This window comes from Anabrus simplex, chromosome 1, assembly GCF_040414725.1.
Source record: "Anabrus simplex isolate iqAnaSimp1 chromosome 1, ASM4041472v1, whole genome shotgun sequence".
NCBI classification, from domain to species: Eukaryota; Metazoa; Arthropoda; class Insecta; order Orthoptera; family Tettigoniidae; genus Anabrus; species Anabrus simplex.
Genome location: NC_090265.1, coordinates 1,656,336,153 through 1,656,480,331, shown reverse-complemented (window position 1 = coordinate 1,656,480,331; position 144,179 = coordinate 1,656,336,153). Strand labels below are relative to the sequence as shown.

The 144,179-nt window shown below is 42.2% G+C and overlaps 1 protein-coding gene and 1 non-coding gene across 2 annotated transcripts; one reads left to right on the top strand and one right to left on the bottom strand.

Moving 5' to 3' along the window:
• Window positions 1–50,806: 50,806 nt before the first annotated feature.
• Window positions 50,807–50,878, bottom strand: TRNAD-GUC (transfer RNA aspartic acid (anticodon GUC)). The gene has a single exon. It is a non-coding gene; the product is annotated as a tRNA-Asp (tRNA).
• Window positions 50,879–62,237: 11,359 nt separating this feature from the next.
• Window positions 62,238–139,987, top strand: LOC137502383 (uncharacterized). The gene is made up of 3 exons (XM_068229438.1): window positions 62,238–63,013; window positions 99,171–99,321; window positions 139,839–139,987. Exon 1 carries the CDS (start codon window positions 62,251–62,253, stop codon window positions 63,010–63,012), a length of 762 nt encoding a protein of 253 aa, XP_068085539.1. The 5' UTR covers window positions 62,238–62,250; the 3' UTR covers window position 63,013; window positions 99,171–99,321; window positions 139,839–139,987.
• The last annotated feature ends 4,192 nt before the right edge of the window (window positions 139,988–144,179 follow it).

Sequence of the window (144,179 nt, the reverse complement as noted above, 5' to 3'; positions counted from 1 at the left end):
GTATATCGTAAAGTTGAGCTAGTTGCTCAAGAATTGTGTTTTCAGGGCTAGAAGCCCAAATTCTTTAATCCCTGTAATTGTACATTTCAAGTTGTATTTCGGCTACTAAGTACCTGTTCTATTTGTTGTTACCTAATTTTGAAAAGAAAATATAACCTTGTTAAAATTTTAAATTTAATTTCTCTTTAGTAGTTTGAGACCTATTCACCACCCAGCACCTTCTTTCATGCTTAACTACCACAAAAACACGGTAACAATTATTATTATTATTATTATTATTATTGTTGTCATTTTACACTAATTTTTTGCCTATTGCCATGGCCTATGGGATCACCAATAACGGTTGATCAGGGGTCATATGCCAATATATGGGGAGAAAGAATACCGTTTATTCAGTGTTGTTCATTTCAGTGTAATTTTTTCTGGCTTTTAGGTTGTACATGTTATTTTTCTCCCTTAACAGATCAATTGGGTAATTTACTGTAGATCTGGAGAAACATAATAAAGAATAAAGAATAAAAGATTACTCCTTGAAAAAAAAAAAAGAATATAAGTCTCTATGCTAGTAAATATAAATGCTGTACAGTTCTGTTTAAAACTGTAAATCTGGCGCCCAAACATTACATAGAGAAATGGGAAACCATGGAGTGATAATTGATTCTATTTGCATGGCAATTTGCGGACAAGCCACATATAGTTTATATTAATGTGTCCCCAGCAATTAACTTTCGTCTTCTCTAGTGTGAAGCTTAGGAGAGCGAACAGTTACAATACATTTATCTCAAGAACTGAAGGTGTTACAGACGTACAGGCATGAAAACTGGTACTGGAATATCCTTTAAAGATAATAAAACACGTATACTTCTTTCTTTTGCTTTCAGAAATTCCAATTGAGGGACTGGAAGGAATTGGAAAAGCGGGTGAATTTTTAAAATGAGTACCGGTATATCTATATTATGTGTCGTCCGGCTCCATGGCTAAATGGTTAGCGTGCTGGCCTTTGGTCACAGGGGTCCCGGGTTCAATTCCCGGCAGGGTCGGGAATTGTTACCATCATTATTCAATTTCCCTGGCACGGGGGCTGGGTGTATGGGTTGTATTCATCATCATTTCATCCTCATCACGACGCGCAGTTCGCCTACGGGCGTCAAATCAAAAGACCTGCACCTAGCGAGCCGAACCCGTCCTGGGATCTCCCGGTACTAAAAGCCATACGCCATTTCATTTTACATTATGTGTCAAAATCTTAACATGCTAGAGACAAGAAACTTGGTATTTGGAAAGTCCTTTAAAAATACAGGAACCTGTACCTTTTTGTTTTCGGAGAGGGCACTTAACACGGGGTGAAAAGAAGTGAAAAATAGTTGAATTATTTTTATGAGGATATTCATATCTTAAAAGCTGAAAATGTTACAGACGTGAAAATTGATATTTGGAATCTTCCTTAAAAATAAGGAAACATGTATTTTTTTTCGGAAAATACACTTAGATGGGGGTAGGTGAAGAACTGATCAAGGGGTTGAATTCTCTTTATGGGGATATTTATGTATATCTCAAAAACTGAATATGTTACAGATGTGGGAATAGGTATTTGGAATCTGCTTTAAAAATATAGAAACATGTATTTATTTTTTGACTTGAGAGAATACTGTTTCTCGCATGAACAGTTCTACGTTGCATGGTTGTCTTAGCCCCAAAACGTAATAACACAAACAGGGTTTACAAAGAATTTCTGGGGTAAATGAACTCAATTTTTGGGCGAGTTTTTATACTTTAGGAAATTTCAGATAATGTCTTAGTACAATGCTGAGGAACTATTACTCTGATCAAATAACGAAATCCACGCGAGCGAAGCCGCGGGTAATTGCTAGTTAAACATATTTATGAAATAAAAATATGTTCTAAGTCATGAAAGAAATACTTTCCAGTATGAAAGCGTAAAAGAAACGATAATATTTAATATTACTTTGCATTCAGCATTTAATGCAAGAGAATGTTACAGACCGCAGGTGTGTTCTTCCCGTTGACGTTACAAGCCGCTGACCAATGGTAGCACACATGTCCGGAATGGCCTACCTATTGAGTGTTCAAAGTTCTCTGGGTGACACTGTCTCTCAGGCCGGGAGATTATAGTGGTGAACGAGATGAGTGGTGAAGGTGTGGTGGTTGGCGGCCGTGACCTATCTCAGGAACTGTTCCGCCATTCGCCTTAGTACAGGAGAGTGGAAAACCACGGATAACCATTCTCAGGACAGCCGACGGTGGGAACGAGCACCTCTCCGTCTCCCGAATGCAGAGGTGTAGAGACCCCGTAGAGCCGTGACACCCATCCTCTGCTCGGTTTTTTTTGTTTTTCTTTGAGAGCGGACGGCTACTTCCAGTTCGAGACCTACTCTGCATCCGCCTACATGACCCTCGCGCACATAATATCCAAAATGGAGGGTAAAAGGAGTCAGTCGTATGTTATAACTTCTCAAGCACGCCTTATACGTCACGAGGTTTAATTTTGTTTGTTTGTTGAGAGCGAGTACATGCAAGTCCCAGGACGAAAACTATGCCCCTGTACTCATCTGTTTCTGCGGCATGCCGATGAGTCGGAAAAACTCCATCATGTGCACTGGCGGGGAAAAGCGATCGATCTGTCTTGTAGAAGAATATTTTCTTCACGTCAGGAAGGAAACCCCCTCTTCGCTACTCTATTAAAACTCTAATAATCAGATCGGAATAAATTTTGAAAGAAGAAGAATTAGAGAAGGCGGAAAGCTTTAACAAACGGGCCATTTCAGGGGGGATTAATTTAGAATTTTTAGAATTTAGATAGTTATATCAAATTAGGCCGAAAAGTGGGGAGGTGACCGGTTAAAACAGGTGGCAAGTTAGCCAAGCGCCGCGATGTTTGAAACGTGTATTCGGCTCCTTGGTCCTTACAACCTGTTTTAAGAGTAGGATGCCCGGGTCGGTAGAATGATTTAGGAGGACATTCTAGACTTGGCCATCGTGACTATTTTATTTATCTGAGATCTAATAAGCGGAATACGAAGTTCAGTTCGTATCTTTCTATTAGATCTCAGAATAGGTGCTTTTAATATTCGACGGAGGGTTTTGTTTTGGAAACGTTGAAGTTTTAACATGTGGGTTTTTCGGAATATAGCACCAGGCCCCACAGCCGTACAGCAGGATGGGCCTGACACATGCTAAATATAGACTTCTCTTTATGCTATTAGAACCCCCCAACCCCATGCCACTACAGCCCTTGAAGGGCCTTGGCCTACCAAGCGACCGCTGCTCAGCCCGAAGGCCTGCAGATTACGAGGTGTCGTGTGGTCAGCACGACGAATATTCTTGGCTTTCTAGACATGGGTCGCTATATCACCGTCAGATAGCTCCTTAATTCTAATCACGTAGGCTGAGTGGACTTCGAGCCAGCCCTCAATTCCAGGTAAAAATTCCTGACCTGGCCGGGAATCGCACCCGGGACCTCCGGATAAGTGGAAGGCATGCTACCCCTACACCACAGGACCGGCCTTATGTTGTTGCTAATTTTGCTAATTGCTTTACGTCGCACTGACACAGATAGGTCTTATGGCGACGATGGAACAGGGAAGGGCTAGGAGTGGGAAGGAAGCGGTCGTGGTCTTAATTGAGGTACAGCCCCAGCATTTGGTTGGTGTGAAAATGAGAAACCACGGAAAACCATTTTCAGGGCCTTATGTTGTTAGAGATACACATATCGACGGCTTACTTCTAAAACCTCGTATGTCCCGATGCTCTTCCTATGCATTATTTCCCTTAAGGCTGGCCACACCTCCCGGCCACATATAAATATGCAGTCCATCAGAACAATTTTCATTGTGTTCAATTTCCTTGCCGTACCGTATAGTAGGAATGTTGTTTGCATCACGTATGCACGCACTCCTAGAGTATAATGTATTTAAGGTTCAATTTCCTTTACACAGTAGCATAGGAAAATGAACACAACGAAAATAGTTCTGATGGGCTGCATATCAATATGTGGCTGGAAGGCGTGACCAAGTCTGAAGGAAAATAATGGGTAGAAAGAGCATTGCGAGATACGAGGTTTTAGAAGTAAGCCGTCGATATATAACAGAGGTCTGAAAGCTGCCATCCGTGCCGCGGCTCGCTGTAAACCTGTTCTATATTCTGTTTCCAAATTGACCACTACCGGTCTAGTTCGTGCTTCGGTGCTCTCTTTCTACTCCGCTCAATCAGCGCCGGTACTGACCTATCAATATGTAGCCTGCTCTTAGTAACAGGAGCTTATGAAAGCGAGGAACACGTGTGGTTCTTTCGGTCGTGTAGACGCAACACATCGACCTGCTGACATAATAGGAAATCAAAGTAATTGGAGAGGTTATAAATGTAAGGGTATTTCACGCCTCTTCAATTACCGATGGTCCTTGAAACGTCAGCGTATCGACATGTTCTGAATGGTGTTCTTTATTCATTGAACACGAGCCTGTCCTATTTAAGGACTCATGAATGCCAGCCACTATTTCAAGATTTGAAAGCGCAACCTTAAGCACAAAAGGCATCTGCGAGATTCGTATAGTCAGTTTTGAATACAGCGGATTAGATCGCAGTTGTGGTCGATAACATAGTAAAGTGTTTAATCCTATGTCTCTAGCTCCCAACACCTTTCCAAACTCCTGTAGACCCCTGTGCCTCTTAAACTGCATAGCAGTCCGCAGACTTTAAATAATAATAATAATAATAATAATAATAATAATAATAATAATAATAATAATAATAATAATAATAATAATAATAATAACTGGAAGAGGTAGTATATTTCAAGTATTTAGGGTATTATAGTGAATGAGGTGCAGCAAAGCCAATGCGGCGAACTTGCTGTTGCTATCAACAGTATTCTGTAAGAAAGAAGTCAGCTCACGGACGAAATTACCTTTACACCGGTCTGTCTTCAGACCAACTTCGATCTACGAGACTGAGTGAACTCGGAATATCTTATTCATAAGTTAGAAATAACAGGCATGAATGTTGCGAGAATGATCGCTGGTACAAACTGGTGGGAACAATGACAGGACGGTACTCGGGATGAGGTGATAAAAGCTAAGTTAGGAATGAAATGAAATAAAATGTCGATTCTATTGATAATAATAATAATAATTTCGTGTGGCTATTTCTAGCCGGGTGCAGCCCTTGTAAGGCGGACCCTCCGATGAGGGTGGGCGGCATCTGCCATTTGTAGGTAACTGCGTGTTATTGTGATGGAGGATAGTGTTATGTGTGGTGTGTGAGTTGCAGGGATGTTGGGGACAGCACAAACACCCAGCCCCCGCGCCATTGGAATTAACCAATGAAGGTTAAAATCCCCAACCAGGCCGGAAATGAACCCGGGACCCTCTGAACAGAAGGCCAGTACGCTGACCTTTCAGCCAACGAGTCGGACGATTCTATTGATGAAGTTGTACGAATAAACCGGCTTCGGAGGTGAGGTTGTATGAGGCGAGTGGAATCGGATAGGTTAAACTTACCTAGGGAAATAGTGGACTCGGTCATGGATAGTAAGAGAAGTAGAGGGACACAAAGACGACGTTTAGACTCAACGAGGTCACATTACTAGTTACAAACAGATGATTGTGGAAGTGTTTACTAAATTATCAGCGGGTTGCGGATTGCACGCTTTAAATGTACTACGTGTTCCAGTCAGTAATAATAATAATAATTATTATTATAATAATAATAATAATAATAATAATATAAATAAAATTAATCATAATGCTAAAAGGCATAACAGTCTCTAATGAACATGTATTATTATTGAAGAAGGAAACGATGTCACGGTAAAAGTAGTTAAGCAGAAACAAAAACAGATGCGAATGGATCGAATCATGGCTAAGTCAATGCATTCCACATTGTTCCGTGAACAACAGGAGAAATTTGTTGACGTAGAACAGTCATCGTTATGGCTAATGAGGGGGAATATATCTCCACAGGAAGAAGGAATGTTCTGTAAGATACAAGACAGAAACATCTTCTTTAGTCATGGGAGTATATTCCAGAGGTGCCCACACTGCAACCAGGGCAATAAGACACTAGATCACCTGGCAACACAATGTGGACGAATGCTTAATTTGGACTACATGAAACGCCACAATGATGTTGTCAGATGCTTGCATTTCATGTTCACCAAAAAGTATGGGCTCAATCATTCTAAGAAAATAAAGAACTATAAAGTTGAAAATGTCATATCCAATCAGCGAATTAGAATAAAGTCAGACGTCATCATACAGACTGAGCTTCGCATTGAACACAATAAACCGGATCTGATGATACATGACCTTGTAAAGAATGAAATCCTATTAATTGAAGTTGGAATCACAAACAAAAATATCCTAAAACAGACTGAAACCACTAAAGGAAGAAAGTACGAGATGCTAGCCAACGAACTCTCACTTATGTACAATGGGGCCAAGGTGACGATGGTCCCTGTGGTAATGACATGGGACGGGCTAGTTACCAACTTGTTCAAGAAGCACATGGACAAATTAGAAGTGAGCAAACAGCTACAGGCCTATCTACAGACCATTGTACTAAAAAGAACATGTGAGAGTGTGCTAATCGACTTCAGACGAGGCAACTTGGATAACGAGTTGTGGACGGAGGACTTGCAAACAATGATGGACCAGATGGAGGCGGTCCTGGTACCGTAAATGGTGTGCAAGAAGTGTGTATACAAATGCGTAGAATCATTGGATGTAACATGGACTTAAAAACTAATTGAATAAATTTATTATTATTATTATTATTATTATTATTATTATTATTATTAGTAGTAGTAGTAGTAGTAGTAGTAGTATTAGTTGGAGAATAAGCCCATTCAAGACTAAGCAAAGTACTTAGAGGCGTTTGTTTACCTTCCTTTGCGAACATATTTTATTCTTTGGTTGTGGGTTTTTCCTTTCTTTGGACTTATCTTCTTGGTCAACTAGCCATTTGTGAACTTTGGATCCAAAGATCTCCTTGTTTCTTAAATCTTCTTATATGATTCTTGCCAGTTAAATGTACTTATTGATCCACGTTAATAGGCTTCGATTCAGAGAACCCCGGCTTCATTCCCGATCGGATGGACTATTTTAATCTCATCTGGTTACTTTCGCGAGCTCGGGGAGGCTGGGTGTTTATGTTCGTCTTAACACACATCTTCATTTAAACAGAACACACCGCGCTACAAACCATCACAGAAACGTGTGATAGAGAATTCGTCGCTCCACAAAGGGTTGGCGTCGGGAAAGGTATCAGACCGTAAAACTGGGCTTAATCAACACATAGCGCCTACCCCATGCAGTTGGAAAAAAGCTAGGGGAAATAATAATAATAATAATAATAATAATAATAATAATAATAATAATAATAATAATAATAATAATAATAATAATAATAATAATATTCAACCGATAATTCCACCTTCTGATAATATTGTTGGTAAACCCTTTAGTTCCCATGTTCTATGCGCCGTACCACGTTTTAATCTTTTACGGTAGGGAGTTTCACACTAACAAAGGACCCTACCCAATCGAACCCCCACCCCCACCCCCACCCGATCACCATTGCATCCCCACCCCACCCCAGACGTTGAGATGAGAGTTGGTGGACAAGAAGGACACTAAATTACGAAGTTGTATCCAAATTCTCAGCCGGTAATGTCGAGTAGTTTTAGAGAGGAGATGGGAAGAATGTCTTAACTTGGAAGAGTCAAATATCGTCCCTTAAGAATTAATACCGCGTATCTGACAATGCTCTTCCTATCCATTATGTTCCTTAGGACTGGCCACGCCTCCCAGTCACATACGGAAATGCAGTCCATCAGAACAATTCATGGTAAGTTCATTTTCCTATACTCCCGTGTAAAGGAAAATGAACTTTATCGTACCGAACCGTACCGTATGTTTGCATGACGTATATGCGCACTCCTACAGTATAACGTATTCAAGGCTCAGTTTCCTTTATATTGAAGTATAGAACACAACTTAAATTGCTCTGATAGTCTGCATATCCACAAGGGGCTGGGAGGCGTGACCATTCCTAAGGAACATAATGGATAGGAAGAGCATTGTCAGATATGCTGTATTAATTCATAAGGGATGATATGTGAATACGTAACATAATCACGTTATCTACGGAGAGTTTGTATAAAAACAATAATAAATTCCTAAGATAATAAGTTAATCACTTTGCGAAAAAATTGTAGCAAGAAAAGAATTGTCCATAATACGTGTAGACTATACATTTAGGATCAGAATTACATTTTGTTATGAATACAGCACGAAAGTACTCTGCAAGATGGAATTTCTTTCATGCAACGCCGATTAATGGCGCGCATTGTGTTCAGCGATGAATCACGCTTCGGCACTATCCCGGATGGCCATCGTCTGCTAGTATGGCGGCGACCTGGGGAGAGGTCCCATTCTTCCAATGTTTTGGAGAGGCACAGTGGTGTGACTCTTGGCTTCATGGAGTGGGGAGCCATAGCGCATGATTTCAGGCCACAGCTGGTAATGATTGAGGGAACTCTGACATCGCAACGGTACGCCACGAACATCCTTCTTCCTCATGTGTTACCTCTCATGCAACAGTATCGTGGTGCCATTTTTCAACAGAACAATTCTCGTCCATACACAACACTTGTCTCTATGAACTATCTGCGTGATGTTGAGGTACTCCTGTGGCCAGCAAGATCCCTAGATCTCTCCCGGATAGAACAAGTGTGGGAGCAGCACGGACGTCAACTCCGTCCCACTGCCAGTATCTAGGATATCAAGGACCAGTTACAACAGTTGTGGGACAGCTTGCCTCAGGAGAGGATACAACGGCTTTATGACACCCTTTCCAACCGAATCACTGCATGCATACGGGCCAGAGGGGGTACATGGTCATAATGATAAGTTGGATCGTACTGCCAAGTTCTTTCTAAATTTGACTGAATTTTGTCATAATGAAATAACATCATATACCTCTCAATACGTGAAGTTCCATTTCGTTCCCTCTTCCCCTTATGGGTGCATACACTTTCTTGTCAGGCAGTGTAGAAAAAGGATAGTGACCGACAATAAGGACTTTTTAACATTGTTTTCTACCCATTCAGTTATCTGCGTTCTCTATGTATAAATTTAGTTGCTGTTGGCCTGTTGCCTGTTGTCGACATTCCTCCTTTGTGGCTAGATCCGAATTATTCATCGCATAAATGTTTTTTGCGTTAGTGTTTTCTCTTGGAAGTTGCTTTCAGTGGAGTGTATTAAGAACTTCTTCTGCCGATTCGGTGTCACGAGAGAACTGCATAACTACCAAAGCAGAAACTTTGAATCGAGGTTCTTCAGCACTTAGGAGTGGAGTGCGGAAGACCCATACGACGCCTCTCAACCCTCAGTCATATGACATGGTGGAGCGTTTTGTGAAAACCGTCGAGGAGCACTTCAGGTAGGTGGTTTCGGTGCACATGAGGAACTGGTACAAAAGGTCCCATTCTTCCTGAGGACCTACCGAGCGTCCGCCCACGAGATGACGGGCATGACACCTCCAACATGGTCTTGGGAAAGGATCTCTGCCTGTCATGCGATCTAATGTTCGGGTCGGCACTCGACCAGCAGCAGCCAGCGACGGATTATGTGTGGGAATTGGTAGATCGACTCAACGACATCTACGATTATGCCCGACATCATCTGAGGATAGTGAGCGACCGGATGAAAGCCCGATACGACATGCTGGCAAACTCCGCGGGTTTCCAGGAAGGTGACCGAGTGTGACTGTAGCGTCCGGTGCGGACAAAAGGGAAGTCACAATGGGAAGGCCCATATACAATTGTCACCAGGATCAACAACGTCGTCTACCGGATCCACCACTTAGGGAAGATGGTGGTTGTTCACCTGGATCGTGTAGCAGCTCAGGACGGGCAGCCTTAAGGAGGGGGCAGTGTAGCGTCTGGCATGCCAATTTGCGATGGTCTGGTGACGTTACCGTGTCGGTCCACCCGCTCAATATTCAACCAAACCAATCGCGAACAAGAACAAGGCTTAGGTCTAGGCCGGCTCCCTCTCGTCACCGCCCGTGGTGTGGGGCATAAGACTATGGAAATTACGAGATGGTTAACCTGGAGTCTTCCACCTCGCGAGGTTCCTGAATGAATCTAGCATCCGGGCTGTTCTGGAATGACTGGCTCGGATATATGAGACAGGAGTGACTTGCTGGATTTGGAGTTGGTTCAGTTCAGTCGTGAACTCAGTAAGTGACTGCAGTGCTGTGAAGTGCGTGAACTGCCGTGACTGTCGGACTAGCGTGCTACAACGTGGACTGACGGCGAAGGAGAGACCGTGCAGCTGTGCGACGTGGGATCTTGTGTGTGGATGTAAAACTGTGTAGTCGCGCGCGAACTGTGTAGTGTGCGGCCGCTTTTGAAATACATTGTTCTTTGTCCTAGGGTTTAATTGCGTGTGACGTGTGACTTTGTGACTTAACTGTTTAGCTTGTGAGAATAATCTGTAGAGTTAGAACAAGTGAGCAACCAAGAGAGAGAGAGAGAGCGAAATGTGTAAGTGTGTGTTATGAGCGAAAGTTGTGTGCTCGGTAGTCCTGTGTAGTTTTAGTGCTTAGTTAATACATCTTAGTATAGAAGCTACCAGTCTACCGTTAATTTATCTTCCTACACCGCCAACTCGTCATATTATTATTATTATTATTATTATTATTATTATTATTATTATTATTATTATTATTTAACCTGTTTCCCTCTAGGTTTGGTTGTTTTCTCGGACTCAGCGAGGTTTCGCACCTCTACCACCTCAAGGGTAATGTCCTGGAGTGTGAGACATTTAGTCACGAATACAACTGTGAGGGATGACTAGTACCTCGCCTAGGCGGCCTCACCTGGTATGCCAAACGGAGGCCTTGTTGGGGATGGGAAGATTGGAAGCGATAGGCAAGGAAGAGGGGAGGAAGCGGCCGTGGACTTAAGTTAGGTACCATACCGTCATTTGCATTGAGAAGAATTGGGAAACCACGGAAAACCACTTCGAGGAGTGCTGAGGTAGGAATCGAATCCCCTATACCCCGCTGAACTCTCGAGGCTGAGTGGACCCCGTTGGAGTCTTCGTGCCACTTTTCAAATTTCGTGGCAGAGCCGTGAATCTAACGCGGGCCTACATTATAATGTAGGAGTTCGTAAATAATTCGTGCAAACGTACATTTCTGGAGTGCGCTACGGTAAGGTCCATTTTCCTTTTCACACTCATACAGGAAAAGGAACACAACGAAAATTGTTCTGATGGACTGCATATCCACATGAGGCTCGGAGGCGTGACCAGTCTTAAGGAAAATAATGGATACGAAGGACATTGTGAGATATGACCTTTTGCCCGAACAGCGACGAATTTTCGTTGTGTTCGTTTTCCTATGCTGACTCGTAAACGAAAATGAACCTCAAATGCATTATACTGTAGGAGTGCGTAAATATGCCATGCAGACATACATTCCTGCAGTACGGTACTGGTACCTTTCCCACCATCCCCCATAGCTCATGGGACCATGTGAACGGCAAAAATGTAACCCTCTCGGGCCATGAACACATGGGACCATGCTCCATAGAAGACGACAGTCAAGGGACCTTTTCGGCCTAGTGACAATGTCGACGCACCGGGATTCCTTATAATTAATCCACTCACGTGGGCCGACAAGTGCCCTTACGGCCAGCAAGGTCACTGCTAGTCTCCCGTTCATAAGGTCTGAACTTCGGCCATTCAGGGTCACGGAACGTCCGCGGCGTTAAATGAAATATCTTACAACTAACTTAGAGACAGAAAATGAACGAAAGAGGTTATGGATGCTAATTCTCGGCAAAATAGGCACAGATTAAATTTTCTGAATATTTAATTCACTCCCGTTGAACATATTTACAATCTACAACCTTGAACAAGTTAACTTACATCCATTGAATTTTAATACCAGCAACGGACAACAATGTCCGGGCTATCACCCAAGTAAAAATTAGATCCACATCATTATGAGAGTCTTTATGTGGTCTATTGACATTACGCTGTTGAATATCAGAACACAATACAATCACCTATTCAGATCAAGCACCTGGGTGTTCACATATAGCTTCAAACAACTCGGAGAAATTTGAGTTGCGTTTACTACAATCTTCGTTGTTAAGCTTGGTTTCGAATTTAGGGACACGATTATTTACATGTTGAGTACGGTAAACAGTATTATAATGAACCCAACTTTTTAAAGGGAAAAAAATAAGAAAACTATGACCTTACGGATATAAATATTCCCGGGATTAATTCCCAAATTACATATTTAAAACACAGCAAGTTACACTAATTTACCCTAAGATTAGAGTGGCCACCTACATCGAACATAACACGAGAAACACAATATTAAAATAATTTAAAAAGAATCATAAATTGATAGGCAAACTCCACGGAGTTACAACCTATACCAGAAATAATAAGATGCACACAATTCAAGTTACTCCAAATCACCTCATTTGAGGAGTCACTATACAGATCAGAGGGCCTGAACCCTCCACTCAAACGAACTACCAAAGGATTATTCACGAAGTCTCAATTAAACAAATCAATAAACATCACAACAACATCTTATTTACACTATTATCACACCTGGAAGAGAAAACACATATTATATCATTTCCCATACATGGTAGCTGCATCTGGTTTACCATTAGCCGTCGTTTGTGTGACTGACTCCTTTTTGTCATGTCCGAGGTACGAACGGGAGACCAACAGGTCTCTCGAGTCGGGGAACCAGAAAAATCAAGACCCTATCTATCGCTTCTATATGTGTATGAATTAAGTGTTCCTGCATTCACCCAACTTAGCCTTATTAGAATGTGGTAATCGATTAACATAAAACATTTTACTAGCAGAGCAAAAGAGGGTTCGAGGAACAACACTTCCTAGAGAAAGACGGCCATACATTTGCCTTTTAGCAGGCCTGGTTTGACACGACAAGCGAGTTCCGACCCTCCCGGGGTAGGATGCCATAAATTTCCTTGTCAACCGCCCGCACACCGGCCACATTCTCTTTAAACCCAACATTAGTGCGTTTACAAAGGCCTATTCAGTGGGCCAATTTATTCACGCGAACAAAAATAACAAATACAAACAGGTGCATAGAATTATGCTCTAACCCGCTCAGGTATTCTTCATCTGACCAATCTCTCAACTTTTGGGCCGTTACATTATTTTACTCTCTCTCTCTCTAGCTTTTATAGGAGCCCGGAGTTCCACCCTCGTGCCTCTCATAGTAAAACTACCACAATCTACGGGATAGCAAACTAGAGTTTAATAATATCACAGAATTTACTAATAACAATAGTCATAATAATCACAATAATGATAATAACAATAATAATAATAAGGACTATGTACCTGACATGAATTTATATTACCTTCATTAGATCGGCATACAATTATCCGACCAAACTGATTAATTTAAATTAAATAAAATGAACTAACAAAAGGTATTTAAGCAATCACAAAAAAACACAGATTTTCTTTAACAGGGGCCCTAGCTAGTGTTGGTGGGGTGGACATTTGTACCTCGGCGCCATGACTCTTCACACACATATGATGCAGCAACGCCTTAAGTTATCATGCATAAAATACAACTACTTTACATTAAATCGAGTACTTCATCTATCCAACTTTATCTGGTTCACAGGATATATGGCAAAGATTCTTGCGTCATCTTAACCTGACTTCTTTCATATATCTCTCCAAGAACGAAGGCTCCTTTATTACCTCAACGAAATTAATTAGCCTTCCCCCCCGTCTCCTCTGACAGTACTCATAAAACAAGGATACAACCATGCTCATGCAATAAAGACAACTAGATGGGAAATTCATACTCTATTCCTAATTTGTTTCCCTCCCGAACAACTTTAAATGATTAAAATTAAAAGAAAAATACCGACTACTCTAATCGTACTACTTTAATTATTCAATATAAAATCATCCCACGCTCTTCCTATATTCTGATATGATTTATCTACAGGGAATATGAATATCATAAAATCATAATTTTGTACTCAACAATGCTGGTCCGTTGTCCATCGTACGCCGTTCGAGCCCAGAGGAGGGCTCCCTTGAAGGTCTTAGCCCATCATGCTGAAGTGGGAGATCGCTGGTTCAGGACGTTCCATGATGCTCCTGGAATAAACCATAGCGTTGGGGTTTGAACACTGAAATGACACTGTTTACACTGTTTTCACAAAAACTTCCTCCACTCACGTTACAGGCAAATTTTCCTTTCTTTTAACCAGAATGAAAGTTATGAATGTATACGATACCCTGGTACAGGACACAGCTAGCCTATCCTAATCTGACATATGCAATTCCGAGCTCACAGTTTCATTACCGGAACAGTTTAACCTCCCGCATTACCCTAAGGTGGGCTACTTATGTTTATTCTCAACCCTGTCTTGTATGCTTTGTTCAGCGCGCTCCTCAAATTACGCTGTTCTGAAGCACGATAAACATTGATTCAATTTTGTTTATGTGATAACCACTAATTCTTCGTACTATCACTATTCACTCGCCTGCCGTTTACACAGTTTCTAACATAGATTATAATTAAGAGGCTCTCTGCCTCCACTACGGGATACTGATTGAAAAATAATGTTCCACGTTCGACAGACGGCAATTCATTGTTTCACAGTTCTCGGTGCGAATTTATGTCACTCACGTTCCTTCATGTCGCACCGCGATCAAACTATAGATGCGCACATCATGTTTACACAGTTCAGATTTTTACTGCAGATTCGCACTGAAATCCGACTTTTCACACTCCCGCTTACAGAAAATTTACCATACAAAGAGAGGGAAATCAGACCACCCTCATATGTGCAGGCAAATATAAGGGCTACCCTAGGGTGGGGGATGCTTGGGAGACATCTCCCTCCAACAAGTTTCAGTTTCCAGATCCACAAGGCATACTAATCTCAGCGATGCGGCAACTTGTGTGGCCAACTACTCCGCAATACAAGATGTGATGCGGAACTCAGGATGATCGGTGGATTTGTAGTAATTAATTCAAATAAAATCGGGGTGGAGGTAGTACTCGCTATTAGCATTTGGCGCCACTGTGAGCGTGGGTAAGCCGAGCCGGTTACGTAATCTTATGAAGATGCATTTTCGTAGGTGAGATTATTCTACCTTGATTTCCAATTTTGCCATTCATCCAATATTCCTCTTATTACTCTGACGTATGTTTTCTGGTTAGTTTAGCCTTTATTGAGCTGAAAACTCCCCTGAAATCACCCCATCGCTTTGGCATCGCTGTGCGTTGGCGTTTGTTTTCAAGATGGAGTCAGCAAAATTGTGTTCTTCTTCCCCTTGTTCCATGATACGCGCGCAGTTCGGGAGTTTTTCTGAGCCACCCACTGGGTGCTCTAGGCGCCTTTATGTCGCGAAGTGTTATACAATATGACGCTACTGCCAGCATCCACACAAAGGAAGCTACAAGCCTACTAATTTCTTAAATATATAATTCGAAATAATTATTAATTGTGCCGATACGGTCACAGTACAACAAGGGTCATTTAGTTTTACACCTTAGCATACGAAAGTGAACACAACGAATATTGTTCTGATGGACTGCATATCCATACGTGGCTGGGATGCGTGACCATTCTTAAGGAGGATAATGGACAGGAAGGACCTTGTGTGATACGAGATTTTGTCGGTGCAGCAACGACATACACGGTATCCCCTGCTTGTCTTAAGAGGCGACTAAAAGTGGGACCAAGGGGCTCTCAACTTGAGACCGTGGGTCGGCAACCACGTTTCCTCTAGCTGAGTCCGGCATTGCTTCTACTTACTTGTGCTAGGCTCCTCCCATTCAATCTTTGGTCTACGCTTGTTCTTTTCTGACTCCGACGGTATTAAGTTTGCGAGGCCTAGGAAGTCTTTAATTTTCACGCCTTTCTTGGCTCTTCCCGTTCTTTTGCAGAAACCTTCATTTCTTAGAAACCTCTGATCAGTGTTAAAAGAGGATTATTGCTAAGTTGCGCTTCGTCTTTAAATAATAATCACCATCACCTTACTTCTCTCGCTTGCCCGACCAGTTATTTACATAGACTATTTTATATTATAGAACTGCACGATAGTGGAGGTTCGTGACATTTTACTCTGGCAGGGCTGTGCCGCCATCTCTTTCCCCACCCCAATTGGTCGAGTTTTCACTGACTAGCACCACGATACTTTTAGATGAATAATAATATTAATAATAATAATAATAATCCGATGACACTGGCAGAATAGAAATCTGCTTGCACTATAACATTAATTAATTAATTACACTACAATGGCATTTATGCACACACATTAATTAACAGACTAGCAGCTAATGCAATCCCGTCTATGATGGCACTGCACTATTTCACTGATCACAATCATAGTTGATAATAACAACATTAATGAAAAGAAATAAACAGTGCTGTCCCGATTTTCTATCTCCTTGCTCAAATTACAAAGCATGACAACGTATTTAATGATTTGACCTTGACCGAGCTCGATAGCTGCAGTCGCATCCAGTATTCGGGAGATAGTGGGTTCGAGCCCCACTGTCGGCAGCCCTGAATATGGTTTTCCGTTGTTTCCCATTTTCACACCAGGCAAATGATGGGGCTGTACCTTAAAATAAGGCCACGGCCGGTTCCTTCCCACTTCTAGCCCTTCCCTGTCCCATCGTCGCCATAAGACCTAACTGTGTTAGTGCGACGTAAAGCAACTTGCAAAAAAAAAAAAAAAAAAAAAAAAAATGTCCACCCTACAAATAGTACCGTCACGGTACGGTTATATTTTGAATCTTTATTTTAGCCTCTTTATAGAACTGAATTGTTTAAATAGTCAGTATAATGGAATTCACTGTCTTGTAAAATGTTTTGGAATTAATCTCCAACAACAATTAATATAAGATGTGGGGGTAAAAGCCTACGTACATTTTAAAGTGGTTGGCAATGTTGCTGAGGGCTCTGCCGTTCAGCGCTTACACCCACCTGCACTCTTCTTACCTCTGACAAGCACATACCGTTCTTCCAGTTTGCTCCCGCACACTAGCAAAGTCTGGGGACCAACTCAGGGCTGTGCTTCCACAGTCCGAGCGCCTCACGACAAAAGAGAAAACATCGTGTTTGCTGGACACCCGCGACAGTCTGATAGCCTTTGTCATTTTCTTCAAAATAGAAAAGCAAAATGGTTACAGCCGAAATAATAAAGATAACATTGTATATAACACACCACATTAGTTCGACTTCGCTACATTTGTCCATCTCTGTGTGTAATCATTCACAGAGTGAAATAACGTTAAATATTTTTCAAAAGGCGGCGCTCAAAATTCCTTCGTGCTCGAACTGCCACTGCTACACGATACTGGATTTGTCCGTTTGTTATGCGAAACAAGGAACGACCACGCCCCGTGCGTCACGAGGTCTGATTGATCACTCACTACCAGTCTTGTTCGTGCTTCAGTGCTTTATTTTCCCCCCTCCACCGCTCAAACATCAGCTCCAGCACTGACCTATCGATATATGGCCTGCTCGTGGTAACAGGAAGTAATGACACAGAGGAATGTATACGGTTCTTTCGGCCGTGTAGACGCAATACACCGACCTTATAACACACCGGGAAATCAAAGCAACTGGAGAGGTTACTACAGATTTGAAGGTATTTCACGCCCCTTCAATTAATACCGATGGTCTTAAGAAACTTTGGTGTATCGGCATGTTCTGAAAGGTTTCCTTTATTCATTGACATGAGTCTGTCGTATTTAATGACTCTTGAATACCAACCACTATTCCAAGATTTGATTGCACAACCTTAAGCACAAGAGGCAATGATTACATTATTAGTCGATCTGTAAGAATCGTTTAGACTGTTTTGAACACAGTGCGTTCGATGGCGGTTGAGGTCGATGACATTCCACAGCGTTTAAATTCTGTGTCGCTGGCTTCCGACACGTTTAAAAACTTCTGTAGACCCTAGTGCCTCGTAAATTGAATAATATTTAAAAGAACTTTGATGATGATCATGATTATTATTATTATTATTATTATTATTATTATTATTATTATTATTATTATTATTATTATTATTTGTGAATAAGCCCATTTATTTTTATTTGCTTTTGTTAACAAGGAAGTCATAATTTTTAAAGTGTCGATTCATTTATAAAACTTTCAAGCTTTTTTCTCTGTCGAAACACTAATTGTAACACATACAGCATTAGCTCAAGATCAATCACCGTTTAACGAAAAGTGTCATTCTTTGTTTATGAGCTTGTTATTGACATATATATGTCTTAGAACTGAGGGCCATCCGAAAATTGTGTCATATAATAAAATGTGTGATGGGAGTGTAACTTAGCAACCGTTCAGGTTGTGATGAAAAGTATGAATAGATGGTCAGACAGTGTTACCTAGCAACCGTGTATGGCTGGCGGTAATCTGAAATTAACAACCATTGATGGATGGCCATGACCGAGAGAGATACAGGGTTGCCAATTTAGCCACTATATGCCTATGCAGAGGCTGCCTGGCCGAGGCGGTAAAGGCGTGCTCGGTTCGCCCGGAAGGACGTGGGTTCGAATCCCCGTCAGGAAGTCGTAAAATTTCAGAAACGAGATTTCCACTTCTGGAGGTGCATATGGCCCTGAGGTTCACTCAGCCTACACCAACAATGAGTACCAGGTTAATTCCTGGGGGCAAAGGCGGCCGGGCGTAGAGCTAACCACTCTACCCCATCATGTGCCGCGGTTAACAATGGTGGAAGCCTTTACCTTCCACTCCTCCAAGGGTCTTCATGGCCTGTACGGAGGTGACTTTGTCTTTGTCTTTTTATATGCCTATGCTCCGCACGGCTTTACTTCTAAATTGACAGTTTGTAAAACACGTGAGTATCGCCTTACCTATGTTGCCAGCGCTCTACTGTTGCAAGAACAGCTGATGCACTACGACCGTGGCACAGAGCCCACGTAAAATGTAATACCGTACTGAAATGAAATGAAATGGCGTATGGCTTTCAGTGCCGGGAGTGTCCGAAGAGAAGTTTGGCTCGCCAGATGCAGGTCTTTAGATTTGACACCCGTAGGCGACTTGCGTGTCATGATGAGAATTAAATTATGATGAATACGACAAATATACTCAGTCCCCGTGCCAGCGAAATTAACCAATTATGGTTAAAATTCCCGACCCTGCCGGGAATAGAACCCTGGACCCCTGTGACCAAAGGCCAGGCTGCTAACCATTTAGCCATGGAGCTGGACAACACCGTACTTAAAAAAACGAATGAAGCACAAGTGAAAACTAATACATAAAAACTTCAAAAATGCTGTATGCACTTACAGACAACAACTGACACCAAAACGAGAATACATTGTTAAGAATTAAAGAAATAACAATTTACTCTCAGCTAATGGCTGACACTGCAAAGAGGTTTTGGCCTACAAAGGGAACACTCCACTTATCTCAGTCACATTCTTGTCACTTGTATTTTCCGAACTACACTGAGACATGGTATACACAGGTGAACTATACACCAACCAACACACGGATGTAGGCCTACATAAAACTACAGTTACAATGAACTATTAAAAAATCTATAAATCTATAGGCTAATTTACTCATTTATGCTATGCTGTACTATACTGAAGACATAAAGACTAATATAACTGTATCAAAAACAAATTACTGAAGAAACTGCGAAAGTTTGTGAACCGTACCGAATGCCATACACGCCGAGAGAGATAGCATAACCACGTAGTGAATGTACACAATACAGTTGGCAACTAGGTTTCAGATCGCGCTCAACCGATATAAATCGATATGAATGGCAGCTTGAAATTGGCTGGATGTCAGTGTTTCCGCGCAAAAACCATCAGATAGAACCAAAATCAGCCAAAAGGGCAATTTAGGAGCTATAATGTTCAGAGTAGAGATCTGGCCGTTTGGTGCAGGCGTATTAAGTTACCCACTGGTGGCATTTTAGCCACTTTTCCTACCTTGGGCCGATGACCTCGATGTTAGGCCCCTTTAAACAACAAGCATCATCATCATCATTTTCCTACCTTGGCCATTTCTAAGTAGCCATATTTACTCTGGAGGTTTATATCGCAAATTTCTGTGTAGGAGGTCTAACAGATTTTAATATTTCTATTTTTTTTTTTTTGCATTTTCTGATATAATGCTTAGCCCCTACATTAATAATAAAAGTAATTGAACATCATTATTTCATACGTAATCACCGAATATTCCGATTCGAGTTTCTTTACATGTTCATCTCCCTTGTCTGCATAGCATGGCTTGGGTTCGTTGAGAATTTAAAAAAAATACAATTTGGCATATAACACCCAGGAGAATATTAGAGAAAGTGTATAGATTTTACAAAAACATGAAAAAACTGGAAATCGGCTGCTAACAACTACGAAATCCTCCGAAAACCGTCACTGTTCATATTGCATCAATGAAGTCGTGTAGACAGTTTAAGAGCCTGTCACAGACTTAGGTTTAACATTTTAAAGGAATGTTGACAAAGATGAAAATCAGTGGTGGAATATAATATTAATAAGTTTTCGGAAGTGGGTAAATAAGGTCCTCAACGGCTAAATTCTAGATAGAATTTAATTCGTGTAAAGATGCTGCAGTAGAACATCCCTATTTAGAATTGTCTTGTTTGCTCTTTCGGCCCTAACTTTGCTTCATTTAAATACAGGTTATCACCGTTAAAAACGAAAAAAAAAAAGAAACAACAGTGTAAGATTTGGTCTAAACCGTATGAAAAAACATTGTTTTCATGTGAGGCCCGTTAGGAAATTCTGATATTTGCGTACAAAGCGGACTTGTCATCAGGAAAGTAAACAGATTCCCCAAGTGCTTCTGGATCTGGAAGGGGTGCAGTTGAGGAGGGATGAGGAGGATGTATGTTTATGTTAGGTGAGTTCAGTATAATTTGATGTTTTTCTCGTCCTCCCTCAGAGGCTATACTTACAAAATGTGTGTGTGTGTGTGTGTGTGTGTGTGTGTGTGTGTGAACCGACACTGTATTACGATTTATAGTTATAGCGACAAAGGGAAATTGGAAGGGAGAGGAAGAGGGAAGGAAGCGGCCGTGGCTTAAGATACCATCCCTGCATTTACCTGGAGAAGAAGTGGGAAACCACAGAAAACCACGGAAAACCACTTTGAGGATAGCTGAGGTGGGAATCGAACCCCCCTCTACTCAGTTGACCTCCCGAGGCTGAGTGCACCCCGTTCTAGTCCTCGTACCACTTTTCAAATTTCGTGCCAGAGCCGGAAATCGAACCCGAGCCTCCGGGAGTGGGAGTTAATCACACTAACCACTACACCATAGAGCCAAACTACTACAACTACTACTACTACTACTACTACTACTACTACTACTAATAATAATAATAATAATAATAATAATAATAATCCGTTGACAGGTATTAGCCTACTATATATACAGTGAGAAATCAGTCTAAAACCTCCCGCCTGTGATAAAAATATCATGTACCCAAATCACATTTAGTGTATACCTCTGCTTATCTCATGTTTTACTAATATAAAATCGAACATCTCCGCACTGGCGGGACCCGCTGCGAGCACCATCAGACAAAAAATGAAGTTATTGTTTTTTACTTTACCTCCCAATATCAAGGCCTTCAGGCCTTATTAAACTATACGTACAATACTATGGGTATTCATGGAAACTGACAGAGGACAAATTGTTTAAAACTGATCAAGCGAGTGCGTTGCTGTTTCTTTCACCGCCACAGATGGCGACGATAGGGGATAGGAAAGGGCAAGGAATGGGAAGGAAGCGGCCGTGTCCTTAATTAAGGTAGGCTACAGCCCCAGTATAATTAAGGTAAAACACCAGGTATTTGCCTTGCATGAAAACGGGAAACCACGGAAAACCATCTTCAGGGCTATCGACAGTTGGGCTCGAAGCCACTGTCTCCCGAATGAAAGCTCATAGCTGTGCGATCCTAACCGCAAGGCTAACTCCCTCGGTACACTGCTCTTTCGAAGGGGTATGGATATCCGGTATTGTTCCCGCAAAGATGTTATAACACACGAGCCGGCATATTCCTACTTATTGCGAAATCTATCAACTTGAATTCACTATCATTCGATTCATGTACACTACTTGCCGATAGTGAGCCCATAGGCCTCCTGTATATCTCTTCTCTCCCTATCTTGGCATTCATGTTCCCCGGATGATCTTTGCTGTTTATGTTCCCACTATTGAACAGAAAATAATCTTTAAAATTCGTTATTATCCCGACCTTTGCCCATCTTACTTCTTGCAGAACAGCTATGTTCACTCTACTGTATATTATTTCCTCGGCACGTGTCGCAGATTACCCACAACTCCGACTCTGTTGAGGCTCAGGACATTCCACGTAGCAATCCTTCAATCATTTTTCTTTTTCCATTGCCTGGGGTCTTTCCGATAAATCCGTCCAGCTTCTGTTGTTAGTGGCTTTTTTTCGGGATGAGTTGGTAGCCCTACGCCCAACCCTCAACCTGAAGGACCAGGATATCCCAATTAGTCTGGATCATCACCCTTCCACCTGTCCGGCATGGAAGGCCCTACCAGTAGCTAAGCTACCACCAGCATAGCTCTCAGAATCATTCGACCACGCAAGCCGACAAGTTAAGGATATTATTGGTGGAGGAAATTAAATACTGGATTGGTGTTAATAAAGTCACCTTTAAAATTACCGACGTTCATTGACGTGAACTGAGATTTGCACAACTCGGTGAGAGTAATTGGGTTCGTTTGTGTAACCCTGTGGAAATAATAGAAAATGAATACTATGAATGGGAAGGAATAATGGAGTAGAAAACGGAAATATCGTAATAACCAATGACAACGATGACAGCAGCAGTAGTTACAACTTTGGCAGTGGCAATGCCTATACATTTCTAAATAATTTTCTGGGATGAGTTGGTAGCCCTAAGCTGTACCTTCAACCTGGAGGAACAGGATATCCCAATTAGTCTGCATCATCACCCTTCCACCTGTCCAGCATGGAAGGCCCTACCAGTAGCGAAGCGATCACCGACATAGCTCTCAGGATCTATAACTTGTAATGTTCTTCCTATCCATTATTTTCCTTAAGACCGGTCACCCCTCCCAACCACATATTGATATGCAGTCCATTAGAACAATTTTCGTTGTGTTCATTTTCCTGTGCTAGCGTGTAAAGGAAAATGAACCTTAAATATATTATTCTGTGGGAGTGCGTAAGTACGTTGTGCAAACCTACAGTACGGTAGGGATAGGAAGTGCTTTTCAGCTATGCAGCATTGTTTCCGCAGTGAGGTTATAATACACGAGTCGGCACCTCACTCTAGTTACATGCGTCTGTTGTTACCGCACTCCAATTAACAAATGTCTCGATGCCCGCTCGCTAGCACAGAATGTGTTGACCTGGCTCTCTGGCCGTTTGTCTTTGAGTTAAGACTGCATTTTACTTAACAACGTGTGGCTATCCCTAGCCTGATACAGATAAGGCAGTCTCTTCAACGAGGGGGGGCGGAATCTGTCCTGTATGGGAACTGCGTGTTTTTGCAGTGGAGGATAGTGTTTATGTGTGGTGTGTAAGTTGCAGTATACAGTAGATGAATTGATAACCGCGGGATTGACTCGCATTAACCCTCAACTGGTATGGTGGGAGTCGGATCGCCGACTCACTCACATACCGGGTCGTCCCTTTCGCATTTTCCATACCAAGAGCATCCAGTAATCAGTAGTTGCCTTCCTCTCCAACCCCTCGACAAATGAGTGTTCACCTAAGGTCCACGATAACTTCGTGTCTGTTTGACAGAGTCCATACCACTTTCTTATCAGGTTGGTATTTTATTTTATGACTCTCTTTGTTTTGTTTTGTTTTGTTTTGGTTTTATTTTATTAGTGTACGCCCTTCCTATTGAAAATATATATTTGTAGGGAGAATGGATATTTCTAGCAAAGAGCGCGATTAGCTCAGTGATTTATCTGTTGCTTCCCACACGGAAGGCTGTAGATCGAATCCCGGTCGATCGTGGGTTGAAACGTTTATCCTAGAAATCAAAATCACGCGGCGTCAGGAAGAGCATCCGGCCTTGAATTCCCGGCCGAAACCATCTTGAGCCTGAGTGGTTCCAGGCGACCCCACAAAAAATTAGAATAATTTGAAGAAAGTTTAATATTTACGACGAGTATGACGGAGAATTTAAGAGAAAATAAAGCAATCGATGAGGCTCCAATTGTTACTTTAGATGGTGCAGGTGTTGGCATTGAGAGCGACGCATTTGATTCTGAAGACGATGTGGAGAACAGTGAACATTACACAGAAAGTGAACAGTGCAGACTAAGTGAAAAAAGTGTTCGGGCTGGCGTTGACTCGTACCAGTCTGGTGATGAAGTCCACTATATCGGTTAAGGATTAAAAGTACAAGGAAGAAATACGTCAAAATATGTTAGATTTCTTTTGCTTCTAACCAGGACAGTACATTTTTTTAAAAAAATTTCAATTCAAATACCGGTAGCAGGAAAATTCACAACACCACTTACCTAATTCTCTCATATTTACGTTCTCACATCCAAGTAACTAATAAAATATAATAATAATAATAGTCCGCCTCTGTGCTGTAGGGGTCAGTGTGATTAGCTGCCAAACCCGGAGGGCCGTAATCCATTCCCAACCCTGCCACGAATTTTGAAAAGTGGTACGAGGACTGGAACGGGGTTCACTCATCCTCGGGAAATCAACTGACCAGAGCGGGGTTCGATTCCCTCTTCAGCCAACCTCGAAATGGTTTTCCGTGGTTTCCCAGTTCTCCTCCAGGCAAATGCTGGGATAGTACCTAACTTAAGGCCACGGCCGCTTCTTTCACTCTGCCTAGTTTCTGCCTTCTAATCTTCCCATTCCCCCTCAAGGCCCCTGTTCAGCATAGCAGATGAGCCCGCTTGGGCGAGATACTGGTCCTCCTACCTATTTGTATCCCCCGACCTAAAATCTCACGCTCCAGGACACTGCTCTTGAGGCGGTAGAGGTGGGATCGTTTGATGAGTCCGAGGGAAAAACCAACCCTGGATCGTAAACGGATTAAGAAAGAAAGAAAATAAGAAAGATGAAATAATAATAATAATAATAATAATAATAATAATAATAATAATAATAATAATAATAATAATCGAATGTCAAATACGTTCGTTATGAAAGATTTATAAAGCATTTCTGAAAAGTAACAGGCCCAACATACGGATTTAAAATTTTAAACTTTTCATTGTAACAACCGATTGTTGAGCGACTGGCGACATTGTTGTGCATAGATACAGATTTTGAGGTACAATAGGGCGCATCAAAATATTCTACGAATTGGAAATATAGTTCTCATGTTAGGAGAACATAGTTCATTTGTCTAGACATATAAAGGGCGGTGCAATATTTTATGGAACTAGTGGGCGACGGCGTTTTTCAGTCTTTTCTTTTTCCCTTCTTCCCCATGAATTCTTCCACTCGTCTATGGAAATTTCGCTCTCCCTCGTAACACTGTGGGTTCACTGGATGCGCGAAACAACTTACCTAATTAGCCAGGCAGGTCAGTTAACAAAAACATTCTTATTGCCTTTGTAATTTTTTATTATTCATGACATTTGATATATTTATTCATTACATTATACAGGCAGGGTGTATGCGTGATGATGTTACGAACTTTCAGAAATGATGGAGGAGGCCAAATGGATCAATTTGAGATAAGGAACCGCAGTTCGAAACGTTCGAGTCTAAAGTTATTAATAATCCAAGTTGTTTAACGCCAGTCCGTTTTTAACAAACGCCGGGCTGTCGGAATTTCATCCCGTAGTAGTTCTTTAACGTGCCGGAACCCAACGACGTGGGTTTGTCACCTTTGAACACCCTTAAAAGCCACCGACCTCAGTCGGGTTGGAACCCCTTAACTTGGGATTAGTAGACCAACGTCGTGCCGTATCCACTACACCACCGCGGCTGGCAGCCGAAAGTTAAAGCAAAAATCGGTCGATACTTCCGACTGTACTGCACACTACATGTGCTAAGAGTAGGGGAGACAATCCAGACGAGCAGAAGAGTAGAATTTTGCTTCTTAACTTTTGACTCGATTGTTTCCGGAATATGGTTCCTTATCTCAGATCACAGATCATCACATCAAAAGTCGTTCGCCTTGGTCAACAATAACGCCAGTGAAATAATTATCTTACAAAGGTAAGAAAAACTTTCTCCCCCTTTAAAGAACGACATTAAAATGACGCGTCAAAACTGTATCCACACAAGCAGCGCTTTATAACAGGAACACATACCATGACAGAAGAAGGTTGGCTCATATGTGTCTCGTGGTGAAACGCAACACATACGCGTTACGAAATATTGGGAAAACAAAATAGTAATGGAGGTCTGTACAAGTATTACCTGACGGTAACGAAAGTGGCGACATTTCGAGGAATGTTTCATAGAGCATTAAAACTACTACCCTTATGTAGAAATAAAAGAATTCAATTCTTAAGGTAAAGGCCACAAAAAGTTGATACAATCTACATATAATAGACAAAATGCTTAGGAATATATATAAAAAACAGCAGAAAAGCAAATGCAAGAATGTAAACGCCAAGAACAATCAACGCAGTATCACAGCATACCATTCATTAGTAAAGGACCATCCCAAATAGCCAGAGCCCTCAAGAAGCAAAATATCTTCATCAGCTTCTCAATCATAAAAAAAGATGGGTCAGATTCTTTTATTCAGTCACTCAGAAACTCACTAGTTAAATTCAAACAGACTGGAATATCCTCCTCAGTTCCACGGGAGAAGAAAACGTGTCTTGAATAATATATATTACATTTTTTGGATGCAAGAAATATCAGTGTCCGCTTCTTTGGTGTAATGGTTAGTGTGATTAGCTGCCACACCCAGAGACCCGGGTTCTATTCCCGGCTCTGCCACAGAATTTGGAATGTGGTACGAAGGATGGAACGGGAACCACTCAGCCTCGGGAGGTCAACTGAGTAGATGCGAGGTGGGAGGAGATTTCGATTCCCACCTCAGCCATCCTTGAAGTGGTTTTCCGTGGTTTCCCCACTTCTCCTCCAAGCAAATGTTGGGATGGTACCTAACTTAAGGCCACGGCCGCTTCCTTCCCTCTTCCTTGTATAGGCCCTATCCCCTCCGATCTTCCCATCCCGCTGATACCGTGGTTCAAATCACGGTCGTTCCATGTGAGATTTGTGCTGGACAAAGCGGAGGTGGGACAGGTTTCTCTCCGGGTACTCCGGTTTTCCCTGTCATCTTTCATTCCAGCAACAATCTCCATTCTCATTTCACAGCATCTATCAGTCATTAATAAATCACTTTGGGAGTGGCGACCCCATCGTACTAATAGCCTATATCTGCTTCATTCATTTCATTCCTGACCCGGTCAATGATTGTAAAACAGGCTGTAGGTTTTCATTTTCATTATTATTATTATTATTATTTATTTGGACATAAATGGAGCTAGGATTTTCAGCGCTACCTGCGACATTGGGGTCAGCAGATCAGTCATGGGCGTGTGTACAGTCATTCCACAGTGGTGGGATGAAGAATGTATTTCTCACCTGATTAATGTATATAAAATGTGTGTTTATTTCGTGATATTTGTGTACCATGTAGTGATTATGTTTAGCGTCGACGATGGTTTTGTTCTATCGGTGCGGCGAATTGTGTATTCAAGTGAGGGTTCGGTTCAAACCCCGATGTTTGATCCTTGTACAGATTGTATAATATTATGTTCATTTATTCCGTTGGGAAACATTTTTTGTGCTCTAGAGTAGGCGTCACTCAGATTTGTCGCATTGAATGTAGAATTTATTTGCCCAGTAATATGGGATAGCTTCAGTGTTTATGATAAATGTTTCCGTACATGTTAAGTCATGGCATACTGCATCGCGATAGTTAGTACTCGGTCGTATCCCACGACACCAAGTTCATGAAACAATTCGCAACAAATATAGAATCGATTGTGTACCTCATTTGTATGTATTGTGACCGTACCGGCACAATTAGTATTTATTTCAAGTGATATGCTTGGTAAGGAAGCTGGCAGCAAGCTTTCTTTGTGTGGATGCTGGGGGTATCGTCAGGTTGCGCAATACGAAGCCCGCCAGAGAGGCGCCTTCACCCGCCCACTGGGTGGCTTAAGGAATCCCCGAGCTAGGCACACGTCATAGAAGAAGCAGGAGAAGAACACTATTTAGCGACTCCATATTGGAAAACATATGCCAGCGTACAGCGATGCCAAAGCAATCGGGCAAATTTTAATGCATTTTCGGCATAAATAAGGCTTAATTAACACTACTGCACCCGTTAGAGTAGTGTGCTGAATTTTGGTGGAATTATAAAGTCAGGAGTTCTGGTAGAAAATACTCTCCAAGCGAAAGGCGTTGGTAAACAACTTACATAATACCCATAGCGTACGGACGCGATGGCTGAAGCCAGATGCCTTTGGGGATTCACCACCTCCCCTCCGATGTTATTAATTAATTACGGCAGATCCGCCGAACATATTCAACTCCGCATATCATAGCGTACTTGTGCATAACTAAGTCACACAGTCTAGCGTATTGCTAATTTCGACAGGCTGGTTTATCCAGGAAAGGCCAGAATCAGAGTGGGGGAAGGACACGCTAGCCACCCCTATTCCCGGTTTGGCTATAAGTGGTTGCAGTTTCTCGAGGAGGGACTAGTCAGAAACGAGCTTCAGAAGGTGGAACTACGTGCGGTCCGCGAACAAGGTCTACCTCTTCTTTGTCTGAATAACTGACACAAATAAACGGGAGTGAAGTTTTAAAAGTGTTTTCCAGTGTGCAGTGATAGTAGGAAATGTAACTATATGACAAAGGTATTTGTGCGACATCCGATCGCGAAGTAAACTCTGAATATTTGTCAGTATGTCGTAGGTAGTGACTGCGAAAGGGTGAGTACGTCGTGGGGGAACGAACTCTAGACGGAGAACGCTCATCGCGAGGTTGATGACTATAGCAGTAAAGGGGCTCATTTTCCGAGCAGTCTAACTTTGGGATTTGGTAAACTTTGTTTCAAAAGAAAACCAGATCGTGTGAAGAAATACTATCAGTTTAAATCCATGTAACATTTAGAGCAGGATTTTCCGGAACAGATTATAACACCAAGTGAAGGGGAATGATAAGTACAGGATCTGATTTCATCGAGACAAGAAAGTAAGAAAAGGACGGTTGATATAAGTCACGGACGTAGGAGGCGATAGACTTGGGAAGGAGGAAACCATGAATTTACAGTTCGCCTGATTTAACGAAATAGACTAGCTGAGATATCCATAATAATTAGCATCACGTAACTGGCATCGGTCTAGAACGATAGAGGGGAAGTTGGATGGTGTCGAGTGATCAACAAGTGTGCAAGATTGTGTAAATATAATTGCAGTGATTTGTTTACCAGGAAGATGGATTACTCCAGCAGAGTCATCACACTCCTAGAACCAAGGACTGCACGAGCCAGCGACATGGAGTGAGCACCGATGGCAGGCCCCTGAAAACTTCGGGCGGGGGCCAGAAAACATCATAAACTGTTGAGTATTGAGCTAATTTCTTCCCATGTTAGTATTTCCCCTTGTAAATAAAGTGACTGTAAGGATAGGGTTAATGATGAGGTAATTGATAGGTTAATTACCTGGAGTGGTCGGATGACCCTTGTTTAATTTGTTTTTTTTTTGTAAATAGATATGGGAAGGAAGTGAACCAGGAAGGATGTATAGAGTTTGGGACCCCTTTTAGAAGCTGCATGTGCATGCTATATTATATATTTTGTCATGAGTGCTGAGAAAGATTTGAGGGGGGAAAAATGAATAGAAATTTGGCCAGGTTAATGCCATAATTTCATCTGCGTGACTGCATAATACGAGCAGGGATTAGTAGGTGTCAGTATCATTAACATGTGCCTATACAGAAGTTAATGTGGGATAGTGACAGCACTCAATTCATAAAAGTAGAGACAGTAGTTTGTTTCGCATGCTAGTGTATAAGTTTGGCTGTAACTGAAGACGTTCAAGAAAATACGTGCGGAGGTTCAAACCTGGCCCACCCTACACATTAGCTAGGCTAATAAAGTAGAGATTTTTCTAGTTGATTTTGATCATGTTTGATTATTATTATTATTATTATTATTATTATTATTATTATTTTCTTAATGTAACTTGATCAGTGTTTTATACCGATACATTTTAAGCAACAGATTTATGGATTATTATTATTATTATTATTTTTATTACTATTATTAATTTCTTAAAGTATTTTGATCGGTGATTTGATACCGATAGATCTTGAACAATAGGGTAGTATCTGACAGGTACACAATCTCGCCTCTAAGGGGAGAGATTAGGAGACATCGCTTTTTGGTAAAGGCTGACGAATGTACGATAAGGCTACGGGAAGAAATGTGTGGTTGAACTCCAGACTCCTGGCAAAATTAGGGAATTTTGCGATAATATGGCTGCTTAATCTGAAAAGTGTATTGTTGGATCATAAGGATAGTATGAGTTGATTTGAGCAGGTGTACCCTGCATTAGCTCAATTGTATGGGTTTATCGAGCCCGTGACCGCCGCTATTGTGCGCGCTAAATGTCCTTTCGCCCGTGTTGTGGAAGGGAGCTTTGACAAGCAGTAAGTTATTGCCCGAGGAGGCAGGTCAGATCGAGAAGCAGCTTAGAGAACTTGACTCGCCAGAGAACGTGTCTTTTAAAACGTTGCAGTTTTCTGTGAGAAGAGGGACAGAATATTGATGTAACCACCACACCCAGTCCGTGAGCCATGACCCGAAAGCAATGTAGAATATTTTTCCGACTGTCAATGACATGATTAGGTTAATTAGGGTTTTTATTTCAGTGTCCCTGATGGAGACGACCAGAGTCTCAGGTTCGAACCTCAATAGAGCACAGAAGAGACCGATAGTCCGCTCAAGTAGCGGGCGCTACGAGATGAAATACAGCCATTCATACTTCGTGTTGTTATATAATGTGTGTTCCTTTTCAGAGTGTGATCTTGTTTTATGTTATGTACTGTTCTGAGCGAGTTTAGACTTCGTGAAATTTCACTGGTAGTTGTTGGAAGTGACGGGTTCGTTGTCGAGCCTGTGTTCGTGTGATTTTCATTTCATTTGTCTTCCAATTGATGGAGACGCGCAATATTATTGTCTTTTCCATGGTTTACGTAAACATATGTTTATTTCTCCAGTATACTTTTATTTACGTATAGATAATTGGTGGCGGTAGATATAAGATAAAATGACCACTCCGGGGTAGTTGAATTAGAGTAAGTAAATGTTTAACTTCATGACATGGGATTCGGTCCCAGGGAATACTGATATTTGGAGGAAAATGGTTCGAATTGTAACTGTAAATAGGTAATCTGTGTTATATTTTGTTTGTGTAACACTGAACAGTTTTTGATATCCAACGGGAGATAGACAGACAAAACCGATGGTATGAACGTAGTATGTCAACGAGATTGGTCATCCCTCGGGGATGTATATTTTTCTGTGTATGCCAGATCAGGTATCCATCAGCTTGTTAGTTCGGATGGAAGTGTTCTTGCATTTGAAATATCCTTAGGAACTGTGGTCATCCACATAAATATTCTTATGGAATGTGGATGAAGTTTAACTGATGGATGGTAGCACGGATTTTACCGTTGTGTATATTTCAACGAGCGCCTTAGTAAATTTGGAAAACTTATTTGTGCTTATTCTTTGCCGAAAAACGAGCATCCAAAAATCCTCTTCCGTTCACTGTAGGCCTTTAAGGTAGTTTATGTTTGATAGCCTTCTATTTGCCGCGAACGTTCTTCGGCCCTGAGGAGTCCGTGTTCAGACCTCAGGAACGGGAGAGTAGCTCTGATCTAGCTGAGTCGAATGGTCGATAACTCTTCATGTGAGTGGATTAAGTATACAATCCCAATGAGGAGAAATCGGCACAGACCAAAAAGATCCCTTGACTATCGACTTCCGTGGAGCATGGTCCCATGTGTTCGTGACCCGAAAGGGTTAGTTTGTTGTCACATGGTCCCATGAGTCATGGGGGACGGTGGGAAAGGTCCCATATGGCGCCCTCCGTGTTGGCATTTTCGGCATTTTCGGCATTTGCGTGTAGGCATTTTCGGCATTTTTCGGTTGGTATTTTCGGATTTTAATGTTTTCTTTTATTGGGCGCATGGCACATATGCCTAAGTTAAAATGGATAGGAATGGCCAATTATGACAAGGAACTGATTTAGTTCACACTTGGATGCACGTAATTGGACCAGTAGTTATATCTGAATGACTAAGTAAATAATAAATGTTAATTTGAGGAATTTTTCGGTATGTCGTGGTTATTATTATTATTATTATTATTATCATGGCAATAACCATGACGGTCATTCAAAGCAATGGACGTACCCGGAAGGTAAATAAGGATTCAATCGAGTCCAGGAAACAATGAAATGATTTTAAAGAATCTGGGGAAAAATGAATATCGATACCCTTCAGGTAATCGTATTCGCGGGTATGAGTCGGAAGGTACTGTTTGATGTAGGCCTCATTGCTAGTAGTGAATGTTACTTACGTATTAAGGTAGATTTCTCGTGATTTAGCAAGGGTAACCTCAGGCCCTTGAGCTGATTATGAAATGGCAATAAATTAGGTTTCAGACGGAAAGTCTTGGGACGGTATGACCTATTGTATCGGGTGTATCTGCCTCAATGCTTGACGGATGACCTGCTTTATTGGCATATACCACCTGTGTTGGTAATTTAATGCGCGCGTCATTAATTTATTCAAAATTGATTATTGATGAAAAAGGCTATGTTTTTAAATCGTGATTTTGCGCTCGGTGAAATAGGGGTGTACAGGTTAGGCAACTTCGAGTTCGCCGTATTTGAGGCGATGTTTTGGAATTAATGTTTTGATTTTTAAAAAAAATTCGAAGTTGAACGGGGGGAACGCATTCTTGAATGAACATTGTTTTGTGTGTCTATCAACCCGAGGTCCAAGGTCCGAAGGTGAAGGGGGTCTCATTTTAATGAAAACAGTTGTATTATCATGGATATGGAAGTATTCAGGGAACTCTTACGGGAGTTGAGTGAGGACATGCAGGCAAAATTGAATCAAAATAGCGAGGACATGCAGGCAAAATTGATTCAAACGAGTGAAAGTATTCAGGATAATTTAGCGGAAAAACTGAATCGAAATAGTGAGGATATTCAGGAAAAGATGACGGAAAAACTGAGTCAGGCTATTGGAAACGTTCAGGAAAACATCAAAGAAATGATAGACCAGGTACAGACAGAGTGTAAGGTAGGAAGGGAAGAAATTAATAAGCGATTAGAGCGAATCGATGAGCGGCAGGACGAATTGGTCGAACAATTGAGAGTTGATCGGGAACGCTGCATTAAGATAACCGAACGTTTAGAAGAACGAGTAGGTAGCGTTGAGGCAGAGCAGGAGGAGATCAGTAAGACCATGGATACGGCAATTGAACGCATTGACTGTGTTGAGGCTCAAAGCACAAGTGTCGCGGAGCAGTTAGACCGACATATGAAGGCGACAGTTGAATACCAGGAAAATCAGCGTAGGGAAACTGAGGCAATAACTCGGGAAATATCCTAAACCCAGATGAAGTTGAATGACGTACGCCACAAAGCCGAAGCGTTACGACAGGAGTTTACCGACACGATCGAACTGCGTGTAGCAGAAGAAAGAGAGCTAACGTCCGTAAACATTACCGCGATCCGGGAAGAAATCGACAAGAGGGACGATAAACTTTCAGACAGGATCGAGGATTGGTCACATAGAACTCAGAAGGTCAAGCTCAAAGTAGACACCCACGACGCCATAATTCAGGAATTAAAGGAAGAGTTTGGGAAAATTAAAGTAGGGAAGAATTTTCCGGAAGTTGGGAAGGAATTTAGCCCAATGAAACCAAGTCAATTTAATCCGTTCGACACAAAGCCCGAATCCGAAAGATCAGGACTCTTCCAGACAATGAATATGAGTCAAGATCAGATAGCGGGGACATCAGGGCATAACTCAACACTCCTTCCTGTCGAACCTATCCCCATCTATAACATGGTGAAGATGGCGGACGACAAACCAAAACGTTTCAAACCTGGCGGGAATATGACGCCAAAGAAATTTTTGATTGAAATGGACGGTTACATGAGCGATAACCGGATCTCGTCTGAACGAAAGTTACGGGTTGTCGAGAAATTTTTAGAGGACCAGGCCCTTGTATGGTTCCAAGCATTTCGATACTGCTTCGACGGGTACGAAAGCTTTAAGAGGGCATTTCTAGACAAATATTGGGGGATGCAAACGCAGCAGGGTTTGCGCCTCGAACTGTACTCACGTCGGTATTCGATGACGGGACCGACGCGCTTCTGCGAGTATTTCACAGGACAGCTAGTGAAGATGAGGGAGTTGGACAACCCTCCGGCAGAAGGCGAACTATTGGCAGCGCTCACAAAACAATTTCCCGCTGACGTGCAGCGTATTTTGATAGCGGCAGATGTAAAAACAGCTGTTGAGATGGAGCAAGTGTTACGGCATCTGGACCAGACGTCAGGTGGCCAACACATGCGGACCAGGCAGACTGAAATGGTAAACATCGTGAACTGCCAAGGAAATCCCAATTCGGTCGGTCAAAAGGACCAAGGGACAAGTACGCGGGAATTGTACGCTACAAATAACCATTCAAGGGATAGTAGGTGGAATCCTCGTCCGTGGAGAGAGGATAGGCGTAGTTACGGTCGGCAATCCTATACGAGAGATAATTACCGTAAGGACCGGCGACCCTATCCGACATGGCAACCTAGAAACGATAGGAATCCGCAACCACGGGGAGATCATCGTCAGGGAGACCAGAACGACCGTAAGAAGGAATCTCAACGGTACGTTAAAGAACTGCGCGAGGCGCGAAGCAATGGAGACATATGGGAGCAGCCCATAAGGCAACTCTCCCAAACAAATGAGTGTCAAGGGGCAGAGAGCCGTGCGTTACAGCAGCATAACGCGAATCAAGGGAGATTGAACCCCTGTGCGCCAGAGTATGAGGCCACAGAGGGGAATCGCCTTTAAAAAAAAGGAGAGCCCAACTACTAAGCGGGGAGATAGCCGGATTTTCGGAAGCTATCGATCCTCAGGAGACGTCATGGACGGTCATTACAAGAGACCCTGGGTGAATGCAATCCAATGCCCTCAAGACCCCCGCTTATCCGTGGAACTCTGCATACAAACGACCAGCGATCTCCGATCCCGCAAATAAAATTTATCATAAGTTCGCGGAGCTATACATTGGGCCATATCGGATCATCGAAAATTTGGACAATAATTCCTACAAGGTCCAGAGCATGGACGGCACGACTGAGACAGTGTACAATGCCGCCAATTTGAAATTGTACCATCCTCCAGGAAGCAGCAGAATAGACGCCAATCATGTGGACGAGAACGCCGAAGAAGAGGAAGAGGATCTGGAGAGAGACGAAGATGAGGATCCAGGGGACGAAGAAGAAGATGGTGAAGAAGATCCAGCAGTCCATGTAATGACGGTGGAGGAACGAGATGATTTGAGTGACCAGAGTTGTGAGGAGTGCATAGAGCTGTACCAGAGACGCGACATTATGGCACGAGTATGTTTCTTGCTCCAGAGAGAAAATGCCCAGTTGAGGTTGGAATCACAGAAACTTAGAGCAGCTAAAGAAGATTGATCTTAGGACGGATTGAGTAGTAATTGTTCAAGAAATTCGCAACTCCGTTTCAAATTTCTTGAAACCAACGGAGGGGCAGATGTGACCGTACCGGCACAATTAGTATTTATTTCAAGTGATATGCTTGGTAAGGAAGCTGGCAGCAAGCTTTCTTTGTGTGGATGCTGGGGGTATCGTCAGGTTGCGCAATACGAAGCCCGCCAGAGAGGCGCCTTCACCCGCCCACTGGGTGGCTTAAGGAATCCCCGAGCTAGGCACACGTCATAGAAGAAGCAGGAGAAGAACACTATTTAGCGACTCCATATTGGAAAACATATGCCAGCGTACAGCGATGCCAAAGCAATCGGGCAAATTTTAATGCATTTTCGGCATAAATAAGGCTTAATTAACACTACTGCACCCGTTAGAGTAGTGTGCTGAATTTTGGTGGAATTATAAAGTCAGGAGTTCTGGTAGAAAATACTCTCCAAGCGAAAGGCGTTGGTAAACAACTTACATAATACCCATAGCGTACGGACGCGATGGCTGAAGCCAGATGCCTTTGGGGATTCACCACCTCCCCTCCGATGTTATTAATTAATTACGGCAGATCCGCCGAACATATTCAACTCCGCATATCATAGCGTACTTGTGCATAACTAAGTCACACAGTCTAGCGTATTGCTAATTTCGACAGGCTGGTTTATCCAGGAAAGGCCAGAATCAGAGTGGGGGAAGGACACGCTAGCCACCCCTATTCCCGGTTTGGCTATAAGTGGTTGCAGTTTCTCGAGGAGGGACTAGTCAGAAACGAGCTTCAGAAGGTGGAACTACGTGCGGTCCGCGAGCAAGGTCTACCTCTTCTTTGTCTGAATAACTGACACAAATAAACGGGAGTGAAGTTTTAAAAGTGTTTTCCAGTGTGCAGTGATAGTAGGAAATGTAACTATATGACAAAGGTATTTGTGCGACATCCGATCGCGAAGTAAACTCTGAATATTTGTCAGTATGTCGTAGGTAGTGACTGCGAAAGGGTGAGTACGTCGTGGGGGAACGAACTCTAGACGGAGAACGCTCATCGCGAGGTTGATGACTATAGCAGTAAAGGGGCTCATTTTCCGAGCAGTCTAACTTTGGGATTTGGTAAACTTTGTTTCAAAAGAAAACCAGATCGTGTGAAGAAATACTATCAGTTTAAATCCATGTAACATTTAGAGCAGGATTTTCCGGAACAGATTATAACACCAAGTGAAGGGGAATGATAAGTACAGGATCTGATTTCATCGAGACAAGAAAGTAAGAAAAGGACGGTTGATATAAGTCACGGACGTAGGAGGCGATAGACTTGGGAAGGAGGAAACCATGAATTTACAGTTCGCCTGATTTAACGAAATAGACTAGCTGAGATATCCATAATAATTAGCATCACGTAACTGGCATCGGTCTAGAACGATAGAGGGGAAGTTGGATGGTGTCGAGTGATCAACAAGTGTGCAAGATTGTGTAAATATAATTGCAGTGATTTGTTTACCAGGAAGATGGATTACTCCAGCAGAGTCATCACACTCCTAGAACCAAGGACTGCACGAGCCAGCGACATGGAGTGAGCACCGATGGCAGGCCCCTGAAAACTTCGGGCGGGGGCCAGAAAACATCATAAACTGTTGAGTATTGAGCTAATTTCTTCCAATGTTAGTATTTCCCCTTGTAAATAAAGTGACTGTAAGGATAGGGTTAATGATGAGGTAATTGATAGGTTAATTACCTGGAGTGGTCGGATGACCCTTGTTTAATTTTTTTTTTTTTGTAAATAGATATGGGAAGGAAGTGAACCAGGAAGGATGTATAGAGTTTGGGACCCCTTTTAGAAGCTGCATGTGCATGCTATATTATATATTTTGTCATGAGTGCTGAGAAAGATTTGAGGGGGGAAAAATGAATAGAAATTTGGCCAGGTTAATGCCATAATTTCATCTGCGTGACTGCATAATACGAGCAGGGATTAGTAGGTGTCAGTATCATTAACATGTGCCTATACAGAAGTTAATGTGGGATAGTGACAGCACTCAATTCATAAAAGTAGAGACAGTAGTTTGTTTCGCATGCTAGTGTATAAGTTTGGCTGTAACTGAAGACGTTCAAGAAAATACGTGCGGAGGTTCAAACCTGGCCCACCCTACACATTAGCTAGGCTAATAAAGTAGAGATTTTTCTAGTTGATTTTGATCATGTTTGATTATTATTATTATTATTATTATTATTATTATTATTATTATTATTATTTTCTTAATGTAACTTGATCAGTGTTTTATACCGATACATTTTAAGCAACAGATTTATGGATTATTATTATTATTATTATTTTTATTACTATTATTAATTTCTTAAAGTATTTTGATCGGTGATTTGATACCGATAGATCTTGAACAATAGGGTAGTATCTGACAGGTACACAATCTCGCCTCTAAGGGGAGAGATTAGGAGACATCGCTTTTTGGTAAAGGCTGACGAATGTACGATAAGGCTACGGGAAGAAATGTGTGGTTGAACTCCAGACTCCTGGCAAAATTAGGGAATTTTGCGATAATATGGCTGCTTAATCTGAAAAGTGTATTGTTGGATCATAAGGATAGTATGAGTTGATTTGAGCAGGTGTACCCTGCATTAGCTCAATTGTATGGGTTTATCGAGCCCGTGACCGCCGCTATTGTGCGCGCTAAATGTCCTTTCGCCCGTGTTGTGGAAGGGAGCTTTGACAAGCAGTAAGTTATTGCCCGAGGAGGCAGGTCAGATCGAGAAGCAGCTTAGAGAACTTGACTCGCCAGAGAACGTGTCTTTTAAAACGTTGCAGTTTTCTGTGAGAAGAGGGACAGAATATTGATGTAACCACCACACCCAGTCCGTGAGCCATGACCCGAAAGCAATGTAGAATATTTTTCCGACTGTCAATGACATGATTAGGTTAATTAGGGTTTTTATTTCAGTGTCCCTGATGGAGACGACCAGAGTCTCAGGTTCGAACCTCAATAGAGCACAGAAGAGACCGATAGTCCGCTCAAGTAGCGGGCGCTACGAGATGAAATACAGCCATTCATACTTCGTGTTGTTATATAATGTGTGTTCCTTTTCAGAGTGTGATCTTGTTTTATGTTATGTACTGTTCTGGGCGAGTTTAGACTTCGTGAAATTTCACTGGTAGTTGTTGGAAGTGACGGGTTCGTTGTCGAGCCTGTGTTCGTGTGATTTTCATTTCATTTGTCTTCCAATTGATGGAGACGCGCAATATTATTGTCTTTTCCATGGTTTACGTAAACATATGTTTATTTCTCCAGTATACTTTTATTTACGTATAGATAATTGGTGGCGGTAGATATAAGATAAAATGACCACTCCGGGGTAGTTGAATTAGAGTAAGTAAATGTTTAACTTCATGACATGGGATTCGGTCCCAGGGAATACTGATATTTGGAGGAAAATGGTTCGAATTGTAACTGTAAATAGGTAATCTGTGTTATATTTTGTTTGTGTAACACTGAACAGTTTTTGATATCCAACGGGAGATAGACAGACAAAACCGATGGTATGAACGTAGTATGTCAACGAGATTGGTCATCCCTCGGGGATGTATATTTTTCTGTGTATGCCAGATCAGGTATCCATCAGCTTGTTAGTTCGGATGGAAGTGTTCTTGCATTTGAAATATCCTTAGGAACTGTGGTCATCCACATAAATATTCTTATGGAATGTGGATGAAGTTTAACTGATGGATGGTAGCACGGATTTTACCGTTGTGTATATTTCAACGAGCGCCTTAGTAAATTTGGAAAACTTATTTGTGCTTATTCTTTGCCGAAAAACGAGCATCCAAAAATCCTCTTCCGTTCACTGTAGGCCTTTAAGGTAGTTTATGTTTGATAGCCTTCTATTTGCCGCGAACGTTCTTCGGCCCTGAGGAGTCCGTGTTCAGACCTCAGGAACGGGAGAGTAGCTCTGATCTAGCTGAGTCGAATGGTCGATAACTCTTCATGTGAGTGGATTAAGTATACAATCCCAATGAGGAGAAATCGGCACAGACCAAAAAGATCCCTTGACTATCGACTTCCGTGGAGCATGGTCCCATGTGTTCGTGACCCGAAAGGGTTAGTTTGTTGTCACATGGTCCCATGAGTCATGGGGGACGGTGGGAAAGGTCCCATATGGCGCCCTCCGTGTTGGCATTTTCGGCATTTTCGGCATTTGCGTGTAGGCATTTTCGGCATTTTTCGGTTGGTATTTTCGGATTTTAATGTTTTCTTTTATTGGGCGCATGGCACATATGCCTAAGTTAAAATGGATAGGAATGGCCAATTATGACAAGGAACTGATTTAGTTCACACTTGGATGCACGTAATTGGACCAGTAGTTATATCTGAATGACTAAGTAAATAATAAATGTTAATTTGAGGAATTTTTCGGTATGTCGTGGTTATTATTATTATTATTATTATTATCATGGCAATAACCATGACGGTCATTCAAAGCAATGGACGTACCCGGAAGGTAAATAAGGATTCAATCGAGTCCAGGAAACAATGAAATGATTTTCCAGAATCTGGGGAAAAATGAATATCGATACCCTTCAGGTAATCGTATTCGCGGGTATGAGTCGGAAGGTACTGTTTGATGTAGGCCTCATTGCTAGTAGTGAATGTTACTTACGTATTAAGGTAGATTTCTCGTGATTTAGCAAGGGTAACCTCAGGCCCTTGAGCTGATTATGAAATGGCAATAAATTAGGTTTCAGACGGAAAGTCTTGGGACGGTATGACCTATTGTATCGGGTGTATCTGCCTCAATGCTTGACGGATGACCTGCTTTATTGGCATATACCACCTGTGTTGGTAATTTAATGCGCGCGTCATTAATTTATTCAAAATTGATTATTGATGAAAAAGGCTATGTTTTTAAATCGTGATTTTGCGCTCGGTGAAATAGGGGTGTACAGGTTAGGCAACTTCGAGTTCGCCGTATTTGAGGCGATGTTTTGGAATTAATGTTTTGATTTTAAAAAAAAATCGAAGTTGAACGGGGGGAACGCATTCTTGAATGAACATTGTTTTGTGTGTCTATCAACCCGAGGTCCAAGGTCCGAAGGTGAAGGGGGTCTCATTTTAATGAAAACAGTTGTATTATCATGGATATGGAAGTATTCAGGGAACTCTTACGGGAGTTGAGTGAGGACATGCAGGCAAAATTGAATCAAAATAGCGAGGACATGCAGGCAAAATTGATTCAAACGAGTGAAAGTATTCAGGATAATTTAGCGGAAAAACTGAATCGAAATAGTGAGGATATTCAGGAAAAGATGACGGAAAAACTGAGTCAGGCTATTGGAAACGTTCAGGAAAACATCAAAGAAATGATAGACCAGGTACAGACAGAGTGTAAGGTAGGAAGGGAAGAAATTAATAAGCGATTAGAGCGAATCGATGAGCGGCAGGACGAATTGGTCGAACAATTGAGAGTTGATCGGGAACGCTGCATTAAGATAACCGAACGTTTAGAAGAACGAGTAGGTAGCGTTGAGGCAGAGCAGGAGGAGATCAGTAAGACCATGGATACGGCAATTGAACGCATTGACTGTGTTGAGGCTCAAAGCACAAGTGTCGCGGAGCAGTTAGACCGACATATGAAGGCGACAGTTGAATACCAGGAAAATCAGCGTAGGGAAACTGAGGCAATAACTCGGGAAATATCCCAAACCCAGATGAAGTTGAATGACGTACGCCACAAAGCCGAAGCGTTACGACAGGAGTTTACCGACACGATCGAACTGCGTGTAGCAGAAGAAAGAGAGCTAACGTCCGTAAACATTACCGCGATCCGGGAAGAAATCGACAAGAGGGACGATAAACTTTCAGACAGGATCGAGGATTGGTCACATAGAACTCAGAAGGTCAAGCTCAAAGTAGACACCCACGACGCCATAATTCAGGAATTAAAGGAAGAGTTTGGGAAAATTAAAGTAGGGAAGAATTTTCCGGAAGTTGGGAAGGAATTTAGCCCAATGAAACCAAGTCAATTTAATCCGTTCGACACAAAGCCCGAATCCGAAAGATCAGGACTCTTCCAGACAATGAATATGAGTCAAGATCAGATAGCGGGGACATCAGGGCATAACTCAACACTCCTTCCTGTCGAACCTATCCCCATCTATAACATGGTGAAGATGGCGGACGACAAACCAAAACGTTTCAAACCTGGCGGGAATATGACGCCAAAGAAATTTTTGATTGAAATGGACGGTTACATGAGCGATAACCGGATCTCGTCTGAACGAAAGTTACGGGTTGTCGAGAAATTTTTAGAGGACCAGGCCCTTGTATGGTTCCAAGCATTTCGATACTGCTTCGACGGGTACGAAAGCTTTAAGAGGGCATTTCTAGACAAATATTGGGGGATGCAAACGCAGCAGGGTTTGCGCCTCGAACTGTACTCACGTCGGTATTCGATGACGGGACCGACGCGCTTCTGCGAGTATTTCACAGGACAGCTAGTGAAGATGAGGGAGTTGGACAACCCTCCGGCAGAAGGCGAACTATTGGCAGCGCTCACAAAACAATTTCCCGCTGACGTGCAGCGTATTTTGATAGCGGCAGATGTAAAAACAGCTGTTGAGATGGAGCAAGTGTTACGGCATCTGGACCAGACGTCAGGTGGCCAACACATGCGGACCAGGCAGACTGAAATGGTAAACATCGTGAACTGCCAAGGAAATCCTAATTCGGTCGGTCAAAAGGACCAAGGGACAAGTACGCGGGAATTGTACGCTACAAATAACCATTCAAGGGATAGTAGGTGGAATCCTCGTCCGTGGAGAGAGGATAGGCGTAGTTACGGTCGGCAATCCTATACGAGAGATAATTACCGTAAGGACCGGCGACCCTATCCGACATGGCAACCTAGAAACGATAGGAATCCGCAACCACGGGGAGATCATCGTCAGGGAGACCAGAACGACCGTAAGAAGGAATCTCAACGGTACGTTAAAGAACTGCGCGAGGCGCGAAGCAATGGAGACATATGGGAGCAGCCCATAAGGCAACTCTCCCAAACAAATGAGTGTCAAGGGGCAGAGAGCCGTGCGTTACAGCAGCATAACGCGAATCAAGGGAGATTGAACCCCTGTGCGCCAGAGTATGAGGCCACAGAGGGGAATCGCCTTTAAAAAAAAGGAGAGCCCAACTACTAAGCGGGGAGATAGCCGGATTTTCGGAAGCTATCGATCCTCAGGAGACGTCATGGACGGTCATTACAAGAGACCCTGGGTGAATGCAATCCAATGCCCTCAAGACCCCCGCTTATCCGTGGAACTCTGCATACAAACGACCAGCGATCTCCGATCCCGCAAATAAAATTTATCATAAGTTCGCGGAGCTATACATTGGGCCATATCGGATCATCGAAAATTTGGACAATAATTCCTACAAGGTCCAGAGCATGGACGGCACGACTGAGACAGTGTACAATGCCGCCAATTTGAAATTGTACCATCCTCCAGGAAGCAGCAGAATAGACGCCAATCATGTGGACGAGAACGCCGAAGAAGAGGAAGAGGATCTGGAGAGAGACGAAGATGAGGATCCAGGGGACGAAGAAGAAGATGGTGAAGAAGATCCAGCAGTCCATGTAATGACGGTGGAGGAACGAGATGATTTGAGTGACCAGAGTTGTGAGGAGTGCATAGAGCTGTACCAGAGACGCGACATTATGGCACGAGTATGTTTCTTGCTCCAGAGAGAAAATGCCCAGTTGAGGTTGGAATCACAGAAACTTAGAGCAGCTAAAGAAGATTGATCTTAGGACGGATTGAGTAGTAATTGTTCAAGAAATTCGCAACTCCGTTTCAAATTTCTTGAAACCAACGGAGGGGCAGATGTGACCGTACCGGCACAATTAGTATTTATTTCAAGTGATATGCTTGGTAAGGAAGCTGGCAGCAAGCTTTCTTTGTGTGGATGCTGGGGGTATCGTCAGGTTGCGCAATACGAAGCCCGCCAGAGAGGCGCCTTCACCCGCCCACTGGGTGGCTTAAGGAATCCCCGAGCTAGGCACACGTCATAGAAGAAGCAGGAGAAGAACACTATTTAGCGACTCCATATTGGAAAACATATGCCAGCGTACAGCGATGCCAAAGCAATCGGGCAAATTTTAATGCATTTTCGGCATAAATAAGGCTTAATTAACACTACTGCACCCGTTAGAGTAGTGTGCTGAATTTTGGTGGAATTATAAAGTCAGGAGTTCTGGTAGAAAATACTCTCCAAGCGAAAGGCGTTGGTAAACAACTTACATAATACCCATAGCGTACGGTCGCGATGGCTGAAGCCAGATGCCTTTGGGGATTCACCACCTCCCCTCCGATGTTATTAATTAATTACGGCAGATCCGCCGAACATATTCAACTCCGCATATCATAGCGTACTTGTGCATAACTAAGTCACACAGTCTAGCGTATTGCTAATTTCGACAGGCTGGTTTATCCAGGAAAGGCCAGAATCAGAGTGGGGGAAGGACACGCTAGCCACCCCTATTCCCGGTTTGGCTATAAGTGGTTGCAGTTTCTCGAGGAGGGACTAGTCAGAAACGAGCTTCAGAAGGTGGAACTAGGTGCGGTCCGCGAGCAAGGTCTACCTCTTCTTTGTCTGAATAACTGACACAAATAAACGGGAGTGAAGTTTTAAAAGTGTTTTTCAGTGTGCAGTGATAGTAGGAAATGTAACTATATGACAAAGGTATTTGTGCGACATCCGATCGCGAAGTAAACTCTGAATATTTGTCAGTATGTCGTAGGTAGTGACTGCGAAAGGGTGAGTACGTCGTGGGGGAACGAACTCTAGACGGAGAACGCTCATCGCGAGGTTGATGACTATAGCAGTAAAGGGGCTCATTTTCCGAGCAGTCTAACTTTGGGATTTGGTAAACTTTGTTTCAAAAGAAAACCAGATCGTGTGAAGAAATACTATCAGTTTAAATCCATGTAACATTTAGAGCAGGATTTTCCGGAACAGATTATAACACCAAGTGAAGGGGAATGATAAGTACAGGATCTGATTTCATCGAGACAAGAAAGTAAGAAAAGGACGGTTGATATAAGTCACGGACGTAGGAGGCGATAGACTTGGGAAGGAGGAAACCATGAATTTACAGTTCGCCTGATTTAACGAAATAGACTAGCTGAGATATCCATAATAATTAGCATCACGTAACTGGCATCGGTCTAGAACGATAGAGGGGAAGTTGGATGGTGTCGAGTGATCAACAAGTGTGCAAGATTGTGTAAATATAATTGCAGTGATTTGTTTACCAGGAAGATGGATTACTCCAGCAGAGTCATCACACTCCTAGAACCAAGGACTGCACGAGCCAGCGACATGGAGTGAGCACCGATGGCAGGCCCCTGAAAACTTCGGGCGGGGGCCAGAAAACATCATAAACTGTTGAGTATTGAGCTAATTTCTTCCAATGTTAGTATTTCCCCTTGTAAATAAAGTGACTGTAAGGATAGGGTTAATGATGAGGTAATTGATAGGTTAATTACCTGGAGTGGTCGGATGACCCTTGTTTAATTTGTTTTTTTTTGTAAATAGATATGGGAAGGAAGTGAACCAGGAAGGATGTATAGAGTTTGGGACCCCTTTTAGAAGCTGCATGTGCATGCTATATTATATATTTTGTCATGAGTGCTGAGAAAGATTTGAGGGGGGAAAAATGAATAGAAATTTGGCCAGGTTAATGCCATAATTTCATCTGCGTGACTGCATAATACGAGCAGGGATTAGTAGGTGTCAGTATCATTAACATGTGCCTATACAGAAGTTAATGTGGGATAGTGACAGCACTCAATTCATAAAAGTAGAGACAGTAGTTTGTTTCGCATGCTAGTGTATAAGTTTGGCTGTAACTGAAGACGTTCAAGAAAATACGTGCGGAGGTTCAAACCTGGCCCACCCTACACATTAGCTAGGCTAATAAAGTAGAGATTTTTCTAGTTGATTTTGATCATGTTTGATTATTATTATTATTATTATTATTATTATTATTATTATTATTATTATTATTATTATTATTATTATTATTATTATTATTATTATTATTATTATTATTATTATTTTCTTAATGTAACTTGATCAGTGTTTTATACCGATACATTTTAAGCAACAGATTTATGGATTATTATTATTATTATTATTTTTATTACTATTATTAATTTCTTAAAGTATTTTGATCGGTGATTTGATACCGATAGATCTTGAACAATAGGGTAGTATCTGACAGGTACACAATCTCGCCTCTAAGGGGAGAGATTAGGAGACATCGCTTTTTGGTAAAGGCTGACGAATGTACGATAAGGCTACGGGAAGAAATGTGTGGTTGAACTCCAGACTCCTGGCAAAATTAGGGAATTTTGCGATAATATGGCTGCTTAATCTGAAAAGTGTATTGTTGGATCATAAGGATAGTATGAGTTGATTTGAGCAGGTGTACCCTGCATTAGCTCAATTGTATGGGTTTATCGAGCCCGTGACCGCCGCTATTGTGCGCGCTAAATGTCCTTTCGCCCGTGTTGTGGAAGGGAGCTTTGACAAGCAGTAAGTTATTGCCCGAGGAGGCAGGTCAGATCGAGAAGCAGCTTAGAGAACTTGACTCGCCAGAGAATGTGTCTTTTAAAACGTTGCAGTTTTCTGTGAGAAGAGGGACAGAATATTGATGTAACCACCACACCCAGTCCGTGAGCCATGACCCGAAAGCAATGTAGAATATTTTTCCGACTGTCAATGACATGATTAGGTTAATTAGGGTTTTTATTTCAGTGTCCCTGATGGAGACGACCAGAGTCTCAGGTTCGAACCTCAATAGAGCACAGAAGAGACCGATAGTCCGCTCAAGTAGCGGGCGCTACGAGATGAAATACAGCCATTCATACTTCGTGTTGTTATATAATGTGTGTTCCTTTTCAGAGTGTGATCTTGTTTTATGTTATGTACTGTTCTGGGCGAGTTTAGACTTCGTGAAATTTCACTGGTAGTTGTTGGAAGTGACGGATTCGTTGTCGAGCCTGTGTTCGTGTGATTTTCATTTCATTTGTCTTCCAATTGATGGAGACGCGCAATATTATTGTCTTTTCCATGGTTTACGTAAACATATGTTTATTTCTCCAGTAGACTTTTATTTACGTATAGATAATTGGTGGCGGTAGATATAAGATAAAATGACCACTCCGGGGTAGTTGAATTAGAGTAAGTAAATGTTTAACTTCATGACATGGGATTCGGTCCCAGGGAATACTGATATTTGGAGGAAAATGGTTCGAATTGTAACTGTAAATAGGTAATCTGTGTTATATTTTGTTTGTGTAACACTGAACAGTTTTTGATATCCAACGGGAGATAGACAGACAAAACCGATGGTATGAACGTAGTATGTCAACGAGATTGGTCATCCCTCGGGGATGTATATTTTTCTGTGTATGCCAGATCAGGTATCCATCAGCTTGTTAGTTCGGATGGAAGTGTTCTTGCATTTGAAATATCCTTAGGAACTGTGGTCATCCACATAAATATTCTTATGGAATGTGGATGAAGTTTAACTGATGGATGGTAGCACGGATTTTACCGTTGTGTATATTTCAACGAGCGCCTTAGTAAATTTGGAAAACTTATTTGTGCTTATTCTTTGCCGAAAAACGAGCATCCAAAAATCCTCTTCCGTTCACTGTAGGCCTTTAAGGTAGTTTATGTTTGATAGCCTTCTATTTGCCGCGAACGTTCTTCGGCCCTGAGGAGTCCGTGTTCAGACCTCAGGAACGGGAGAGTAGCTCTGATCTAGCTGAGTCGAATGGTCGATAACTCTTCATGTGAGTGGATTAAGTATACAATCCCAATGAGGAGAAATCGGCACAGACCAAAAAGATCCCTTGACTATCGACTTCCGTGGAGCATGGTCCCATGTGTTCGTGACCCGAAAGGGTTAGTTTGTTGTCACATGGTCCCATGAGTCATGGGGGACGGTGGGAAAGGTCCCAGTATGTTTCATTTCCACAATCATCAGGATTCAATAAACCGATTTGATTTATTTTAAACTTTAAAGGAATGTGTTCTCATTCCAGTTAGGTATGCCCCGTCTTCTCCTACCCTGTATGCCGCTAAGTTAATTTATGCGCCCATTTGATATAATCCGTTAGCGACCCTGTAGAATTTTCGCCGGAGCCCTTAGGGTAGGGGGCGGGTGCAATACAGGCCTGTACCATATAATGTTGAGCATAGTCTGTCTGCTGTTAGGCTGCTACGCCACATCGTGCTACCTATAAAATGTGAATTGGTTGATATTTAGTTAGCTTGTTAAAAGAAACTTGGTACACCCCTCGTGGGACACCACTTACGTGCTTCAAAAATTCTCCTTGAAAATCGTAAAAAAAAAAAACCGTCGATGATCCAGCATTGGGCCCAACTTACCTGCTCCCCGTAAATCAATAGCATAAGCAACTGGTCCGACGAACGACAAATAGGCACTATATTATTTTGCCAGTTTTATTAATACAAGGTAACGTCAAAAATCGAATCGATGCATTTGAGTTGTGGTGTTGGCAGAGAATTCTGTTAGGATGGAAAGAAAGAAGAAACGTGCTTCCATTATTAGAGTAGGCCTAACTGACCACGAAAAAACGCTCCGCGTGGTTACTATCAGAAGAGAAGGGCAGAATTTCGGAAGCACCATTTTGCAACGCAAAATTGAAGGCAGTAGACAACGGCGAAGAACAGCAAATAGGTGGTCAGATCAAGGGGAAAATATCACTGGTCTATGTCCCCAGATTATTTTAAAGAAGAGGTGCAGACCGCTCTGAATGGAGACGCCTCATCAAGGATGCAACACGAAAATGTTAAAAGATAGGTAGGCCACTACTAGAGATGGGCAAAAAATAACACAACAGTTATTTTGGAACTGTTCCGGTTTCGGAACTGATCTATAAATCAACAGTACGCCGGAACATCCTGCTCCGAAAGAACAGTGCTCGGTGTCGCCTGCACTCCAGCGAGAGTCTACCAACATCCTGTTCTGAAAGAACAGTGTCCAGTGTCGCATACACTCCAGCGAGATTGGTCTACCAACATCCTGTTCTGAAAGAACAGTGTCACCTGTCTCCTGCACTCCAGCGAGTTTGGCCTACCAACACCCTGTTCCGAAAGAAAGTGTCCCGTGTCGCCTACACTCCAGCGAGATTGGTCTACCAACATCCTGTTCCGAAAGAACAGTGTTCCGTGTCGCCTGTTCTCCAGCGGGATTGGTCTGCATCTTCGTCAGAGCAATATTTTCCTGCGATTTACGGCTGTTTGTGTTGTGCTATCCACTGCAATTTGTTCATTACGAGTGTTAGAAACAGACAAACCGGTATCTAAAAACATGGCAAATGTCAGGATGCCAAATATTAGTGAATTAGGCGTAAATGTTTCATATTTTCCAATACCTGCCTTCTTTTGCCAGATAAAAACCTTAGTTAATCTATAACTGTTAGGTTCTTCTCCCTGTCGAAACTAATTTATGATTAAATAAAATGTATAAAATACCTGATAAATAAAAAATTTAACAACAGAACAAACCTGAAAATTAATTTAGTTAGTGTGTTTCTTTTTTCAGATTTCATTAATACCCGATATGTTGTGATAAAACCAAGTTTTAGCGTTTTCTAGACATAAAAATTAAAGCATGTCCGCCTCTGTGGTGTAGTGGTTAGCGTAATTAGCTGCCACCCCCGGAGGCCCGGGTTGGATTCCCGGCTCGGCCACAAAATTTGAAAAGTGGTATGAGGGCTGGAACGGGGTCAACTCAGCCTCGGGAGGTCAACTGAGTAGAAGTGGGTTCGATTCCCACCACATCCATCCTCGATGTGGTTTTCCGTGGTTTCCCCACTTCTCCTCCAGGCAAATGCCGGGATGGTACCTAACTTAAGGACACGGCCGCTTCCGTCCCTCTTCCTTGTCTATCCCTTCGAATCTTCCTATCCTCCCACAAGGCCCCTGTTCAGCATAGCTGGTGAGGCCGCCTGGGTGAGGTAGTGGTCATTCCCCCCCAGTTCAATCCCACGACCAAAAGTGTCACGCTCCAGGACACTGCCGTTGAGGAGTAGAGGTGGGATCCCTCGCTGAGTCCGAGGAAAATATAACTTTCGAATTAGCATTTATGAGGTTCCTTGATATTTTAAAATTCCCCAATTCCTAAACTTTTGACTGTTATTTCATCATCATCATCTGTTTACCGTCCAGGTTCGGTTTTTCCCTCGGACTTAGCGAGGGATCCCACCTCTACCGCCTCAAGGGCAGTGTCCTGGAGCTTCAGACTCTTGATCGAGGGATACAACTGGGGAGTATGACCAGTACCTCGCCCAGGCGGCCTCACCTGCAATGCTGAACAGGGGCCTTGTGGAGAGATGGGAAGATTGGAAGGGATAGGCAAGGAAGAGGGAAGGAAGCGGCCGTGGCCTTAAGTTAGGTACCATCCCGGCATTCGCCTGGAGGAGAAGTGGGAAACCACGGAAAACCACTTCCAGGATGGCTGAGGTGGGAATCGAACCCACCTCTACTCAGTTGACCTCCCGAGGCTGAGTGGAACCCGTTCCAGCCCTCGTACCACTTTTCAAATTTCGTGGCAGCGCCGGGAATCGAACCCGGACCTCCGGGGGTGGCAGCTAATCACGCTAACCACTACACTACAGAGGCGGACGACTGTTATTTTAAAACTATTATTCGGAACAGTATTGTTTCGGTACAGGAACAACCGGAACCGTTCCAGAAAAAGAACAACTTCGCCCATCTCTAGTCACTACGCTCAGCAATGAGCAGAACGACTAAATGATTAATAACACAACAAATGTTAGTATTATGACATACAACCACTTAGTTACTGATAAATGCACCAGAACGAACTCATTATGCTCGAAATTAGGTAGTTAAAAAATCCTCCCCGGCGGGGAATCGAACCCCGGTCTCCCGCGTGACAGGCGGGGATACTGACCACTATACTACCGAGGACACGAACATGTATGTGTCTAGGGAATAATGAGGTGCAGCCATAATCGGCTATACCTGAAACTACTCGGGGGAACTCGGCATTTAGCCCGTCCCACCAAGCATTTCCGCGAGGTGGACCCAACAGTACTTATTCAATGGCCTGTAACATGAGTGTAAACCATTGCCGGTTCGATACGCACCCGATTGCAAACCCATAGCACAAAAGCAATAGTCAGCACAGCACAAATACCGTCAACTTCAAAGGGGATAAAATTTGAAACACAGCGATGATTATTTTCTACGAAGAAAGCCCCATAAGAAAACTTCTTCGTCCTTGTCAAGGCCTGCCGAGAGCGAACGAGAGATAATTGCTGCAAATTTGTTACTGCGCTAAACAAAATATGTTGTAGGCCCCAATCCAGTACAATAAACTGTTTTATAGGAGCAATCCAAAAGACTACAGCTACGGTAACAACTACTGTATGGGTGAATTGTGTACATATTTTGCAAACTGTATATATATACCTTGTGGCAAAACTGAAGTATTCCTGAAAAGATCTTAAACATGAGGAGCTAACGATGTTAAAAAGCAAGCATTGTTCAGCTGAAGGGGCCCAGAATATTTCACTATTTGATCTACTGTATTTTATGTACTTATATAATATGATTTCCTACTTAAGTTAATAACAGCGCGTTTCAAATTCCAAGTGACCCACGAGGTAGACCACGGCCATCTTGATTTATAGATTTATAGAGGCAGTCAGTCATTGCTGTGCTGCCCAAACGATACGGCAATAATATCTGTCCAGCAGGCAATGCAGCGAACCTCGCTTTGGATATTAGGAAAGCAGAACGTTTGAGAAGGCTGTAAGAATCTAATGTCGCGCAACACTTCCTGAAAGCAGCAACCTGTGAACATATTCTAAGATTAATTATTATTCCAAGTTCATAGATGAGAAGCGGTAACGAACGATTACATGACCGAATCGTATCCATCGAATTTCATGATTATTTCTGTATTAAACGGAAGATAATAATTGTCTTAGGGTAAATCAAGAGTAAAATTTGGTGACGTCTTTTAGATATAATTATTAAAACAGACATATATACTTAACTACATTACAGTGCATATTAGGCGTATCCATTGGAGTTTACTACGTCACTGTGCATTTGTATATATTTTGTGTTTTGTTTGTGAAGTCTTTCCGCAGTTGAAGTTCTTTGCTTTGCTTTCTTCTTTCTTAATCCGCTTACCATCCAGGGTTGGCTTTCCCTCGGACTCAGCGAGAGACCCCACCTCTACCGCCTCAAGGGCAGTGTCCTGGAGCGTGAGACTTTGGGTCGGGAAATACAACAGAGGAGGAAGACCAATACTGCCGAGGCGGCCTCACCTGTTTTGTTGAACAGGGGCCATGTGGGGAGAAGAGAAGATTGGAAGGGATAGTCAAGGAAGAGGAAAGGAAGCGGCCGTGGCCTTAAGTTAGGTACCATCCCAGCATTTGCCTGGAGGAGAAGTGGGAAAGCACGGAAAACCACTCCGAGGATGGCTGACGAGGGAATCGAACCCCCCTCTATTCAGATGATCTCCCGAGGCTGAGTGGACCGCGTTCCATCCCTCGTATCACTTTTCAAATTTCGTGGCAGAGCCGGCAATGGAACGTGGGGTGGCAGCTAATCACACTAACCACTACACCACAGAGGCGGACTCTTTGCTTTTCTTGATTGTCAATTAGTGAAGTTTTCCGATCCTTGCCGATCACGGAAATCCTGTGAAGAAAATTTCGCACATTGGACGACGATATACAAGAATTGATTGGACATAGAAACCTCTGGCAAAGAAACTGTACATTGGGACAATTGTGTGAACTAGTCAACTTAAGTACAGGGACAGATTACCATATATTTTTTAAACGGTTGTTACATGGACTTTTTCATTGGGGTTATGAAACGTTATAGACGAAAGTCAAGAAAACTGCTAAATATATTGGAATCTGGAAATGGCTCTAAAATGTGTTAGAGGAAATGTAAGTGATATTCTCAATAAGAAAACGTATTACGACGTTATATTAAGGCGAGTTTTTGACTTGCATACATAATACATTAATTCATGTAATTTTTGGTCCTGGAGTCACGCTATTTTGGGTGAAAATGCCTCTTTAGTAGTTTTTCGAACAATTCTAGGCACATGAATTGGCCGATGTGCTCGGGGAGCAAGTTGAAATTCATTACTCCCATGCTCCTGACAAAGGCCTACCGTTTAAGTCGTGACTAGTAACCTTCTACTTGGTTGGTGCAAGCACCAGTAATAGGATCAATGCATTTTTTGCTATTATGTACTGTTTTGTGTGTAAATGGCGAAACTCCATCCAAATTAGACAATTTTGCATAACCGCGCCAACGGTCGGTCAAAGCGGAATACTTTCGCATTCTAACCCACATATAGGGTAGAGCCTGTTAAAATAAAGTTCGCAGTGCATGTCGAATGAATCAATTAAGGGAACTGTTACTCGTTTAAGGTGTCCTCAGTTATTATAGATTTTTAAGCAGTGGGTTGTCGAAATTTTGTTGCTTCGGATTTCCTTTATGAAATGGAACTCAACGTCGTGGAATCGACGAATTTTAATAACTTGAAATCCCACCAACCTCAGCCAGGACCGAACCCGCTATTTATTTATTTATTTATTTAGCGTATGGCTTTATAGATACAACACACAATGATTTTGAAGAACAAACTATATATTTATATCCAGGACCGAACCCGCTATCTCCCGAACAGAAGTACAACGACTAACCGACTGCGTCAAAGCGCTCTGTGGCTCACATAGTTATTAGAACCTTGAGTTGAGCAATAAAGATGAACTCTTAGGAGTTCTCTTTGCTTTTTAAAATTTCGTGTGGCTGTTTCTAACCTGATGCAGCCTTTGTAAGGCAGACCCCCCGTCGAGGGTGGATGGCATCTGCCGTGTACGGAAATCTGTATGTTATTGTAATGGATTATAGTGCTATGAGTGACGTGTGGGTTGGAAGGATGTTGGGGACATTACAGATACCCATTCCCCGAGCCAGAAGAGTTAATCGTTTAAGGTTAAAATTTCCATCCCGGTCGGGAATCGAACCCGAGGTCCTATGAAATGAAGGCGACTATGATAACCATTCAGCCAAGGCGCCGAACTTCGTTCTGGTGAAAAAAATACACATTTTATCCATTATTTTATAAATTTTCATCGACTGATTTGTGTAATGTATAGCTGTTTCGGGTAAGTCAGTAGTCCAACTCACAATCCTAAGTTCCTGGGTTTGATCCCGGGTGAGATAGTAGATTTTCTTGGCACTCCATATCATTGTTGTTGGTATGATAAAGTCATCCGGTGGCTCTCTCAATGTCACCCGAAATAATTATATATTACCTCACTCATAGTTACCGTCAAGTAGAATTCTGCTTTCGTTGCCAGGTAACAGCACAATTGGAATGTCAGAACCGGTACGCAGACCATCTAGACGGCACCCCGTCAGAAGAACTTGAAACTCGGTAGCTGCGGCCATATGATTCTCAATCTTCTTCTCCTTCTGCACATTATTATTATTATTATTATTATTATTATTATTATTGAATGAAAAATGAAAACCTACAACCTGTTTTCCAGTCATTGACCGGGTCAGGGATATAATGAATGAAGCAGATATAGGCTATTAGGACGATGGGGTCGCCACTCCCAAAGTGATTTATTAATGAATGATAGATGCTATGAAATGAGAATGGAGAGTGTTGCTGGAATGAAAGATGGCAGGAAAAACCGGAGTACCCGGAGAAAAACCTGTCCCGCCTCCGCTTTGTCCAGCACAAATCTCACATGGAGTGACCGGGATTTGAACCACGGTATCCAGCGGTGAGAGGCCGACGCGCTGCCGTCTGAGCCACGGAGGCTCCTATTATTATTATTAGTAGTAGTAGTAGTAGTAGTAGTAGTAGTAGTAGTAGTAGTAGTAGTAGTAGTAGTAGTAGTAGTAGTTGTTGTTGTTGTAGTATTTCTTCTTTCTTAACCTGTTTACCCTCCAGGGTTGGAATTTCCCTCGGACTCAGCGAGGGATCCCACCTCTACCGCCTCAAGGGCAGTGACCTTGAGTGTGAGATTTTGGGTTGTGGGTAAAACACTGGGAAGGAGGACCAGTACCTCGCCCAGGTGGCCTCACGTGCTATGCTGAACAGGGGCCTTGTGGGACGATGGGAAGATTGGAAGGGATAGACAAGGAAGAGGGAACGAAGCGGTCGTGGCCAAAAGTTAGGTACATCCCGGCATTTGCATGGAGGAGAAGTAGGAAACCACGGATAACCACTTCAAGGATGGCTGAGGAGGGAAGCGAACTCCTTCCTCCCGCCACCTCCCCTTCCACTCAGTGGACCTCCCGAGGCTGGGTGGACCCCGTTCCAGCCCTCGCACTACTTTCCAAATTTCGTGGCAGAGCCATGAACCGACCCCGGGCCTGTAGGAGTGGCAGCTGATAATACTACCACAGAGGCGGACCTGCCTAGATCCGTTTCGTATTATGCAGAAAACTCCAGATAATAGGAGCGCATGACATTAAAGGAGAATGCCACATACTCTTTGTACCTGGCTTGTCGTGAAACGCAACACACGTGCTTCCTAATATATCGGGATAACAAAACACTACGACAGGTTATATATACACTGAGTCGGAGAAGAACATAACGGATTGCACCAGATGTGTCATATTTTCTTTCTTTCTTCCTTTCTTACTTACTTACTTACTTACTTACTTACTTACTTACTTTCTTTGACTTTCGTACATATTAGACATACAGCCAGCAAAATATTAAACATTGATAATAACAAAGTAACATGATATTTACATGAAAACCACCACCACCACCACCACCACCACCACCACCACCACTACCACCACCACCACCATCACCCCTCCCTGCCCCAGTATGAGATTATTATTATTGTTATTATTATTATTATTATTATTATTATTATTATTATTATTATTATTAATGTGAACGTATACTCATGTTCATAACAACCAGAACACCTTGAAGGTCTAGAGATGGTAAGTTCATATTCACAGGACATGTGCACTAGTATCTTCTGAAGACATGATTAGCATTTGAACCATGTCAGTCCTGCGGTTCAAGGTCCACATCGATATCTCGGCGCACCATCATCGACTGGTAAAATGTGCCTACGGCTCTCGTTGTCCCTGTAAACCGAAGGTAATGGATCAGTGTGACTTGAGCAGACGTGCTGGATGCCTCGCAGATGTATGCGAGAACCGTAGCCTACCGTCAAATGAGTTTGAAAGAGGGCGCATTATTGGCATGAGAGAAGGTGATACATCCCTCCGGAAAATTGCTGCTCCTGTGGGGCGAAGCTTGTCGGCAGTGCAACGGGTGTGTACACAATTGTTCACAGAAGGCCGTAGAACACGACGAGATGGGTCTGGTCGCACCACCCAGATCCCCCCCCCCCCCGAGAAAATCGACACCTCATCCGAATGACATTGCAGGACTGATCTACGTCCTCCTCGGCTCTGGCGCAACCGTGGAACATTTCGTACACTACCAGGAGTGACAGTCCGTCGCCGTTTATTACGGTCTGGGTTACCGGCGCGTCGTCCACGTCTCCGCCTACCTTTGACTAATGTGCATAGACATGCTAGACTACAATGGTGTATGGAACGACGTCACTGGGGACAGGAAAGGCAGAAAAATCCAGGTTTTACTTGTTTGAAAACGATGGCCGCATTATGGTTCGCCGCAGACAGAAGGGGAGACATCACACATTGACTGCATTCGCACAAGACATACAGCGCCAACTCAAGGCCTGATGGTATGGGGTGGTATTGGGTACAACCACAAATCACAGTTGGTGCGTGTCCAGGGCACTGTGATCATTTTGACCTACTTAAGTGACATCCTGCGCGACCCGTAGCCATGCCCTTTCTGCACGACACCCCAGACGCCATATTTTAGCAGAACAATGCGCGACCCCATGCTGCTGCACGAACACGTGCCTTGTTGTCACAGGATATCAGACTGTTGCCCTGGCCCGCCCGATTACCGGACTTGTCACCAATCGAAAATATGTGGGATATGGTGAAACGACGGTTGCGGCGCTGTGACCCAATGCCAACCACTAAAGATGTACTGTGGAACCAGGAACCCCGGGACGCCATTCGTGCCTTATACGCGTCGATGCCATCACGCATGGAACAAGCCATCAGTGCCCGGACCCATTGCCTACTAGGTAACAAGACACATGCTGATCCTAGATGACTGAAATGCTAATCGTTTCTGTAGGACATACTAATGAACATGTCCTGTGAATACGAACTTCCTATCTCTGGTCTTTCAAGGTGTTCTGTTTTTTATGAACATGAGTGTATTTACAATTTACAACATCTCTTTGTTGGACTAGGTACGATATATGACGTCAGAATGCGATCATTTCCAATTTTTGTGGTCATTTTCGGTAATTTATAACTGTTAGGTTCTTCAGTCTGCCGAAACTAATTTCGAATAGTAGATTTATAAACTATCCGAAAAAGAAAACATATGGTAACAGTATTAAAAAGGAAACAGCTTAATGAAAATAGAATGGCACGTTTCGTTCTTGAAAGAACATCGTCAGTTTCTATCAAATCAAACTAAAATATTTAGAAATGTATGAACATTACGTTTATTTCTGTTTAAATACTTAGAGAAAATTTACACGTGCCAACACTGCAAAAGCAGCCTCTTCATCCAATACAGACTTTACCTACAGCATATCACCCCCCCTGCTACGCAAAATATCAAATCAAAACACAATGTTGCCCGCTCATGCAACTGCTAGCTCTCCGGGAGTTCCCAGTCGGCGTGAGAGCATGTGACGGCCTGTCCCTCTATTGGGCTTTTTGTCTGATGCCTGCGTGGACTGTCTGGAAGGTGAAACTAGAATGTTCGTATTCCCGTCGCACTCAGAAAGTTCTAGCGTTTCAATGCCAGGGATATAAAAGCAGGCTCGTCGCGAACAGGAGTAGTGTGTTATCGGAGCACAGCCATGAGTTTCGAGAGAGTGTCGCCGTGGTAAAGTGTTGGAGTTGTACTGGTAGGGGTCGTTGTTGTTTGATTGCCAAGTGATGTGTGGGGAGCAGTCACGTGAGTCGATTGTGCGAGTTATCTGCATTGTCTTGAGTTGAGCCCAGTTCCAAGACTTGGTACCGGTATATAACAATGACGGTGCTGCGTGCCAAGTGAAGTGTGAGAGCAATAAATCAAGATTACGTGAAAGTCACCTGTCTGCGGACCTGATATGAGAACTAGAGACTTTATGAATAGCCACTAATTAGTGAAGAGCAAAAGCAAAACAAAGCAAAAAAGCAAAGTCATCTCCGTACAGGCCATGAAGGCCCTTGGAGGGGTGGAAGGTAAAGGCTTCCGCCATTCGTAACCTCGGCACGTGATGGAGTAGAGTGGTTAGCTCTACGCCCGGCCGCCTTTGCTCCCAGGAATTAACCTGGTACTCATTTTTGGTGTAGGCTGAGTGAAGCTGAGGGCCATATGCACCTCCGGAAGTGGAAATCTCATTTCTTCAATTTTACGACTTCCTGGGGGATTCGAACCCACGTCCTTCCGGGCGAACCGAGCACGCCTTTACCGCCTCGGCCAGGCAGCCCCTTAGTGAAGAGTTGTCGTTCAAGTATAATTATTGTGTGTGTGTATGATTGTGTACTGATTGGGTCATCCTAAATGAAATTAATCCACAAAGTAGTTGTTCGTTGTTCAATCAATCAATCAATCAATCAATCAATCAATCAATCAATCAATCAATCAATCAATCAATCAATCAATCAATCAATCAATCAATCAATCAATCAATCATCAGAGCCTATTTTCTCATCCACATGGAGTTAACTGACACATTAAACGAACATCATGGTTTTCCATGGTTTCCCATTTTCACACCAGGCACATACTGGGCCTGTACCTTAATGATAGCCACGGTTCGAACCCCACTGTCGGCAGCCCTGAAAATGGTTTTCCGTGGTTTCCCATTTTCACACAAGGCAAATGCTGGGGCTGTACCTTAATTAAGGCCACTGCCGCTTCCTTCCCACTCCTAACCCTTCCCTGTCCCATCGTCGCCATAAGACCTATCTGTGTCGGTGCGACGTAAAGCAACTAGCCAAAATTAAAGCCACGGCCGCTTCCTTCCCACTCCTAACCATTTCCTATCCCATCGTCGCTATAAGACCTATCTGTATCGGTGCGACGTAAAGAAACTAGAAAAAAAACGAACATCAAGGTAAGACGAGAGGGGGCTGTTCCCTCCGTGCTACTCCCGAAATCTCAAAAGTATGTCATTCTAGCTTTAAAATAGTCTATACCATTTTTTCTCAAAGTGTGGTACACGTACCCCTAGGGATACGTCTGAGACTTTTGGTTGGGTGCGCGAGCAGCCTTCAGGGGAAAAATGAAGAAGAATTGAAATATGGAAATAAATAAGAAGAAAGTTAAATGTGTATATAATTATGAAGCCACGCTTCGTTTGAAAGTTTCACCTGGACTACAAAACATCAGAAAACTGTCACGCCATACAGGCAAACCCATCCCATTCAAAGTTTGATAACTCGCGTTGTCTGAATTACGGAATTAAGATCGAAAATATTTCATCCTTACTTATTCATTTGATATTTAGGCTAAAATCTAGAGTTTTATGGAACTTTCATATTGTGACCGTTCATCACATCATCAAGAATATATTATGGCATTCTACCGCTCAAATATGCCGTTTCCGCGCTTTCATACGTTAATTAGCGCCCAAGTTAGCGCACGTCTATCCTCCCCGGGATACGAGTGGCGAGCCGTTCGTTCCATGGGTCAAGCTTCCATTATGTGTAATTGCTACACCGAGACATATTTTCGCCTCCGGGCAGAAGCGCTCTCACTCAGGCGCGACAGAGAAAGAAACACTCCAACAGTAAGCAGGTCACAGAGGTCGTGCCCAACGTTGGCAAATATCACTCTTTCGCTCCTTTTCCCGCGGAAACACCGCCGCCAGCGACTTGTCTTCAATTGTTTTCAGGAGAGAAACTTAACATAACTCGCATACTACAAGGCAGATTTTCATGACTTAAGGTTCATTAAAAGCGGCGAATTTTATAGTAAATTTTGACACCAAGAAGTCCTTTACATGATTCTAATTGGATAATCTACGCAGTTTACGGAGACCCCACAGGTGTTCACCATCTGGAGAAAGCTGTCAGGGAGACCGAAGCCACGGAACCGCCAAATTGCAAGCCCCTCCCTCACTGGGATATCAAAAAGGACGCTTTCCAGATTAAAGCAAAACGCGTGAAGCGATCAAAATGATAAGCGATCAGTGGAAACTCGGGTAAATGAGCTTTAATTTGATGCATTGATCGATCCTGGGAACTACGTGCCACCGGAGCGATTTCTGCAGGTAGGAGGAATCTTACCCTCTCTCCCGAGTCTGACACGTTTCATGATAAAAGGGGGTGCGAACTGAGGCAAGCATCTTGTTCTATTCTGCCAGTGGCATAGTGAGGTGGTACCTAATGTGAGTGACTCTTCAGAATTTTTTGCTTCAGTGCTACAAAGTGTGACCAGTCAATAATCGTTTGAATAGTGTTTATATAGCTAAAGTTCTATCAGTGATATGGTTATGTAACAGTGGAGTGAAGGTTTATTGATACTAACAGAGTGCGGTATTTAACCCTAACCATGACGGTCATATGATATGCAGAGTGCTTAAGTGTACGAATATATGAGAATATATATCAAAGGCTAGTAGGCTGTGAAATAGTATAAGTAAATTCACGAGTGTATTAATTGCCGAAGAGATAACATGGGAGATCCAGTAACCATATAATGATGAGTGATCAGGTGTAGGAGAAAGTGCGGCTCAGTGGCGACGCGTAAACTCAGGGCGATATCGGTTAAAAATCCCAGACGTAGTAGCTAATCTGTACTCCCATATAAACTAGTGCTGAATTAGGCAAGGTCAAACCACGTTCGTAAGGGTAGCTTTGGGACTTCTAATAATAGTGAAAGTGCGAACGTGATAATTAGGGCCTAAATTGCCGACAGTGGAATAGACAGCCAATAGGGAAAGCAACGGGCTACAAACATTACCGGTGCTTGGTTGGAGGACTCGAGCCTATGAGTCTCTCTGATCATAGAAATTATAATGTGTTGCCAATTATCACAATTATAATTAAGTCAGATTCCCTCATTGTGTTGTGTGCCAGTGACATCAGTCTCCGAGGAAGAAGAGGGAGCCCCGTACTTAATCAAGACGCCGTGGAACCTCAAGGACTTCCTACAGTGTACGGGGAGCCAAGACATCATGCCATCGTCCCAGCGGCAGCCGAACACAGGACTCCAGGTTGCTGATGCAGTCGTAATGGGCAACTAAACGACTAGATGTGCCTTCTTGGGTGAGCTGTGGGGTGATCCAGGCAGATGAGTATTGTGAAAATATTTGAAAGTCTATTTCCTGTAAAAATGTAAATATTAATGCATGCAGATTCTTTAGAAATGTAGGGTAGGATTTCGTTGTTCTCAAAGGGATGGTAGCAGTTATTGATAGGGCTAGTACTTAGGTTTCTTCACGGTCGACGACCGTATTTCTTTGTTTTATATGAGAATTCATCCCCCTCGTGTGTGCTTCTACAATTGTAGGGGGCTAACCTTGGTTACCCTCTTCAATTGAAGATCCTCTTCGCGGTGAGGGGGACTAGTAGCTCCTTTCTTGCGATGCCGAATGGAGCCCTATTGGGTAACCGTTCGGCATACAAGGAGGAGGAAGCTAAAGCACCGCCCAACCCTAAGGTGTAACGCGACCCGTGCCGATGGGGTGCATGGCACATGGGAGATGTGTCTTGAACGGAGCCTTCGAGATACTTGGCGCCCTCTCGAAGTAAGTAGCCTTACCCAGGTATGCGGGGCTCTGCCTGGGCGGACATATATTTCCCTAGCTACTCGTGGGACCTACATGAGTTCCGTAGCCACCCATAAACCGGAGAGCTCTTCTGGGACCTCCGAGAGAAATACCAGCACAACAACAACCGAAGGGGACTCTTCGGAGATACCCTCGGACAGTTCGACTTCAACAGTTAGAGGGCTCACTCAAGAGGTGGGCAATCTGCAGGTGAAGAAGAAGAAGAAACGGCGCTCTGGCGCTGAAAAGAGGAGATACAAGGAGGCCTTAAAGGCCCGGGAGCAGGCCAAAGAAGGCCTAACTCCTGGGGCTGAGGGGACTTCTATTACCACAACAGCGACAACAGTGGAGGGATCCAATGGGCACAAGAGGCGGGACCCTGAAAAGGGCTCTGCTTCTAGGGCACAGAGGACCCCACCCACTAAGATGCCAGCGGGGAAACGACTTCTGTCGGGGGCAACCCCAGAAGAAGATCGGCAGACCCGCAAGAGACCCACAGTGGAGTACGCCAGGATAGCTAAAGCTGGGATCAGGATGGCCATAGTACCTGTGGGATATCCTGACCAGCAGCTATCCGAGAAACAGGTGGAAGCTGTGGAAGAGGCTATCACCAATCTGATAGACGAGCTTCCGGAACAGGGGCCCATTAAGCCTCAGTTCCTGGACTGCTATCTGTCAAGGGGTGCGGCCGTCATCATAGCGGAGAACAATGAAACTGTAGCATGGCTTTCTAGCCTTGTTACAGGTATACAACCGTGGGAAGGAGCCAGGCTCACAATTGTGGGCATGGACAAACTCCTTTCCTACAAGAGAGTCATGGTCTGGATACCAGGACAACCAAAGGACAATAACGTCCTTTTGGGAAGAATGGCACGCCAGAACCATGGCTTAAATCCCGCCAGCTGGAGGGTCTACGACCGCAAGGAGGAGAAGAGAGGCGTCCGCCTTGTGGTCAGCATGGACTCCAGGGAAGTGGAGAAAGTGGTGGGGAAGAAGATCTTCTGCGGGGTGCATGTGGCTACCTTCACATTAGTGGAGGGCAAGCGTGACAAGCAGAGGACCAACCCCACCACAGATAAAACCGAGACCAGCAGGGGCGAAGAGCTGGAGCCCGGACAGGAACCGGGGCCAGCCAAGCCCCAGGATCCATCGCGGGAGACGGAGCTGCAAGTTCCGGAGATCGCATAAGGTAAAGTATTCTATGAAAGTAAAGAATGATTACTTTCATACAAGCAAATATACAACATTGTATAGCGGCCTCTAGGGTACTTAATAGAAGTATCCAGAAAGGCGGGTTTTCGGTCGCCCTGATACAAGAACCCTGGCTTAGACAGGGACATATCATGGGACTAAATTGTGCAGGTTTCACTCTATTCAGTGGAATAGCAGAGGAGAAGCCTAGAGCATGTATACTAGTTAAGGATCATAACGCTTGGGCTATACCGGGTTTCATTACTAGAGACCTAGTAGCAGTCCTAATGAGATATGAAGAGGGCGGACAGCCAAGAGACTTGGTTGTCTGTTCTGCATATTTCCCAGGAGACTCTGAATCTCCACCCCCGCCGGAGGAGTTCAAGAGACTGGTGATATACTGTAGGAAACAAGGATTAAACCTCGTAGTAGGATGTGATGCCAATGCTCATCATAGCATTTGGGGAAGTAAAAATACAAACCGAAGGGGAGAGCACCTCATAGAATTTCTATGTACAACTGATCTTGAGATCATGAATATTGGTGATACCCCTACCTTCATTAATAATAGGAGCGAGGGGATCATAGATCTTACCCTGGGTTCCATGGGAATCATGCAGGAATTTAAAGACTGGAAGGTCTCTTTGGAGCCTTCCTTGTCAGATCATAGACACATTGTGTTTTATATAGAGGGCTCCATCGAGATCCCGTCTTACAGAAACCCTAGACGAACCGATTGGATATCTTTTAGGGAGGACGTGAGGAGGGGACTGGAGGGAGGACCCTCAAATATAATTAAAAACAAAGAGGAGCTGGAGCTCAGTGTGAGTTTTCTCACACGGACACTGGTTACCTCTTATGAATTAAACTGCCCTATTGTTAAGGCAAAAAGAGTAACAGGAAGCTTCAAGTGGAATAGTTATCTTGAACACCTGAGGAGAAATACACGAAGGCTCTGGAATAAATACAGGGAACTTCAGGATCAAGAAAGCCTAGATTCTTACAAAGAATCACAAAGAAGGTACAAGTCAGAAGTCAAGAAGGCTTGTAGGAAATCTTGGAGACAATTTTGTGACTCCATTGAAAGTCAACATGAAGCGGCAAGGCTTCATAAAATTTTAACCTTGGATAGAAGGGCAGGGCTGGGCTCACTGGAGACTCCTTCTGGTGGATACACATCCACAGAGGGGGAGACCCTGAGCTTATTGCTTGATGCCCACTTTCCAGGTTCGGTTATCACGAATAGTGAGGTAGAATCGAGCGGATCCTTCAGACCCGATAAAAGTGGCTGGAGGGAAGCCGCAGAGATTGTTACCCCAAGAAGGGTTAAGTGGGCATTAGAATCCTTTTCCCCTTACAAAAGCCCAGGTGTGGATGGGATCTTCCCGGCGCTTCTTCAGGAGGCGGGGGGTCCTTATACCATACCTGGTCAAAATCTTTAGAGCCTGTCTCACTATGGGGTACGTGTACTCCTTGTGGCGTCAGGCGAAGGTGGTATTTATACCTAAACCCGGAAGGTCTTCATATACTAGACCTAAGGATTATAGACCCATTAGTCTAACGTCTTTTCTACTTAAGACCTTGGAAAGACTGGTGGATAGACATATCAGGGAGAAAGTATTAAGAGACTTTCCCCTGCATTCTCATCAGCATGCATATCAACCAGGGAAGTCGGTTGAGACGGCACTACACCAGCTGGTTTCTAGGCTGGAGAGTGCCTTGGATCAGCAACAACTTGCTATGGTTGTATTCCTAGATATAGAAGGGGACTTTAACTATACATCTTTGGGCTCCATAGAACGTAGTCTAGAGAGAAGAGGAGTGAGCAGTATGCTCATAAAATGGATTATGGCCTCACTGCAGGGCCGTCAAGTTCTGTTTACTCTCAACGCTGTAATGTTGAGAGCTAATATAGACAGGGGGTGTCCACAGGGAGGAGTATTATCACCAACATTATGGTGTCTGGTAGTGGACGAACTACTTACCAGGTTAAATGTTGGAGGAATATACGCCCAAGGCTATGCAGACGACATAAGCCTGATGGCGGTAGGAAATTTCCCCAGTACGGTTTCCGAACTCGTACAGAGCTCTCTACGTAGGTTGGAAAGATGGTGTCACGAGACAGACTTGTCAGTTAATCCCGATAAGACGGAGCTCGTGGTATTTACCAGGAGGAGGAGGCTAGACGGACTGTCAGAGCCTTTCCTATTTGGAAAAAAATTAGTTAAGACAACCTCGGTTAAGTACCTAGGGGTAATCCTTGAGGCAAGACTGAGTTGGAAGAAACATATAGATCATAAGGTGGATAAGGCTCGCAAGATTATGTGGGCCTGTCGCAGGGCCGTCGGGAAGACTTGGGGCCTAAGACCTAGGGTGGTCCAGTGGCTCTATATCTCCATTGTACGGCCCACGATCACCTATGCATCTATAGTCTGGTGGTCAGGCTCAGAGAGTAAAACTGTGAGCACCAAGTTAAACAGTGTCCAAAGACTTGCGTGTCTAGGAATAACAGGGGCACTGGATACTACACCATTATGTGCAATGGAGGCCATCCTAGGTTTTCCCCCCTTACATTTATATGTTAAGGTAATAGCGGGAATGAGTGCCTATCGCCTTTGGTCACTCGGAGGATGGTCCTTCAAAAACCCGAATAGAGGTCATGCCTCTATTCTTACAAGGCTTCACCAGACTTGCCCTATGACAATGATGATCGGGGATCTGATGAAGCCTAGCTTTAATTTGAATTATAAATTCACAGTGATGATACCCACAAGGGAGGAGTGGGCCGCGGACGCTGGGGCCCGTCTTAAGTCTGGGGGCTGTACATGGTACACAGATGGCTCGCGGACGGAGGCGGGCACAGGCGCCGGGGTCTGGGGGCCTAAGACAAGGCTCTCCCTTCCTATGGGTAAATATGCTACCGTTTTCCAGGCTGAAGTATACGCAATACTAGCCTGTGCTTTAAATATATGGAAAATGCCTGGACACAGAAGACACATCACTATATGTAGTGATAGCCAGGCAGCGTTAAAAGCACTATGTGCAGTTAAAACAACATCAAAACTGGTATGGGAATGCCAAAGGATGTTAGATCAGCTGTGTGAGCTTAGCTCAGTTACCTTATTATGGGTTCCTGGGCACACAGGAATCAGTGGAAATGAAGAAGCTGACAAACTAGCGAAACAGGGCTCAATGGGTTCCTTTACAGGACCAGAGCCCTTCCTGGGAGTGTCACTCCGAAGTGTGAGACTGGCAATATCCCAATGGATAAACCAGTCTCACCTAGATATTTGGAAGAGGTTAACCATAGCAAGACAGGCACGTGAACTTATCAAAGGGCCTAGTCAAATCTATAAAAAGGTCCTAACGAATTTGAATAGGACCAGAATGAGAATGGTAGTTGGACTGTTAACAGGCCACAATACCTTACAGAGACACCTACACATCATGAAAATCACCCAGGATCCGATGTGTAGAAGATGCGGTAAGGAGGAGGAGACCTCCGCGCATGTGTTATGTCAGTGCGAGGCTTTTGCAAGCACTAGACATCGATACCTGGGCTCACACTTCGTGAGCCTGGAGGACATCAGGAACGCCAAAATCCGGACACTGGTATCCTTTATAGGAGCACTAGGGCTGGACTAGGCAAACCCGTTCAAGGGGCACAAAGGGTCTTCATAGACCTACGTGTGGAGCTCTGCGAAAACAGGGCTCACCCATTTCTTATCTATCTATCTATGGGAATTCATGCATGATAATTTAAGACCCTAGATTTGATTTACCGTGGAGCACTATGGGAATTAAAAGGGATTCTTTAATATTCTTGAAAAATCACTCCATGTATCATCGATAAGAAATACGAGTAATGTGAGTCATCTAGAAATTTCAAGGTTTTCTGTAGTAGATGCTTCACGTAATGTGTTAGGTCATCCCCTTGTATAAATTAAGTATGGTGAAGAAGAAACCTCGATATGACAAGTCAAGTGTGATAATGTGTGAATTTATTTAGAACGTGAGTGTTAACATATTTTGTCCCGAATGATAGGGCTTTTCTTCTATAATACTCGTGTGTTGGTTATGCCGAGAAGTGGAACCGAGCTACTCTAGCTGATAAGGAATAGATCGAATGCGGTGTTGTTGATATATAAGCCTCTCCTCCACATGAATAAATGGTATGGGCGAGGTTTTTGTCCCGCGCCAATGGTATAAATTAGGCTAGATGCTAGCCGATGTGTTCAATTAATGCGTGTGGCATCCAAGGAATAATGATATTTAAAGCGAAGCGCCGAGCTGGCCAGATAACGGGACTGGCACAGTTCCCTCGTGTTGAAAGTGAAACTGCAGGGCGGGGACATTGTAACAGCTGGCCGGTGAGATTTAAAGTCCGGCCAGGCAAGGAGGGGTGTGGGAGACTATCGCCGCGGTGAGAGAAACTTAGTGTTAGAGGGCTCGTTCTCCTTCTCTCCGGCATGGATATTACATGCAACCAGTCAGAAATAAACACCGTTGGGTAGACCTACAATTCCAATAAATGAGAGAACTCCCCCATTTCTTTATGTTAATTAAAACGACTAGGAATTTCAGAGTGGAAGTCACACTTCACAATTGTCACGGGACATGAGTTCATGTCTCATCAGCACAAGAGGCAGTTATGCCGCTGCCACCAGCTATGGGCGGACGCCCCGTTCATGATTTATATTGTGAATGCCGAGTGTATTTATTGTCTTCTATTCACAGGAGTGATATGTATTTGAATACTGTGTTGTTTTTCTGTTTCGCTAAATATGATTCGTTTAGGGACCATCGTTGTACAAATGTCCAACTCGTGTATATATTTAAGTGACATCCCATTGGAACATACGATGTGTATTATTTGCTTATTTTATGAGATAGCGAGATAGGTGTTTTTCTTTCTAATGAGTGAGACGTCTTTCAGATATTTTAGACAAGCTCATATATCAAATACGTCTCACCTGGTTCATTCGACAGCTGATGTTAATTCTCGCCAATAGGACGACGACTTGCTAATTAAATATATAATTTAATAGTGTAAATAAGGCGAGTAATACAAGATACGCCATCATCCAATTGTTTCTGTGTACAACGGTACTAGTGCATAATGTGTTTTGAATATCTTCAGAGTGAATTGCAATTCTAGGGAAAGGACTAGAGAGGACAGTCACACACTCAAGAAAATTTACGGTGTCTAATTTATAGGTTTAATATGGTGGCATATCCATGTATAAATTATCTACGTGTTTTCTCAGGCATTACAATTTTTAAGAAAAAAACCATAATTCATTCTTCTCATTTCATAGGTAAATAACATTCCTCTGATTATTAAGTTTTCCCCTACTGTAAATTATTAGATTACTGCCCAGTAAGGACAGACTGCGACCCGTATGTCTCTACCGACTCAGCTAATGCCTTGTAACGCTAGTAGGCGAAAAGGGGTCTTCGGCGCCGTGCCCGGTCGAAGGCCTCATCCAAGGTGTTCCATTTTGACGTCATGTTGCGGGACTATTATGATCTATTGATGTACTGATACCACGAAAAGGTTACAATATAAACAGGGTATGATGTGTTACTTTATTTACATTGTATTCTACTTTATAACATTGCTCAGAGAGAAACAAGAAACTACCTACAGGGCGTTCGAGTTTCCTATGGGAAGTGGGTATATACTCGCAGGTTCGATTCTAATTAAGACGGATATGACTCATAAGAGAATTAATCTAATTTCAAAATGTTTGAAATAACAGCTCTTGATTTCAAAAAATAAGTTTCCTAGAAGCAAACCATAATTTCATCGACTGCAAATGTTAAAACATTCAAGCTCTTAAATTACCAGCTTTTCGCTCCAGTGCAGCAGCGGGCCCATTGAATTTCACGACTGGGGCTCATTCAATTTCACTATTGAAAAAGCGTAAAGACTTAAGAGCTTGTTGAATGTTTTAATATTTGCAGTCGATGAATTTAAATTATGGTTCTCTTCTAGGAAACTTATTTTTTTATATAGGCCAAAGGTAGGCATTTATACAAGTGGAGGCACATGCTTCCCCTAGTGCACCGTCACTGCATTGTTCTACATAGGAGTCCGGCTCCATGGCTAAATGGTTAGCGTGTTGGCCTTTGGTCACAGGAGTCCCGGGTTCGATTCCCGGCAGGGTCGGGAATTTTAACCATCATTGGTTAATTTCGCTGGCACAGGGGCTGGGTGTATGTGTCGTCATCATCATAATTTCATCCTCATCACGACGCGCAGGTCACCTACGGGTGTCAAATCAAAAGACCTGCATCTGGCGAGCCGAACATGTCCTCGGACACTCCCGGCACTAAAAGCCATACGCCATTTCATTTCTACATAGGAGGCTTGCAATGGTATCTCAACGACGTACTGGCCCCAGTCTCTTGGAAAGGTGCAGCATTCCAACTTATGAGCCTGCTGCTGCACTGGGGCGAAACGCTGGTAATTTCATAACTCTTGATTTACTATGAGTACTTATATTTATTTATTATTCATGAATCAAAATAAACAAAAACTAATAATTAATAATAAACAAATTGAATGCTCATCCTTTAAATAAATAGCTCTAGATTAGAGTGAAATTCATATTCGATCAAGGACACGTGGACGATCGCGTTTCGAAAACATTTCGAGTATTTAAAAAGTTACCCCTAAAACGTGCCGTATGACAAAGATTGAAATATACACTAAATCAATGGGATTGAAAGAATATATATGATAATTAATTGAATTAATTAATTCATTTGAATTAATTATAGAGTTCTAAACGAAATATTGGAACGTATGGATTTAAAATAAAAGAATGAATATTTGTACTTAAGATGATCGCTTTTCTTCAGATATCACAACATAATTCCTTCATAAATGATATTTGGAATACGTAACATATTTAAAATAATCGAATTTAGAATAAATTGAAGTGAAGTATTCGTAAACATCGTACTTGAGTGAAAAATAGATTTAGAATTAACCAACGATGTTAATCTTTCCAAACAAGAACAACAACAACAACAACAACAAAATTAAAAATATTCTTAATCCAAGTCACCAGCATCTGGGGATTCTACACCTAACTAGCAATTCACACTGATAATCATTTGAAATAAATAGCTGTACAATTCATAGAATACATGAGCATGCAATGATGGACCAGTTCCCACATGCACTCTTGTTCTTAAAGTCTTTAGTTCGAATCGTGATGTAAATATGCTGGAACACGATCTACACAAGTGGCAATCTACTCTAACTACTGACACAAATCTCCACGCAACATTATTCCTCAGTGAGTACTCATTATTAGACAAAATTCACTTCAAGAGGTTCAAAAACTTTAATATTTATGAAGACGCTATTAATAACTAATTTACCGAGCTTGATAGCTGCAGTCGCTTAACTGCGGCCACTATCCAGTATTCGGGAGATAGTAGGTTCGAACCCCACTGTCGGCAGCCCTGAAAATGGTTTTCTGTGGTTTCCCATTTTCACACCAGGCAAATGTTGGGGCTGTACCTTAATTAAGGCCACGGCCGCTTCCTTCCCGCTCCTAGCCCTTTCCTGTCCCATCATCGCCATAAAACCTACCTGTGTCAGTGCGACGTAAAGCAACTAGCAATAATAATAATAATAATAATAATAATAATAATAATAATAATAATAATAATAATAATAATAATAATAATAATAATTGTACCGGGCGGTACACCTCCACTCCGCTAATTTAAAATGTGCGCCTGTTGAAACTCCTCTGCTGGAGGAAGTCTGAACTTTATTGACAGTATTAATTTTCTACCGTCTCAGAAGATGTCACCACGTGGAAAATTTTGAGTTTTTGAACTGTGTCATTTTTGATGTGTTTTTGTTTCGCTTGAAGTAAGAAGTGTGAACTTTCTCTTCTAGAGGACACTACTGAAGATCTACAATAGTTCAACCTAGTGCGGAGTCAAAGAACTATTTTTTTGGAGAAAATTTAATTTCAAGAGTTTGTTCTTTGTTAAATTTCTTTCTATCATTGTTTAAGTTGGCAATATTTACCCCTTTCTTCCCCTTGTTATGAATGTATCCAATCCCGAATTTCTTCAATTAATTTCTATCCAATCAGATGTATCTTCCCCCAACTTGAATCTGTTGCGGGGTCCTATCCAATAAAGAGTTTGTGGGAGGGTGTTTTCTTTCCCCTAACGCCTAGAAACTTCCGCGAGAGTATTTAAACTGCTGATTTTTGGGTCTCTCGGCCACTTCTGTTCCATCTTTCAGTGTGTTAAGTACATAGCAGGAGGCGGGAAGCGCCTCTTTCTTCTCCAGCCGTTCAACACAAGGTAATGGCCGATTAATAACTTCTTTCTTTGCTAGCTCAGCAGTTTAACTTTCGGGGCGGGTTCTAAGCGTTCAACCATGTAACCTTTTCCTAAAATGTAACTTCCCTTTTCATCTATTCTCTTGTAAAACGACATATTGGGATAGAGAGTGCTAACCCTCTCGAGCTCCCACTCACATTGTCTTGAGGTGAACTTATTTTCTCGACCTATTTTTCGTTAATGTAAAACAAATTGTTCTTTTCTTAAGTCACCTCTTTAGCATGGGATTAGCCCTTGTATTAACGGCCTAGTGCCAAGTAGGTCTTAATCAAAGTGTATTAGGAGTGCTAGTTCGCCTCCTCTCAAATTGTTATTTTAGAGGTCATTTAATTAACCTGCTTTTCTTTTAATAGACCTCAATAGATTGGGTATTTTACCCCTGTGTTTATGTCCGTTGAGGACAACTTGAAGGTGGAGTTTGGTGTGGCCTGGGAGAGGCTTAAATTTTGAGAGCGAGTGGCTCTTTTGAAAATTCTGGGTTGTATGCTTCATGGAGGTTTTTCAGTGTAATTTGGAGCAAGGGCTCCTAGGTATGAATGGGGTTTTCTCCCCCTCTGTTAAAACTTGTGGTTGGGGTAAAACTGAGCTGATTGCCCAAGCATTGTGAAGTCAGGGCGCGAAGCCCAAATTCTGTAAATATTGTAACTAACCCCTTTTGTATTGCTACTTTGTACCTGCCATGCTTGTTATTTCTTTGTTTTCGAAAAGAAAATATAACCTTGTTAAATTTCAAATTAATTTTACATTGCACTATAATTTCGTAGCTTGAAACCCATTCACACCCGCACCTTCTTTCACCTCTACCTACCACGGAAAAGTCCGTAACAAGTGGTAGCAGAGCGTGGTTGAATGGGTCTCAATTTAGCCCCTTTTGACGGCTAAATATTGTTTGTTCCGAACTCTAACTATTTTCCCAGTTGCTGGAATTTTTTGAGTTTTTCAAAATTGGTCTGTCATCATGCCCGGCCCTCGCGATGTTCTCCTTCTTAACTATTTGCGCAAGGAGGAGTTGATCTATGAATTAACTATCAGAAATGTGCAATCTGGAGGCACGGTTGCAATAGACACTAACAAGCTTAGAGAGTCCCTTGATTTGCCCATTTCCATCCCCAATTTGGGAGAGAAAGAAATTGACGACTCTCTTTCCACGATCGCGGAGAATATTACTGGGCTAGCTTCTGTAGTTAGTTTTTTTGATGAAAATGATCCGTCTCCTAATCAAATTAAGCGTGTGCAAGGCAGGCTATATCATTTTTCGAATAGGGTTAACGATCTGTTGTCTCTAAAACTGAATGACGTTCAGAGGAAGGAAGCTAGTGCGCTCCTGGAACATATTTCCGAATTATCTAGTAAGGTCACTCAATTGTTAACTGGGGAAGTTCCTCCCAAATCTGATCACCCCACCATAGTAAATGCAGGTAGTGAGGAAGCGCCTCCCAAGGGAGAAGTTAATAGAATAACCGTCGCTGCTCAAACTATCTCTGCCCCATTGGACAACGAGTCCGAACGTCGTGCATCATTGAGTAACATCCGTTCTGAATTAACTTCATTACCATTGAAACCTTTACCTACTATGTCACCCGGGTTTAGCAGCTTGCCTCATCCATTGGCAATGTTGCTCAGAGGTATCTCTAAGTTTTCCGTTAATACCACCAGTGATGTAATTTCATTTTTAAGATTTCTAGTGGAATTTCAGGATCATGCCCTTGTTTTTTCTCTTTCTCCATGTCAAATCTTGCAAATTATCTATCCGTATGCTATTGGTATTCTCTCTGATAAAATCGTAAGAGCCATTGCCGAGCAATCATCTATTGAGGATTTCCATGCCCATTTGCTAGCTAACTTCATCCCTGCTAGGGCCAGGTCCTCCCTTATTCAGAATTACTATTATCGTGTACAGCGCTTGGATGAAAACTTGGCTGATTTCATACAGGACATTAAGTTTTATACTAGGGTGTTTGCCCTTCATTTTCCTGAAGATCAGATTGTACAGGCTATTGTAGAGGGAATTTCACCTCCCTATAGGTCATATTTGTGTTTCGCGGCGTGCCCGCAAACTTTCTCGGAACTTGAAGCATTGGCCGTCTCAGCGGAAGGAGTTAGATACGCCGATTTTTTGCGTGTCGCGAAAGAACCCCCGCCTTCCATTAGTAATACTCGGCCTCCACCTCGCCGATCAGTCACCCCCCGTAAATGTTATGCTTGCGGGTCGCCTGACCATCTGCGCAATAAGTGTCCTCTGATCAAAACTAGTAGGGCAAATAATGGAGCTGGTTCATCACAAGGCTGTTTTAAATGTGGGGCTTTCTCACATATCGCAAAGAATTGTCCCAATTCGAATAGCACCCCCTCCTGCTCAACTTCTGGTGTAACTTCCAACAACAATCAAAAGTGACTAGTGGCTGCGGCTGAGTCAACTAATTCTGCTTCCCAAGGCTCAGCCCCTGGCAAAAAGTTCGAGAATTCAGGGAACGATAAGTCTTCAAATACATCTTTTGAATGCCCCAAAGAGTGCCTTAGGATTGCTGCGGATACCCCCGCACCTGTTCCTTTTCTTAAGATTGAGTTAAATAACGAGCCTATAACAGCTCTCTTAGATTCAGGCAGTGTTTGTTCGATTATTTCGGCTGAATGGTATTCTAAATTGAAATCGGTTTGTAAACTTCCTGACTATGTCTCATCTTCTATTCAATATGTTTCGGCTAATTCATCTCCATTAGAAATTCTAGGTTCCGTACTACACCCTACCGGGCGTCGAATGGATGACCCACGCATAAGAATGCCTCCACGTAACGGGGTAAACACCCACGGATGAGATTGGATTGAAGAGCGGGTCGAATTGCTTAACGAGCTTCGGACCGCTCCCCTTCCTACTTTCTGTGCCGGCCCGGCAGCCTGAGCACTTGGGGAAGTGGTACGTTCAAAGAAAAACAAAAACAACAAATACTTAAGATGGAGTCTTATGTCTATAATATGAAAGTAGGATCTCTGGGTTCAAATGCCTATTGGATACTGCTTAACACTGCTACAAATGACAAGAATCATAAAATAGGGGTTACGAATATGAATTTATTCAAAACATGACAATTTAACGAAGTTGATACAGCTCTCTATACAATGACTCTCCACATATGGGAGGAAAAGAAAATAATAATCCCTTTAAAATGCGAATCGCCCATGGGCGTCGCCTGCATAACGGCATGATTGAGGTTTTGCGACTTGCTATCGTTCATTTGTCCTCATTAATTCATACCGTTCATGAAATTTGTACATTATTCTGTCGATCACACCGTGAGATGATCTGATGTCCCTATACACAAATATTACTAGCTGTTCTAAGCACGAACATAACCGGGGCCTACACTACATAATATCATATTAAAAGACACATTTGCATAATGCACAAACAAACACAAATACCATTTTTGCTAAACCCCGGACTACTCATCTATCACCAAGACCACACAACGTGCACATAGGTTCTGTTTGAACTCAAAAATATGTGCACATAATTACGAAACATACACAAAATATATGGATATATACAATTCATGCACACAGGAGAACCATTCCTAGAAAAGAAACAGCATGGTTATCACTGTCTCCGGCCCACAGCGCAAGCTTGGAGCAGCTCGCCCAAGGGCGCCACCATAATCCGGAGTCGAACTGGCAGACTCCCGACCGAGAGGTACTGTGGGTTTCTGTAGATCCCGAGAATAGCTACTCTCATATCGCCGGATATCGGGGGGATCCCTACTCATTTATTAAATACCTTTAAAAGAAGTTACCGTGATATTATCATTATACAAGTATTCTTAGCTAAGCCATTTAACCCAAACAAAAGAACGCGGGCAGACCCGGGCTCCAAGCCCTCACACAATGGGATACGGGACCCTTTTGTCTCGAGGGCGAGAGCTAGACATACACAAAAAAAAAGAAGGCCAGCCATTCACTTCGCACGGCCATTCAGATTCTTCTCTCCCTCAAACGTTCACCCTCTCGTCTCGGGGACACATCCTTGGCCCATTTCATTTGCTTATTTATATTATCGTGGAATTCCCATAAAATACTCTTTTTATTCACTCCCTTCTCATTATTATCACTGAGACTGGAGCACGATCACTTCTCAATCATCTCATCGTAAATTCCTATTCGGCCTTCTCACTACGTCTCATATCGCGTATCTTCTTCCCTTGGGCCTCTGGCTCTCATGGCTCCTCGTTCATACCACATAAATACACTTATATTTAAACCTTCTGACCAAAGATTAAGGGACTCCTGCCCTAGGTCTCGCCCCGGCTATAGATAACAAAAAAACACTCAAACCATTATGGCCAATTAATCAAAATCACGGGAAACTTGCATATGGTTCCACACACCTATCTAAATCACACAATATGTACCTCTCCCGGTCGGGATCTTCTTCTTTCTTGCAGTCCATGCACTGATTATATCTGTAAGCTAGGCATGCATTGTCTGACTGACCCATGAGTTTCCCTGGCATATTTGACAACCTCGTGGGACAGTGACTACCAATATTTCGACATGTTTCCCTGCTTGCCAACACCATGTTTCCAACCACCCCTACGGGAAACTCAAATATTCTCCTAACCTTGTTCCCATATTTGCTAGGACATTCTACATATTACTAAAAATATAACCCTCACGATAAGCTAATCATTAAGAAAGAAATATGAGTCGTCCGGGAATTTAGCTCCCTTGAATTTTACTTCAACATTATAAAATCAATAAAGTTTCCATATAGGACATGCATTAACTTACAACATTTTTGATATTTACAAAAGAACGCTAATCCTATCCCCGGGTTATGTCATGCTTAGAAATTAAATTTGGACATCACTCATCTGTTTGGTGGCCGTTGTGTCTCCCCCCCCACGGGAGACCCATGGTGAAGTTCTTAGTACTCCATGACCACTCGGGAGGTGGCGGGCGTGCAGTCCTTCATCCCTGGTCCATACAAGTCCGGCATCCTGGGGAACTCGTCACAGCTGAAATCTTACAGTAATCCAAGTGGGTAACACTATACACTCGTCACACGCCCTCTATTTCAGAGTTTACACCACGAATAAGACGGTCTTTCAAACAACGACGGGCGCGTTCACAGTAAGAATCGGGTAGCTCACGAGACTCGAGCCCCTGATTCAAAGTAACACTTTGGGTGATACTGAATTATGAATTTCACTGACTCATTAAACCGGCAGTTTCTCAGCCGAATTCTAATACTTGTTCGTAAAATATGCTCGCGGTTTTTACTAGTCTGACACGCAGCACAGAAACAATACCTAGGCTCGTTTGGCCTCCCGTTCACTACACAAAAGCTTTTGTACAAGGGTTTCTGACTGTAACTGGAGCACCGCGGGACGCAGTGTCCGTCTCACGACCCATGAAAGAACAACCGTCTCTGCACTGGCCTGCCCGGCCTATATTATCTTGCCCGCCGGAAGCTTGGGGGTGTAAACCTTCACGGTTCATTAAGAACCAGAGCTCCTTTCACACCAAGAATTGAAGATATTTAAATATTGCATCTTGTAGCCCTCTGTCTCCTCTTTCATTTGAGCCAGGCGTGCTGGACCTACGATCAGCAGTTTTTATGTAATTTGCTTCCCGCCTTTGATTAATTCATTAGCGTCCCTCGGGAGGCGGAGTCAATTTTGAGCGCGACTCTTGGCTTGGGTGACGCCGCTGTATCCACATGTGTTAGCGATATGTTACATCTTGACAGCTGGTGACCTCATTTCTTCCCCTGCATAAGTTATTACATATTTTTAGTCTGGGGAACGCAGAAAATTCCGCTCTATTCAATGGTGGGTCTCGCATAATTTTCCTATGTCTGGATTAAAATATCATTCCATTGTTTACGCGCCAAAGTCCGATGTTGGCACCCGTGACACGTGCATAAAAAACCGGAAGTTCCTTATGTTCGTTTGGAACTCTGGGAAGCTAGACCACACCTCGGGGCGTATCTGACTACTCCAGCATCGCGTCCCCTTCTATCTCTCTCTGCAAGTTGAGAGCGTAGTTCCGCGGGGGGTTGGCTTTTGCCCTGTCCTCCCTTTGTTCGCAGGCGTTCTTTTCGCGGGTTCCGTTCTGGCATGACGCCGCTCGATCCCCTTCGCCCATACTGCTACCAATGACGCGACCTTTAGGAGTAATTTTAATGGAGTATAAAGGCCCATATCATTCCCATGAGCTGTACAGGACACTGTACGGTTTCATTCTCCTCCTACTTCATCAAAGAAAAATCACGAACTCGGGATTTTTCTTTCCCTTTTAACTGTCTCGGAAAGTAGTCACTGGTGATGGTCGCGTAACTTGTGGACCTTCTCGGTCAACTCTGTGTTCTCCAGTTGTATCTGGTAGCATAGATTAATTAAAGCGTTCCTAAGACCGGTCCTCTCAGAACATTCTGGACAATCTTCACAGGCTGATGCCTCGGACTCGCTCCCTTCTTCCAAAACAATGTGATTCACGGCATCATCTTCTTCATCGGCTTCCATTTCTTCCATTGGATCCGGGTTGTCCTCGTCATCCTCGGCTTCTCCTGGTTCTTCTTCCTCCGGACCTTCTTCAGGGTGTTGTCCTGGGGCGTGGTACAGTTTGAGATTTGCAGCATTGTAAGTGGCCTCTGTTCTCCCATCCATTGACTGTACTTTGTAGGCATTATTCTCTAGGTTCTGGATTATCCTATACGGCCCGATGTAAAGTTCTGCAAACTTGTGGTAGTACTTCCTCGGAGGGTCGGACATGGCTGGTCGTTTGACTAAAACTAGTTCTCCCACACGAAGTGGCCGATGAAATCTCCGGTTTCGATGACGTCTGAGCCTCTTCTCTGCCTGGGCTTTGAGATGGTCCAAAGCTATCCTCACACGAAGTTCAGCCGAAGGCCTGGGATCTTCTGGGCACTGTAGCACGCGGTGCCACGGTCTCACTGGTTTCTGATCAAAATGTACCGCTATCGGGATCTGCCCCGTAGATTCATGAATCGTCCCGTTGATGCACTCCATGATGATTGGAAGAACATCAACCCATCGCCAATGCTGTCTGGCGCAATAAACTCTGCAAAATTTTGCTATTTCGCGCATGATCCTTTCTGATGGATTGGACTCGGGATGCCTAATAGAACTGAAGACATGCTGGATTTGGAGTTGCTCGATCTCGCGTTTGAACATGGCGGACGTGAACTGAGACCCATGGTCACTCAATATCTTATCTGGCTTCCCCATAGATGGAATGATCTTATTTCGGATCTGTGTCAGTACCGACCTGGAGTTTGCCTTCTGTACTGGGCACAGCATCACATACTTCGAGAAAACATCTACGCAGACCAAAATGAATTGTAACCCTCTAATTGCCTTGGGTAAGGGCCCGTAAAAGTCTATCGCAAATAGCTCTCGTGGCTTTTCTGGCAACAACGGCTTAGGTGGTTGCCGCAGGAGATAGGTATTTGGTTTGATTCGTTGACAAGTATCACATGTTGTCAACACGGTCCTAATCATCCGCCTCATTCTCGACCAGACAAAGGTCTCCTGTAGTGTCGAGGTAACTTTATCGATTCCCGCATGACCGATGGAAGGATGTGCGAGCCAAATCAGTTCCACTTGCAGCACGGGCGGAACAACAATACGGTACTTCGTATGATCTTCATCTATGAACTGGTGAAGGATCCCGTTGAAATAGTTATATTTTGGTGCCTGCCTCTCACTCTCCTGGTATTCAGGCGTTCCTGCTGGTATCCTCTTCCTGAAGAAATCGATCAATCGTCGGGTCGCGGGCCAATTCTCTTGCTCTTCTCCGATGCGTTGTAGCCTGTCCAACGTCTCACGGTCACCCACGCTCAACTCTATGTGATGAAGAACTTGGGCTTCCGGTTCGGGGTTTCGGCTTAATGCGTCGGCAATCACATTGTCCTTTCCTGCACAATGTTCGATCTCTAAGTCGAATTGTTGGATGAATAACGTCCAGCGGTTTACTCTCTCGGATGCCATCGTCGACTTCAAAGCGAAGGTCAAAGCTTTATGGTCTGTCCGCAGCACGACCGGGAATCCGTATATATACTTCCTCCAGTGACTGAGGGCTGTAACAATTGCCAACATCTCTAATTCCGTGACGGTATATTGGCACTCATGAGCCCGAAGTCTACGACTCATGAACGCGATGTAGTTTCTGCGTTTTTCCTGATCCGGCGTCTCCTGGTACAATACCGCCCCTACACCTATCATGGATGCATCGGTTTGGACTACGAATTTGCTCGAAAAGTCGGGGTACCCAAGCTTGATGCTGTTGGCAAGTAATTCTTTTGTCCTTTGGAAAGCTTCGTCACAGTTTGAATCCCATTTCCATCTATTATTCTTCTTCAGGAGGTCCTGAAGAGGAGCTACCGCCTCCGTGTAACTAGGGCAATGATCGGCGAAAAACCCGCAGATTCCCAAAAACTGCCTGATGTGTTTGACTCGTGTTGGTTTGGGGAAATTTTGAATAGCTTGAATCTTAACGGGGTTCGGAGTAACACCCTCCGAATCTATGACGTGTCCCAGGAACAAAATGCTTTTCTGGCAAAAGTTCGACTTATCCAAATTAATTTTGAAGTTGTTTTTATTCAATTCTGCTAATAACAGGTTCAAGTGTTCCAAATGCTCCTCCAGAGTCTCGCTCGCAATCAAAATGTCGTCTACATAACGCACCGTAAAGTTCTTCACCTGCTCGCTCAAATTCCTATCAAGTGCCCTTATCAAAGCCGATCCTGCGTTCTTGACGCCGAACGGCAAACGGTTGTAGACGTACGTCTGTCCGTCAAACATGAATCCCGTCAGTACCTTGGATTCCCCTGACAACTCAATGTGGTGGTAGGACGATCTCAAGTCGACCCCAGAAAAATAATTTTTGTGACTAAACTTCTTCAAGATATCCTTAATGTTTGGTGCCCTATCGTACTCTGGTACCAAGCGCTCGTTAATGGCACGTGCGTCTAGGCACACCCTCAGCGAACCGTTCGTCTTCTCCACGATGACTAAAGGGTTTAAAAATGGCGTCGGAGACTTGGAAATTAACTGGTTTTCTTCCATATCCTTGATGATAGGTCGTACCTTGGCATAATGTTTCTCGGGAATCGGGTACGGATTCCGTCGAAAAGGTTCCCAACTTGTGACGACAAAATTGTATTTGAAATTCGAAATTTTTCCCGGTTGTGACCCAAATGCATCGCGGTGGCGTTCCAAGATTTCTTTCAGTCTAGCTCTTCCCTCTTCACCTATCATTGCTTTATTAATTTTTGATAGCACTGCCTCCTCGAATGTCGGTTCTTCCTCTTCCTGTTCCAAGTTTGCAACCATTCTCTCGAGTCCGATTATTATCTCTTCTTCCTGATGTTTCCCATCCAATATCTGATCAGGACGGACTTCCTCGTCGTAGGTCACTTGAGTAGTCCAAATCCCCTCATCGACTACGCAGTCTCCAATTTCGTTTAGTTTCACCCCTTCGGAATGCATGTTGATCTCTAGCCTGATCTCATTTCGGTGCATGTCGATAACTGCCTTATAGTCCCTCCAGAAGTCGGCACCTAATATAATGTTGTATTCCATCTTCTCGAGGATGATAAATGGGTGTGAAGTAATGGCCTCTCCGATCTGCAAATCTAAATAAACCTGAGCCTTGCACACTGTTGTGCGATCTGGGATGATTCCTCGTACCTTCATGTTAGAGACAGGTAATAATGGGATCTGCTCCTTCGATTTGATTTCCCGTATTAGCGTTCTAGATACGACGCTTACGCTGGCTCCCGTGTCTACAAGAGAGCGCACGCGCAATCCATTAGCTCTGATGTACACCACTGGTAATTCCCTGATAATCCTCTTATTCTGTCGGTGTGCGTCTTCGATCAAATCCTCGGGTTGGATCACCCACGCAGCAATGGTAACTGACGTCCTCTGTGAATCGAAAGAATGGTTGCTCCCCGAACCGCAGGCTATCTCCTCACTGGTTAGGCGAAATTTTTTTTTTGCGCTCCGGAGCTACTGGCATACCCCGGAGCATGGGGGTTCAACTCTCTTCCACGTCCTTCCTTCTTGTGGGCTTGCAGTTGCAGGCTTTCTGCCCCTTCGCACATTCCCGCGGCGGCCATACCCTGTATGGGTCTCTGCCACTTGTCAATACCGGGCGGCGTGTTTCGCAGTTGTTCCACATACTGTCGCGATTCATTCCTGCGATCTCGTATGTACTCTTCCCTTCTTCCTGGCCGTTGCCCTGTCGTCCGTTGTCCGCTCGGTCCCCAATTCTGGTACGGCCTCCTCCGCTGTCCATACTGGCGATACCGAAGCCTTGGCCCCTGATTCATCCTCTCACGGGGTCCTGGTTCGCGGGTGTTCCAGCCCTCCTGGTATTCCCGTTTCGGTCCATTCCATGTCTGGGGACCCCAATCACTCCTAATTCTCGAGGGATACATCTCCCGAACTTCATTCGTACTAGTCCCCTGGTTCTTCCTTTTCGGTGGGCTTTCATCCTGAGCTAAGTCGACAACATGGACTGCCTCGCTATGGCGATGTCGCGCCTGCATTCCACTCGTTTGATCGAGCTGCCTCAATATTTGTTCGGCATCAACCGCATTTCGGACATTCGCCGCTATGAACACCTTCTGTACTTCCGGTGGGAGCTGTTTCCCGATGGCGGAAATCAACTCTAGCTCTGTGGGAGGACTATCCAGTTCTTTAAACTTCAACAACTGGCCCACGAAGTACTCGCAGAAACGGGTCTGCCCTGCACCCGAATACCTTCGCGAATACAATTCTAGCCTCAAATTCTGTTGCGTCTCGATCCCCCAATACTTCTCGAGGAAGCGCCGCCGGAACTCCTCATACCCATCGAAACAATATTTGAACGCCCGGTACCAGACCAAAGGCTGATCCGTTAGGTACCGTTCGACTACTCTGAGTTTTCGGTCCGCTGGAACTCGATGATCAATGAAGTATTGGTCTACCTCAGCAAGGAAACCTTTCGGGGTAAGATGAGTGTTTGACCCGAATTTCTTCGGCTCGTCATTCGTCATCCGGAGGAGATTATATACCGGAATTGCTCCACTCTCTTGCGGGGTCGATTGTCCCCGAGGTGCATTATGCACTTGGGCATTTTCATTTCCCTGCGAAATATCAGCGTTGGCCTCGTGAGCAATACTGCTGGGCGGACTCACTCTGTCAACGCTATCCTGCTTCTTGAGGATCGATCGCATCACGATCTCACCTCTCGCCTCTTGGAACTTTAACAACTCGACCTCCTCCCGGATCTCCTTAATAAGCTCCGTGTGGACTTCTACTTGGACGGCAGCCTTGTGGGTCTTGTTGCCCCACTCTTCCATCTGTCGGTTCAGGCCTTGGATTTTCCCTCGGACTTCTTCTTGTTCCGCTTCCATCTCTTCGGTCACCTCCTTCCGAAGCTCCATGACTTCTCCATGGGCCTGAGTCTGGACTTCCTTGAGCTTAGCCGTCGCAATATCCTGCACTTGGGTCAGGCGTTCACTGACTTCCTTCGCCACCTTGTCGAGGGCCTCCGTCGTCTGTGTCCTTAGTTCTCGGACTTCCGCCTTGGCCTCCTGCATGTCTCTTGAGACATCCTCTACGCGGGTGCTCGCCTTCTCCATCTCTTCCTCGCACGCGCTCACCCTAGTGTCCGTCACGTCGATCCTATTCGTCATCCTAATCTCCACTTGCTTTAATTGCTGGATGACGTCTTCCAACTTCCCCTCTAACGCCTCAGTCATCTTTGCCTCCAGCCTCGCGGCGTTCTCGTCGCTACGTTCACGACCTAATCTCACATCCTCTGCGAGCTCGTCTAACGAAGCCTTATTCGTAGCCGCCTGAGCCTGGCAAAGCTCTGCCTGCGTGTCAAACTGCGCCTTAACGTCTGCCGCCTGCTTGTCTAGCTGCGTTTTAACGTCTGTTGCCTGCTTGTCTAGCTGCGTTTTAACGTCTGTTGCCTGCTTGCCTAGCTGATTTAATTGTTCCCTTAAAAGTTCCCAGTCTTCCTTTGCCTTTTCTTCGCGTTCTGCCAATAATTGGCGCATCACATCCCTCATGACCTCCATGTCCATATTAAAATCAATTTTGAGAAAGCGGATCTCCCGTGGGCAGAAAATGACCACCGGTGATCGACAGAAAGCATAGATACATTCAAATATTTAATACAAATTTCAGCGTGACCTAACTTTACTCGAAATTCCAACAAATCAATCCAAACTGGGCCTACAAACGGCTTGTGTCACGCCCCCCTACCATATTAATGTCATAATTCATTGTATAGGAAATTCCGTCATATGATTTGACAATAATAATAACAATAATAATACTGATTCTACGTTAGCCCTTAACCTGGAATAAGTTTTCCGGTCTCGCGCGCGGCCTACCGTGGGCTCGATTTTATGTATGCCGGAAACATGGCATACCCCAGTCACTAATGGATGTTATCACCTTGAGATTGGTAAGATGGCGTTAGCAGACAATTACCCGTCTCAAACTGGCAACATCGCATCCGTCACTGCGCAAAAATTAGAGCCTGGGTTGAGGTACCCTGCTCTATCCGCGGCGTCTACAGCCCTCTCGAAAAACATACTTATATCTGCCAAATGTTGTTACTTCAGCGCACAATCTTTGGCCGATACCCGTAACTGGCGAAATTTGAAGAATTTTGCCGGCCGTTTTAACCTCACACTGAGAGAACCATAACACCGTCTCCCAAAGAAATGACAGCTTCATAGTCTGTCCCGGGTATCCATTTTGAATTTATGAGCGACACTCATGCGGATTTCCACTTAAACTGGACACATGATTTTTCTGTTCTTGTCATTTTCCTATCCTATTCATTATTCACGTCGCTCCCTTTCATGGCTGATCTTGTGTGGGTTATCATCACGAGTTGTGACTTACGCACACCCGTACGATGACCATGACAGTCCTGCTGAGTATCACACAATCAGAACAACCCTTGCAGTATCCAATTTATAATTATGAATCTTAGCACTTCGGACATGTGCTTAACGTCTCCATCCGTTCGGTTACGTGGCGGGTACTCCATTCCAAATAACTGCCAACCCGTTCGATACCAAATGTAATCAGATTGTGGCACGAACCTGGCAATTTGACTCCATCATAGCACACTATCCTCCCTGTGGGCGGCCTATCTATTACTCAAAATGCTCCAGCGTACACTCTAAACAATGCCCGGCCACGAAGGGCGCCAAGTATACACCCTACCGGGCGTCGAATGGATGACCCACGCATAAGAATGCCTCCACGTAACGGGGTAAACACCCACGGATGAGATTGGATTGAAGAGCGGGTCGAATTGCTTAACGAGCTTGGGACCGCTCCCCTTCCTACTTTCTGTGCCGGCCCGGCAGCCTGAGCACTTGGGGAAGTGGTACGTTCAAAGAAAAACAAAAACAACAAATACTTAAGATGGAGTCTTATGTCTATAATATGAAAGTAGGATCTCTGGGTTCAAATGCCTATTGGATACTGCTTAACACTGCTACAAATGACAAGAATCATAAAATAGGGGTTACGAATATGAATTTATTCAAAACATGACAATTTAACGAAGTTGATACAGCTCTCTATACAATGACTCTCCACATATGGGAGGAAAAGAAAATAATAATCCCTTTAAAATGCGAATCGCCCATGGGCGTCGCCTGCATAACGGCATGATTGAGGTTTTGCGACTTGCTATCGTTCATTTGTCCTCATTAATTCATACCGTTCATGAAATTTGTACATTATTCTGTCGATCACACCGTGAGATGATCTGATGTCCCTATACACAAATATTACTAGCTGTTCTAAGCACGAACATAACCGGGGCCTACACTACATAATATCATATTAAAAGACACATTTGCATAATGCACAAACAAACACAAATACCATTTTTGCTAAACCCCGGACTACTCATCTATCACCAAGACCACACAACGTGCATAGGTTCTGTTTGAACTCAAAAATATGTGCACATAATTACGAAACATACACAAAATATATGGATATATACAATTCATGCACACAGGAGAACCATTCCTAGAAAAGAAACAGCATGGTTATCACTGTCTCTGGCCCACAGCGCAAGCTTGGAGCAGCTCGCCCAAGGGCGCCACCATAATCCGGAGTCGAACTGGCAGACTCCCGACCGAGAGGTACTGTGGGTTTCTGTAGATCCCGAGAATAGCTACTCTCATATCGCCGGATATCGGGGGGATCCCTACTCATTTATTAAATACCTTTAAAAGAAGTTACCGTGATATTATCATTATACAAGTATTCTTAGCTAAGCCATTTAACCCAAACAAAAGAACGCGGGCAGACCCGGGCTCCAAGCCCTCACACAATGGGATACGGGACCCTTTTGTCACGAGGGCGAGAGCTAGACATACACAAAAAAAAAGAAGGCCAGCCATTCACTTCGCACGGCCATTCAGATTCTTCTCTCCCTCAAACGTTCACCCTCTCGTCTCGGGGACACATCCTTGGCCCATTTCATTTGCTTATTTATATTATCGTGGAATTCCCATAAAATACTCTTTTTATTCACTCCCTTCTCATTATTATCACTGAGACTGGAGCACGATCACTTCTCAATCATCTCATCGTAAATTCCTATTCGGCCTTCTCACTACGTCTCATATCGCGTATCTTCTTCCCTTGGGCCTCTGGCTCTCATGGCTCCTCGTTCATACCACATAAATACACTTATATTTAAACCTTCTGACCAAAGATTAAGGGACTCCTGCCCTAGGTCTCGCCCCGGCTATAGATAACAAAAAAACACTCAAACCATTATGGCCAATTAATCAAAATCACGGGAAACTTGCATATGGTTCCACACACCTATCTAAATCACACAATATGTACCTCTCCCGGTCGGGATCTTCTTCTTTCTTGCAGTCCATGCACTGATTATATCTGTAAGCTAGGCATGCATTGTCTGACTGACCCATGAGTTTCCCTGGCATATTTGACAACCTCGTGGGACAGTGACTACCAATATTTCGACATGTTTCCCTGCTTGCCAACACCATGTTTCCAACCACCCCTACGGGAAACTCAAATATTCTCCTAACCTTGTTCCCATATTTGCTAGGACATTCTACATATTACTAAAAATATAACCCTCACGATAAGCTAATCATTAAGAAAGAAATATGAGTCGTCCGGGAATTTAGCTCCCTTGAATTTTACTTCAACATTATAAAATCAATAAAGTTTCCATATAGGACATGCATTAACTTACAACATTTTTGATATTTACAAAAGAACGCTAATCCTATCCCCGGGTTATGTCATGCTTAGAAATTAAATTTGGACATCACTCATCTGTTTGGTGGCCGTTGTGTCTCCCCCCCCCCACGGGAGACCCATGGTGAAGTTCTTAGTACTCCATGACCACTCGGGAGGTGGCGGGCGTGCAGTCCTTCATCCCTGGTCCATACAAGTCCGGCATCCTGGGGAACTCGTCACAGCTGAAATCTTACAGTAATCCAAGTGGGTAACACTATACACTCGTCACACACCCTCTATTTCAGAGTTTACACCACGAATAAGACGGTCTTTCAAACAACGACGGGCGCGTTCACAGTAAGAATCGGGTAGCTCACGAGACTCGAGCCCCTGATTCAAAGTAACACTTTGGGTGATACTGAATTATGAATTTCACTGACTCATTAAACCGGCAGTTTCTCAGCCGAATTCTAATACTTGTTCGTAAAATATGCTCGCGGTTTTTACTAGTCTGACACGCAGCACAGAAACAATACCTAGGCTCGTTTGGCCTCCCGTTCACTACACAAAAGCTTTTGTACAAGGGTTTCTGACTGTAACTGGAGCACCGCGGGACGCAGTGTCCGTCTCACGACCCATGAAAGAACAACCGTCTCTGCACTGGCCTGCCCGGCCTATATTATCTTGCCCGCCGGAAGCTTGGGGGTGTAAACCTTCACGGTTCATTAAGAACCAGAGCTCCTTTCACACCAAGAATTGAAGATATTTAAATATTGCATCTTGTAGCCCTCTGTCTCCTCTTTCATTTGAGCCAGGCGTGCTGGACCTACGATCAGCAGTTTTTATGTAATTTGCTTCCCGCCTTTGATTAATTCATTAGCGTCCCTCGGGAGGCGGAGTCAATTTTGAGCGCGACTCTTGGCTTGGGTGACGCCGCTGTATCCACATGTGTTAGCGATATGTTACATCTTGACAGCTGGTGACCTCATTTCTTCCCCTGCATAAGTTATTACATATTTTTAGTCTGGGGAACGCAGAAAATTCCGCTCTATTCAATGGTGGGTCTCGCATAATTTTCCTATGTCTGGATTAAAATATCATTCCATTGTTTACGCGCCAAAGTCCGATGTTGGCACCCGTGACACGTGCATAAAAAACCGGAAGTTCCTTATGTTCGTTTGGAACTCTGGGAAGCTAGACCACACCTCGGGGCGTATCTGACTACTCCAGCATCGCGTCCCCTTCTATCTCTCTCTGCAAGTTGAGAGCGTAGTTCCGCGGGGGGTTGGCTTTTGCCCTGTCCTCCCTTTGTTCGCAGGCGTTCTTTTCGCGGGTTCCGTTCTGGCATGACGCCGCTCGATCCCCTTCGCCCATACTGCTACCAATGACGCGACCTTTAGGAGTAATTTTAATGGAGTATAAAGGCCCATATCATTCCCATGAGCTGTACAGGACACTGTACGGTTTCAGTACTGGTCAAAATTCGTATTTTTAAGTTTACTTGGAAAATTAAATTGTTTGTGGCTAAGCACCTGTCTTGCCCCATCATATTGGGAGCTGACTTGATTTCTCACACGGGTCTTGTGCTCGATCTCCAGTCTAGGTCGTGCACATTCAAATTTGCTTCTAGTTGTAAAATACCACTATTAAAGTGTAATTCTGTGTCATGTTCTTCTATTTCGCCTACCCAGGATGAGATGTTGTTAGACCTTAGACATCTACCTGAGGAGCAGGCTGATAGTATTCGTAAATTATGTCAGTCATTTCCAGAGGTGTTCTCTGATACTCTTGGTGTTACTGACCTTATTGAATACAAAATTGAGGTCACGGATTCGATTCCTGTCCGTTTTCCACCTTATAGGCTATCTCCACCTAAAATGAAGGCTCTGAAAGAAATTATCGATCAGATGTTGAAGGATGGTATTATTAGGCCCTCTAAGTCGGCGTATTCATCGCCTATTTTTCTAGTCCCGAAACCCCAAGGAGGCTTCAGGCCTGTCATTGATTACAGGGCTCTCAATCGGAAGGTGGTGTTGCAATCTGTGCCCCTTCCTGACCTTCATTCTTGCTTTTCATGGTTTCGTAAGGCCAAGTTCTTCACTATCTTAGACTTGAATCAGGCCTATAATCAAATTCCCCTTGCCGAAGAGTCTAAACACCTTACAGCGTTTGCCACGGACTGGAATTTATACGAATACAACCGCGTGCCTTTCGGGCTCCCCACGGGGGCAGCTGTGCTCACTAGGCTACTAGATAGGGTCTTCTCCGACATCAAATTCGAGTACTTATATCACTATTTAGATGATGTCGTCGTATTTTCAGAGACTTTTGAAGAACATCTAGATCATTTGCGAGAAGTTCTCGATCGCCTTCGTAAGGCTGGGTTAACTGTTAAGTTGTCCAAGGTTGCCTTTGCTAAGCCCTCTATGTCTTTCCTAGGGCATATTGTGTCACCTGATGGTGTAGCAGTCGATCATTCTAGAACACAGGCCATCCGTGATTTTAAACCTCCCAAGGACATTAAAGGCATCGCCAGGTTTATTGGTATGGTGAATTTCTTCAGAAAGTTCATTCCTAACTTTGCTAATAGAGCGGCGCCCTTAAACCTCCTTCGTAGGAAAGGTATCAAATTCGAGTGGGGACCTTCTCAACAAGCCGCTTTTGAAGACCTTAACTTAGCACTTTGTAATGCCCCTGTACTTGCTATGCCTGATTTCTCGAAGAAATTCATCGTCCAAACCGACGCGTCGTCGTCAGCAGTAGCTGCAGTCCTTCTTCAAGAGACTGAACTAGGGAGGCGACCTATCGCCTATGCCTCTAGGACCTTGTCGGCTCAAGAAGCCAAGTATTCCATCTATGAGCTCGAAGGTTTGGCAGTCTTATTCGCCTTAGAAAAGTTCCGTCTCTATCTGGAACACGTCAAATTCGACCTGGAGACAGATAATCAAGCATTAAGCTGGGTCTTAGGTAGGCCGCGTCGTACTGGTCGTATAGCCCGCTGGGCTATTCGTATTTCCGCCTTCCAGTTTGATGTTAGACATATCAGAGGTACCGAAAATGTGGTTGCTGATGGACTCAGCCGTATGTTTCATAACGACGTCGAGACCCACGAACCGGTCGACAGTTCATCACCTCCCGAGTCCATACTATCTGGTGTTAATGCCATCTTAACAGATGCTCCCATGCGTTTTAGGGATATTGAGAAATACCAACGTGAAGATCCGACGCTGACTCCGATAATGGAAACCCTTTCTTCTGGGGAACATGTTGTCCCTTATGTTCTGAGGAATGGTGTTCTATGTTGCCCATCGAGGCATGGTAGGATGATGAAAGTTGTCGTTCCAGCTGTTCTTGTACCTATGATCTTCAAGTATTATCATGAGACCCCATTAGGAGGGCATCTTGGAATCTTTAAAACTCGTGAGAAGATTCGTGAAATGTTCATCTGGAAAGGTATGGACGGTGAAATCCGGGAACTTGTAAAAGCTTGTAAATCTTGTTTGCTCAGTAAACCCACCATGTCCACCAAGGTAGGCCTTTTGTCTTCGCATCAAGCGTCGCGCCCCATGGAACGTCTGTATATCGATTATGTAGGACCCTTCCCCCAGTCAAAGGGTAATGCTAACAAGTTCATCTTTGTGTGCGTAGATGGTTTTACCAGATTTTCTTGGTTATTTCCGACTAAGCTGGCTACCGCTCAGTCTACCATTACCTGCTTAAATTCTATTTTTGCTTCTTTTGGTCCGTGTCAATATATTGTATCTGATAATGCTAAGGCTTTTACATCTAATTTATTTCGTAAATTCTGTTTTGACTTATCAATCTCTCATGTAACTACTTCTGCTTATTACCCTCAACCATCTCTGGCTGAAAGGGTTAACCGTAATCTCAGGTCAGCACTTATTGCCTATCATCATGAAGATCATTCTAGGTGGGACACGTCCCTGCATTGGATAGCTTTTGCTTTGAATTCGGCGGTTCATGAATCTCACAAGTTTACTCCAGCTTCTTTGATGTTCAAGTTTGTTCCCAACTCGCCGCTCTCTAACCTCTGGTCTCTGAATGACATTCTACCCGAGACAATAGATCCGGATAACATTAAAGATCTTTGGAAGAAGGCTAAAGCCAATCTTAAAGTGTCTCATGAAAAGGTTAGGGAAAGGTATGATCGTGGACGGAGACCCACCCCTTTGAAGGTAGGTGACCAGGTTATGGTCAAAAAATTTTGTTCCCGCGGGCAAGCTTGCCCCCAGATTTCATGGGCCTTGTATAATTCTCGATTTCCTCACCCCGGTTACGTTGTTAGTAAGCAATCCAGCCACCGAGAGGATATTTAGGGTTCACCTGTCACAGGTGAAACCAGTGTAAATTTTGTGTCAACTTGCTTCATATAATTTGATAGGAATATGAAGGTTATATTTTTTTTTGAGTTCCACTCTTAAGGCATTCTGCTCCTTCTATTTTATTTTATATGTAAGCATTTCTTGTAAACCTCCCCGATTGTTAAACTGCCTTCCTGTCCTTACCTCGGCCATTACCACGCTCCCGTCTCCTGCGTCAATACACACAGTGGCTTGACTTATGCCATGGATATTTGCACGCCGCTGGCCCCTCAACCTCTCCACAAGCCTGTACCCTCAAAAAAGATGATGGTCCAACACAATTCTGCCGCCAAGCTTTAATGTTTCAGTGCCCCCGCAGCCGCGCGGCGCCGTGCAACAACTGGAGCTGAGGACGGGCCCCCTCGGCCCCAGCGAGGACGACGTGTGCACGGCGAGCCGGAGCTCTCCTCCCGGCCAAGGCTGATGTGCGGCGCACGATCTGCTACTTGCCCGCAGCCTGTATATGTTCACCGCGGGCGCGGCGTGCTTCAACACCTCGGCTCCCCTCATTGTGCGGGCGAGCGGTATCTCAGGGTACTTGAGGGGTCCGAGCGGCCTCCTTTGGACGCAAGCCGCAACGGCCGGTCTGGCCATCCCACTTCATCACCATCTACTACATGAACAGATACTATAAGTAATGACTACACTGGGGAATTCAACTGCAATATTTGGTGGACTTTGAAATTTTTTTTCCCTTCACTTTCAAGTATAAAAAGTTATCTTCAGAAATTCAACTTCTACAAAAATAAAGACTTTACTTCATCTGCAACAACAAATTTTGAAACCAAATCAACCCAAATTAAGAAAATCTTATAAATTTGTTGGCAATCAATCTTCATACCCACAGCATAACTTGGACCTTGTTTCAAACTGATTTCATGTGTCATCCCTGGATGAACTTTTGGGGGGGGAGGTCTGTACCGGGCGGTACACCTCCACTCCGCTAATTTAAAATGTGCGCCTGTTGAAACTCCTCTGCTGGAGGAAGTCTGAACTTTATTGACAGTATTAATTTTCTACCGTCTCAGAAGATGTCACCACGTGGAAAATTTTGAGTTTTTGAACTGTGTCATTTTTGATGTGTTTTTGTTTCGCTTGAAGTAAGAAGTGTGAACTTTCTCTTCTAGAGGACACTACTGAAGATCTACAATAGTGCAACCTAGTGCGGAGTCAAAGAACTATTTTTTTGGAGAAAATTTAATTTCAAGAGTTTGTTCTTTGTTAAATTTCTTTCTATCATTGTTTAAGTTGGCAATATTTACCCCTTTCTTCCCCTTGTTATGAATGTATCCAATCCCGAATTTCTTCAATTAATTTCTATCCAATCAGATGTATCTTCCCCCAACTTGAATCTGTTGCGGGGTCCTATCCAATAAAGAGTTTGTGGGAGGGTGTTTTCTTTCCCCTAACGCCTAGAAACTTCCGCGAGAGTATTTAAACTGCTGATTTTTGGGTCTCTCGGCCACTTCTGTTCCATCTTTCAGTGTGTTAAGTACATAGCAGGGGGCGGGAAGCGCCTCTTTCTTCTCCAGCCGTTCAACACAAGGTAATGGCCGATTAATAACTTCTTTCTTTGCTAGCTCAGCAGTTTAACTTTCGGGGCGGGTTCTAAGCGTTCAACCATGTAACCTTTTCCTAAAATGTAACTTCCCTTTTCATCTATTCTCTTGTAAAACGACATATTGGGATAGAGAGTGCTAACCCTCTCGAGCTCCCACTCACATTGTCTTGAGGTGAACTTATTTTCTCGACCTATTTTTCGTTAATGTAAAACAAATTGTTCTTTTCTTAAGTCACCTCTTTAGCATGGGATTAGCCCTTGTATTAACGGCCTAGTGCCAAGTAGGTCTTAATCAAAGTGTATTAGGAGTGCTAGTTCGCCTCCTCTCAAATTGTTATTTTAGAGGTCATTTAATTAACCTGCTTTTCTTTTAATAGACCTCAGTAGATTGGGTATTTTACCCCTGTGTTTATGTCCGTTGAGGACAACTTGAAGGTGGAGTTTGGTGTGGCCTGGGAGAGGCTTAAATTTTGAGAGCGAGTGGCTCTTTTGAAAATTCTGGGTTGTATGCTTCATGGAGGTTTTTCAGTGTAATTTGGAGCAAGGGCTCCTAGGTATGAATGACGTTTTCTCCCCCTCTGTTAAAACTTGTGGTTGGGGTAAAACAAAGCTGATTGCCCAAGCATTGTGAAGTCAGGGCGCGAAGCCCAAATTCTGTAAATATTGTAACTAACCCCTTTTGTATTGCTACTTTGTACCTGCCATGCTTGTTATTTCTTTGTTTTCGAAAAGAAAATATAACCTTGTTAAATTTTAAATTAATTTTACATTGCACTATAATTTCGTAGCTTGAAACCCATTCACACCCGCACCTTCTTTCACCTCTACCTACCACGGAAAAGTCCGTAACAATAATAATAATAATAATAATAATAATAATAATAATAATAATAATAATAATAATAATAATAATAATAATAATAATAATAATTGTTACCGTGTTTTTGCGGTAGTTAGAGGTGAAAGAAGGTGCGGGTGTGAACGGGTCTCAAGCTACGAAATTAGAGTTCATGTAAAATTAACAAGGTTATATTTTCTTTTCAAAATAAAGAAATAACAAGCATGGCAGGTACAGAGTAGCAAGGCAACAAAATGTAGTTACAATGTTTACCGGATTTGGGCTTCGCGCCCCGACTTCACAATTCTTGGGCAATCAGCCCAACCTTACTCCAAAATAAGTTTTAACAGAGGGGCAGAAAACCCCATTCATGCTCAGGAGCACTTGCTCCAAATTACACAGAAAAGCCTCCCCGAGGCATACAACACTCAATTTTCGAGAAAGAGCCACTCGCTCTCAACATTAAGCCTATTAAAGGCCATACCAAACTCCACCTTCAAGTTGTCCTCTAAGGACATAGATACAGGGGTAAAATACCCAACCTACTGAGGTCTATTAAGTAAGAAAAAAGGTTAATTACATGACCTCTAAAATAACCACTTGAGAGGAGGCGACCTGCACTCCTAATACATTTGTTTAAAACCTACTTGGCACTAGGCCATTAATGCAGGGGCTAATCCCATACTAAAGAGGTGACTTTAGAAAGGAACAATTTACATTACGTTAAAGAAGAATAGGTTGAGAAAAAAAATAAGTTCACCTCAAAACAATATGAGTGGGAGCTCGAGAGGGTTAAGCACTCTCTATCCCGATATGCAGTTTAAAGATAGAATAGATACCAAGGGTCTTTACATTTTAAGGAAGGTTACATTATGGAAAAACTTCGGACCCGCCCCGAGAGTTAAACTGCTGAGCTAGCAAAGAAAGAAGTTATTAATCGGCCATTACCTTGTTGTTGACCGCTGCCGAAGAAAGAGGCGCTTCCCGCCCCCTGCTATGTACTTTACACACTAAAAGATGGAACAGAAGTGGCGCAGAGACCCAAAAATCAGCAGTTTATATACTCTCGCGGAAAGTTCGAGGCGTGTTTGGAATGAGAACACCCTCCCACCAAAACTTTATTGGTTAGGGATAAGCAGCATATTCAAGTTGGGGGAAGATACATCAGATTGGTCAGAAATTAATTAAAGAAATTCGGGATTGGCTAAATACAAAACAAGGGGAAAGAGAGGGGTATACAGCCAACTTAAACAATAACAGAAAAAATTTAACAAGAAACAAACTTTTGAAATAAAAATTTCTCCAAAAAACAGTTCTTTCACATCGCACTAGGGTGCACCATTGTAGTTTTTCAGTAGTGTCCTCTAGAAGAGAAAGTTCACACTTCTTACTACCGGTAAAACAAAAATACATGAAAAGTGGCACAGTTCAAAAACTCCAAACTTTCCAAGTAGTGACATCTTCTGAGAAACTTGAAAATTAATACCGTCGATAAAGTTCAGACTTCCTCCAGCAGAGGAGTTTCAACTGGCGCAAATTTTAAATTAGCGGCGTGGAGGTGTACCGCCCCTTACAATAATAATAATAATAATAATAATAATAATAATAATAATAATAATAATAATAATAATAATAATAATAATAATAATAATAATAATAATAATAACTAATTTATTCGCATGCACAAATAAATTCAACCTTAACTCACAATATGCATTTTTTTCATTTTGTCATTTCGACGACACTATTCAATATTACTATGTAACTTCACATCCTAATTCAATTAAATTCTTGTGCGATGAACAAACTCCTAACCATATACACATCCAAATTAACACATCATGACAAATATTCATCCATACATCAATTACCCAATCAAACGTGCTTTAAAATATTCAATTATACTCACTCCTAGTTTAATATCACGATTCACAGTAATGTGGTTCACTTCTAATCTTCGACTTCACTTTTTTATCCTAAAATGAATCAATTCACCATCCATTCTTTCTCAAGTAATTCATTAAAGAATTTGAAATCACTAATATCATATTGAAATAATTAAATTGCATAGCACACCACGGGTTGAAAAGCGATTTAGTATTTTTTTATAACTGTTCATATCGTAAACATAGCAGCGGAACCTCTTCATATTTGCGGGGAATAAGAATTACAGTGATGTGACTTTTCATTTCAAAAATCCCACGTGTATTATGTGGGATTTGAACCGCTACCGCCTTTGACAATAACATTCCACTATAACGCCCCCAACAACAACAAGTACAATTGATCTCTTATCCGGAAACATTCTACTTTAATTTCTCGATGTCTTTCAAAAAAGAAGGTGCGTTGGTATATTTTAATTATCTATTCATAATGAAAAAAAAAAATAGAATGCGAAGTACGACAACAGACATGTTGCTGCACAATAGTCCTCAAAGCTTTTAATAAGTAAAATTCGTCGCTTTTTGGGCAACAGGTCATATCCCTATGCTCTTCCTATCCATTGTTTTCACTTAAGACTGGTCGCGCCTCCCAGCCTCCCAGTCATCAGAACAATATTCGTTTAAAGCAAAATTAACTTCACTGTACCGCACTCTAGGAATGGATGTTTGCATTACTTATTTATGCACTCCTTAAGGTTCATTTTCTTTTATACGCCAGCATAGGAAAATAAAAACAACGAAAATTGTTCTGATGGACTGCACAAGGAAAATAATGGACAGGAAGGGAGAGCATTGTGAGATATGACCTTTTGCCCGAACAGCGACGAATTTATCATACCTCACTGGCTGGGAATCGAACCGCGGTCTCCTACGTGGCAGGATTGGGTGCTGACCACTATCTATACTAACGGGGATACTCTCTCTAGTTTAATGGAACTGTTTCATTCGTTATTTTCTTTCCATCGAGTTCAACCAGTGAGGTAAACCTTACTTGAGCATTAGGCATGCATACTGTATGAGAAGGTTACATGCCATTTTAGTAGTTTAAATACATTTGACCAATTGCAGAAACATTATTTACAGGGAAGGATAGATTATTCCCGCGAAATTACAGACCAATTACCCTGTTTTTCCATATCTCTAAATTATTTGAGAGACTTATTCTTCTTTCTTTCTTTCTTTCTTTCTTTCTTTCGTTCTTTCTTCTTCTACCGCTTTTCCCACAGCTGTGGGTTTCGCGGGTGCGATCTGTGTGTGGCGTTACAATTAATAAATAAACTGGAAATCTGACGGTATACGTCTTCGTATATCTGCATAATATATTTGGACTTTTCGTATGTGTTGTTGGACCATATGTACGGAACATTTTATATTTCTATGTTGGTAACAGTGTATTCAACTGCCTGAAATGTGTACGTTAACGCCATCTATGCGCGCGCATTGGTGAGTTTGAACGCTGATAGACAGATAGCGTATGGCTCGCTAGACGAGTGTTGTGTGTGCTGGGCGATTTAAAAACGACTGTCTGCTTGTCTGCTATTTGAACTTACTGGAGTAAGACGCCTTGTAATGTCTACGATATATTGCAAGATGAATTTCGTTGCTACGGGAATCGGATAAATTGGTGTGGTGCATCCCTTTCAGGAATTATTTGTGAATATAAATATGTAGTTATATTTTAATTTGATGAAAAGGATGTAGTGTTTAATGTAGTATTAATTTTGTTGTGTAACGGGTGGTTGCTTGGTGCATTGTTCATTATGGATTATTTGGTAATTTAGTGTTCTTCATTTGTGTAAGTACTGCATCTTATTTATTCGTTGATTTGTTTTTCTAAATTTTGTGTGTGCCTCGGTTTTGGTGTACTTATTTTGGCGACTCGTAATTTATTTCGTTCATTTTCGTCATGTGGACTTGTATTTTGGAACCGTCGTATTTGCATTGTGATGTCCAATGTACTCTTGGTGTGTTTTGGTGTTTTCCCATTTTATTTTTCATATTATTTATTTTTTTCTGCTAAATTTGTGTGTGTGCTTCTCTTGAAGCTTTCTTCATGCTGGTGTTTTCATTTGATTTATTGCCGTCCGTGCTTGTAATTCTGCCGGTGTTTGACGTAAATTTTGTGATATCTTGTTCTATTTATTTTCATTATTTTTTACGGGTTAGTTCCTCCCCTGTAACTCTACGTTTTGAATTGTGCATCGAGCAATCTCTTGTCGATATTCATTTTCCAAACATTATTATTATTAAAAGTAATTTAAGGTAGGTAGTTATATTTTGGTCTATTTGGTGGTTGTAAAGTTCGGTATTATTCATTTTACGTGTAGTGTTTCTGTAGAATGTAAGGGCATTGTTAATGGAGGGCTTTAATAACGTTCGTCTCATCATTCTTGCATTATTGAGTCTCCTTATCTCCTTGAACCGTGGCTGTCTGCCATTGTTGATTTTCTGCTCTTATCTTTGCCTGTCGTTACGTAACTGTTGTATTATTATTATTATTATTATTATTATCTTATCGCGTGTGGAGTCTGCCTCTGGATGCCGTTGTGTACGGATCTCTATTATTGTTGCTCTCTTACGATTGTGTATTTGAGTATGTGATTACTAACATTTTGGTATTACCTGACCGGTTCTCTCTTGAAGTGTACGGCATATGAATTATGACTTCTCATTTCTTTCTGTTGGGATTTAACATTGGTGGTGTTTAATTTTACTATCCTATATGGTTCTATTTCTGGGGTATGCTATGTGACTGATATTTTTCTTCAGATATGTCTTGGTGATACATTTCGTGCGACGCGTTTTACATTTTTCTTTTTCTGGTATGCGTTCGGTGGGGTGAACCCTCCATTATGAATGGTCCTTAGACGATTGATTTATTTTAAGTGCTGATAGCATGTTATGGGGTACATTTTAGATTTATTCAAGGAGTTTCTTTCTCAGTTAGGTCGCTAGGGTTAGTATTTCGTTTTAAAAATTTAGATTTTCTTAAATTTTGTACTATTTACCTACATTACTGATTTATTTATTTAAATTAATAGATAGTATATTTATTTGTTAAAAACCTCACCTTAGAATTTATATTACTGATTTATTTATTTAAATTAAAGATAGTATATTTATTTGTTAAAAACCTCACCTTAGAATTTATATTATTTATTCTAATTTAAAAAGAACTATATTTAACCAAATTTCTCTTCCTTTCTTAAAAAATAAAAAAAAACAATTCTAAATATGACTTATGTATTTATTTCTATTTACCTGAAATTTCAAATATTTCTTCTAACTAGAGAAAAATTGATTTATTTCACCTATTTATTTGCTGCTAAAGATGTAGTCGTTTGTATTAATTTTTGAATTAATTATAGTATAGATGTTTTTTGAAAAGGGTGTATAAATGTTTCTTGTAGATGCTTGTTCTGGTTCCCTTATTGATTCCACCCCTTTTAGTTCCTGGGAAATGGGTCCCTTGTGTTAAATATTCACTCTTCCACATTTATTTTAAATGTTTTCCTGTGTTTTGGTAGTATTTTGATTTTGTTGCTTCCTTGTGATACGCCTTCGCATGGTGTCACTAGCCGGACACCATTTTGATATTACTTGTGTGAAGGGGAGTGTTAGTTAGCAGCCTTGTCGCGTGGCTTTTGTGTTGAACCTACGCTGACGGCTAGTAGTAGTAGGCAAGACAAGCACCAAGGTATTGAACTAAAATTGTAAAACTGAAATGTTCCAAAATAATTTGTGTTTTTCTGTTTGTTATCATGTGTGCTCCAGTTCTTCCTGTTTCGCTGTTCTCTTGCCCTTGTGGTGCTTATGTTCGTATCCTCCTGTTGATTTTATCCTGTTCCGGTTAATGCTGTATGATGGGTCATGGAATCCGGTTCCTTTCCTTGTGCTGTTCTTATTTTGTACCTGCGATATCTTGGTGAGTCGTTGACCATTGTGGCATATAACTGATATATAGAATGGCATTATTTTTGTTTGAGATTGGTTCTAAATTAAATTTTACAAAATATTCTCCTAGATTGTACAGTAACGATATTGTGTTTGTTTTCATTAATACCATTTTCCTTTATTATGTCTTGGTTCTAGGGATGGAGTTGTGAAGCTGGTGGTTCATCTACCCCATGTAAAGATGTTAGGTATTGTGTTAAATTGATTGGTAACTATTGCTTAACGTGTAAGATTTTAACTTTGTTTCAGCTCACTTGTGGTCCAGATCATGTGTTGAAAAATTCGTCGTTATTGTATTTCTCTTCCCGTGCCTGTGTTCCCGCCTGGCTGTTCGGAGTGAGTGTGTGAAAATTTATTTGCAATCTTGACCCATGGATACCTTTCTTTTCAGCTAATTTCTGTCCGTGGTCCTGCTCTGCCCTGTTTACGGAAAGTCATGTATATGATAGCGAGTTTTGTTGACATAGTGAGATGTCAGTCGATGATAATGGTGTTGGTATTATGGATACTTACCTGGGACTTGCGCTATGGGAAAATGTTCCTATTTGGCTTACGGCAGTCTTGTGCATGTTCCCTGGGTGATATTGTGTTCTTATTGTTGCCTTGTGTGGTATTCTTGTACGAATATATGATGTAATGGTGGTATATTGATGTGAATCTCACGTGGATTTTATGTTATGATTGTAACCATGGGCGGTAATCTTGTTTTGATGTACTCTGCGCTGTTTTCGTTGGTTGAATGGTGATGGGCTGTGTCTGCATGGTACATCGGATGTTATGTTGAACTTTTAATTTAATTTGATGTATGTATCCATGTCAGGTAGTGCTGTCAATTCTCTCATGCGATGATCCATTTCTACAGGTAATTTTTATCACGTGATGCCCTGTTCTGGTGTTACTTACACTCCTTGTGGTATCTGGTACTTGGTGCATGTGATCAAGTTGTAATTAGATGGGTTCTAAATTTATTGGTCATGATTTTCTTATTAACGCCTGTAGTTCAGTTGGACTGGTTAATGGTAGTCTCTGCTAGTGTGCTTCTTCCTCGTTGCATACATCTTTTCTGATATATGTGAATTGAGTTTTGCTCCAGAATTGTATTTTCTGTTACTCGCCTCGGATGACTAGTGTCATGCATGTGGTATATCTGCTGGTTCTGGTTGATGAGTGTTAGTTTTAGCCTTGTGCTTGAATGTAAATGTTCATTCTTCCTGATATTTCATTTTCTGGTGCTGGTTGGCCAAAATTAAAGAAAATTCCACTGCATATAAATAATCTATGAATACAACGAGCCCAGGTGTTCTACCAAATCCATGAAGCGTTCAACAAACCCCTGGAAAACCCAGGACTAAAATATGGTGGCGTAAAGACAGTCCACCCTGTAAGATTTTGCCAATCCACTGACACCCTTCCAGCCAGTCGGAATTCACGGGATTTAATAAGACAATAAACGATGCAGAATTGGGTCCCATACCTCCAATGACAGACTAAGAATTACAGCGACCAACCAGGAACTATCCCACATAATCCCATACTCACAGGAACAGACCCCAGAACAGTCAGATGACAAGCAAGCGACAACATATAATTGCGAAAACATGCCGGTTTGAGCAAGAAGCAACAGAATTACAAGAGGAAGTAAACCAGGTGATGGACAGACCACGGTGTAAAGTGAGGAGCAAATTATGCAAATATGTTCGATCGTATGAAACTACACATGAACAGCCATGGGGTGCAAAAGAAATTCTCAGTATACAAGATTTTTTCAAATCTGAGCTACAGATATCATTTTGAAGAACATAAGTCTCATATGACACAATATCCACCTAAACATGGTCGAAGCCAGTGTACATCCACGAAATGACCACAAATTCCCTGACGGGCCTCAAGAAACATCTTGGGCTAATAATAGTGTGAATTGAATCACCTGCAAGCCATCCCATACTGACTCGCAAGCACCTTGCCTACATGAGGACTCAAGGATAAATAAATATACCAGCCAAGACATGGACACACGATAAAGGATAGGCTCAAGGTTACACTAGAGAAGACTTCACATCAATTTCCATGGCACCACACTCAACTAAATTAACAGCACGCACTAGACTGACTACGATGATTAAATGCTCTCCCATAATCCTTAGCAAAATGAACAGGTAGGTAAGAATAATAACAAATGTGAATTTAAGAGCAGATTCCACAATTATTAGGTAAATGAATGAGTACCAATAACCACATGGCAACTGCGAGACCCACAACCAAAATCCCAGGATGAAAACACGGTAAAAGCGAATGATCGTTTCAGCACCAAGCCAGCCATGATCCACACCGAGACTCTAGCAATGAACCCACACAATCACCATGTGGCACCAGTAACAGAGTACGGATTTTACAATTACAGGTAAGAATGAGTAAGCACCAATACATACAGCAACCAACCAGCACCAGAAAATGAAATATCAGGAAGAATGAAAATTTACACTCAAGAACAAGGCCATAACTGACATTCATCAACCAGAACCAGCAGATACACCACATGCATGGCACTAGTCATTCGAGGCAGGTAACAGAAAATACAATTCAAGAGCAGAGATTCAATGCACAGATGCCAGGGAAAATGTATGCAAGGGGGAAGAAGCCCACGCGTAGAGACTACCATTAACCAGGCAAACAAACCCACAGGCGTTAAAGAGGAAAACATAACCAATAAATTTAGAACCCACCTAATTACAACTTGACCACATGCACCAAGTACCAGAAACAACAGGAAGGTAAGCAACACCAGAACAGAACACCGCATGGTAAACATTACCAGTAGAAATGGATCAACGCATGAGAGAATTGACAGGACTACCTGACATGGACACATTAAAATTAAAAGGTGGATATAACCTCCGATGTACCATACAGCCATAGCCTATCGCCATTCAACCAACGAAAACACAGAAGAGTACATCAGAACAAGAAAACAGCCCATGGTTACCATCAAAACGTAAAATCCACGTGAGATTCACATTAATATACGTATCACCATTACAATACAACTCCGTACAAGTATACCACACGAGGCCATAATAACAACACAATATCACCCAGGGAACATGCACAAGACTACCATAAGCCAAATAGGAACAATTTCCCATAGTGCAAGTCCCAGGTATCCAATATACCAACACCATTATTATCAACTGACATCTCACTACGTCAACAAATCTCACTATCACCATACAAGACATGTAGTAACCAGGGTGAGCAGGATCGCAGACAGAAATTAGCTGAAAAGAAAGGTCTCCATGGGTCAATATTGTAAATAAATAAAGATGTGGTGCCTGATTCTTATCTTTTCTGCTTATTGTTGTTTATCTCTTCGTGCCTGACGGTTATGTAACTTATTATTATTGGGGATTTTGTGAAATGTCGCGGGCGCGATCAGAGCATCTTGCGGATTGCTTCGTGAATGCTATTATGAATTGTTTCCTTCTGAAACTGTGTGTATATTTTTCTGTCTTCGTGATGCGATGTGAACTGACTTCTTCCTTTTAATTATGTTCCGGTGTTTATTTTTACCTTTGCTTAACATGACGTTTGGGAATTTAAATTGTATTTATTTATTTGGGCTGTATTTCTGATTCTGGGAGACCCTGTTGTGGGGACATTATGGTCTGTATTTTTTGTGTTCTGTGTTAATAGTGATATGTCGGGTGTCCTTCATTAATATGTGGTTTGGTGGGATTTTAGCCTCCACTGGGGTGCTGGCAAAAGCCCTCGACTGGTCATCCAACCCGTTTTGCTTTCATTTAAATTTTATATATTATTTAACATATCTGCAGTCTAATTATTTGTTATGTTATGAGTAGGGTGGTGCACCAGAATTTTTATTATTCGTTACAATGCTGCCATTTACTATAAGAATATGTTATTTACAACTTACATTATTTATTTACTAAAAATAATAATGCTACTTATTTTTCTGTTCATTGCAAATTTTACGTCAGTATTCAGTATTTATCAAACATTGATTTTTCAAATCTAATTTTAATGTATCTATTATTTAACTAATAATAATATTTTTATTTCTATTTTTGATAATTTTGGTGTCGTTTTGGACTGAATTGCTTCGTGATTCCTAGGATCCCCTCCTCTATCCTTTTTATGGGTAGGTTCCAGCACTCTTCCTTGCTCCCTTGTATTTTTTGATGTGTTATTTTCTGTTTTGGTTTCATTTGCTCCTTGTTTATATTGGTCTTGTGTGTACGCTTCCCTATGACGCACATCATTCATTATCATTGTTAGGGGGTGTTGCAGTTGCCATAATACCAACATAATAATAATAATAATAATAATAAGAATAAGAATAATAATAATAATGAAATTTAAAAAAAGTTTTTGAGACTAGTGTAAGCGTAGTGTTAGTTCGAACACGGGCAATAAAATGCCTAAACACACTGAAAGATGTACGAATAATTTAGATGAGAATCACAACAAAATCACACACCGTTACATGTACCAAACACACAGCACGACAGCAAAAATTTCCAAATTTCCAAAATAGGAACGGCACACGCATCAACAAAGGCCATAATCACTCGCAAAAATACAGAAAACCCAAGGGAAAATCAACTTACAATAAAGGCGGAGGAGAATTCTGAAATTACCTAGGCAATAATGGCCTACTTCGTTACACACAGAACACACTTGAAACATGACGCCTTACCACAAACCTAAGGTATATTATTAAGTCACAGCGGACACACGCAAGAGCATATAACAAACTTACACAAGGAAAATAATATGAGCACAAGGAAATTATTAAGGCGTACTTACATTAATCCATATATGCCTAGGTAAGGCAACCGTGTTCTGAACTATGACTACAACTTACCAGTAAGAAATAAAATTTACATATTCACATCATTACAACTATACCGAAACAGAAAAGGATTTAAAAAGAACTTATTCCCTGTTGGGATAGTTCTAGGCCATCACCCTATACCCGAGGGTAAATTCATTGTATTGGCAGTGGCAACGAACTCCATTGATGCACTTAACGTCCGCCTTCAAAACGATTCAAGCGCAGACAGAGACACTACATAATCCGCAGCCAGAAGCGACACAGTCTAGTCACGGAACTCGCCCTGGCGGGCACCGCCAAAACACACACCGTAGTAGCTATGTACTCTCGTAGATGGCGCAAGAGTCCGTGTAGACGTCCACAATGGGATTATACCCTTAGAGGTAATAACACACAGAATAACTGTGTAACGAAAAGTCCTCTTCGCCACATATAGACAGAGTAGATGACCAGTAGGCTAACTGTTCAGAGCGCTCCTGCACTAAATTATCAGACTCCACCAGATACAAGGTTTAGTCATCCAATACTTCAAACAGAGTAGAATTCCAGTCTCATATAATCGTGGTAATATCACAGCTCCGTACAGTCACTAGGCCGCGAATACAAGGTCCATAGCAGAATGTAATAATTCACCAAAGATCACAAGTGTCGAAAAGAGACACATTTTAAATATATGTCGCCTAGACAGTTGATTATCCAAAGTATATCACATAACAAGCGTATTTTGTTAAATAACGCTTCAGTGAATACAATTGAGGAGCTACCTGACGGTGAGATGGTGACCCCGGTGTAGAAAGCCAAGAATAACGGCCTAGAGCAGGGCCACTCATGCACTGTGCACGGTGCAAAAGACGACTTAGCTTGGTTGACTAGATTGCAGACCCCCACTCCTCGATTTGGAACAATAGCGCTGTCTCTCTCTTTCCCCACGCCTGTCCCGCTCGCTGCCCCTGTCTCCCTCTTCCTCACTTGCTCCGTAGCGCTTCAAATCCGAGCCGAGTTGAGCCTAACTTAGCCGAGTAGCCCAGAGACGAAGCGTTGGTCCGAGTCGAGCCGAGTGGGACCGATACACTGTGCACAGGAATTCTGCGCCGCAGTTTGCACGCGTGAGATTTTGGGCGCTTGAGAGGCGCTGGCCTAGAGGATACGTCGTGCTGACCACACGACACCTCGCAATCTGCAAGCCTTTGGGCTGAGCAGCGATCCCTTGGTAGGTCATAGTCCTTCGGGGCTGTTGCACCGTGGGGTTTGGTTTGGGTTGGTTTGGTTTGGGAGATAGCCTGCTAATTAAATATATATATGTATTATTTAAAAGCGAACATCCACTGACTCGCTGACTCCGGAACCACTTGGGCTAAGAAGTCGGAATCTTGCAAGGATGTTGTCCTTAGGCCCTAGCCGCTCAAGTTAACCTTAGTGCTAGTCTCACCCGACAATACGAATAACGTGCTAGCCGCCGCACCTATCAATCACCTAGCGAGTCAGCCGATATGTAATAGCTAAAATATGTGACTGATCTGTGTATTAACTTGATGGTACATGGAGCACTAGACCAGTAATTTAGTCCAGTGGCGAGTGATTTACAGTCATACTAATAAAAATCCTTATACAGTTGTTTTACACTTGCCGTTAAGACGTCAAGTCTATACAGTCTGACACCATGGTAGTCGGTTTGAGTCCCGTTGTCAGAAAAAAAATCACCATCATAATGTTGGCCGATGGTGGTATACGATTTCTTATCAAGTGATTGCTTGTCAGAAAGCCTACATTCAATTCTAAACCTCGCCGCATGCTCATATGTCGTGAGGGCATATGACGCTGTTAGTGGTGATTCGTCCGTCGGATGGAGACGTTAAACCTTGAGTAGAGCCATTGGAGCTATTCTACAGGAGTAAGTTATGTGCCGGCACCGGGTTTCAACCTCTCCCTTCCTACTGTCATATATCATGTCGAACTATAGGATCGTAGGCTTTTTGAAGTCGACGAAGGTAACCACACACTTCTTATTTCTGGGATTCAGATATGAAAGATTCATAATCTGCTTTTCCATGATCATCCTTTTCCTAAACCGTCCTTGATATTCAACCAATTATTGTGAACCGGGCCTGAAGGGTTTTCGAGAGAATTGTGTACGTTACCGAAAGGAGGGAGATGCTACGGTGTTTGGTTACTGAACCCGAGTGACTTAGGCCCAAAGTCAATCATGATTTGATTGATAAAATAATATATGGTACATTTATTGAAATACAGAAGTGTAGTTGAAAATATTTCATCTGTGTCGAAATAGGAGCGAAGGAAGGACGACAGACTGGAGCCTGAAGGATTAGCTCGACACACCAACATTTAGCTACTTCACAGAAGGGGATCTCATTAGTTGGCGAACAAGGAAATACAAGTCTACAAATAAGTCTTGGTCAGAAAGAGAAAGGGATAGTTTGACAAAGGAAGCTCGCTACGTGAGTAATGCACTGGGATATTTTTGGCAGAATGGAAATTCCGTGACGTCATGGAAAGCTACAGCGGCTGCGAGGACATTCGCTAGCCTAGGTTCGGGCAGGTGGAGATTTAAATCACGTGACCGCTTGCCGGCCAATCGCTAAAATTTGATGGAAGACTCAGGGATACCATCTTAAGGAATGATGGATGAGATATTCTCGTAACTTCAAAATTAATTAGTAATAAATTATTGTGAGTACACGGATCGATGTAATGAATTTATTAGATGTCACGCATGGAAAAATAATCAATAATTATTGGCAATTTAAATAAATTGGAGGCTGGATTTCTTGGAAACCAGACAGCTTGAATGTCATTGGCTGGACGAAGACCACGTTGTAAGGGACGCTTCCGAAGGCGCGAAATGTGAGGAGCTAAATCCACCCGTATCTCCTAAATCTGTGATCACCAGGAGTTCATATTTAATCCAGCATATATGCTAGGGGAGTGGATTAATTTGATGTTAATGTTAACGTCCAATTCGGAGTGCAAGTACCGATATTAAAATTCCACCCCCTCCCTAAGGGGTATGACGTCAATGAATCCGCGAGGGAAAGCTTCATCCATATATACGGGACAAGGGATCCTCGCCAGCACACTTGAAATGAATCTCTGGAGGTGAACCGTCGGTCGCAGCTAACTTCGAATTTTACGGGCATACAGTAACTCAATATTTAATGGCGCGAGCATCCGCCAGTGTTTGTAAAATGTGATCGCGCTCAAGCAACATGAACTGGAAATAGTTAACGTAGGACAGTGTTTGCCAGTTATAAATATCAGTGAAGTAAATTAATTGCACTGTAAGAGAGTAATATAAATTGTACCACAATAAGTACGTAAATAACATACTGTGTGACGAACAGTACTTTAAGGGAATAATAGCCTGTACTTTGCAATATCGAACCGCTATCATGAACACTTCAAGAAGGCCGTATGAAACGGGCGTATCGCGTCGGACTACATAAATCGCGACGGGCGTAAAAGTTGACACCTCGTCGTACGTGTCCAGGTCCATTGTGCGGTAATTGGACGAAGATTAAAATAGTGTAAATATTAAATTTTTGGGTCTAGGATATTAATTTGTTGTATAAAAGTTAAAGTGTTCAGTGTTAACGTTGTCAATGGTGAAGTTTTGTGATAATTAAGGTATTAGTGTAAAATGGTAATGTGCCAGGAAATCTTTTGTGGAACTACGCCATCAAGAATGGAGGAGTAAAATGCAGAGAGGAGCCGAAAGGAGCCTCTCATCTGCAAAGCTGTAATGGAATACCGAGAAACTAAGATGAGTACATAATGTATATAATATTTGGGAAATGTTAGCGTGATTGGGAAAAATGGGAATAATTTGATTATACTTGATTACCTTCTGTAACAAGATGAGTCGCGTAACGACCCCATCCTAAATTTGTAGCACGGACAGTAGTAAATAATAACAATGTAAATAATCGGGTCTTTTATGTATTCAGTTTGTTGTAGATGTAAATTTTGTAGATATAGGGTAGTACGTTAAGTCATGCATGCATTCATATTTCTTTGTAGTCAATAATTTTCTTTCATTTGATTTTGGTTATGATAGTTAAATAAGACCCGATAATGTGTTTTTCTGTTTTGTCATTTTAACGAGCTATGTAATGACACTGAAGGAAAATCCAGCTTCGCCATACCAGTTGTGTTTTGTTGTGATTAGTATGTTCATATTTTCAAAGTGAAGTTGTTAAATTTGGGAGAAGCGATTATAATAATAATATTCCAAGTAAATCGTATCTGGAGTTGATTAGTGCCAGAATAAATCGAATTTGTAAAAGGGGTTATGCGTTAAACATATTAAGAGTGGACTACCGTGTAACAGGCGAAAATTAATTTTTTTTAAAATTAATAATAATAAATAAAAATAAAACTACTTTTTTTAGAAGAAAATTTTTTTATATATATAATTTGGAAATAATAATAATTCATGAGATATTGGAAATTTTTAGTGATCAATGCGTAATAATAAAATTTAAGTGATCATGTATTGATTTTGTCGGAAATTCATTTAATGACGGGATGTCGTTTTAAATTCGGAATTAAAGTGTGTGGTAATTTAACTTGATAAATTAATAATATTGAAATGTAGATCGGTGCTAATAATCCGTACATGTTAATGAACGTGTGGTTTAAATTACGGTCCAATATTTTTCTTTACGAATAAATGTCGTGTCTTAAATTTGCAATTCATTAGCCGGAACACGTAGGACTAATATTACGAAACCATGATTGTCAAATTTTGGTAAATATAATTTCAAGATGTTACGATTATTTGTGGAGAATGAACTAAGGCATAGACCAAAAGGAGATAGAAAAATGTTAAAGAATCTGCAGTCAGATAATAAAAGGTCGTATGATGTCAGAAGTAAATAAATAAGTCAGTTGATAATTCTGTGAGAAATAAATGAATCAAGGAATATTGAGATAGAAAAGGAAAATAAATTCCGTACGAGAGACACTTAGGATATTGAAATGAGTGTAAAATGTACGGGCAGTGTCACAGAGAAATACTGAGTTACGTAGCGGGTAGAATTCGAACCCGTGACAGCATGTACGAAATAAATAGACTGCACCGCTATTCGTCGAGATACTACGGATTTAAGGATAATGAGAGTTCAGAGTCCACATAAATGATCGTATATTGTAATCATTGTAATGACGAGCGATGTCAATCATGATGTCGTGATAATAATAATAAATATTGCAGATAAAGGATTGGACCGCTTTAATTAAATGAGCGTTGATAAAGATGTTAAACGGGAATCTAAATGATAATATGCAACCGATAATAATAATAATAATAATGTGAGGACGATGTTAAATCATCGCGGTCAGTTTAATAATAATTGTCATAATAATAACAGTAATGATGCCGTTGGTTGATCAGTGAAATAATTATAATTGCGACCGATATCTTAATATATTTTTCGGAAGTGACCGGTTCATAAATAATAATAACCTCTTGAGTGACGTGAATAATAATAATAAAATCTGGAGTCACCTATTTAATAATAATAATAATAATAACCACAAGAGGGATATAATAATAATAACATTAATAACCATTTGTGTTTGCATCCCACATAATAATGACGATATTAATCAAACGTGGCAGTGCCAGGAACCGTTGAGTAATAATAATAATAATAATAATAATAATAATAATAATAATAATAATAATAATAATAATTGTTACAGTGTTTTTGTGGTAGTTATGCGTGAAAGAAGGTGCGGGGTGGTGAATAGGTCTCGGGCTACGAAATTAAAGTGAATTTAAAATTTAACAAGGTTATATTTTCTTTTCAAAATCAAGAAATAACAAACATGGCAGGTACAGAGTAGCAAGGCAACAAAAGTACAACTACAGTATTTACAGGATTTGGGCTTCGAGCCCCGCGATCACAATCCTTGAGCAATTAGCTCAGTTTTACCCCAAACACAAGTGTCAACAGAGGGGCAGAGAACCCCATTCATGCCTAGGAGCACTTGCTCCAAAAAACACAGTAAGGCCTCCTTGAGGCGCGCAGAAAACAAAATTTTCAGAAAAAGAGCAACTTGCTCTCAAAATTCAGGCCTGTCAAAGGCCCCACCTAATTCCACTTTCAAGCTGTCCTTTCAGGATATATACACAGGGGTAAAATACCCAACCTACTGAGGTCTGTTAAATGACAAGAAGGTTAATTACATGACCTCTAAAATAACAATTTGAGAGGAGGCGATCTGCACTCCTAATACACTTGTTTTTAAAACCTAATCTGGCTCTAGGCCACTAATGCAAGGGCTAATCCCATACTACAGAGGTGACTTTAGAAAAGAACAATTTGCTTTACGTTAACGAAGAATAGGTTGAGAAAAATAAGTTCACCTCAAAACAATATGATTGGGAGCTCGAGAGGGTTAAGCACTCTCTATCCCGATATGCAGTTTAAAAGATGGAATAGATACAAGTTTCTTTACATTTTAAGGAAGGTTACATAATGGAAAAACTTCGGACCCGCCCCGAGAGTTAAACTGCTGAGCAAGCAAGAAAAGAAGTAATTAATCGGCCATTACCTGGTTGTTGACTGCCGCCGAAGAAAGAGGCGCTTCCCGCCCCCTGCTATGTACTTTACACACGAAAAGATGGAACAGAAGTGGCCCGGAGACCCTAAAATCAGCAGTTTATATACTCTCGCGGAAAGTTCGAGGCGTTAGGGGAATGAGAACACCCTCCCACAAACTCTTTATTGGGTAGGATACAGCAACATATTCATGTTGGGGGAAGATACATCCGATTGGTCAGAAATTAATGAAAGAAATTCGGGATTGGCTAAATTTAAAACAAGGGGAAAGAAAGGGTTAATATTGCCAACTTAAACAATGACAGAAGGAAATTTAACAAAGAACAAACTTTTGAAATTAAATTTTCTCCAAAAGAACAGTTCTTTTTCTTCGCACTAGGGTGCACTATTGTAGTTCTTCAGTAGTGTCCTCTAGAAGAGAAAGTTCACACTTCTTACTACCGGTAAAACAAAAATACATCAAAAGTGGCACAGTTCAAAAACTCCAAACTTTCCAAGTAGTGACATCTTCCGAGAAACTTGAAAATTAATACCGTCGATAAAGTTCAGACTTCCTCCAGCAGAGGAGTTTCAATTGGCGCACATTTTAAATTAGCGGCGTGGAGGTGTACCGCCCGGTACAATAATAATAATAATAATAATAATAATAATAATAATAATAATAATAATAATAATAATAATAATAATAATAATAATAATTTCAAGGATGATAATTTCATGGATAAATGAATATTTCTGACGATAGTTAATTAATTAATTGGTGACAACATCCCTCGATTCGTATGTTTGAATAATAAGAGTGATAATATTATATCATTTGTTACCTCGTTATAGTACGGTTTCCGCACGGGACGAGTTACAGTAATACCTGGTGTGTTTGTTTACTTCGCCCGCGATGCGAGGGGGGTCATTGCCACGGCATTTCCCACCGCTTCTCGTTATCTCATCTGTGGCAGTTGTCTACTGAGGCTACTTTGTAACATTTCAGATCATATGTAAATAAAATGTAAATGCTAATTCATTGGTATGGCATCAGCTGGACATCGTAAGATAGGAACTGTCCGTGTAATCCATTTTTCGTAATTCACGAGAAACATTACCCAGTCCGAGTACCGGTCTCGGAAAAATGTATATAGCCGGAGTACATCATCTTAGTTAAATCGAGAAGCCGACCGTAACATGGGTTATGCTCGGGCTCCCGATAGAAGGAAGCTATATCCTTGAACAACGGTTCGATTCAAATGGAATCGATCCGTAAATTATACCTCAAAATGTCATCTTATTTCAGAAGCAACCCAGCACGATATTGATACCACTTGCGGTATAGCAAGTGATTTTATTTATGTAACATGTGTGGGAATTTAAATATCGTTGCCAAATGTATCAAAGTTTCGTACGTCGGATGGCGTAATAAACTGCTCTTTCTGGCAATTATTTCAAAGGAAACAATTCTCATAATCTTTTTATTGTAGTTAGATGATGCCCTTTTTAAAGTTAACAGTCACTTCCTAGTCCTATCATGGAGTCCTTAAATTCAAGTTTACAATCGAGCCTTCCCCATTTTAATTTTAAATTGCTCCGTTCACTCCCGTGTTCATTTATGCCGCTATATTTATATTTGATGACTTAAATAATGAACCGACACCCCTGAGATAAATGCTAGTCTGGGACTCGGGAGGTGGACGGGTGCATTACATCTGCTTTGACACCTGTCTTACGAAGGTTTCACAAGTTAATGACCTTGGTGTTTTAAACAGTTATAACCTATCGTTTAATGAACATATTGAAAATATATGTAAGAAAGCATTTCAAAGATTGGGTTGCATTACTAGATATTCCAGAGAATTTTCAAACTTAGCTACCTATCGATTGCTGTATGTGTCTGGTACGCTCTATGCGAGAATACTGTACACCTGTTTGGAACCCTTATCAGACCTCTATCCATAGATTAGATTCTGTACAACATCAATTTCTTCGTTTATATTCATTTACAGCAGGATTCTCATATGATAATGTTGATTATACATCTCTACAACAGTCTGCATAGCCTGTCACAACGCCGTGAATTATTGGATACACTCTTCATTTCTAATTGCTTCATTCCTTGGTGAATTGTCCACAACTCCTTGCAAAAATTAACGTGCATGTATCAGACAGACGCACACGGTTCAAGAATACATTGTCTACAAATTGGCATAGAACTAACTACGCATTCAATGGGCCAATTGAACGAATGTCAAGATCTCTAAACAAAGTGGATATTGTTATATATAACTGCTCATTGTCAAAATTTAGAAATCACTTACATAATCTCCAGAATTGACTATTACTTTCCTGTGATTACTTGTAATGTAACCTATCTGTACATATTTTTCTACTTACACTCCATTGAACTTTCGTTTTAGTGTGTTTTGTTTTGTTTATTCTTCTCTACTGTTATGTAAAATGGCATTACCGTTAATAAAGTATTATTATCACGGCTGCTCTCGCACCACTTGAGATTTTCTCCGTTAAATAAATAAAGTAAAAACCCTGTCTGTCCTCCTGGGGTGGTGCAGCCGATGAATTCAAGCACACCCACATTCTAACCCTCCATTCTTAAATATTTGGTAGTACCGATAACCGAACTCGTGCCTGCAAGGACGGCAGCTAAAAGCGTTCGCTGATCGTTACGCTACAGTGACGAGGTACAATTAAAGTAGTTTCTCTGGTAACAAACATCGTTCGGTATAAAACGAGTGCGTACATTCGTAACATGTAACCTGTCTAGAGTATTAGGAGAATATGATACGAGAGAAACTTCCAAAGCAGAGATGAGGCCTGGTCGTTTGGCCACGAGGACGCAACAGATATCCCTTCAAACTTAATGGGAAATCAAAACAACTCAAGAGGTTTTATCACCTGAGCTTCAAGCTAATCAATAATGAAGAGAGAATATCTATAACATGTAGACCTCCGTAGGCGTGTGAGTTTATTAGCACTCTAGGAAAATACTTCAAACCATATTTAATGATCCATATTAGGCTTTGGCAACTTTTAGCGACCACACTGAACAGCCTTTCCCCTGACTCTTTCACCATGCACACACCAAACTACTACTGGGAAGGTAGCTTATTTTTTTTAAAGCATAGCGGTAACTTTAAGAGTCTAATGTTCACTTGTTGAAGACAACACAATTCCGTTACAAGTTATAAATCTCATTTATTATAACACAATTCCGTGCAAAGAATTAGACGTACACAAGCGCCAGTCTCACGGAGCAGATTTTTTTTCTTTCTTTATTTTTTATTTCGTATCGAAGTCGACGTTTGGCCGTATATCATTGATCCGACATACGAGTATGCATAATTAAAAGAAGTGTAAAATGGTAACAACGCTTAAATAGGAAAAAGGAATACGTTAGGATATGTAAGAGGTATCAAAACAAGGTGAGGAAAAGGAAGAAGAAATATGCATGTTGAATGTTAAAGAGGTAGGCCTGTTAAAGAGGGTTGGGATTGCTAGTGAAGGTCATTTTTGAGTGAGGGAAAAATGGAAGCGAGAAATTGACAAGATACGCCCTATTTAATTTCAGAAACTGACACTGAAGTGAGTGCATTAATTTATTGCAATTCAAATTGTTTTTGATACACGCATTTCATTTTTCTTGTAAAAATGTATGTTCTTTCTTTCTTCCTTAATCCGTTCACCCTCCAGGGTTGGTTTTTCACTCGGACTCAGCAGGGGATCCCACCTGTACCGCCTCAAGGGCAGTGTCCTGGAGCGTGAGATTGTGGGTCGGGGAGTACAACTCGGAAGGAGGACCAGTACCTCGCCCAGGCGGCCTCACCTGCTATGCTGAACAGCGGCCTTGTACGTGGGGGAGATTGGAAGTGATGGGCAGGGAGGAGGGAAGGAAGCGGCCGTGGCCTTAAGTTAGGTACCATCCCGGTATTTGCCTGGAGGAGAAATGGGAAACCACGGAAAACCACTTCGAGGATGGTTAAGGTGGGAATCGAACCCTCCTCTACTCAGTTGACCTCCCGAGACTGAGTGAACCGCGTTCCAGCGCTCGTGCCATTTTTCAAATTTCGTGGCAGAGCCGGGAATCGAACCCGGGCCTCTAGGGGTGGCAGCTTATCACGCTAACCACTACAACATAGAGGCGGACTGTTAAAATTTGTCGTCTAATACCGTATTACACTAAATAATATAACTGAACCTAGTAGGCTAAGTGTTTATACCCACTTACCATTTTAACAAATTTTTTAATCCTGGAAGTTATCCAGTCTTATATAGTCAATTCTAGGACAAACATGTATCCTATTCTTCATTAGTTAAATTAGTGGTACTTCCTCTTAAAACAATATACCTAATGACCTCCATCACCAAAACCACAAAAAGTCAATGAAATAAATTCCTCAAATGCTTACTTGAGCATCCGGCATAACCAGCCTCGAGCAGTCTTAAATGAGAAGGGAACCTCAGTATTTCCAAAGGTTTTCTTACCTATATATTTCGTTCATCTGAGCTTTCGGATTTCTGATTTCTTCTCTTCTGAGCATCATTAATCATAGAGTTCGTCCTGGCTCAAGAGTCGAAGTATGTGATATTTTTGACATTGCATTCAACAAAACGTTGGGCCTATAGCCTACGCATGAATGCATGTTGTTCAAGTCTTGTGCAGACGTTTCTTTGTAAGTAGTTCACTTGACACTACCTCCTTGTCGAGATCACAAAAAATTGTACTGTCTGCGTCTAATGTACTATGGTTCCTTTATTGTTACACAGCGGCTGCAACTGGCGTTTTCTGCGGCAGATCAAAGCTACCTGATAAGGCACAATGACCCAAGAGAATAATTAAGTACTATTCTTAATATTCTTCTCCTTATGTTACTTTTCCCATAGGGACGGCAAGGTGGCGGGGTGCGAATCGTCCGGCTCCATGACTATTAATAAATGGTTAGCGTGCTGGCCTTTGGTTCAAGGGGCTCCGGGTTCGATTCCCGGCCGGGTCGGTGATTTTAACCTTAATTGGTTCTTTCCACTGGCCCGGAGACTGGGTGTGTGTGTGTCGTCCTTAAACAGAAAATTCAAGAAAACAAAGAGAGAATTAGAAAAATAAGTTATAACAGTAAAAAGGTCTAAAAAATCATATACTCTTTATTTAAAAAGAAATAAAAACTAAAAAAATTGGTTCGAGTAGATGGACTTGCCCCTGTTTTTTTTAGGGATATATTCACTGTTGCGTGTTTGTAGTTTCTATGGTGGTTGGTAAGTTTAGTGTGGTGTGTTCTGTGTAACTGAAGAAGAATATGTTGGGTCAAACACCAGGCGGAAGTCAGAGAAATGAACAAGGCGCAGATAAAATCACTGACCCGACCGGGAATCGAACCCAGAACCCTCCGAACTGAAGGTCCTGGGCGCTGACCATTCCGCCAAGGATCCGAGACGTAAGAGTACTTAGGCCTAAATGGTATTTCTATTCTTATGGATTTTACGAGATGCCAGGGTGTCAGAATTTTGAAAATAAAAATCCACAGCCTGTTTCCAATCATTCGACCGGGTCAAGAATGTAATGAATGAAGCCCCATCTAGCGGTGAGGATAGGAATTGTGCCGGCTGCCGAAGCTTGTCGCACTCCTCTAGGGCAGTGATTAATTACTGACAGATGAAATGATAAAGGAGAGTGCTGCTGGAATGAAAGATGACAGGAAAACCGGAATGCCCAGAGAAAAATCTATCCCGCCTCCGCTTTGTCCAGCACAAATCTCACATGGGGTGACCTGGATTTGAATCACGGAACCCAACGGTGAGACGCTGGCGCGCTGCCGCCTGAGCCACGGAGGCTCTGTCAGTATTTTGTTCTGCTGAAAGTATTACACTTGGCTCATCGGTCTAGTTAGCTTAAATGAACTAATAACGAAAATCTAGAGAAGAAACTAATAACATTGACTTCTTCTTCTGCTTTTTCTTTTTATTTACCCTCTGCGTGTAGGGTTGTAGAATACATCCACGGTATCCCCGTCCAGTCGACGCTGGTAATGTAACGTCGCACTAATACATCGAAGGAGTTCGGCGACGGAAGATAGAAAAGGTCTAGGATTAAGAAGGTAGGGGCCGTTGCCTTAATTAAGGTACAGCCCCAGCATTTGCCTGGTGTGAAACGGAAAGCCATCTTCAGGGCTGCCGATGGTGGGAATGGAACCCACCATCTCCTGAATGCAAGCTCACAGCTACGCGACTCTAACCGCACGGCCAACTCCCTTGGTCCTGCCAATCGTAAAAGGCAACCGAAACGGGAGCTTGAATATGGCATTGTTTCCATTTATTCGCTCCATTTACTTCTCGCTTTCATCTTTCTTATCTGACGTTCCTTGGAAAATTCTTGTTCTCTTCCAACAGCGACGGAATTGGTTTGTTAGGCCTAGGGTGCCTTTAATTTTCACGCCTTTTTTGACCTTTCCCTTTCCTTTGTCGATACCTTCTTTCTTCCAAGTGTCGGACCTCTTCCACTTTCCTTCTGATTAGTGTAAATAGAGGATGGTTACCCAGTTGTACTTCATTTTAAAACATAAATCATCACTCTTCTTCCTCTTTTTGTACTTTTTCCCAATTTATTGCAGCCGACAATAGATGCATAACTGGCCCTGTTTTTCGGCCAGTTTCTCGCCCTGACGCCAACGTTATGTGGAGCGATTAATTCACCATTGGGTGTTTCTGAGGTGGTTGGTAGTGTATTAAGACAGACACGAATACCCAGTCCCCGTGCCAGAGGGATTAACGATACTCAGCTGGAACGCATTTCCCTACCTATGTTTTGTTAACTAATTTGTATGATTTGTGCTATCTGAAGCCTTCCTCTGTCTGCCGAAGCTAATTTTGAATGAATACATTTATAAACTACCTGAAAGAGAAAAGATCTGGTAACAGAATTATACCCGAGAAAGAATCAACTTAATTAATATTAATTAATGTAGATCTATTTATAATATACTGTTACATTTATTTGACCCGTTTACCATCCAGGGTTCGTTTTTCCTCTCGGAGTCCACGAGGAATCACACCTCTACCACCTAAAAGGCAGTGTCCTGGAGCGTGAGACATTTGGTCAGGGATACAACTGGGGAGGAGGACGTGTACGGCCTACATCTCCCAGGCGGCTTCACCAGCTATGCTGAACAGGGGCCTTGTGGCGGACGGGAAGATTGGAAGAGATAGGGAAGGAAGCGGCCGTGGCCTTGTGTTAGGTACCATTCCAGCATTTGCCTGGAGGAGAAGTGGGAAACCACGGAAAACCACTTCGGGGATGGCTGAGGAGGGAATCGAATCCACCTCCACTCAGTCGACTTCCCGAGTCTGAGTGGACCCCGTTCCAGCCTTCGTACCACTTTTCAAATTTTGTGGCAGTGCCGGGAATCGAAGCCGGGCCTCCACTAGTGGCAGCTAATCACACTAACCACTACACCACTGTTACAAACTACCTGAAAGAGAAAACATATGGTAACAGAATTATACCTGAGAAAGAATCAATTTAATTAAAATAAATAAATAGACTTAAATAAATTAATCAATGTATTTATAATATACTGTTTTATTTATTTTATCCATTTACCATCCAGGGTTGGTTTTGTCCTCGGATTCAGCGAAGGATCCCACCTCTACCGCCTCAAGGGCAGTGTCCTGGAGCGTGAGATATTTGGTGAGGTGGCCTCACCAGCTATGCTGAAAGGGGCCTTGTGAGGGATGAGAAGACTGGAAGAGATAGGCAAGGAAGAGGGAAGGAAGTGGCCGTGGCCTGAAGTTAGGTACCGTATTATCCCGGCATTTGCCTGGAGAAGTGGGAAATCACGAAAGACCACTTCGAGGATGATTGAGGTGGAAATCGAACCTCGTCTACTCAGCTGACTTCCCGAGGCTGAGTGGTCATCGTTCCAGTCCTCGTACCACCTTTCAAATGTCGTAGCAGAACCGGGAATCGAACCAGGGCCTCCGGTCGTGGCAGCTAATCACACTAACCACTATACCAAAAGCGGGTTAATATTTATCATAAATACGTTTCATTTATTTTAATTATTTCTTTTCCAGGTATAATTCTGTCCCATATGTTTTCTTTTTCATATACGATAGTTTATAAATTTATGTATTCAACATCAGTTTTGGCAAACTGATGAGCCTAACAGTTATAACAAATAAGAATAAAATGAACGTTTCTATGAGCCTCTATCCAACATGTCTTATTAAAAAAACCGCTCTCGTTCGCTGACCCTATCTCAATCATATGTTCCGCAGCAAAACAATGCTTTCTGTGCCTGGGCTACAACATTGATTTTCCAAACCTCGACCTGCTTAACTGTATGTTACCCTATTACATGACATTTGAAATTCGGCTGTGGTGGACCTTGAGCCCCATCCTCCTGACACTGGTTTCAAACAACACACCTCTTGATGTATGCTGATCTCCTAATAGAACGTATAGAACCAGACAAACCACATTGCGGTCGGTATGTGGTCGATCGATCGTACATAAGCGTGGTTTGGGATACATACTCGGGCGTGAAGGACTCTGGGAGTTCCAGTGAGTGACCGGCTATTCAGCTGGCCGGCATAGGGGATATCTATGGTTTTAGTCCGGCCTCAGGTATAGTTGCCCTGAATCTTATTTAAAATATAAAATTACCCCTGATGTCACGAACGCATAATGCGGACTTCAGGTCTTTAGTTAGATTGGTCCTGAAAAGAACCGTTGTTTCCTGCTATTTAAAAATCAAATCAAATTAAAATCTCTTTATTTGCAAATGAGGTGTCTACCTCGGTGGCAAATGGTACACTAAAATACATTATTGTCAAGCACTAAATATTAAATTAACAAAAGGAGAAAATTTTCCTATAATACAATATTATACAATTTACGCTAACATTTTTTTTCTATTAAACACACAGCTCATCCTTAATAAATTTATATTATTTACAAAATTCTACATATAATATCTCCTATACTTACAAACATAGTCAACTCATATACAGTTTGTGGAATGGAATTTCTTCTAATAATACTATACAACTTACAATTTACGTTGCATTTATTTATTTATTTATTTATTTATTTATTTATTTATTTATTTATTTATTTATTTATTTATTTGATTTATTGTTCAACAGGCATTTCTGCCCACTTACAGAACATCCCATTCAGTATTTCTAATTTTATAAATAATTTACAATACAAATTAAAATATAAACCTAATATTATACTAATGAACTATGGACAGTGGTAAGTGTGTGTTTCAAATTATATTAATTCCTCCTAAAATAGACATTATTAATCTAAATTAATCTAAGGAATAAATTATTCATGGTACACAATAATGCTATTCTATTTACTTTATGTCTTCTCTCTGTGCGAGTTCCCTTCTGACTGACCTTAACAAGATACTCTCGTCGTGAAATATGTCCACGTTTGGCATTTTATTAATTAACTGATATATTCTGTTTAATGGCGAATTCGTATGGTGATTTGTGTTTGACCTTCTTTTTTTTTAAAAAAAAACCTAAGTAGCATAACGACCTGCTGCGTCTTAACCAGAGCCCCTTTTGCCACCACTTTTCAGAGTTCCTGAAGGGCCTTCACAGCTACCGTAGCGGTCCCAGGGCCCTCGAAGTCCCCACTGTACTTCACCCCTACAGGCAGTCCCCTACTTTGGCTGTCCAAACTCCTTGGACCAGGGGATGGAATTAATTTATTCACACACATTCTTTATTTACATTAACCTGCACTGGTCGAATACCCTCTAACATTTCATTTATTTTCTCTGTTGTTTATTCTCCTCTTGAATATCTGTACAGATTTTGAAAAAGGATCTAACACTACCCCTGGTAAACTGTTCCACTCCTTCACACCCTTCCCAATGAATGAAAATGTATCCCAATCGCTTCTGCTAAAATTCCTTCTAATTTTATATTTGTGGTCAGTCCTGCCGATATAATTGTTTTCCAACTGAAGCCTCTCACGGATATCTCCCCATGTTTCTTCTCCTGTATAGGCTCTATATAATCCTGTAAGTCTAGTTTTCTCCCTTCTCTTCCCACCCAAGTTCCTTTAACATTTCTGATACACTGCTCTTTCTCCTGAAATCCCCTGTTACAAATCTTGCTGCTTTCCTCTGCACACTATCTATTTCTTTTATTAGGTATTCTTGGTGAGAATCCCACACACTGTTTGCATATTCCAATAATGGACGAACCATACTTAAGTAACTTTTCTCTTTTAATTCTTTGTTGCAGCCTTTAAGTAGCCTCATTATGACATGTAACGATCTGTATGCTTTCCCAACAATGTCATCCACATGACCCTTCCAGTGCAAATTACTTTCAAATCTCACACCTAAGTATTTGCACTTGCCATCTTTCGGGATAACTACCTCATCCAAAGTATATTCAAATTCAGTTTTAAAACACCTGTTTGTAAACGTTGTAACAGTTGATTTGCCTCCATTAACCTTCATATTATTCTCTTCAACCCATTATTTTTTGACATTGTTCGGTTCCTCGCTAAACGGTTAGCATGCTTGTCTTTGGTCCAAAGAGTCTGATCCCCGCTCGGGTCGGGAATTTTAACTCATTGGTAATTTCTCTGGCCCGGGTGCTGGGTGTTTGTGCCGTTTTCATACATACATACATACATACATTATCATTATAGACTGTTATGCCTTTCAGCGTTCAGTCTGCAAGCCTCTGAGAATTTACTAAACGTCGCCACAATCCTCGATTTGCAACTAGTGTTGTGGCCTCATTTAGTTCTATACCTCTTATCTTTAAATAGTTAGAAACCGAGTCTAACCATCGTCGTCTTGGTCTCCCTCTACTTCTCTTACCCTCCATAACAGAGTCCATTACTCTCCTAGGTAACCTATCCTCCTCCATTCGTCTCACATGACCCCACCGCCGAAGTCGGTTTATGCGTACAGCTTCATCCATGGAGTTCATTCCTAAATTAGCCTTTATCTCCTCATTTCGAGTACCCTCCTGCCATTGTTCCCACCTGTTTGTACCAGCAATCATTCTTGCTACTTTCATGTCTGTTACTTCTAACTTATGAATAAGATATCCTGAGTCCACCCAGCTTTCGCTCCCGTAAAGCAAAGTTGGTCTGAAAACAGACCGATGTAAAGATAGTTTCGTCTGGGAACTGACTTCCTTCTTACAGAATACTGCTGATCGCAACTGCGAGCTTATTGCATTAGCTTTACTACACCTTGATTCAACCTCACTTACTATATTACCATCCTGGGAAAACACACAACCTAAATACTTGAAATTATCGACCTGTTCTAGCTTTGTATCACCAATCTGACTTTCAATTATGTTGGATTTCTTACCTACTGACATCATTTAGTCTTCGAGAGGCTAATTTTCATACCATACTCATTGCACCTATTTTCAAGTTCCAAGAATTAGACTGCAGGCTTTCGGCACAGTCTGCCATTAAGACCAAGTCGTCAGCATAGGCCAAACTGCTTACTACATTTCCACCTAACTGAATCCCTCCCTGCCATTTTATACCTTTCAGCAGATGATCCATGTAAACTATGAACAGCAAAGGTGAAATATTACAGCCTTGTCTAACTCCTGTAAGTACCCTGAACCAAGAACTCATTCTACCATCAATTCTCACTGAAGCCCAATTGTCAACATAAATGCCTTTGATTGATTTTAATAATCTACCTTTAATTCCATAGTCCCCCAGTATGGCGAACATCTTTTCCCTCGGTACCCTGTCATATGCTTTCTCTAGATCTACGAAACGTAAACACAACTGCCTATTCCTCTCGTAGCATTTTTCAATTACCTGGCGCATACTGAAAATCTGATCCTGACAGCCTCTCTGTGGTCTGAAACCACACTAGTTTTCATCCAACTTCCTCTCAACGACTGATCGCACCCTCCCTTCCAAGATGCCAGTGAATACTTTGCCTGGTATACTAATCGATGAGATACCTCGATAGTTGTTGCAATCCTTCCTGTTTCCTTGCTTGTAGATAGGTGCAATTACTGCTTTTGTCCAATATGAAGGTACCTTACCAACACTCCACGCTAATTTTACTACTCTATGAAGCCATTTCCTCCCTGCCTTTCCACTATACTTCACCATTTCAGGTCTAATTTCATCTATTCCTGCTGCCTTATGACAATGGAGTTTTTCTACTATCCTTTCCACTTCCTCAAGCATAATTTCATCAACATCATATTCCTCCTCCCCATGAGCTTGGCTGTTTGCAACACCACCATGATGATTTCCTTTTACATTGAGAAGATGTTCAAAATATTCCCTCCACCTCTCCAGTGATTCCCTGGGATCTATTATGAGTTCACCTGAATTACTCAAAACACTGTTCATTTCCTTTTTCCCACCCTTCCTAAGATTTTTTATTACTGTCCAGAAAGGTTTCCCTGCTGCTTGACCTAGCCTTTCCAGGTTATTACCAAAATCTTCCCATGACTTCTTTTTGGATTCAACAACTATTTGTTTTGCTCTGTTTCTTTCATCTACGTACCAATCCCTGTCTGCATCGGCCCTTGTTTGGAGCCATTTCTTATAAGCCTTCTTTTTACGTTTACAGGCTGCTCTCACTTCATCATTCCACCAAGATGTTCGCCTTTTCCCATCTTTACACACAGTTGTTCCTAGGCATTCCCTTGCTGTTTCTATTACAGCATCCCTGTATGTCACCCATTCACTTTCTATATCCTGAACCTGCTTACTGTCTACTGTTCGAAACTTCTCACTAATCATATCCATGAACTTCTATCTAATTTCCTCGTCCTGGAGATTTTCTATCCTTATTCGTTTGCAGACAGATTTCACTTTCTCTACCCTAGGCCTAGATATACTTAGTTCACTACAGATCAGATAGTGGTCTGTATCATCGAAAAATCCCCGAAAAACTCTTACATTCCTAACAGATTTCCTGAATTCAAAGTCTGTTAAGATATAGTCTATTATGGATCTGGTACCCCTAGCCTCCCATGTGTAGCGGTGAATAGCCTTATGCTTGAAAAATGTATTCGTAACAGCTAAACCCATACTAGCACAGAAGTCCAGCAAACGCTTCCCATTCCCATTAGCTTCCATATCTTCCCCACATTTACCAATCACCCTTTCGTATCCTTCAGTTCTATTCCCAACTCTCGCATTGAAATCGCCCATTAGCACTATTCTATCCTTGTTGTTGACCCTGACCACGATGTCACTCAATGCTTCATAAAACTTGTCAACTTCATCCTCATCTGCACCCTCACATGGTGAATACACGGACACAATTCTTGTCTTAATTCCTCTCACTGACAAATCTACCCACATCATTCGCTCATTTACGTGCCTAACAGAAACTATGTTGCGTGCAATGGTATTCCTGATAAAGAGCCCTACTCCAGACTCTGCCCTTCCCTTTCTAACACCCGTCAAGTACACCTTATAATCTCCTATCTCTTCCTCCTTATCTCCCCTTACCCGAATATCACTTACTCCTAGCACATCCAGATGCATCCTCTTTGCTGACTCAGCCAGTTCTACCTTCTTTCTTCCATAAGCCCCATTAATATTGATAGCTCCCCATCGAATTCCATTTCGTTCGCCAAGTTGTTTCCAAGGAGTCCCTCGCCTGTCAAATGGGAGTGGTACTCCATTACACCCATAGGTCCGAGGCTTGCTTAAAGTGTTCTGAGCTCGGTATATTCATGAAGCAGGATGCTGCCCTACTTGCACATAGTCCAAGTGAGGATCTCTCCTCTAACGGGTTATGGACCACCGGTGAATTGTATAGTCCTAGCCGCCTGAGCACAAGGAGGGCCACGACTCTGAATATGTCCGAGAGGCCCACTCCCATTCCATAGCAACTGGTATCCCGACTCTCAGGACCACTTACTAGGCCACTCAGCCGTTGCCCATGGTTCACGAACTAGGACGTGACTACAGTAACCCACAAACATGAATGGAATTAATTTCATCCTCACGAACGCGAAGGCCGCCTATAAGGAGAAAGAACTATATTATTATTATTATTATTATTATTATTATTATTATTATTATTATTATTATTATTATTATTGTTATTATTATTATAGGAAACTGAACACAACGAACGTTGTAGTAATGGATTACATATCCATTTGTGGCTGGAAGGCGTGACCAGTGACAAATTAATCTTAAGGAATATAATGGATAGGAAGAGATCTCTCTGTACTTGTTTGGTTAGTCCACACCAAAGTTAATAAACAACTTTAATGAAACAAATTTCCTAAACAATATTAATGAAAATGTTCATAATGAAATGTTCATAAATGTTTGTTAACGAACTTCTTCAACATTGTGTCCACACCAAAATAGCCAGGTGCCTGTTCGTGAGGTTACAATGGATAGGGTCAGGAAGAAGAAAATACTTAACAACTGCAGCTTTCTATTTTAGTAAGTACAGTTAGAGAAAAGTGCAGACGCAACGCGTGGCAAAGAAAAATATTGGAAAGGCGAGTAGAATTAAGTTTGGAGAGAACACTTACGTCAGAACTTTTAATTCATGATGCAGCAGGCTTTCAGCATTTTCTTGATATAGCTCCCACACGACTTGCAGTTCTTATTGACAGCAATTGGGTCTGAAATTGCAAGTAACGATTCTGATTATCGGAATGTCGGCTCCACTAATGACAGGCTAAAATTCCTAGCAACGGCTACACAGACATATCACTTATATTCCTATTTGTTTAGAGTTTAGAGCATCAAAACAAACAATTTCAGTTATTGGGTTTGAGGTGTTTGAAGATTTATACAACAATATCAAGGAATTGGTAAGGGTACTGTGCCCTACTGGACTCTGAGGTTCCGGCCAGGCGAAAGCCGGTCTCGAACCCAGAGTACAGTAGTGAAAGAACTCTCACAAACGTGAGCTGGTGCACATAGTCTTACCTGAACACATATCCATCCTCAGCCGGTAACAAGCGCTCTTCTCAGGGATAACATGGGATAAATGGGCAACATAGAGATAAACACTAGGATATGTGACTAATCAGGTAAGAATCGGCTAAATTAAAATATAAAAAAAATCTAACAGAAACATCGCTGCATTCAAAGTTTAACAAACAGGGATTTATTACAAAAATGAATTATTTACAAATGAAAGAGCTTTCAAAATGATTGGGTAAAATAACGTCGAGCCGATGACAACCAGTTCACTGCCTTCACGAAAACAGCTGTGCTGTAACAAGCATGTTACAATAGTATAAGTAACGAATTATAGAAAAACGAATATCTGTTGAAATACACATCAAACAGGAAGTCCCATAAAATTTACAATGCCTCGTACCATCGAACCCCGGTGCAAACAAATATCACCATGTAAAGTACAGTGTCCTGACTCGGTCACGAACCCTAGTCCCATGAAGTGTAAGGCGTATAATATTCATAAACAAATAATATAAAAGAACACAACCGACATATCCAAGGGTATCAATATCAAACGGGTCAGTGTAAAATAAATGTAGAGCAAATAGAACAAAAAAAATCTCCTCCTGCTTTCAAACATTACGGTCGTCTCTCCCCTTAACAAACTCGACAAGCTGCAGACAGGAAAATGGCCAAGTTTCAAGACTGTGACGTCAGGCACCACGACACTCACCCTGCCACCACTTCACCAGCGACAGTCCACATAATTGATGAGCTCAGCTGACTGCCAGCAAAAACATCTCGCCTCTCAAAATACCTCACGTAACCTGGCTGCTAAAAGGTACTCTTTTACATACACATGGGCGATCCGCCCTCATCTCAGTGTCACCCGCCATATCACAAATCTAACTTCCGCCTCTCATGGGCTCAACCTTGGTGCTACAAAAACACAAATCCCTAAGCGACAGTCATATGGCCCTAATAAGGCATCTCCAATACATCAAATACTCTCTCTAACTGTGCGGGGCTTTCTCATCTCAAATACATACAGTCAGCTATCTGCATAATGCTCATATCTCTCAAATATTCGGACTCGCTCGCCCTGTCAGTGAAGCTGGGTGAATTACGGGTTCCATCCTGGTCTCAACTATACGTATCTACGTCTGCAGAAACAAACGCCTAAATGCGCTACAATAAAAAGTGCCTGCCTGTTAGACTAACCTACCATGACCAATGGAGTTCGACCTGACCCATCAAGATAACACGTACGCTAATATAATACAATCGAAATGAAGTATAAAAACACTAACAAGGAATCTACAAAATATCATCTACTCTAAGGTACGGGGTTCGAGCTTGAGGCCTAGCTCTTAATTACAAGGAAAATTTTCCTACCATAACTAATCTGTTGACTGACGGCCCCCCTTTTCCTATCTAAATTTAAATGACATGCTTGAAAGAGAATTGGAAAGCTCTGACCTTATGTTATTGATGACATGACGGAGCGGCCCTCCCTGTGGACCACTGAATTTACCACATCATGACAGACTGCGGTGCTTGCATCAGATACTGTTGACCACTTGGAGACATTCTTTCTTGCGTGACTCCTTCGTACAGCTCCTTAGATAGTTGACAGATGTCCCCTTCGACGTCGCGTTTATCAGGTGCTCCCAACGTTCCTGGATCGATGCCCGTTGTCGTGTTGGCTTCAGCTCCTGGTTGTGGCTTCCTCGCAATGATGATGTCAAAAACTCGTTCGGACTTGATGCTGGGGTAACTGAAAACAAATTCATTCATTACAGACTGTCCAAACTCGATGCCTGTTTCCACTACTATCGGGTCTCACACGTTACATTGACCAAGTCTTGTTCAGAATATTAAACCTGGTACACAATAGTTTCTTCATTACTCTAAGTCACTGTTATTTCATCCCTTCATTCGGACAACATGTAGTTCTTGAATGACCCTGAGCCTATATTTATCCTAGCCTTACGTCAGTTACAGCTTGACCTCACAGAAATATGAAGCTAGTTCATCAGTCTCTTACAAGCAGTACCTCATCTTCCCATAGCATATCCTCACAAGTAAAATCAAGAATTCCGCTGAATATTCAAGTTGATTACTTACTTCCTCGCAGGTACAGTCGTACTAGTAGTATGTGCAGCTCGAAGACAAAGCGTTGTTCTCATTATCAACATGCAGTATGACGACTTGTTCAAGCAGCCTTCTGGTCCAAGAATGAGCCTGATATGCCAGGCGGCCTTATTTTTATAATCCAGTTTAGCGTCATCACGCCGCTTGATCGCGTGCAGTATCCGCGCGCCCGCGACTCGCCGTTCTCCCGCGCAACTCCCGCCAAGTACTCCATTTAATGAATGCATTTATGATTGCAGCCCTAATGCATATCAAAATTAAGCAGAAATTATGCAGGTTGCAATTCTTGTCTCAAATCCAATGCAACTCTTCCGTAACCAAAGATATTAATTTAATTCACTCTTCCCTCCTAATATAAGTTTTGCCGGGATCTGGGAAGCGTCCCCAATCTTCATCAAGAGGCTTGGCTTGGGACATAACTACCTTTAATGAGGTTCTGGAGATTTCTTATAATGACGCTCTAGCTCACTTCACACAAGAACGCGTCTTCTGGACTCATTTATGAAATATGCTATAAGACAAGGACTTCGTGGGTGGTCTCATGTAATCCCAATCTTAATACTAAAATCGATGCTATTGGCTCATGAACAGAATGGTTCATAGCCCTCCGTGAACGACAAAATAAAATTTTGTCAAAAATTTTATTTTCCTAAATGTCGAGATCATCTTCTCATTGCAATCATTTATGCTGTCAATTTTCAGAACTTTCTGGCACGGGACTATCTTCAGCTACCGACATAATAGCCTCCCTATCCTTCCTAACTTGGTAATAGGCATCTAGCAGTGCAAGAAATCTCCGGTGGTTACCCTCGCAGCCTTGACATTCCGTTTCTTCTCGCTGCTCAGATAGCTGTGTCTGATGGTTTCCTGTAGAAATCATATTTACTTCTTCTTCTTCTTCACCACTGGGTACCTCTGGTTGTTCTTCTTCGCCGTCATGTTCATCTTCCGGAATGACAACCTCCTCTCCTGCAATATCTTCGGTGTCTTCCTCCCCAAGTTCTTCTTCCTCTTCTTCGCCTCCTCCTTCTTCTTCTTCTTCTTCTTCCTGATTGTTTAATTGGTATTGGCCTGGTCTGAAAAAGGGCTTAAGATTTGCTGAGTTAATGACCTTAGTCACCGTAGCGTCCAAGCTTTGTACCTTGTATGAGTTATTTTCATAACTATGAATTATTCTATACGGTCCAGTATATAGCTCAGCAAACTTGTGGTAGTATCTCTCTGTAGGGTTGGAGACAGTGGGTGTCTTAACTAAAACCAACTCGCCCACTTGTAGGGGTCTATGAAACCTCTTATTCCTTGTTCTTCGCAGCCGTTTTTCAGCCTGTGCTTTTAAGTGTTCCGCAACGTTACTAACACATATCTCTCGAGCTAGTTGAGGATCCCTAGGTCAAGGAATTACATTTTCCCAAGGACGTTTGTGCAGCTCATTGTTGTGAAGCCATGCCGGAATCATACCGGTGGATTCGTGTCTGGTTGAGTTAATACACTCAGTAATAATGGGCACTACAGTGTTCCACTTATAATGTTCTCTCGGGCAGTATATCCTACAATACTTGGATATTTCCCTCATGACACGCTCACTCGGGTTAGCTTGCGGATGTCTGATACTGGATAAGACATGCTTAATTCCCAGTCGTTCTAATTCACGCTTAAATCCTGCAGCAGTGAATTGGCTCCCATGATCACTTAAAATACTCTCTGGCTTACCCATAATGGGTATTATCTTCTTCTTGATCTGCAATAGTGCTGAGCGATTATTCACCTTCTGAATAGGGCATAATGTAACAAATTTACTGAACACATCCATACAGACAAGGATGTACTTTAAGCCCCTAGTAGCAGAGGGTAAGGGACCGAAGAAGTCTATTGCATATAATTTACGTGGTCCCGTGGGTATCAGTGGTCGCGGCGGTTGCTTCAGAAGGTAAGGATTCGGTTTCACCCTCTGACAGATGTCACATGTACGCAGGATTTTCTGTACCATCGTCCTCATTTTAGGCCACACGAAAGTTTCCTGCAGTATTGCTACCACTTTATCAATTCCTGAATGTCCTGTAGAGTGATGAGCTATCCACACCAAGTCAATCTGTAATCGAGGAGGTACAACAATTCTAAATTTCGTGTGATTCTCATCCACAAATTTATGTAAAATATTATTAAAGTAGTGATAATTTGCCGCTTTGCGCTCCGCTTCAGCGTACTGTGGAGTCCCGGGTTGGAGTTCTTTCCGAAAGTACTGGATCAGCCTTCCTGTCCCTGGGTAATTTTCCTGTTCCTCATGAATATTTCGAAGTCTCTCCAGTATATTCTGATCCTCTTGGTCTAACATAGTTAAGTGTACTGTGAGCTCCTCCGGATTTGGATTTCTGCTTAACGCGTCAGCAAGTACGTTCAATTTCCCTGGGCAATGTTCTACCGTGAGGTCGAACTGCTGGACGTAAAGTGCCCATCTACTGACCCGTGCATTGGACATGTCCGTCTTAAGAATAAAGGTAAGTGCCTTGTGATCTGTTCTAATCACTACCGGGAACCCGTACACATACTTTCTCCAGTGTGCTAAGGCAGTAACTATGGCTAACATCTCCAACTCGGTGGTAGTGTATTTCAACTCGTGTCCTCGTAATTTTCTACTCATGAAAGCCAAATATGATATTTTATGCTCCCTCTCGGGTGTTTCCTGGTAAAGCACTGCTCCGACTCCTACTGCAGAAGCGTCCGTCTGTATTATGAACTTTCTATCGAAGCTAGGGTACCCCAATTGTACGGAATTCTCTAAAAGCATTTTAGTTTTTACGAAGGCTTTTTCTTGTTCTTCTCCCCATTTCCATCTGTTATTAGTCTTCAACATATCTCGAAGTAGCGCCACGGTATCCGTGTAACCGGTACAATGATTGGAGAAAAAGTTCGTTAGGCCCAAGAACTGCATAACGTGTTTAATCTTGATTGGCCTAGGAAAATTCTGTATTGCTGCAATTTTAGCTGGGTTAGGCCGAATGCCTTGACCGTCGACAACATGTCCCAGGAACAGTACCCTGCGCTGACAGAAGTGTGATTTCTCAAAATTAACCTTGAAATTGCATCGCTCGAGGTCCTGAAAGAGTAAATTCAATTTTTCCATGTGTTCTTCTAGGGTTTTAGTGCAAATTAGTATATCGTCGATATACCGAATCGTAAACTCTTTTACCTCGGGACTGAGGTTCGATTCCAGTGCCCGTATCAAAGCGGCACAACTTGAGGCCAGGCCAAATGGAAGACGTAGGAAAATATACGTCTGATTATCAAATAAAAATCCGGTTAGCATATTAGTACTTGGATCCAAGACGATATGGTGAAAGCTTGAGGTCATGTCTACCGTGCTGAAGAATTCCATACCTCCGAACTTCTTAAGAATGTCTTTAAGGTTTGGAGGTCTCTCATACTCGGGGACTAGGCGCTAGTTCAAAGATCGTGCGTCTAGGCACACGTGCACAGTACCATTTGCTTTGGGCACTGCACACAATGGGTTTAAAAACGGACTCGGGGACTTGGCAATTATCCCGTTCCTCTCCATGTCTTCGATTACCTCCCGGACCTGGGGAAGCATTTTCTCGGGAATCGGATAAGGTCTCTGTTTGAAAAGCTCCCAGTTATTTACACATAATTTGTACTGGTAATTAGGGATCTTTCCAGGCCTCGAACCAAAGACCGTCTCATGCCTCTTCAATAACTCCTGCAGCCGCCCCTTGTCTTCCGGACTAATCTTTGCTTCTTCGATTTTACTCGGCAACAGATCCAAAAAATTTTCTCTCTCTCGCTGTTCTTCCAATTCGGATACCATAATTTCAAACTCTGGAATTATTTCCTCATGACCCTGTAGCCACCCTTCTGAATCAAGTTCTTCCACCTGCATGTCCATTGTCCAAATACGTTCACCGGGTTGGTAATCCTGGTTCTTGTTTAACTCTATTCGTTCCTGGTTACCATTTAAATTTAACAGGATAGAGTTTGTACCCATATCAATAACAGCTTCGTATTCTCGTAAGAAATCGGCTCCTAATATCAGATTATATTCCATTTTAGGAAGCACAATACATGGATGGGACACCAGTAAGTCTCCAATCTGGATGTCAAGTAATACCTGCTCCTTACATGACGTTACTTTGTCTGGTATAATACCCTTAATTTTGACTTTCGAAATTGGTATGGACGGGATACGAACTCGGCTTTGAATTTCCGATACTAAAGCTTGTGATACCACACTGACCGTGGCTCCTGTATCAGCCAGAGAGCATACATCTAAACCGTGAATTCTCGTATAAATTACTGGTAATTCTTTAGGTCGGGGCAAGGTACTTTTAATAGGATCCTCTAGTAGATCATCTGGAGTGATAACCCAATTATGAATAGCTACAGTCACCCAACCGGCATCCTCGCGAAAAATTCTATCTCCTTGCACTAAATTTCTCGTTTTTTTATCCTCCCTCTCGATCTCAGCAAAACTGGGTGCATTTGGGTTAAGACTCTGCGGCCTGGCTCCGTTGTGAAATTCTTGGTAAGCCAAGCTCGCAGCTCCCGGAGAGTTGGCAGCACTGTGGATTCGTATTGCTTCCTGCCATGTGTCTCGTGTTGATATATCCCCCGACTCTCTTACTCTTGAGTGGAAGGCGCCCTCTCGTCTGTCCCCAGCTCTCGGGCGCAGTGAACTCTCCCTAGGTCTGTTATACCTTGCTCGGTTTCCATTCCATCGCTGGTTGTTGGTTGTTATTTCTGGAGTTGTAACGATCTCCGTCTCGTCTCCAGTACGGCCGGTCATTCCTCCGCTGTTCAAATGAATTCCTTCGGCGTTCTTGTCCTCTCCATCGGTCTGGTTCATCCTGCCACGTGCTCCACCTTCGAGGTCGCCAGTTCGTATCTCCTCTGGGTTTAGTGTTTTCTTCATCTCGTTCCCTCAGGGTAGGCGTTTGAGTGCCGGAAGTTTGACACTCCTTGTAGCTTCTTTCTCCAATCTGCTCTTCCGCCTGGACGTTCACATTATGGACAGTCTCTATGGCCCGTATACGTGGCTGATGCCGTGCCGACGTCTGGTCCCAGAGCCTAAGCATTTCTTCCGCGGCCACCGCCGTCGTAACATTTGCCGCGATTGGAGCTCTTTGTACCTCTACAGGCAACTGTCTGATAATGGTCGTGACGATTTCTATTTCTTCGGGCTGATGATCTAGCTCTTGTAAACGTAAATATTGGGAAATAAAGAACTCGCTTAGTCTTGTGGGAGTACTATTTGCATACCTACGAGCGTAGAGCTCCATTCTAAGCGCCAGCTGATGCCCCTGATTCCAGAATTTATTCAGGAAGGCGCGTTTCAACTCATCATAATTTTAAATGATTGTCCAAATGCCTTGAACCAGGCTCCAGCGATCCCTCCCAGATACTTTTCTGCTGTGCGTAGTCTGCGCTCTGGTGGTATCTGGCATTCGTCCATGTATGTCTCTAACTCTTTAAGGAATGAACGGGGCGTGACCTCTCCATTTCCCTCGAATTTCTTCGGTTTCTCCTCGGGTGCCCTAATCCAATGATAACCCGGGAGAACACTGTCCTGACTGAATAGGGTTGAATTTCCTATTCTTGGCTTAGCCCTAAATGATTCTCCTAGCAGTTCATGTCCCTCATCCTGACTTTCATTCAGGCTGTCATCTCCATACTGGCGTTCTATCGGGCTGTGAGTCCTACTCAGCTTCCGCTTCTTTACTCCGTTTTCCTCCTCAATTTTCAATTGGTCCAACTTATCACGCATATTCTCCATTTCATGCTCTAACCCCTGTATTCGCTTCTCAGTTGTCCGTTGTTCCTGCTCTCGGCACTTCTTCAAACCCTGGACTTCAGCGCTGACTTCCTTCCTAGTCTGTTGTAAACCCAGTTCTAGTCCAGCAATCTTAGCCTTATTCTTTTCGGTGGTCTTCTCATATTTGTCAACTACTTCTTGAGTCCTAGCCTCTAGTTTTTCTTCTATTCTTACTAGTTCTTCTTGGGTATGGTCCATACGGACTACTACTGCCACCAGGTTTTCTCTAAATGTTCCTAGTTCGGACTGAGTTTCCTTATCTTTTTCTTCCATACGCTGTTCTATTCCCTCGATACTGTCCTTTATTTCACGAATTTGTTTCTCTACCGTTCTGTGCGACTCTTCAACCTGTTGACTCAACTTCTCGGTCGTGGTGACACAGCACATCCGTACGTTCTCTATTTTGGTATCTAATTCTGCTATGGTTTCCCTAGTCGCTTCATTTTCAGAGGCCAATTGCTCCAAACGAATGCTAGTGTGTTCCCTTAGCTCAGTGATTTGGCTCGCTACCCGGGTCTCTGTGAGTACTAATTGTTCGGTCAAGTGATCCTTAAGTTCTTTTACTTGTTCCGAGTTCCTAATTTCCTGTTCTTTAAATTGTGCACTGACTTGGTCGTTCAAACGCTCACCGTTCTGAACCAATAGCTCACTATTCCTAGTCACTATTTCGTTCAAACGTTCACCTATATCCTCCCTAAGTTCCTCTTTAAGCGCCGCAAACTGTTCATTGAATCGCTCACTATCCCTAGTCTGTTGTCCTTTAATAACTCCTACATCCTCTCTAAGCGCCACAAGCTGTTCGCTCAGGTGCCTCAGCACCTCTCCCATGTCTACCGACATTCAACTCACTTGTCATAAGGTCCGGCGGAAAAACCGTTCCGTATGTCACCGATTAAATTTCAAGTACTCTCAATTTCCCTCAATTCTAAATTTATCAAAATGTTCCTAACTGCTAAACTCTCGAACTTCCAAAGCCTAAGTCGGCTACCTCAATATAACATCATGTCATTCAAACACAGGGCAACCGTCAGTACAACACTATGATACAAAATATATATAACACAAACACAAAATTCTCCAACAAATGTCATAAAAACAGCAAAACTACAACATGCAAAAATCAAAGCTATATGATTATACACGTGTGAAACACAACACCCTGCAGGTCAAATCCCCACACGAATATCATCATCACCACGGAAAGCCACAAAATCAGCACATCCTCGCTAATCAACATCAACAGCAATATCCATATTCTCATGGTACGACGAAGGGACATAGAATCACGAAATACCTCTCTGAACTGGCAGTCATACAACATCACAAGTCTCAACAAAATACTCCCAATACATCACTAAGCTAACAGTACAGATCAAAGACCAAACTTGGTATACCTGCACTACACATAATTGAATGCAGCTGCCATAACATATGCCTGAACTCAAGCCTTGCACGACCTTTATTTACCGAAATATTAGGTCCTGCTTTTATAGACACAAGTTATGACCTATAGCCCTATTTATGGAGAACATCAGCAAAATACAACTTGGCTGTGTGAGCTCGTTTACACAAATATCAAGCATCACCTGACTGCATAATACAACAAGCTGTCTGACCCTCATTACTGCAATATCGGGTCCTCAATTAGCCACACCAAGTTCACAATGTTGACAAAAATACTACGTCGCTATGGTTAGCCCTTTACGGAATTTCGGCCAACACGTTGCTCGGCGACAAAAATACTATGGCGCTATGGCATAATGGCATAATGGGCCCCTCTTTACAAAGTTATCGAGCTCCACGAGAATTGGGCGCCATAAATACTATGTGCCCTACTGGATTCTGAGGTTCCGGCCAGGCGAAAGCCGGTCTCGAACCCAGAGTACAGTAGTGAAAGAACTCTCACAAACGTGAGCTGGTGCACATAGTCTTACCTGAACACATATCCATCCTCAGCCGGTAACAAGCGCTCTTCTCAGGGATAACATGGGATAAATGGGCAACATAGAGATAAACACTAGGATATGTGACTAATCAGGTAAGAATCGGCTAAATTAAAATATAAAAAAATCTAACAGAAACATCGCTGCATTCAAAGTTTAACAAACAGGGATTTATTACAAAAATGAATTATTTACAAATGAAAGAGCTTTCAAAATGATTGGGTAAAATAACGTCGAGCCGATGACAACCAGTTCACTGCCTTCACGAAAACAGCTGTGCTGTAACAAGCATGTTACAATAGTATAAGTAACGAATTATAGAAAAACGAATATCTGTTGAAATACACATCAAACAGGAAGTCCCATAAAATTTACAATGCCTCGTACCATCGAACCCCGGTGCAAACAAATATCACCATGTAAAGTACAGTGTCCTGACTCGGTCACGAACCCTAGCCCCATGAAGTGTAAGGCGTATAATATTCATAAACAAATAATATAAAAGAACACAACCGACATATCCAAGGGTATCAATATCAAACGGGTCAGTGTAAAATAAATGTAGAGCAAATAGAACAAAAAAAATCTCCTCCTGCTTTCAAACATTACGGTCGTCTCTCCCCTTAACAAACTCGACAAGCTGCAGACAGGAAAATGACCAAGTTTCAAGACTGTGACGTCAGGCACCACGACCCTCACCCTGCCACCACTTCACCAGCGACAGTCCACATAATTGATGAGCTCAGCTGACTGCCAGCAAAAACATCTCGCCTCTCAAAATACCTCACGTAACCTGGCTGCTAAAAGGTACTCTTTTACATACACATGGACGATCCGCCCTCATCTCAGTGTCACCCGCCATATCACAAATCTAACTTCCGCCTCTCATGGGCTCAACCTTGGTGCTACAAAAACACAAATCCCTAAGCGACAGTCATATGGCCCTAATAAGGCATCCCCAATACATCAAATACCCTCTCTAACTGTGCGGGGCTTTCTCATCTCAAATACATACAGTCAGCTATCTGCATAATGCTCATATCTCTCAAATATTCGGACTCGCTCGCCCTGTCAGCGAAGCTGGGTGAATTACGGGTTCCATCCTGGTCTCAACTATACGTATCTACGTCTGCAGAAACAAACGCCTAAATGCGCTACAATAAAAAGTGCCTGCCTGTTAGACTAACCTACCATGACCAATGGAGTTCGACCTGACCCATCAAGATAACACGTACGCTAATATAATACAATCGAAATGAAGTATAAAAACACTAACAAGGAATCTACAAAATATCATCTACCCTAAGGTACGGGGTTCGAGCTTGAGGCCTAGCTCTTAATTACAAGGAAAATTTTCCTACCATAACTAATCTGTTGACTGACGGCCCCCCTTTTCCTATCTAAATTTAAATGACATGCTTGAAAGAGAATTGGAAAGCTCTGACCTTATGTTATTGATGACATGACGGAGCGGCCCTCCCTGTGGACCACTGAATTTACCACATCATGACAGACTGCGGTGCTTGCATCAGATACTGTTGACCACTTGGAGACATTCTTTCTTGCGTGACTCCTTCGTACAGCTCCTTAGATAGTTGACAGATGTCCCCTTCGACGTCGCGCTGATCAGGTGCTCCCAACGTTCCTGGATCGATGCCCGTTGTCGTGTTGGCTTCAGCTCCTGGTTGTGGCTTCCTCGCAATGATGATGTCAAAAACTCGTTCGGACTTGATGCTGGGGTAACTGAAAACAAATTCATTCATTACAGACTGTCCAAACTCGATGCCTGTTTCCACTACTATCGGGTCTCTCACGTTACATTGACCAAGTCTTGTTCAGAATATTAAACCTGGTACACAATAGTTTCTTCATTACTCTAAGTCACTGTTATTTCATCCCTTCATTCGGACAACATGTAGTTCTTGAATGACCCTGAGCCTATATTTATCCTAGCCTTACGTCAGTTGCAACTTGACCTCACAGAAATATGAAGCTACTAGTTCATCAGTCTCTTACAAGCAGTACCTCATCTTCCCATAGCATATCCTCACAAGTAAAATCAAGAATTCCGCTGAATATTCAAGTTGATTACTTACTTCCTCGCAGGTACAGTCGTACTAGTAGTATGTGCAGCTCGAAGACAAAGCGTTGTTCTCAGTACCAACATGCAGTATGACGACTTGTTCAAGCAGCCTTCTGGTCCAAGAATGAGCCTGATATGCCAGGCGGCCTTATTTTTATAATCCAGTTTAGCGTCATCACGCCGCTTGATCGCGTGCAGTATCCGCGCGCCCGCGACTCGCCGTTCTCTCGCGCAACTCCCGCCAAGTACTCCATTTAATGAATGCATTTATGATTGCAGCCCTAATGCATATCAAAATTAAGCAGAAATTATGCAGGTTGCAATTCTTGTCTCAAATCCAATGCAACTCTTCCGTAACCAAAGATATTAATTTAATTCACTCTTCCCTCCTAATATAAGTTTTGCCGGGATCTGGGAAGCGTCCCCAATCTTCATCAAGAGGCTTGGCTTGGGACATAACTCCCTTTAATGAGGTTCTGGAGATTTCTTATAATGACGCTCTAGCTCACTTCACACAAGAACGCGTCTTCTGGACTCATTTATGAAATATGTTATAAGACAAGGACTTCGTGGGTGGTCTCATGTAATCCCAATCTTAATACTAAAATCGATGCTATTGGCTCATGAACAGAATGGTTCAGTACGAAGTAAAGAAAATATTCATTCAGCCTGGTTAGGATAGTATTATTTTGATGATATACGAGCGATTATGGGATGCAAGTTTATTCAGCGAGGAGAGAAGCAGGAAATGAAACTACGTTACAACACAGCTAAAGGAATATCATACAGAATTAAAAGTAGGCTACTTATGTTAGAACTTGGGCTTGCGATTTGATGGTCAATTTTTAGAAGAAATAAGAAATCCTCGTTTTCCGCGCTACTAATTTGCGTGCTCTAATTGCGACCTTATGCATGTCCGAACAGATATGTTAACGAAAACACGAAAAATTAATGAAAAGTTTCATTCACAAAATTTAAAGACATTTTGTTTATCAAGATTTTCGAAAAGTTAATGAACACGCTATTCTGTTTATTAACATTAAAAAATGTTCGTGAACATTATTAACAGTGTTTATTAACGAAGTTAACGAAAACATCTTGGTGTGGACGCACCTTTAACTGTTGACAAAGGGAAAATAATAATAATAATAATAATAATAATAATAATAATAATAATAATAATAATAATAATAATAATAATAATAATAATAATAATAATAATAATAAAGCCGTACGGTTAGGAGCGCGCAGCTATGAGCTGGCGTCCGGGAGATAGTGGGTTCGAACCCCACTGTCGGCAGCCTTGAAGATGGTTTCCCGTGGTTTCCCATTTTCATCCCAGGCAAATGCTCGGACTGTACCTTAATTAAGGCCACGACCGCTTCCTTCCCATTCCTAGGCCTTTCCTGTCCCATCGTTGCCGTAAAAGCTATCTGTGTCGGTGCGACGTAAAGCAACTAGCAATAATAATAATAATAATAATAATAATAATAATAATAATAATAATAATAATAATAATAATAATAAGGTCGGACTGAGTATCTCAGACGATAGAATGCTGGCCTTCTGAGCTCAAGTTGCCTCCTGTCGGCATATTTACTGGCTCGTAAAAAACTCCTGCGGGACAAAATTCCGTCACCTCGCCGTCTTCGAAAATGTAAATGTAGTTAGTGGAACGTAAAAACAATAGCTTTGTATTTGCTTTACATCTCACTAACTACTTTTTTACGGTTTTTGGAGAGCATTAATAATAATAATAATAATAATAATAATAATAATAATAATAATAATAATAATAATAATTGTACCGGAGATACTTCCGCTCCGTGCATTTAAATGAAGCGCCTTTCAGAAGGCCATCTGTGACATAAATTCTGAATCTGCTAGTGGAAGAAGTTTGGACGTTTATCGTCAGATGTATTTACTGTCGACTTCTGTGCACCCTCTGGTACGAGGATGAACAATCAATTTTCAAAGTAATATTGTGTGTCAAGGTTTCCTAAACTGAATTGTTTGTAGATTGTTTTTGGTGTTCTATTCTAGCATTTCTACCTCTTCCCGCCGGCTTCTAATATTTATCAATAAGGAATTTTTGAAATTTATTTAATTTACCAATAAGAATTGTGGGTGTGTCCAGGGCTTCGGCGCAGAGATTTCTGGAACCTTCCTCTCCGCTATAAAAACTGGGACCTTTTGGGCCATATTGTCTTTTGATCGCTCCAGTCCAGCAGTAGAGTGTGTTAGTAGAAGAGGCAGGAGAGGGTTTGCCTCGTCCATCTCCGGAAGGTCCACCAGCTCAAGGTAATGGCAAATATATTTTAATTATGTAAAAGTCTCAGAAAGCTAGTTTGAGGGGAAAGTTTCGAAACATTTTCGTAATGAAACTCTGTAAGGCTGCGTGCACACCGAGCGCGCTTCGCATAGTGTGTCGCGTGTTGCTCAACGTTAAGCATAACCAGTGATTAGTTCCTAAGCCAGGTGTTCACACCGTCCGCGCTCTGCAGCGCTGAACGCCTACGTTACAGCCAAGCGAAGCGCCAGGCAACGCGCAGTGCTGGTTGATTGCTTAGCGTTACCTAGCTGGTTCTGAAGCTATGGAAGAAGAAATTATTCATGTAGTGTTTCAAAGAGAAGAAATATGGAACCCAAAACACAAAAACTATAAAAATGTATCTGTTTTGCAAAATAAGTGGACTTAAGTATCTACAACAGTTTTATCGCTTTCCTACAGTAAACATATAGCCTACAGCAGGGCCTCTCAGGGTGCATGCACTGTGCACGGTGCAAAAGACGACTTGGCTTGGTTGACCAGAGTGCAGACCCCCCCACTCCTCGATTTGGAGCAATAGCGCTTACTCTCTCTTTCCTCACGCCTGTCTCGCTCGCTCCGCCTGTCTCCCTCTGCCCCACTTGCGCCGTAGCGCTCCAAATCCGGGCTGACTTGAGCCGAGTATAGGCGAGTTGAGCCGAGCTTAGCCGAGTAGCCCAGAGACGAAGCGTTGATTCGAGCCATGCCGAGCGGCAGCGATGCACACACAGTGCACGGAGCTCTTGCGCCTCTATCTGCACGCGTGAGATTTTGGGCGTTTGAGAGGCCCTGGCCTACAGTAATATCATTTCTACTGTCACACTTTACTGAGCTTAACGTTATGACAGGATGAAGTTGCGTATAGTTTTTAGTGTCGGAAGTGTCCGAGGAGAAGTTCGGCTTGCCAGGTGCAGGTCTTTTGAATTGACGACCGTAGGTGACCTGCGTCGTGATGAGGATGACATCGTTGCTTCACCGGTAAAACGTTGTATCCCACAATACTCTTCCTATCCATTATTCTCCTTCACGCCTCCCAGCCACATATGGATACTCAGTCCGTCAGAACAATGTCCGTTGTGTTCGTTTTCCTATGTCGACGATTGAACGAGAATGAACCTTACATGTTTTGTACACTAGGAGTGTGTAAATACGTAATGCAAACGTACATTCCTACAGTACGGTACTGTAAGGTTCATTTTCCTTTACACATGGGCATAGCAAAATCAACACAACATAATTTGTTCTGATGGACTGCATATCCATACGTGTCTGGGAGGCGTGACCAGTCTTAAGGAGAATAATTGATAGGAAGAGCTTTGTGGAATACAACCTTTTATCGGTCGAGTGACGACATGATTATGAATACACACATACACCCAGCCCCCGTGCCAATGGAATTTACTAATTATGATTACAATTCCCGACTCTCAGTTTAGACGACTACAAATTCCCGTTTGTTTGAGTTTCACCATGTGCATGAAAAAGGGACAAGCACACAAGCTTAAAGTTGTAGGACTCCATCTTCGAAAACGGTGCTTCCTCCTGTTCGTCGCTCCTACGCCAAAATCGCGAATGTGACAATGCTCTTCTTCTCCATTATTTCCCTTAAGACTGGTCACGCCTCCCAGCCACTAATTGATATGCACTCCATCAGAACAAAATTTGTAGAGTTCATTTTCCTATGCTACTGTGTAAGTAAACGAAAATGAAACTTATTTTACCGTACTGTTACTCGCTCCTAGAGTATGATGTATTTAAGGTCCATTTTCCGTTACACGTGCGCATTAATACAATAAGTTGCAAAGAACTGTTTCAACTATGAAACAACATAAAACAATATCGAAACTATAACATACACAGAAATTAGCGCCAGCGTGACTGGTCGCGTTTGAAGCAAAATGCTCACCGTTGACGGTCGCTGATATTTATATATTTATTTTCCGGTCCCTTGGAATTCATCTTAACGAGGTTTTACTGTTCAAAGTAATAAACGTCATGGTTGGGTTCCGTATTGAGTTAAGACTTAACTTAAATGAATACAAGATTTATTGGTCCACCTTCTCAATACTTCTCAATACTTTTAAGTATTGATAAGGTGGAGCAATAAATCTTGTATTCATTTAAGTTGAGGTTTTACTATATAAAAATAAAAACATTCTCCGTTTAAAAAAGTAATTTGAGTATTCATGAACTGTACAGTGAAATCATATCGTAGATTTTTAGCTATTGCATTTCAAACAAAAGATCTTACCGGTATGTTCCATTTGTTACAAACGAAAGATAATTAACGGCCTACTTTAAGCCATTCATGAGTAGTAATAGTATTTATTCATTCATCATGTCGTTTACATATTTACAGGACTCTGTTTTATATATACATAACTCTTCTAATAACATTATTACTTGAGAAATATTAATGTTATAACTAAACCACATATATTACAGAAGTAGTAGGACATATTATCAACATATTAATACTTAAAATAAATTGAACTACTAACTATCTCTTGCACACATTAAATAAATTATTATTATTATTATTATTATTATTATTATTATTATTATTATTATTATTATTATTATTATTATTATTATTATTATTATTATTATTATTATTATTATTATACAAAATCACACCAACCTCATCAGAGTCGAGTAGATATCAGTAAAATACCACGTAAGGTGAAACCTTGTGTGTGGTAATTTAGAATATTAATTACATAGTGAGAAATATATTTTAAATGATGCCTGAAATACGAGTATGGGTATGAGTGAATGACGGATATGATCAACAGCACATGGTGGAGCATTGAATAGAAATTGGATATGGTGACGTGATATTCTCATTTAGTTATTTCTTCCATAACAGTTTTATTATCCCTGACAAAGGATTTAAGACACTTCAGACTCATTTTCTGACCTAATAAAGTAGTTTGTAAAGTAAAACATTATGGGATATTTTGTGCGGAAGACTATCAGAATGAAGGGGTGGAGGGGACAGGGGTAACGCCAGGGTGCGAAATGAGAACGAAATGAGAAAGAAATGGTTGGTGGTGGTGGGGAGAAGGAACATAGGGCTTAATTACTAGTGTTTACTTCAGGCAATAACCGGCAGGGGAGGGGGTATAAAATTTCCCTGTAAGTTAATTACTCCCTCCCCCAGAAATATGTACATTTTAAATCTTTTTGTTATAACAAGAATGATAAACATTAGAAAGTTATTCCAATCAGCTAAGAAGTTTATGAGAGTCTGTTCCTTTCTTAAGAAACGCCAGACCGCGCGCGATTTGTCCTGATTGATTGTTTTAATAGGGGAACCTTTCTCTGCTGGCTGAACGAATTTGTCAGTTTATACACTCCTGAAGTGAATACGTCCTATTGGCTACTTATCGGAAATATACGCTCCTCAAGAGGTACAGGAGTGGTGCAAGCTCGAGCTACTTAGAGCAATGACCGGGTTTCAGATGGACTTGCCTGAGTGAATCACGAACAATAGGCTGCAGGTCAGGATTGCCACTGCTGCGTTGTTTTATTGCTCAAGGTCTGGCAGTCGTTTATATTTTAGCTGTTTTTATGAAAATATGCACAGTAAAAATCATTCATTTCAGTAATAAATTATAGGTGTTTTCCGTTTTCCTCGTTATTTTATAATGAAAGATTCCCCCCCTGGAAATTTTAGTGGGGGGAACCTTTGAGATAAAATCGTAGGTGGGGAGAAATCCCTCCCTTCCCCACTGCGATTTCGTACCCTGGCCGTAACGCACCCCGTCTTCAGCCCACGGGCTCGGACACTTTAAATCCGACTGTTTTAACGACCTGAAAGTTTGACCTTTTACTGACACCTGGAAAGGATGAACCCTGAGAAGTTGGCTCATTCTTCAGGAGAAATGAATAACTTATCCCCAACGTTTGGACACCCACGGACACTTAGTTCTTCGCTTTTGGTATCCAAGCAAAATGATTTTACCTTCCGCAAATTTATGTTATCCTGTTATAATGTCCGCGTTTACTTGCTCACAGGTGAAAGCAAAACGTTACGGCAATCTGATTGGCCAGAGAACTGCCAATCCACAGGAACTATGCCCTAAGCATGCCTAATAAAAACAAAAAACAAAACCCGTAGTCAGGACTGCGCATAGATCGTAACACGTGTTTATCAGAACACGTGTT

Coding starts and splice junctions, on each gene's coding strand:
- LOC137502383 (XM_068229438.1), top strand. CDS start 62,251: ATGCCAGCGGGGAAACGACTTCTGTCGGGGGCAACCCCAGAAGAAGAT.